Source organism: Leucoraja erinacea, chromosome 2 (genome assembly GCF_028641065.1).
Source record: "Leucoraja erinacea ecotype New England chromosome 2, Leri_hhj_1, whole genome shotgun sequence".
Taxonomy (NCBI): domain Eukaryota; kingdom Metazoa; phylum Chordata; class Chondrichthyes; order Rajiformes; family Rajidae; genus Leucoraja; species Leucoraja erinaceus.
In genome coordinates, this window is record NC_073378.1 from 138,843,647 (window position 1) to 138,987,825 (window position 144,179).

General features: G+C 44.6%; 2 protein-coding genes across 2 annotated transcripts; both read left to right on the forward strand.

The window, feature by feature from the left end:
- Nucleotides 1-36,057: 36,057 nt before the first annotated feature.
- On the forward strand, nt 36,058-88,361 carry LOC129706219 (uncharacterized). Its single transcript, XM_055650318.1, has 15 exons — nt 36,058-36,193; nt 47,659-47,809; nt 47,904-47,971; nt 50,660-50,930; nt 53,967-54,024; nt 57,636-58,074; nt 58,553-58,734; nt 60,177-60,261; nt 62,785-62,971; nt 74,105-74,226; nt 75,348-75,639; nt 78,086-78,481; nt 79,245-79,547; nt 83,415-83,547; nt 85,066-88,361. The coding sequence occupies exons 1-15, from the start codon at nt 36,058-36,060 to the stop codon at nt 85,381-85,383; spliced, it is 3,141 nt and encodes a 1,046-aa protein (XP_055506293.1). The 3' UTR covers nt 85,384-88,361.
- A 41,648-nt stretch (nt 88,362-130,009) lies between these two features.
- LOC129706238 (fucolectin-like) lies at nt 130,010-133,322 on the forward strand (the record flags this gene model as incomplete). The annotated part of the gene is made up of 2 exons (XM_055650356.1): nt 130,010-130,305; nt 131,078-133,322. Coding segments are annotated over 2 exons (582 nt in total), but the record flags the coding sequence as incomplete, so codon positions are not given.
- Between the last annotated feature and the right edge of the window lie 10,857 nt (nt 133,323-144,179).

Consider the following 144,179-nt stretch of genomic DNA (forward strand, 5'->3'; position numbering starts at 1 on the left):
AAAAGCAATATATTCAAACAGGTAGTTGTCAAGTTTGGACAAACAACCATTTGCAGTGCCTTTTTACTTCAACCTAAAACCCCCAAAAAACTAATTTGCAGTACCTTTTTAATTCAACCGAAAACCCTCAAATAAACATTTGCAGTGGCTTTTTTACTTCGTCCTAAACCACCCAACAACCATTTGCAGTGCCTTTATACTTCAAACCAAACCCCCTAAACAACCATTTGCAATGCCTTTTTTTTTTTCTTCAACCCAATCCCCCTAAAACAACCATTTGCAGTGCCTTGTTACTTCAACCGAAACCCCCCAAACAACCACTTGCAGTTATTTTTTACTTCAACCCCAAAACCCCAACCACCCATTTGCAGTGCCTTTTTACTTCAACCCAAAACTCCCAAACAACCATTTGCAGTGCCTTTTTGCTTCAACCTAAACCCCCAAACAACCATTTGCAGTGCCGTTTTACTTCAACCCAAAATCCCCAAACAACCATTTAGAACCATAGAAACATAGAAACATAGAAATTAGGTGCATGAGTAGGCCAATCAGCCCTTCGAGCCTGCACCGCCATTCAATATGATCATGGCTGATCATCCAACTCAGTATCCAGTACCTGCCTTCTCTCCATACCCCCTGGTCCATTTAGCCACAAGGGCCACATCTAACTCCCTCTTAAGTATAGCCAATGAACTGGGCTTAACTACCTTATGTGGCAGAGAATTCCAGAGATTCACCACTGTCTGCGTGAAAAATGTTTTTCTCATCTCGGTCCTAAAAGGTTTCCCCCTTATCCTTAAACGGTGACCCCTTGTTCTGGACTTCCCCAACATCGAGAACAATCTTCCTGCATCTAGCCTGTACAACCCCTTAAGAATTTTGTAAGTTTCTATAAGGTCCCACCTCAATCTTCTAAATTCTAACGAGTACAAGCCATGACTTTCCAGTCTTTCTTCATATGAAAGTCCTGACACCCCAGGAATCAGTCTGGTGAAACTTCTCTGTACTCCCTCTATGGCAAGAATGTCTTTCCTCAGATCAGGAGACCAAAACTGTACGCAATACACCATTTGCAGTGCCTTTTTATTTCATCCCAAAAACCCCAAACAACCATTTGCAGTGCCTTTTTACTTCAAACCAGACCCAAACTGGACAACAATGTCCCAGCTAGGAGAGGGTAGGGCTGAAGATGTCTTCGTTGGGTCTGGCCAAGCTGGCCATCCGCGAGTCAAGGCGCCAGACGGTGGAGGGCTCTACCCGAGCCGGCTGCCTGCCCCCTTTTAAGGGGATACGTCCGTGATGAAGACAAACCTGTCAAATGCCTTCTTCACCACTCTGGCCATCTGTCTCGGCACTTCCTGAGAATAATGTACCTGTATTTCCAAACCTCTCTGTTTTGTTACACTCTCCACGGCTCTGAGGTTTTACTGTGCATTCTCCACCGATCTCTGGATAGACTTTCAGTGATAGTTGAAACATCAACGGAAAATAATTTATCGTGTACACCTGAAGAAAATGATCTAGCTAATCAAGATCGTTGTAATTATTGATGACCGTCTTCACTGTCTACAAAGCCAACTATTGTAATGTAATCTTCAAACTTAGTCAACCTTCTCTGTACAATTTCATTAAGACCATCCACACAGATGTGAAACTGTCCATGCTACCAAAAAGATCGGTACACCACGGGACATTAAGTCCTACATTAATGCTTCCTACGTAAGGGGTGCCATTACCTTTCCCGAATTACGAAGTCTTCAGAACTGTAGGTGCTGGCGAATACCAGATATACAATAAGTGCTGGCGTAACGAGGCATCACTGGGGCAGGTAGAATTTCTCAGATCATTGGAGTCAGAAGGCGAGTCCCAATCCGAAATGTTGAGGGACAGCCGCCTTATGGGGGGTGGGGGGGGGGGGGGGGGGGGGGGTGGGGAGGTTTCTGGATCGCTTGTATGGGTGTTGTTGGCTGCAGGGATTACTGGTCTCCAGAGGGCTATTATGGACATTGTGGGCCAAATTGATTCTTGGGGTGGCAGCTCAGACCCTCAAGCCTGATGTGCTGGCAGTTCACTCACGGCTGGTGGGCTGGCAGTTGACTCACGGCTATTCCTTGAAATTCCATTTCAAGCAGAGTGCAAGACCACCAAATTCAAATCCATGTTCCTACCATTTCAAGCAGGGTACATGGCCATCAAATTCAAGTGCAGTATCTTACCTCTTCGAGCAGGATGCAAGGCCACAAAATTCAAGTTCAGTTTCTTACCACTTTAAGCAGGGTGCAAGGCCACCGAATTCATGTGCATTTTCCAACCACTTCAAGCAGGGTGCAATGCCACCAAATTCAAGTGCAGTTTCAAACCACTTCAAGCAGGGTGCAAGGTCACAAAATTCAAGTGCAGATTCATATCATTTCAAGGAGGGCGCAAGGCCATCAAATTCAAATGCAGTTGCATACCATTGCAGGAAGGGCGCAAGACCACCACATTCAAATGCAGTTTGATACCATTTCTAGCAGCGTGAAACCACCATAAAACCACGTAAAACAGTTTATTAGACATTCAGTGTGTTCAGTTGATTCACAGATCAGACAGTCTTGACCTCTCCCTCCCCAATCATGCAGAGACTGAGCCACACACACACTTCCGGGTTTTATAATCACTTCCCCTCCCACCGGAAAAGGTGTGGCAGTTTAGTTTCGTGCACTTTAGTGTAGTTTAGTTTAGTGTAGTTTAGTGTAGTTTAGTTTAGTGTAATGTAGTTTTGTGTAGTTTAGTGTAGTTTAATTTAGTGTAGTGTAGTTTACTTCAACCCAAAAGAGTGCAAGGCCTCCAAATGCAAATCCATGTTCCTACCATTTCAAGCAGGGTACATGGCCATTAAATTCAAGTGCAGTATCTTACCTCTTCGAACAGGATGCAAGGCCACAAAATTCAAGTGCAGTTTCATACCACTTCAGCACGGTGCAAGGCCACCAAATTCAGGTTCAGTTTCTTACTACTTTAAGCAGGGTGCAAGGCCACCGAATTCATGTGCATTTTCCAACCACTTCAAGCAGGGTGCAATGCCACCAAATTCAAGTGCAGTTTCAAACGACTTCAAGCAGGGTGCAAGGTCACAACATTCAAGTGCAGATTCATATCATTTCAAGGAGGGCGCAAGGCCATCAAATTCAAATACAGTTGCATACCATTGCAGGAAGGGCGCAAGGCCACCACATTCAAATGCAGTTTGATACCATTCCTAGCAGCGTGAAACCACCATAAAACCACGTAAAACAGTTTATTAGACATTCAGTGTGTTCAGTGATTCACAGATCAGACAGTCTTGACCTCTCCCTCCCCAATCATGCAGAGACTGAGCCACACCCACACTTCCGGGTTTTATAATCACTTCCCCTCCCACCGGAAAAGGTGTGGCCTTCATGGCGTGATTGACAGGGGAGAAATTCTCAACATTTATAAAACATTAATAACACTTTTATTTATCATTGATGGGAAGAATCCTCTGCACCTGACGAGCAGAGGGGGAACTGATTAAGATGGCCAAAAATCATAGCCATAAGTGGTAGCGTTTTTATCATAAAAGCAATATAATTCAAACAGGTAGTTGTCAAGTTTGGACAAACAACCATTTGCAGTGCCTTTTTACTTCAACCTAAAACCCCAAAAAACTAATTTGCAGTACCTTTTTAATTCAACCGAAAACCCTCAAATAAACATTTGCAGTGGCTTTTTACTTCGTCCTAAACCACCCAACAACCATTTGCAGTGCCTTTTTACTTCAAACCAAACCCCCTAAACAACCATTTGCAATGCCTTTTTTCTTCAACCCAATCCCCCTAAAACAACCATTTGCAGTGCCTTGTTACTTCAACCGAAACCCCCCAAACAACCACTTGCAGTTATTTTTTACTTCAACCCAAAAACCCCAACCAACCATTTGCAGTGCCTTTTTACTTCAACCCAAAACTCCCAAACAACCATTTGCAGTGCCTTTTTGTTTGTACCCAAACCCCCAAACAACCATTTGCAGTGCCGTTTTACCTCAACCCAAAATCCCCAAACAACCATTTAGAACCATAGAAACATAGAAACATAGAAATTAGTTGCATGCGTAGGCCATTCAGCCCTTCGAGCCTGCACCATTCGCCATTCAATATGATCATTGCTGATCATCCAACTCAGTATCCAGTACCTGCCTTCTCTCCATACCCCCTGGTCCATTTAGCCACAAGGGCCACATCTAACTCCCTCTTAAGTATAGCCAATGAACTGGCCTCAACTACCTTATGTGGCAGAGAATTCCAGAGATTCACCACTGTCTGCGTGAAAAATGTTTTTCTCATCTCGGTCCTAAAAGGTTTCCCCCTTATCCTTAAAAGGTGACCCCTTGTTCTGGGCTTCCCCAACATCGGGAACAATCTTCCTGCATCTAGTATGTCCAAACCCTTAAGAATTTTGTAAGTTTCTATAATGTCCCACCTCAATCTTCTAAATTCTAACGAGTACAAGCCATGACTTTCCAGTCTTTCTTCATATGAAAGTCCTGACACCCCAGGAATCAGTCTGGTGAAACTTCTCTGTACTCCCTCTATGGCAAGAATGTCTTTCCTTAGATCAGGAGACCAAAACTGTACGCAATACACCATTTGCAGTGCCTTTTTACTTCAACCCAAAAACCTCAAACAACCATTTGCAGTGCCTTTTTACTTCAAACCAAACCCAAACTGGACAACAATGTCCCAGCTAGGAGAGGGTAGGGCTGAAGATGTCTTCGTTGGGTCTGGCCAAGCTGGCCATCCGCGAGTCAAGGCGCCAGACGGTGGAGGGCTCTACCCGAGCCGGCTGCCTGCCCCCTTTTAAGGGGATACGTCCGTGCCCGGGTGCGGATCGAAAGGGAATACTCCCTGTCTACGGGCACCCTGAGGAGGTTCCGCGACCGCTGGGTACCGAGGGGGTTGAATGTATCCTGGGCAAGGATTGCAATATAGTTGTTTAGCAGTTGCTTACCATATGTGTTCGTCTTGTATTATGGTGGTGTTTTGTTTTATTATATTGTAAATACTATTTTAATATTTGAATAAATATTTTTGATTAAAAAAAAAAAAAAACTATGTCCCAGCTATCACAGTCCCACTTGCCTGAGCTTGGTCCAAATCCCTTCAAACCTGTCCTATCCATGTATCCGTCTAACCGTTTCTTTAATGATGGAATAGTCCCAGCTCCAACTACCTCCTCTGACACCTTGTTCCATACACCCTCCATCCTTGGTGTGAAAAAGTTAACCCTCGGATTCTTATTAAATAATTCCACTTCATCTTGAACATATGCCGTCTGTACCTCGAATCCCCTACTCTGGGCAAGACTCAATGCATCAACCCGATATATTCCTCTCACGATGTTGTACACCTCTATAAGAACTCCCTCATCCTCCTGCACTCCATGGAATAAGGACTCAGCCTACTTATCCTCTCACTATAGCTCACACCCTCTAGTCCTGGCAACATCCTCGTAAATCGCTTCTGAATCCTTTCGAGCTTGACAATATGTTTCCAAAAACATGAGCTGAACCCATTGTCAAAATGCAGTTTAAAAGACATTTAGGCAGAGATATGGATCGGAAAGATGGAGTGGGATTTGGGCCAAAATCGGGAAATAGGACTAGTTTAAATGGGGCACCTTGGTCGGTATGAAGTTGGGCTGAAAGGCCAGTTTCCGTGCTGTATGACTAACTAAATGGGGCATGGAGAGCAAAGGTGATAGTAGTGGTGGGGATGGTGAGCGATAGTGTTGAAGCAACGAGAATGAGGGAGACTCCATCCTCAGTAACGGGCACATGGGACGTCAGATGGGGACCACTTTGGACATGCAGACTGGAAGAAAGTGATTGGATTGATTTACAGCCAGAGGATTTTGGCAGGGTAGGCACTAATATAAAGGAAAGGAATCTTCAATTCTATAATTATACCCTGTTCTTTATAAACAGGACAAAACAAATACGTTATGCAAAACGTTTACAAAATGTGGTTTCAAAGAATTACATTTCTCCGAATTACATTGCTTTCACTGGGTTAACTGAAAATGGTCCAAGGGCGAAAGGCTTGCGATCTGCATGGAAACGGAGAACGCTGATGTTATAGGGTTTAGTTTGTTTAGTTTAGTGTAGTTTAGTGTAGTTTAGTTTAGTGTAGTTTAGTTTAGCTTAGTTTAGTGTAGTTTGGTGTAATTTAGTATGTATTTTAGTGTGTAGTTTAGCGTAATTTAGTGTAGTTTAGTGTAGTGTAGTTTAGTGTAGTTTAGTGTAGTTTAGTTTAGTGTAGTTTAGTGTAGTTTAGTTTAGTTTAGTTTAGTGTAGTTTAGTGTAGTTAAGTTTAGTGTAGTTTAGTGTCGTTTAGTGTAGTTTAGTTTCGAGTAGTTTAGTGTAGTTTAGTTTAGTTTAGAATAGTTTAGCTAAGTGTAGTTTAGTGTAGTGTAGTTTAGTGTAGTTTAGTTTAGAGTAGTTTAGTGTAGTTTAGTTTAGTGTGGTTTAGTGTAGTGTGGTTTAGTTTAGTGTGGTTTAGTGTGGTTTAGTGTAGTGTAGTTTAGTTTAGTTTAGTGTGGTTTAGTGTAGTTTAGTGTAGTGTAGTTTAGTTCAGTTTAGTGTAGTGTAGTTTAATTTAGTGTAGTTTAGTGTATAGTTTAGTTTAATTTAGTGTAGTTTAGTGTAGTTTAGTTTAGTGTAGGTTTAGTTTAGTTAAGTTTAGCGCAGTTTACTGTAGATTAGATTAGTTTAGTGTAGTGTAGTTTAGTGTAGATTAGTTTAGTGTAGTTTAGTTTAGTGTAATTTGGTTTGTTTAGTTTAGTGTAGTTTAGTTTAGTTTGGTTTGGTTTAGTTTAGTGTAGTTTAGTGTAGTTTAGTTTAGTGTAGTTTAGTGTCGTTTAGTGTAGTTTAGTTTAGAGTAGTTTTGTGTAGTTTAGTTTAGAGTAGTTTAGTGTAGTTTAATTTAGTGTGGTTTAGTTTAGTTTAGTGTAGAGTTGTTTAGTTTAGTTTAGTTTAGTGTGGTTTAGTTTAGTTTAGTTTAGTGTAGAGTTGTTTAGTTTAGTTTAGTTTAATTTAGTTTAGTGTGATTTAGTTTAGTGCAGTTTAGTTTCGTTTATTGTAGTTTAGATTAGTGTAGTTTAGTGTAGTTTAGTTTAGTTTAGTGTTAGTTGAGTTTAGTTTAGTGTAGAGTTGTTTAGTTTAGTTTAGTTTAGTGTGATTTAGTTTAATGTAGTGTAGTGCAGTTTAGTTTATTATAGTTTAGTGTAGTTTAGTGTAGTTTAGTTAATGCAGTTTAATTTAGTGTAGTTTATTTTAGTTTACTTTAGTTCAGTTTAGTGTAGTCTAGTGTAGTTTAGTGTAGTTTAGTGCAGTTTAGTTTCGTGCAGTTTAGTGTAGTTTAGTTTAGTGTAGATTAATGTAGATTAGTTTAGTGTAGTTTAGTTTAGTGTAATGTAGTTTTGTGTAGTTTAGTGTAGTTTAATTTAGTGTAGTGTAGTTTACTGTAGTTTAGTGTAGTTTAGTGTAGTTTAGTTTAGTGTAGTTTAGTGTGTAGTTTAGTTTAGTGTAGTTTAGTTTAATTTAGTGTAGTTTAGTGTAGTTTTGTAAATGTAGTTTAGTGTAGTTTAATGTAGTTTAATTTAGTGTAGTTTTGTTTTGTTTAGTTCACTTTAGTGTAGTTTAGTGTAGTTTAGTGTAGTTTAGTTTAGTGGAATTTAGTTTAGAGTAGATTAGTGTAGTTTAGTTTAGTGGAGTTTAGTGTAGTTTGGTTTAGTGTAGATTAGTTTAGTGTAATTTAGTGTAGTTTGAATTAGTGTAGTTTAGTGTAGTTTAGTTTAGTGTCGTTTAGTGTAGTTTAGTGTCGTTTAGTGTAGTTGAGTTTAGAGTCGTTTAGTGTAGTTTAGTTTAGTGTAGTTTTAGTGCAGTTTAGTGTAGTGTAGTTTAGTGTCGTTCAGTTTAGATTAGTTGTGTGTAGTTTAGTGTAGTTTAGTGTAGTGTAGTTTATTGTAGTTTAGGGTAGTTTAGTTTAGTTTAGTGTAGTTTGGTTTAGTTTAGTTTAGTTTAGAGTTGTTTAGTTTAGGGTTGTTAGTTTAGTTTAGTTTAGTTTAGTATAGGTCAAGGTCAAAGGTCAAAAACTTTATTTGCCATTTGTGCTTACACACATAGGACCTCTTGTGCGGTTGTTCAGAGAGTCAAGTCAAGTCACGTTACAAAGACACACAGAAGACACATAATCTATAAAAACATATACTTCTCTAGAACTAAAAAAGAAAGAAAATGCCTAAAACCCTCTGTAAAGGGGAAAGTGAGAGTATTGTAAATTACACAAACCCTATATAAAAAGTGTCGATTGCATTGTAAATTGCACAGGCCCAGGAGACAATATAATATAATATAATATGATATGCTATGAGGTAGGTCAGGACATTAGTTCATTTTGTTTTGGCCAAGAGTCTCACTGTGGCAGGGAAGAAGCTCTTAAAAAGCGTGTTCTGTTTGTGACGAAGCTGTCCGCTCGTATGTACCTGAGGTTGTATGTGCAGTTTTTGTGTTTGAGCAGGGAGTGAGCCGGATGTAGTGTGTGTCTGATGATTCTCTCTACTCTTTTTTGACAGCGCTGTGTATCGATTGTGTCCATGGAGGGGAGTGCCGTTCTGATAATCCTCTCTGCATTCTTTATGACTCTTTGCAGAGCCTTCCTCTCTGTCTGTGTGGTGTTTCCATAGCACACCGTGATGCCTGTGGTGAGGATGCTCTCTATCAGTCCTTTGTAGACCTGGGTGAGAGGGCGACAGCTTTTCTGAGCAGCCTGATGAAGTACAGTGTCTGCTGGGCTTTTTTCACTGTGGCAGCAGTGTTCAAATTCCAGTTCAGATCTGATGTTACTTGTAATCCCAGGTATCTGTAACTGTCAGCCCTCTCCACCACAGTCCCCCTGATGATGAGGGGCTGCAGCGGGGGGTGGAATTTTCCTGAAATCCATTATTATTTCTCTTGTCTTGTCTGTGTTGAGGCTTAGGTCGTTCACCTCACCACAGGCAAGAATGTCGTTCACCAGACTCCTGTAGCCCGACCCGCATAGTTTAGTATAGTTTAGTTAATGTAGTTTAATTTAGTTTAGTTTAGTTCAGTTTAATGTGGTTTAGTGCAGTTTAGTGTAGGTTAGTTTAGTGTAGTTTAGTTTAGTGTAGTTTAGTTTAGTGTAGTTTATTTTAGTTTTGTGTTGTTTAGTGTAGTTTAGTTTCGTGTAGTTTATTGTAGTGTAGTGTAGTTTAGTGTATTTTCGTTTAGTTTAGTGTAGTGTAGTTTAGTGTAGTTTAGTTTAGTGTAGTTTAGTGTAGTTTAGCCCAGTTTAGTTTAGTGTAGTTTAATTTAGTGTAGTTTAGCCTAGTTTAATGTAGTGTAGTTTTGCGTAGTTTAGTGTAGTTTATTTTAGTGTAGTTTAGGTTAGTTTAGTGTAGTTTAGTGTTAGTGTAGTGTTAGGGTTAGGGTTTGGTTTAGGTTAGTTTAGTGTTAGTTTAGTTTAGGTTTAGTTTAGTGTTAGTTTTAGTTTAGTGGTTTTTTAGTGTAGTTTAGTGCAGGTTTTTTTAGGTGTTGTTTCGTTTAGTGTAGTTAGTTTAGGTTTAGTTTAGTTTTTTAGTAGTTTAGTTTAGTTTAGTTAGGTTTAGTTTAGTTAGTTGTTTTAGTTTAGTGTAGGGTTAGGGTTAGTGTAATGTAGTGTTAGTTTTTAGTAGTTTAGGTTATTAGTGTAGTTTAGGTTTAGGTTAGGGTTAGTTTAGTTTAGTTTAGGGTTTAGTGGTTAGTTAGTTTAGTGTTAGGGTTTAGTGTAGTTTAGGGTTAGGGTTAGTTTAGTAGTTAGGTTTGTTTAGTTAGGGTTAGGGTTAGGGTTAGTTTAGGGTTAGTTTTTTGGGTTAGGTTAGTTTAGGTAAGTTAGTGTTGTTTAGTGTTTAGGGTTAGGTTAGTGTAGTTTAATTTCGTTTAATATAGTTTAGTTTAGTGTCATTTAGTGCAGTTTAGTTTAGTTTAGTGTAGTTTAGTTTAATGCAGTTTAGTTTAGTGTAGTTTAGTTTAGTGTATTTTATGGTAGTCTAGCTTAGTGTAGTTTAGTGTAGTTTAGTTTAGTTTAATGTAGTTTCGTGTAGTTTAGTTTAGTTTAGTGTTGTGTAGTTTAGTTTAGCGTAATTTAGTGTTGTTTAGTATAGTTTAGTGAATTCTAGTTTAGTGTAGTTTAGTTTAGTTTAGTGTCGTTTTGTTTAGTTTTAGTGTAATTTTGTGTCGTTTGGTGTTGTTTAGTTTAGTGGAGTTTAGTGAAGCTTAGTTCATTGTAGTTTAGTGTGTTTTGGTTTAGTTTAATGTAGTGTGGCGTCGTTTAGTTTAGAGTAGTTTAGTTTTGTGTAGTGTAGAGTATGTAACCGTATAACCATATAACCATTTACAGCACGGAAACAGATTAGTTTAATGTAGTTTAGTTTAGTTTAGTTAATTTAGTGTAGTTCATTGTAGTTTACTTTAATTTAGTGTAGTTTAGTGTAGATTAGTTTAGTGTAGTTTGGTTCCGTGTAGTTTAGTTTAGTGTAGTTTAAGTTTAGTGTAGATTTGTGACGTTTGGTGTCGTTTAGTTCAGTGCAGTTTGGTGTAGATTAGTGTAGTGTGTAGTGTAGTTTAGTGTAGTATAGTCCAGTTTATTGTAGGTAGGTTAGTTTAGTGTTAGTTTTAGGGTTAGTTTAGTTTAGTTAGGGTTTAGGGTAGTTTTAGGGTTAGGGTTAGTGTAGTGTAGTTTAGGGTAGTTTTAGTTTAGGGTTAGGGTTAGGGTCGGGGTGAGGTTTAGGGTTTGGTTAGGGTAGGGTTAGGGTTAGGTTTAGGGTTAGGGTTAGGGTTAGGGTTAGGGTTAGGGTTAGTGTTAGTTTAGGTTAGGGTTAGTTAGGTGTAGTTTAGTTTAGGGTAGTTTAGGGTTAGGGTTTAGTGTAGCGTGGTTTAGTGTTTTTAGGTTAGTAGTGTAGTTTAGTGTAGTGTTAGGGTTAGGTAGTGTAGTTTAGGGTTAGTTTAGTTTAGGGTTAGTTTAGTGTAGGGTTTAGTTTAGTTTAGTTTAGTTTTAGGGTTTAGGGTTAGTATAGGTTTAGTGTTAGTGTAGGGTAATTTAGTTTAGGTTAGTTTATTGTAGTGTAGTTTAGGTTTAGTTAGTTTTGGTTAGGGTTAGTTTAGTGTTAGGGTTAGGGTTTAGGTAGTTGAGTATTAGGGTTAGTTTTTTGTAGTTTAGTGTAGGGTTATGTAGTTTAGGGTTATGTAGTTTAGGGTTATTGTAGTTTATTTTTAGTTTAGGTTTAGGTTAGGGTTAGTTTAGTGTAGTCTAGTGCAATTTAGTGTAGTTTAGTTTAGTGTAGTTTAGTGCAGTTTAGTTTCGTGCAGTATAGTGTAGTTTAGTTTAGTGTCGATTAGTGTAGATTACTTTAGTGTAGTTTAGTTTAGTTTAGTTTGGTGTAGTTTAGTTTAGTGCAGTTTAGTGTAGTTTAGTGTAGTTTAGTGTAGTTTAATGTAGTTTAGTGTAGTTTAGTTTAGTGTAGTTTAGTTTAGTTTAGTGTAGTTTTGTTTAGTTTAGTTTAGTGTAGTTTAGTGTAGTTTAATTAAGTGTAGTTTAGTGTAGTTTAGTGTAGTTTAGTAAATGTAATTTGGTTTAGTGTAGTATAATGTAGTTTAATTTACTGTAGTTTAGTGTGGTGTAGTTTAGTGTAGTTGAGTTTAGTGTAGCGTAGTGTAGTTTAATGTAGTTTAGTGTAGTTTAGTGTAGTTTAGTTTAATGTGGTTTAGATTAGTTTAGTTTAGTTTAGTGTTAGTGTCGTGTAGTTAGGGTTAGTTTAGGGTTTAGGGTTAGTTAGGTGTTTAGTGTAGTGTAGTGTTAGTGTAGTGTAGTGTTAGTGTAGTGTTAGTTTAGTTAGTTTTAGGGTTAGGGTTAGGGTAGGTAGTTTTAGGTCGTTTAGTTTAGTGTAGTTTAGGGTTAGGTTAGTTTAGTTAGGTTAGTGTCGTTTAGTGTAGTTTTAGTTTAGGTAGTTAGTGTTTTGTTTAGTTTAGTTAGTTAGTTAGGGTTTAGGGTAGTTTAGGGTTTAGGGTTAGTAGGTTAGTGTAGGGTTAGGGTTAGTGTTAGTTTGGTTCAGTGTAGTTTTAGTTAGTGTAGTTTAGTTTAGTGTAGATTTGTGACGCTTGATGTAGTTTAGTTCAGTGCAGTTTGGTGTAGATTAGTGTAGTGTAGTGTAGTTTAGTGTAGTATAGTCCAGTTTATTGTAGCGTAGTTTAGTTTAGTGTAGTTTAGTGTAGTTTAGTTCAGTTTATTGTAGTTTTGTATAGTTTAGTGTAGTGTAGTTTAATGTAGTTTAGTTTAGATTAGTTTAGTTTAGTTTAGTGTAGTGTCGTGTAGGTTTAGAGTAGTGCAGTTTAATGTAGTTTAGTTTAATGTAGTTTAGTGTAGTTTAGTTTAGCGTAGTTTAGTGTAGTTTAGTTTAGCGTAGTTTGGTGTAGTTTAGTTTAGCATAGTTTAGTGTAGTTTAGTTTAGCGTGGTTTAGTGTAGTTTAGTTTAGCGTGGTTTAGTGTCGTTTAACGTAGTGTAATTTAGTGTAGTGTCATTTAGTGTAGTTTAGTGTAGTTTAGTTTAGAGTAGTTTAGTGTAGTTTAATTTAGTGTAGTGTAGTGTAGTTTAGTTTAGTGTGGTTTAGTTTAGTTTAGTTTAGTGTAGAGTTGTTTAGTTTAGGTTAGTTTAGTGTTAGGGTTAGTTTTATTAGTTGGTTAGTGTTAGGGTAGTAGTTTAGTTAGGGTTTAGTTTAGGGTTAGTAGTTTAGGGTTAGTTTAGTTTAGTTTAGGGTTAGGGTAGTTTAGGGTTTAGTAGTTTTAGTGTTAGGGTTAGGGTTAGTTTAGTTTAGTGTTAGGTTAGGGTTAGTTTAGTTTAGTTTAGGGTTAGTTTAGTGTTAGGTTTAGTGTTAGGGTTAGGGTTAGGGTTAGGGTTAGGGTTAGGGTTAGGGTTAGGGTTAGGGTTAGGGTTAGGGTTAGGGTTAGGGTTAGGGTTTAGTTTAGTTTAGTTTAGTGTTAGTTAGGGTTAGTTTAGTTTAGTGTAGTTTGGTTTAGTTTAGTTTAGTGTAGTTTAGTGTAATTTAGTGTAGTTTAGTGTAGTTTAGTGTAGTTTATTAAATGGGTTTAGTGTAGTATAATGTAGTTTAATTTACTGTAGTTTAGTGTGGTGTAGCTAAGTGTAGTTTAGTTCAGTAAGATTAAACGAGTACTTACCAGTATGAAGTTTGATCTGTATTTTATGAGAAGTTACGGTGAGGTATTACGTGAAGATCCCAGCCCAGTGCGCAGGTGCGGCATACTTCGAAGCAGCGGTGTGAAATCACAGGATAGACACAATATTTGAAGTAAGATAGTAAAGATCATGAGACATCAGTTTATTAGTTTGATCTATATGTTGAGGGTGGGAGCGGAGGGCACGTAATACCTCACCGTAACTCCTCATAAAATACAGATCAAACTTCATACTGGTAAGTACTCGTTTAATCTTACTATTTTACTTCGGAGCCACGTGAGTGATTCCGTGAAGACTTCAAAGGTATGTGATTTCAAACCATGTAACAGTTTTTATTTCACTCACTGCCGAAGTTTTGCCGTATTGAGAATGTGGTCAACCGGGATGTCCATTCGTTCAGCCGCTGATATCAATGCTGCCCTGGTAGAATGGGATTAAAATGTATTATTATCTATTCCGGCAGCTTTCAGTACCTGTTTGAGCCACCTTGGAGTGGTTTGGCTCGTACCCCGTCTTGGGGTTTCTGTGGTTGACCCATAGGCTTTCCTCTCCCTCTAAGATTGTGGGTTGTGTCTATATATGTAGTAGATGGGTCACCACACTCAACCTGGACTCTGGTGGGTAGGCCCGGAATCCCACCAGTGAATTGGGCGTTCCTGGTCCATATAGCCATATAACGATTACAGCACGGAAAACACAGGCGATCTCGACCCTACTAGTCCGTGCCGAACTCATAATCTCGCCTAGTCCCATATACCTGCGAGTTAGATTTTTACCAGACCTAGAATATGAACGTGATGCGTCCGGGGTAATCACCATGTTATCCAGTCTAGTTTTATGGAGTGACTGGACTCTGTGAGCGTATACGAGAGCCATAAGCATGAGCGTTTTTAACATAGATTGAGCAAGCTGAGGGATCTGGCTGGTGCCATTCTCTGAGATATGTCAATATCACACCAATATCCCATACATGGGTATACCTGGGTTTTTGGGGCTTATTATTATAGTTGCCCTTCATAAGTTTATCTTCAGTGGATGGGATCCCATGCTCTGCTGTCATGCTGATTTAGATAAGCAGACAAGGCGCTCCATGCTGTATTTACGGCACTGTAACTCACCTTTTAGTCATGGTGTAGATGTTCCAGGAACTCCAATACGTCAGTGGTTGAATAGTTTGGTATGTTGTCCCTGCGTCGTGGCAGTATTTTACCCATGTTAGCTCTTGGTGACTGTTCGCAGGGATGCCGACATGGTGGTAATGGTTCCTTTGGATAATCCCAGTCCCTGGTAAGGTCTATTCAAAACCTGCACCCAGGAGTTTGATGTTTTTCTGGCATGGGTGGCTTGTGCCTGATACTGGGTTGAGTCAGCAACCATGGTCCACTAGGGAAATCCATAGGTGACTCGCCCACCGTGTCGTGATGACCTGGGAACCATGGCTGTGTAGGCCGTTCGGGCACGTTCAATATCTCGGAGACAGATTCCATCTGTATTACGAAGTGCCCGACTGATGAGGCAGAAGGGAGGAAGGCAAAGCAGAAATTCCCCCTTCCAGCGTGTAGGCAATTATCGCTGCTGCCTCTGATCTGGTTCCTAAGTCACATACATAGGTTACTGGTGATTCCGTCTTGTGCAACCAAATTGATATCTGGCTTTCAAACTGCTTAATACCTTTAGCAGATATTTTGGGTTTGACATCTATTCAATGTTATCATACATTTTTACCCGTGACGTGGTGTCTCCCACTGTTCTAGCTTCCTAGGAAATAGGCAGCTGATAGTTAAAATGTCTTTTGACACACGATTGCCAGATCTGTTTCCAATTTGTTGCACGATAGTGCTTTTATACTCCCCATATGGTTGATATAAGCCACCACCATAGTATTATCAATCCGTAACCGCATATGTACGTGCTGCATTTGAAATGCATATGCTTTTTAGCCCAATAGGCGATCACCAATCCCAAATAGTTGGTGCCCGGTGTGTGTAGTAACGATGATTCTGAATTGGTCCATCTGTTACCTGTGCTGGATATGGAGTTTAGTTGCTCCCTAGCCTAAAGTACTGGCATCGGTTTTTAATAACCAAGTTGGGATTGGTGACAATAATAGGGCTGAAAACTATGCCAAACATATGTCTGCCCACCACTGTAATTGTGATATAGCTTCAGTGGGTACATTCATGATTTGATTATAGTGACCCAAGCACCTTGGCTGAGTAACAGTCATATGGATGGAATTGATATTGAAGCCCTGATAATCCATGGTAGTTAACGGCTTCAATACTGGTTTATCTGGGCGTGGGATGAACCTCAGTGCTTTAGGGAGCTGTTTGGTAGCTAGAACTGCTGCCACAGCTAATTCCTTTGTTTCCCCTAATATGAGGATGTCATCCAATATATGCCATGATTAGATTCAAATTCAATTGTAATTGTCATTGCCAGTGTATAGTACAGAGACAACGACATGCATTGGAAACAACGAAATGCATTGCTTGTTTTCTTAATATTTTCATGGCTATTTTTAATATTTATAATAGTTTAGGGCTGAGGTTAGACCATTGGGAATGCTCTATTCCATAGTTGCCCTAACCGGGATATCCATTATCCAGGTAAAACATTTTAGGTATCTACAATGATCCTAGTGTATGGGTATAAGATAGTTTGCATCTTCCATATCAATGCTCGCCATAAGGTATCCTTTGGAGATCAGATGTCTGGCAGTGACAAAAACCCGTCACCATCTTAAAGTGTATATACTCAACAGATAGATGTAGTGATGTTAGATCAATGATGATGTTACATTCACCATCTTTTGTAGTTTTAATGAAAATATTCGATACAAATTCCAATGGTTCATGTTTACTCTCATGATCCATTTAGTAATGAGCCTTTCTAGTTCAGCTTGACCTTCTCACTTCTCTTTCTTAGAGGGAGAAAATGCCCTATGGGCGCATTGCTGAACTGGTGGTAACATGCCCAATTTGAATACAAGTTTATATCCACTAATACTGTTGAGTATATATTAGTTATTTGTGACTGCACCCATGCTTTATCAACAAGTGTAAATGCCCCCCCCCCCCCCCCCCCCGCAGTTAGTAGAACACCCTTATTTAGTGTAAACTGGGAGGAACCAGCCTACCTACCTCCATGTTTATTGTTTTTTCATGAAGGCTTAGTTATGCTGGTGCTGTCGGTGGGGCGGCGCATTTTCCCACGGCTCCGCTCTGGGCCCCTGTCTAAAAAGAACTTTGGGGGTAATGTGAAGCGGTCGCCAGGCTTTCCCCAGTCCTTGTTCGATATTTGCTGGTGGATGCCGAGAGGTGCTGCCAGCTGGGTGTTGCATGCGATGTCCTGCTCGTTCCATGTCAGTCGAGTATCCCAAATTTGGGAACATCTTAGGCGTCAGCACACTCGTAGTGCAACGGGATAGTCTCATCCTGGGAGAACCACCTTGGTGATCATGGCGTCTCGCCTGCCAGGTGAGTATGATCCGTGGAAAAAACGAGCAAAGGCGGTGACATCTTGACCCTTTGTTAGGAGCTTCAAAGTTCGCAGCTTTTAGCTCTTGTCTGAGAGTCTGCTGACCCAGCTGCCTGCGGATTTGCCTCTAGAAAGGCCTACACCTGCAGGGCTTTGTTTGGGAAGATGGTCGCGTGGAGGAGCCATGTAGTGGTCCCCTGGCATACTGCTGTTCTCGTCCGCCTGCCCAGCGTTTAAGCCAGCCCAGCCCTGGCCTCCTTAGCTAGCCTCAAAAGAGGGAGCAAAAGGGTGTGCTATAAAGGAGGAGGCATAGCTCAAACTCCATTGTTGTATCAATCCCTCAATAAGGGAGATAGCTAGTGCAATAGCACTGGGGTAGGAGTGTCAGCTCCCTTGGCATTCAGCCAGTGCCCCTCGTTTTCCCTGGAGGTGAACTCCATGACCTCCTCTGGCTTGGGGTGACAGACATACTTGTTTTTGCTGTCTCCAACCTGTTCCAGTGTTGGAGGAAGTTGGTTCCTGTAGAACCTGTAGTTTTGGTAAGATTTTTGTCTTACCTGTATTTAGAGGCTGCCTGCCGTTTTTCAGGCGGCATTGTAGCGGTTCCCGGGCGGCGATTCTCCTTGTCAGGAGTCTGCAGGGCTGCCGGTCGGGTTTTTAAACTTCCCGACGGTCCGCTGCTGTTAACCAAACAGCTGTTCAGCGGACCGGCATAGCGCAGCTCCCTGTCAGCGGTCCGCAGCGTGTGCGGTCCCGTTAGCGCCTATCCCCCTCCACTGTCGGCTCCTTCGCTGGAGTCGAACGGGGGCCGCTTCCTCCGCTGCTTTGCTCCCCCTGGAGCAAAAAAACACATGGCCCGATTAAGGTAAGTACTTACCTCACGTCCTTGGTTTGCGGGAGCGCCCGACTCCCGCTGGCCGCAGTTTGCACAGCTGTGCGATAATGCCGCACCTGCGCACTGGGCTGGGCTCTTCACGGAATCACTCACGTGACTCCGAAGTAACATGTAGTTTAGTTTAGTGTAGTGTAGTGTAGTGTAGTGTAGTGTAGTGTAGTGTAGTGTAGTTTAGTTTAGTTTAGCGTAGTTTAGTGTAGTGTATTATAGTTTAATTTAGTGTAGTTTATTGTAGTGTAGTTCAGTTTAGTGTAGTTTGGTTTAGTTTAGTTTAGTGTGGTTTAGTTTAATGTAGTTGAGTGTAGTTTAGTTTATTGTAGTTTAGTGTAGTTTATGTAGTTTAGTTAATGTAGTTTAATTTATTGTAGTTTATTTTAGTTTAGTTTAGTTCAGTTTAGTGTAGTCTAGTGCAATTTAGTGTAGTTTAGTTTAGTGTAGTTTAGTGCAGTTTAGTTTCGTGCAGTATAGTGTAGTTTAGTTTAGTGTCGATTAGTGTAGATTAGTTTAGTGTAGTTTAGTGTAGTTTAATTTAGTGTAGTTTAGTGCAGTTTAGTGCAGTTTAGTAAATGTAATTTGGTTTAGTGTAGTATAATGTAATTTAATTTACTGTAGTTTAGTGTGGTGTAGTTTCGTGTAGTTAATTTAATGTAGCGTAGTGTAGTTTAATGTAGTTTAGTGGTAGTTTAATGTAGTTGAGTGTAGTTTAGTTTAGTGTAGTTTAGTTTAATGTAGTTTAGTTTAGATTAGTTTAGTTTAGTTTAGTGTAGTGTCGTGTAGTTTAGAGTAGTGTAGTTTAATGTAGTTTAGTTTAGTGTAGTGTAGTTTAGTTTAGCGTAGTTTAGTGTAGTTTAGTTTAGCGTAGTTTAGTGTCGTTTAGTCTAGTGTAGTTTAGTGTAGTTTAGTTTAGTGTCGTTTAGTGTAGTTTAGTTTAGAGTAGTTTAGTTTAGAGTAGTTTAGTGTAGTTTAGTTAAGTGTTGTTTAGTTTAGTGTAGTTTAGTGTATTTTAGTGTAGTTTAGTGTACTTTAGTTTAGAGTAGTTTAGTGTAGTTTAGTTTAGTGTAGTTTAGTTTAGTGTAGTTTAGCGTAGTGTATTATAGTTTAATTTAGTGTAGTTTATTGTAGTGTAGTTTAGTTTAGTGTAGCTTGGTTTAGTTTAGTTTAGTGTAGTTTAGTTTAGTTCGTTTAGTTTAGTTTATTGTAGTGTAGTTTAGTTTAGTGTAGCTTGGTTTAGTTTAGTTGAGTGTGGTTTAGTTTAATGTAGTTTAGTGTAGTTTAGTTTATTGTCGTTTAGTGTAGTGTATGCAGTTTCATAAATGAAGTTTAATATATTGTAGTTTATTTTAGTTTAGTTTAGCTCAGTTTAGTGTAGTCTAGTGTAATTTAGTGTAGTTTAGTAAGTGTAGTTTAGTTTAGTGTAGTCTAGTGTAATTTAGTATAGTGTAGTTTAGTTTAGAGTTGTTTGGTTTAGTTTAATTTAGTCCAGCAGGTGGCAGAGGCCAGAACTCTGAACAAACTGGGTTCAATAATGACCAGCCCCACTCACCCACTCCACGCCCTGAAGGTGATCAAGAGCAGCATCTTCAGTCAGAGACTTATTGCACCAATGTGCAAAACTGAGAGATATAGGAAGTCTTGTATATCAGCTGCTATAATGTTTTATAATTCACAAAAATAATGTTGCCTTTTTTAGTATTCATTCATTGCATTTTAACTTATTCAGTATGGAAGCTATCTGAGGAAATGTGTGGTGCTATGTCTGTCTTAAAGCTGATGTGGCACTGTAATTTCCTGTAAAGGATTATTAAAGGATCTATCTATCTATCTAGTTTAGTTTAGTTTAGTTTAGTTTAGAGTAGTTTAGTTTAGTTAAGTGTAGTATAGTTTAGTATAGTTTGGTGTAGTTTAGTTTGGTGTAGTTTAGTGTAGTTTAGTATAAATTAGCTTAGCGTAGTTTAGTGAGGTTTAGTTTAGTTTAGTGTACCTTTGTTTAGTATAATTTAGTTTAGTTCAGTTTAATGTAGTTTAATTTAGTGTAGTTTATTGTAGTTTAGTGTATTTTCGTGTAGTTTAGTCAAGTGTAGTTTAGTGTAGTTCAGGTTAGTGTCGTTTAGTGTCGTTTAGTGTAGTTTAGTTTAGAGTAGTGTAGTTTAGTTTAGTTTAGTGTAGTTTAGTGTAATTTAGTGGAGTGTAATTTAGTCTAGTTTAGTGTCGTGTAGTTTAGTGTAGTTTATTTTAGTGTAGTTTAGTGTAGTTTAGTTTAGTGTTAAATGGTGTAAAGCGGTGGATGTTGTCTATATGGACGTCGGTAAGGCCTTTGACAGGGTTCCACGTGGTAGGTTGGTTAAGAAGGATCAAATGCTGGGTATTAATGGTGGAGTAGCAAGATGGTTTCAACAGTGGCTGAATGGGAGATGCCAGAGAGCAATGGTGGATGGCTGTTTGTCAGTTTGGAGGCCTGTGACTAGTTAGCTGCCTCAGGGATCTGCGTTGGGTCCACCGTTGTTTGTCATATACATCAATGATCTGGATGATGGTCTGATAATTAGGATTAGTTAGTAGGCAGATGATTCTAAGATAGATGGTGTTGTGGATAATGAAGTCGATTTTCAAAGTCTACAGAGAGATTTAGGCCATTTGGAAAAGTGGGCTGAAAGATGTCAGATGGAGTTTAATGCTGAATTATGTGAGGTAATTGAAAGGATAAGTGTGAGGTGCTACATCTTGGCAGGACAAATCAAAATAGGACGTACATGGTAAATGGTAGCGAATTGAGGAATGCAGTTGAACAGAGGGATTTAGGAATAACTGTGCATAGTTCCCTGAAGGTGGAATCTCATGTAGATAGGGTGGTAAAGAAAGCGTTTGGTATGCTGGCCTTTATAAATCAGAGCATTGAGTATAGACGTTGGGATGTAATGTTAAAATTGTACAAGGCATTGGTGAGGTCAATTCTGGAGTATGGTGTCCAATTTTGTTCGCCAAATTATAGGAAAGATGTCAACAAAATAGAGAGAGTACAGAGGAGATATACTAGAATGTTGCCTGGGTTTCAGCAGCTAAGTTCCAGAGAAAAGCTGTACAAGTTAGGTATTTATTCTTTGGAGCGCAGAAGGTAAAGGGGGGACTTGATAGAGGTGTATAAAATGATGAGAGCGATAGCAGAGTTGACGTGGATAAGCTTTATCCATTGAGAGTAGGGAGGATTCAAACAAGGGGACATGATTTGAGTATTAAGGGACAGAGGATTTGGGGTAACATGAGGGGGAACTTCTTTAGTCAATGAGAGGTAGCTGTGTGGAATGAGCTTCCGGTGGAAGTGGTGGAGGCAGGTTCGATTTTATCATTTAAAAATATATTGGATAGGTATATGGACAGGAAAGGACTGGAGGGTTATGGTCTGAGTGCAGGTAAAGGAGACTAGAGGAGAATAAGTTCGGCACCTACTAGAAGGGCCGAGATGGCCTGTTTCCGTTCTGTAATTGGTATATGGTTGGGGTCCTGGACCAACCTGATTTTCCCAGTCTCCCTTAATATTGAAATCCCCCATCATTAAAGTGGCATTGCCTTGTTACATGCCAGTTTTAACTCCTGCTGCAACTTACACACTCCATCCGGGCTACTATTTGGGGTTGGTGGGGTAACACCAATTAGTGTCTTCTTGCCTTTGCAAGTCCTCAACTCAATCCATAGTGGCTCTACCTCGTCAGTCCCTATGTCTTCCCTCACAAGGGACTGAATTCCATTCCTCACCAGAAGAGCTACCCGCCTGCCCATCTGCCTGTCCTTTCTAAAGAATGTATAACTGTGAATATTAAGTTCCCAGGCCCGAGCCACCTGCAGCCAAGTTTCGGTATCCTCTCAATGTCATATCTACCAATCCCTAACTGAGCCTCAAGCTCATCTACTTTACATCTTATACTTAGCGCATTCAAATACAATACTTTTAATTCCTTACGCATTGATCACTATCACACTTGGCCATATTCTTCTATGCTTTGTGAGCTTTCTTTACCGTTAATTCGGGGGTTATTAACAATCCCTTTCTCTTTAACTTCATCCTGGACTATACCATTTGATATCCCGCACCTCCCCCCTCCCCTTATTTGGTTTAAAACCACCCATGTCGCACTGGCAAACCTGTCTGCCGGAATGCTGGTCCCCCATTTTAGTTATGTAGATGGTCGTACCAGATACAGTGGATCAAGGGAAGTAACAAACAGCAACCTTCCATCACGCTAAAAAGACTGACCGATAAACCAAGAATGACGGTGTTCATCAAACACCTATGACGAGTTTGGTTTTTGTTGTGTAAATTCGTGGAAAATTATAGCATTGCGTGGCAATGTGTTGGGTTCTGTTGCATGTGTGATGATGAATTAGTCACTCATTTTGAGGACCTGAGCATTGGTGATAATGTACGAGTCAATTGTTCGATCCATTTAACCTGATCATTGGTGATAATGGGATCATGCGCTTGCGAGGTAATTGTCTTCAGGAACCTGACTTTTGCCTTTACACACAAACCATGATATGATTGAAGGAAGCGCGCCAAACTGCTTCTGCCTGCCACTGTTTGTATACTTGTACTATGTACTATGCCCATTGTAGATCACTTGTTCTGGGGAACACTTGCAACCCCAAGAGAGTGACAGGTCGTGGCGCAGAGTAAGTCCCCCGGAGTGACAAATAAACGTTTTGAATCAAGAACGTTGGTTCAGTATATTTACTGAAGAAATATCGAGGGGAAAATAATCTAATTTAACACCTTCGCTTTATAAACCTATTTGCAATCACTTCTAAATCGCCCCCCTCGCATATTCCTGGCAAAAACAGACAGACGTAGGCCTTCCCGGCATCCCACCACTGCCTTAGCGAATAGAAATACCCCTGCCTCTCTCTCCACTTCACCCAGAACTGACTGAAAGAATCACAGAATTGGCGATCCTCCAGCAGTAGGTTATTTAAATGCCAGTACACGGACCCTGCACTGAGATAATGTCCACTCACACCTGGCAGTGGTCCGCGCACGGCACCGGCCGCATGGAGGCTGCCGAGACGCAAGAGATATAGGCCTTGGAAACGTACAAGCGATCAATATAGGAACCACCACCCTCAAACCTGTACGAGAAGGCACTAGAGTCGGGCTAGAAATTCCGCCACGTATCAACCAGCTCAAAATACTCTACCAGCTCCCTTGTGCTACTGTCCCACTTAGGAAACCTGAACGGAAACCTTTGGAGACTTAGCGCCACACCCAAGGTTTCCGTGCGGTTCCCGGAGGTTGTCGGTGGTTGCCGGAGGTTGCAGGTAGTGGAAGCAGGTAGGGAGACTGACAAAAACCTCCGGGAATCATGGTGAACCCAAAGCGTCCTCTCACCGGGAGGGTACAATTAAAATCTCCCCAAGGAAAACACACTCACCACGGTCAATGGTCCAGCAGTCCAGATAGCCATGTGAGTCACTGATTTACATCGGGGAGACTAAGCGGAGGTTGGGCGATCGTTTTGCCGAACACCTCCGCTCAGTCCGCAATAACCTACCTGAACTCCCGGTGGCTCAGCACTTCAACTCCCCCTCCTATTCCCAATCCGACCTCTCCGTCCTGGGTCTCCTCCATTGCCAGAGTGAGCAACACCAGAAATTGGATGAACAACACTTCATATTCCGCCTGGGTTGCTTGCGTCCGGGTGGCATGAACATTGAATTCTCCCAAATTTGCTAGCACTTGCTGTCTCCTCCCCTTCCTTAACCCTCGAGCTGTCTCCTCCCATCCCCCCGCCCTCGGGCTCCTCCTCGTCCCTTTTCCCTTTTCCATCCTTCTCCCCCCCCCCCCCCCCCCCCCCCCCCATCAGTCTGAAGAAGGGTTTCGGCCCGAAACGTCGCCTATATCCTTAACTCCATATATGCAGCTGCACCCGCATAGTATCTCCAGCATTTGTGTGTACCTTCGATCTCCCAGCATCTGCGGTTCCTTCTTGAACAAAGAATTGTGGGTACTGGTTTATTCTTGAGATAAACACTAAATGCTGGAGTCATTCGTGCTGCATCTCAGATCTTTGGAGTCTGAAGAAGGGTCCCAATCTGAAATATTGAGTACTCCAAAACGTTAAGAGAGGAAATGTTATGGTGGTCATATGGGATTTCAATATGCAGATAGACTGGGAACATCCGTGGTACTGGTATCCAAGAGAGGGAATGTGTGGAGTGATGATTAGATGGCTCCTTAGAGCAGCTTGCAGGTTAGCCTCCAATGGAAAAGGCAATTCTGGATTTTGTATTGTATATTGTATACTAGTAGGCCATAATATGACATAATAGTAAGATTAAACGAGAACTTACCAGTTTGAAGTGTGATCTGTATTTTATGAGGAGGAACGTTGAGGGAATACGTGAAGAACCCTGCTTACGACGCATGCGTGTCCTTCAAAGCAGTGGTGTGAGGTCACAGAAACACTATAATGACCTAATGTAGTAAGATTATCAAATATATACCAGTTTAAGATATAACTAATCGAGGGTGGGAGCGGAGGGCACGTATTCCCTCAACGTTCCTCCTTACAAAATACAGATCAAACTTCAAACTGGTAAGTTCTCGTTTAATCTTACTATTTTACTTCGGAGTCACGTGAGTGACTACGTGAAGATTTCAAAGCTCTGTGACCTCATGCCGTGGAACGAGTCCATGCTTCACAACTACCTTGGTTGTGGGGAGAATGATGTTAACATCATTAAACATAATAAGATATTGAAACCCAACTGTAAAATATTAAATCCAATTAGTGCCCCTATTTATGCGGTGAATTATATGCAGAACTTTAAATTGTTTCTGCAATTCTTCCAGGTTCAATAACTGGTTCGTTATAAAGTCGTTGGATAGTTTCCTCCGTTGACCATTCTACTACTATCTTGAGGGTTTTGTCCATTGGTACGTCCAGCTTCATAGCTGCCAATGTAGCTGCAGCCCTGATGGAGTAAGATTTAAATTTCCCCTTAGAGTCCACTCCAGCCATTGTTAGGACTTGCTTAGCTATTTAGAGATGATCTGGACTGTCACTGTTTTGAGTGGCTATTAGTAGCTGATAAACGCGACATTTCTTCCTCTGATGATCTAGCATACTTCATGTATGATAGTAAATGAGTTATAATACAGCAACGACCATCTGTCGTATAGGTTCTGTACTTTGTTTTAGGCCTGCTGCTGCTGTCTGTTTCCCCCTGCCTCTGTGGTGCTCCAGCGCGGTCCAGCGGGTCCAACGCGTACTCAGTCCTCTCGGGCACTGACCGCTCGCCGCTATTTTTAGACCTGCGGAACCCCCGTTAACGCGTCAGTTCCGCACCTTCCAGCCCCTCGGACCCATGAATTATTAAATCCATTAAATAACTAGTGGGGCTGTTTCCGAGTTATCGGGAAAACTGCTCCAGCGACCGTTGCCCTGGCTCTAAAGTCGGCTCCGTTCTGTTTAAAAAGAAATGAACGGGCCCCGGCTGCTGCTGGCTGCCTGCAGATCTGCAGACTCTCCCCAGCCAGCTTCATCAGCCTTCTAGATAAAAAAGGGTAAGTAAAGAAAACGAAGTTCCCTTGCGTTCCTGTTGCAAGTTCAACCCCTGCCGATTGGGAGGAACGTCCTTACTCCAGCGATGGCGAGTTCGAATGCGTATAGCGATATGGCACGCATGCGTCGTAAGCGGGGTTCTTCACGTAGTCACTCACGTGACTCCGAAGTAAAATTGCATGCTTTCATTGAATTTGAGAGAGAGAAGATTAGTGTAACTTCTCCCTCTCCAATTGTAGATTAAACCGTACCTTATTATGGTCACTACCTCCCAATGGCTCCTTAAACTCAAGTTCCTTTATCAAGTCCGGTTCAGTTCACAACGCTATATCCAGAATTGACTTATCCCTGGTAGGCTCCACTACAACCTGCTCTAAGCATCCATCACGGAGGCACTCCACAAACTCTCTTTCTTGGGGTCCAGTACCAACCTGATTTTCCCAGTCTACCTGCATGTTGAAATCTCCCATAACAACCTAGCATTGCCTTTACTACGTGCCAATTTTAACTGCTGATTCAACTTGCACCCTATATCCAGGTTACTGTTTTGGGGCCTGTACATTACTTCCATTAGGGTATTTTTACCCTTACAATTCCTTAGTTCTATCCATACTGACTCTACATCTCCTGTTTCATTGTCACCCCTTGCAGGGGACTGCATTTCATTCCTCACCAACAGATCTACCCCACCCCCTCTCGCACATGTCTGTCTTTTCGATAGGAGGTAGACCCTTGAATATTCAGTCCCTAGCCCTGGTCCTCTTGCAGCCATGTCTCAGTAATTTCTACAATATCATACTTGCCAATTTCTAACTGTGCCTCAAGCTCGTCCACTTTATTTCTTACACTTCACGCATTCATATTCAATTGGCCCTGGCCTATCCCTGTGCTGCGAGGGGTGGTTGTTGAGGCAGATACGACAGTGGCATTTAACAGACGTTGTGTATAACAAGGTATGCGTGTAATGGAGGCATATGGATGACGTGCAGGCAGGTGACATTTCCCTTGCCATCATGTGTAGGAAAGAACTGTAGATGCTGGTTTAAATCGGAGATAGACACACAATGCTGGAGTAACTCAGCGCGACATGCAGCATCCATTGAGAGATGGAATGGGTGACGTTTCGGGTCGAGATCCTTCTTAAGTCTGAAGAATATGAATATGAATAGGAATACGTAATTGCCAAATGTGACAAAGCACAGCGCGATTCTTTGCTTGCACACACAACGTATACAATTAGCATCCACCGACGGCTCTGACAAAGTGACAAAGCACGCCAGCTCCCCCTTTTGTCCCCCCTTCCCCGCACCACAGTGGTTCCCGAATTCTGGCCGCGCTACCGACCCGAAGCGTCACCCATTCCTTCTCTCCAGAGATGCTGCCTGTCCCGCTGAGTAACTCCAGCATTGTTGTGTCTCCCTTGGCATTATGTTCGGCACGATCATTGTGGGCAGTAATTCGTTTTCCTGCGCTGTGCTGATATATGCTCTATTGTGATAGACATGATGGAAACCTCCAGAACAAACTAATGCTGACACTTGGCACATGCAATATGGGCTGGGGTATACTTCTCTATTAGTAATCGGGATATAATATAGTGAAGAGTCAGACTAGATTGTGGGTGTGTGGATTCCCTGTCCCCAGAGGCATTAACACCATCCATATAAATTACATTGAACCTGCAAAGGTGTTGGAACATTCAGAGGAGTCTTGGTAGCTACCGAGTACTCCCACTCAATATTGTCATTCAATGGAACATTTTATCAGACTCGCGAATTGAAGTAACCAAATTTATTGTAGCTATTGACATTGTGGTGAATCATCTGCTGAGATCTTTAATCTTAAACGTACAAACACATGATGTCCTTAGCGTTTGGGATATTCTACGAGAGGGTGTCCATAAATAAACATAGAAATAATGAAAATAAGTGCAGGAGGAGGCCATTCAGCCCTTCACATTCACATTCACATTCATTGCGATCGTGGCTGATCACCCACAATCAGTAACCCGTGACTGCCTTCACCCCATATCTCTTCATTCCGCTAAACCCAAGAGCTCTTTCTAACTATCTTCTAAATTCACCCAGTCAATTGGGCTCTACTGCCTTCTGTGGCAGATAATTCCACAAATGTACAACTTTCTGCGTGAAAAAAAGTGTTTTCTAATCTCAGTTTAAAATGGCCTCCCCTGTACTCTTAGACTATGACCTCTGGTTTTGGACTCCCACAACATTGTGAAAATCCTGCCTGCGTCTAGTTTTTTCAGTCCTTTTATAATTTTATATGATTCTGTAAGGTACCCTCTCATCCTTGTAAATTCTAGTGAAGACAAGCCAAGTCATTCCAATCTTTCCTCATATTACAGTCCCACCATCCCGGAACGTGAACGTACGCTGCAAGGATGGCTCTCCTCAAATCCAGAGACCAAAACTGTACACAATACAACAGATATGGCCTCATGAGGGCCCTGTACAATTGCAGAAGCACCACTTTACTCTTATAAGTATACCCGTTTTGATGAACAAAGACAATTAGACAAGTTCGGTCTTCGAGAGGTTCACTTCACAAGTCACAACAATTGCCGTCTAAATTGGATACAGGGCGGAAGTTTTGGGCCAATCTGATAATATATACAATATGAAAGGCATCGATAAGATAGAGTCTGAACCTTTTCCCCAGAATGGAAAAGTGAAATACAAGAGGGCTAAAGTGCGAGGGGCAAACGTTGGAGCAGAAGTGCTGAACATTTTTATTACCCAAGTTGTGGAAGCTTTGAAAATGCTGCCAGGGGTGGTGGTGAGGCAGATGCGACAGTGGCGTTTAAGAGGCTTTTGATTATATTCAAGTAGCTAAGATATGCTATTACATTTATGTTCGGCACAGACATTGTGAGCCAAAGAGCCTGTTCTGCTCTTGTGCTGCTATGTGTTCTAAGTCTAGTTCCGGCTCCGTCGGCTATCATATAATCAACATGCACATCATCTAAATTCAATGGGTCTGAGAATGTTCCCAGAGATAAAACACACCCAAAAGGCGAAGTCATTATGTTGAAACAACAAAAAGCTAAAATATGCATATTATGGAATGAAATAAATAAAGAATGAAACAGTGACACAATTGGGCCATGTGATCTTTGATCGGGTGCGCAATCATGAGCAACTGTTCAACAGTCGTCACAAACCGTCACAGCTTACTGGACATATATAAAATATATAACATATCAAAGGACTGGACAAGCTAGATGCAGGAAAACCTTTCCCAATGTTGGGCGAGTCCAGAATCAGGGGCCACAGTCAATGGATAGGGGGGGGGGGGGGGGGGGGGGGGGGGGGGTGATTTAAGACTGAGGTGAGAAAGAACGTTTTCACCCAGAGAGTTGTGAATTTATGGAATTCCCTGCCGCAGACCGCAGTGGAGGCCATGTCAATGGATGGATTTAAGAGAGGGTTAGATAGCTCTAGGGGCTAGTGGAGTCAAGGGATACGGGGAGAAGGCAGGCAGGGATTATTGATAGGGGACGAACAGCCACGATCGCAATGAATGGCGGTACTAGCTCGAAGGGCCGAATGGCCTCCTCCTGAACCTATTTTCTATGTTTCTATGTTTCTATATTGCTATTGGATTATTATTGTCACGAGTACTTAGGCACAATGAAAACATATGTTATAAAAATATGTTTCCGGAAACAGTACAATCCTCTCAATCTCCCCCACAGCGGAAAACATTCTATGCCAAGTAACAGCTCAGTCATTTATTGCAGCTCGAAGGAAGCTAAAAAAAGCCACGGTTTCATTTACTCTCTGTACAATTACAGTGCAGCATCTGGACTTATATCCATGTGGCATAAAGCACAAGGTCACGTTGGATTCACAGATGCATTAGTATCAACTAGTACCAGACATTCGGCACATGGGGAACATGCGGGGAGGTGGGGAGATGCCATGATCAGAATGGACATGATCTTGGGCCAAGTTTGGCAGGCTGATAGGCGACTCCCACAACTGTGTTCACGGTGTCTGTTTAACCAGCGGATTTACCATGGAACGCTCCCTGCCCACTGTTCCCCAAATGTTATTTCTGCTCTGACATTACTTCTGTCTCTGTAGATTGTTGTTACAGCAAACGGGATACACCCAGGACACAACGTTATTGCTTTTAGTGGTGGGGATATTTACAATTGAATAAAACAACATTCTTGGCGCATTCACCTATTTGCTGATTCTTCCATCCACTTGCTGATCATGACCATCTTGGAATCAATCCATACCAGTGTCTTTATAAAGCATCAAGCTCGCAGTGTGGACATCTGCAGATGTCTGCGTGAGCTGAACGGAGCCTGTTGTTTTCCGAAACTCGGGGCCATGGCGAAACAGTGAGTTTTCATTCATCTCTGAGGAGATTCTTTGTCATAGAGTCGAGTGATACAGTCTAAAAACAGGCCCTCTGACCCACCTTGCGCACAATGGTCAACATGTCCCAGCTACATGAGTGCAAGCTGCCTGCGTTTGGTCCATATCCCTCCAAATGTTTCCTATCCATGTACCTGTCCAACAAAGTCTTAAACTGCGGGATAGTCCCAGCCTTAACTACTTCCTCTCGCAGCTTGCTCCATACACCCACCACCCTTTGTGTGAATGAGTTGCTCATCAGATTCTTATTAAATCTTTTCTCCTTCACCTTGATCTTATGCCCTCTGGTCCTCGATTCCCATACTTTGGGCAAGAGATTCTGTGCATCTATCCGATTTATTCGTATCATGATTCTGTATACCTCTATAAGATCACCCCTCATCCTCCCGTGCTTCAATAAATAGAGACCGAGCCTACTCACGCACTCACTATTGCTAAGACCTTCTATTCCTGTCAACATCATCATTAATCTTTTCTGAATCATTTCATACTTGACAATATCTTTCCTATGATATGCTGCCGAGAATTGAACAAAACATTCTAAATGCCGTCTCACCAACGTCTTATTCAACTGCAACATGACCTCCCCACTTTTATATTCAATACACTGACTGATGAAGGCCAATGTGTCAAAAGGCTTATTGACCACTGTATCTACCTGCGACTCGATCTTCAAGGTGCCAATCACCTGCATTACTAGATACTACTGCTCTACAACTCTACCCAAAGCCTAACATTCACTGTGTGGGCGCTTCCCTTGTTAGACATCCCAAAATGCAACATTTTATATTTCCCTGTGTTAAATTCCATCAACTATTCCTTAGCCCACCAATCTTTCACAACCATCTTCACTATCTGCAAAACCACCCGCTTTTGTATCATCAGCAAACTTGCTAATCTTGCTCTGTATGTTCGCATCAAAATCATTGATTTAGATGACAGACAGTAACGGGCGAGCACAGAACTCTGCGGCACACCACTAGTCACAGGAATCAAGTCCAATAAGCAACCTTCCGCCATCACTATCTGCTTCTTTCAATGAAGGCAATTTGCTCTCCATTCAGCTATTTCTCCTTGGGTCCCATGCGATCTAACATCCCAGAACCTACCTTGCGAAACCTTGTCGAATGCCTTACTGAAATCGTATATACAACATCTACAGCTCTGCCTTCATCGATCTTTTAGGTCACGTCTTCAAAAAAGACCCTTCAATCGCATGCAGAAACCCCTCCCAGGGGAAATTTACTAATGTTGTCAAAGGTGTCATTAAGCAGCAGAGCAGATTTACGTGGACATGCCTAAGAATGGAGAATCTGAGCTATTGGGAGAGGTTGGGCACGTTGTGGTCATGTTCCATGGTACGCACGGAGCTGACGCGTGATTTTATTGAGGTGTTTATAATTGTGTGGGGAACGGATAGCGTGAACGTGCAGTTTTTTCACCTGGGTAGGAGAATCCTAATCCAGGGGGCATACGTTTAAGACGAGTTATAAAATATTTAATAGGACGCTAAAGAGTCAGAGGAAGTAGTTGAAGCAAGTATGTTGAACACCGCTTCAAATACATTTGCATCGGTATGTGGATAAGCGCTTTTTAAAGTGGTTAGGGCCAACTCCATGCAAATGAAACAATTTTAGTTTGAGCATATTGGTCGGCATGAAAAGTGTTAGTCCGAAGGACCTCTTTCTGTGGTGACTGATAGGATGTGTTCATCTTTTCAGCCGGTGGATTTCACACCACCGTGTCCCGTTGTCGTTTACATTAATAATCTCGCGGAAAGGAGCAGAGTGTACCACCACTCGGAGGGTCTATACGTTCGGCGGTTATGTTTTCCGTATCTAGAGGAGAAAGCGGGGGAAATCCGCGGTACGCATTAACTGATTTTGGTTGTCCCAGTCTCATATCCGGAAGATAGTAACACTGTTCGGCGTTCCCCCGTCCCCCACTTAGGCCTCCCCCCTCTCTCCCAGCAGCTCCCTCCTACCCACTCCTCGATATTCAGTGAACTGACGGGCTGAGGGTATAAATTGTGATACATAATGTTCTTGTAACTATTGAGAAAGAGAGGGACTTTGTTGTGCAAGTACGCAGGCGGTCGCGCAGGCAAGTAAAGTCGTTTAGAAATAATGTGGGATTCTGTTCTTTATTCATGGCGACAGTGAATACACGCGGTGCGGTAGGGGTTATGCTCAAACTTCGTTAAACAGTGATCCAACTTTAAGTGGAATGCTATGGGCAGTCCTGGTGGCCTCAGTGTAGCGAAGTGAGAAGATGAATAGTCGCAGTCTTTTCCCAAGGTAGGGGAGTCCAAACCTAGAGGGCATAGCTTTAAGATGAGAGGGGAATGATTTAAGAGGAGCTTGGGAGACAACTGTTTGACACAGAAGGCGGTGGGTATATAGACCGAACTGCCAGAGCAAGGTGCAAATGTGAGTCCCTCTTCAACACCACTATCCGGCACTGGCCAATGTCTGTAATGCAATAAAAACAAAGTCTATCGGAGACGGTAATGTGGTAGGATTATGGTTAGTAATGCAGCATTCAAGAGCTCGGTGATTGTTTGGAAGAAACTGTTCTTGAATCCGGAGGTTATGGTGTTCAGGCTCCTGTATTTTCTTCCCGATTGAAACAGCGAGGCAAAGTGTGGCTGAGTGGTAAGGGTATGTATGATATTGTCTGCTGATTTCTCCCAACGCCCCGTACAGATCCCCTCAATGGTGGGCAGGTCATAACCTGTGATGGACTGGTAGTGTCCACCACTGTTTGCAGTTTTATTTGTTGCTGGGCGTTCGAGTTGTTGATGCAGGCCAACCAGTCAGTGTGTTCTCAACAGTACACATGTAGTTCAGTTTAGTTTATTGCCACATGTTTCGTGGTATAGAGGACAGTTATTGTTGGGTTCTAACCAGTCAGCGGAAAGACAATACGTGATTACAATCGAGCCATTTACATGTATAGATATATGATAATGGAATAGCGTTTAGTGCGACATAAAACTAGTAAAATTCAATCGCCGATAGTCCGATGGTCACCAATGAGGCCGATAGTAGTCCAGGACTGCCCTCTAGTTGTGGTAGGAGGATTCAGTTCCTTGTAGAATTTTGATAGACTATTTGTCGACAGACCGAATCTCCTCAAACCTCTAAGGAAGTACAGGCATTCGTGAGCCTGATGGCACGTTTGAGTACAGAGTAAGGCTCCCTCCCCACTGTACCAGTCGCTTTCCACCTAATCTTGAATAATCACAATTACCTTTCCCACAATATCAGGTCAGGTTTGTCAAAAGACCGCAGAGTCGAGAATTTCATTGTCACGTGTTATGGATGAGGATATAAGAAGATCAAAACTGGGAGTTAAATATTCAAGGCTACACATCCTATCATAATGACTGAAAGGGCAGAGGGGGTAGAGTAGCACTGATGGTTAGGATTGAAATGTAGTCCTTAGCAAAGGGCGTAATTGGATTAGAAGGTGTAGAGTCCCTGTGGGTAGAAGTGCAACACTGCAAAGCTAAAAGGACTCTAATGGGATTATTTGCAGTTCCCCAAACAGTAGCCGGGATTCGGATACAAGTTGATTCAGTGAAAAAAATCGGCGTGCAGGAAAGGTAATGTTACGGTTGTCATGGGAGATTTGAATATGCAGGTAGACTGGGAGAATCAGGCTGGCACTGGATCCCAAGAGAGATGATTTGTAGTGTGCCTCCAAGATACTTAGAGCAGCTTGTCGTGGAACATACCAGGGGTAAGGCAATTCTAGATTTAGCGTTGTGCAATAAACCAGATTTAACAAAGATAACTTGAGGTAAGGGAACCACTCTGACGTAGTGACCACGATATACGATGTAACCTACAATTTGAAAGGGAAAAGGTGAAATCGGATGTGTGGGTAATACACCTGGGCAAAAGGGACTACCGAGGCATGAAGGTGGAGCTGGCAAAGATCATTTCATTCCATAGAGGAAGAAAGATTCCAGGAGGAGAGGAAGATGACGAATACTGACAGGGGAGGTTACATTCTCATTGGTAAACTGGTCACTCTCGGCCTCCCCACTGTCACATGTGCCTGGATAAAGGATTTCCTCACTAACCGGCCCCAGACTGTGAGACTCATAGAAACATAGAAACATAGAAACATAGAAATTAGGTGCAGGAGTAGGCCATTCGGCCCTTCGAGCCTGCACCGCCATTTAATATGATCATGGCTGATCATCCAAGTCAGTATCCCGTACCTGCCTTCTCTCCATACCCTCTGATCCCCTTGGCCACAAGGGCCACATCTAACTCCCTCTTAAATATAGCCAATGAACTGGCCTCAACTACCCTCTGTGGCAGAGAGTTCCAGAGATTCACCACTCTGAGCTCATTGTCGACTCGGCCCCCACCTCTCCTCCACTCGCAGGTTGAGTACCGGTTCCCCACAGGGCTGTGTGCTAAGCCCCCTCTTATACTGTCTCTACACCTACGACTGTAGTCCGGCCCACAACAACAACCGCATCGTCAAATTTGCTGACGACACTACTGTGGTCGGACTTATTTCAAAGGGAGACGAGGCAGCCTACAGAGAGGAAGTCCTGAAGTTGACAACCTGGTGCTCAGAAAACAATCCGGCTCTGAACACCAGGAAAACAAAAGAGCTCATTGTCGACTTCAGGAGGCACAGCACCGACTTAGCCCCCATACACATCAACGGCGAGTGTGTGGAGAGGGTCAACACCTTTCGGTTTCTCGGCGTCCATATCGCTGCTGACATCTCCTGGACGGACAACACGACAGCGGTCATCAAGAAGGCTCAGCAGCGGCTGCACTTCCTGAGGGTCCTCAGGAAGCACAACCTGGACTCTAACCTGCTGCTGCTGACCTTCTACCGCTCGTCCATCGAGAGCCTGCTGACATACTGCATTACAGCATGGTATGGCAGCTGCACCATGGCAGACAGGGAGAGGCTTCAGAGGGTAACCAGGACAGCGCAGAGGATCATTGGCTGCCCTCTCCCCTCCCTGATGGACATCTACACCTCCCGCTGCCTTAGCAGGGCCAAGAAGATCATCAAAGACAGCTCCCATCCTGCGTTTGGACTGTTCGACCTGCTGCCCTCTGGAAGGCGCTATAGGTGCATCAAATCCAGGACAAACAGACTCAGGAATAGTTGCTTTCCGAGAATTATAACTACTATAAATTCAAATTCACACATGCACTGACTACACCGCCCAACACGGACTTCCATCTGTATACATGTATATATGTATGTAGCGCCGCAGAATTTGTGCACCTATCCCCCCCCATCTCCCTTCTGTTTTTTGTTTTTTCTGTTTCTTGTTTTTTGTGCTAAATTGTATGTATGCACTGAGTGCGAGCAGCTTTCAGTTTCACTGTACGTGTATAGTGACAATAAATGGCATATCTATATCTATATCTAAGGACAATGTCAAAGCGAAAGAGAATGCCTAAGATAGAGCGCTAATGTTCGGCGAATTCAAGGGGTAGGGAGAGAAGGTTAAATCACCTGGACTGGAGGGACTACACCCGGATGGACCACATGGTTCTGGGCGAGGTGGCTGCATAGATTGTGCAGCAATTAGTTGTAATATTTCAAGAATCACTGGAGTTAGGAGTAATTACTGAATATTGGAAAATGGCGAATATCACCCGCTGTACAAGAAGGAAGCAAAGAGCGGAAACTATAGGCCGGTTACCTTGACTTTGGTGGTTGATAAGATTTTAGTACAGTATTGTGTACAGTGTTGGTCTCCTAACTTGAGGAAGGACATCCTTGTGATTGAGGCAGTGCAGCGTAGGGTCACGAGATTGATCCTTGGGACTGCCATATGAGGAAAAATTGAAAAGACTAGGCTTGTATTCACTGGAGTTTAGAAGGATGAGGGGGTACCTTATAGAAACATTTAAAATTATAAAAGGACTGGTCAAGATAGATGCAGGAAAAAATGTTCCAAATGTTGGGCGAGTCCAGAACCAGGGGCCACACTTTTTCAGGGTAGGTCATTTAAGTCTGAGGTGAGAAAAAACGTTTTCACACAAAGAGTTGTGAATTTGTGGAATACCCTGCCACAGAGGGCAGTGAGGGCCAAATCATTTGGATGGATTTAAGAGAGAGTTAGATAGAGCTCGAGTGGCTAGTGGAGTCAAGGGATATGGGGAGAAGGCAGGCATGGGTTATTGATTGGGGTCGATCAGCCATGATCACAATGAATGGCGGTGCTGGCTCGAAGGGCCGAATGGCATCCTCCTGCACCTATTTTCTATGTTTCTATGTTTCTAGAGGCAATTGTATAAAGGATGAGTTTACACTGTTCTTAGAAGATCACGATAGAATAGACCGAAGTCAGCATGGTTTTGTGAAGGGAAGATGTTGCCTGGCGAATCTGCTGGTGTTCTTTGAGGAAGTTAATCGCATGGCAAACAGAGGGGAGGCTGTAGATGTTGTTTACCTAGATTTTGAGAAGGCCTTCGATAAGGCGTCGCACGGCAGGCTGCTGGGGAAGATGAGAGTCCATGGTATTAAAAGGAAGCCACTAGCGTTGATAGCGGGTTGGTTGGATGGCAGAAGACAAATAATTCCAATAAAAGGCGCGTTTCAGGTTGGCTGCCAGTGACTAGTAGAGTTCCGCAAGTGTCGGTGCTGGGGCTGCTTCTCTCCACGTTGTATATTAACGATTTGAATAAGGGGTTTGAAGGATTTGTTGCCAAGTTTGCAGATGATGCTAAGATAGGTCGAGGGATAGAGAGTGCAAAGGACGCATGGGCTTTGCAGAAGGACTTGGACATGTTATGAGAGTGGGCAGAGAAGTGGCACATGGGTACCATCTGTAGTTGAAAAATTACCGGAGAGTATTCTGAGGGAGAGATTATACAGGCATTTAGATAAACAAGGGCTCATGTTTACTGAAAGCAGTGAAGGAAGCTAATGGCATATTGGATTTCATAACGAGAGGATTTGAATAAAGGAGTAAAGGAGTCTGTTTGCAGTTGTACATGGCCCTGGTGAAACCACATCTGGAGTATTGTGTACAGCTTTGGTCTCCTAATTTGAGGAAGGATATCATTGATATTGGGGAGGGCAGCGCAGGTTCACGAGATTATTTCCCGGCATGGCGGGGCTGCCATATGAAGAAAGATTGGGAAGACTGGGCTTTTGAAGGATGAGAGGGTTTCTGATAGAAACATATAAAATCATAAATAGACTGGACAAGCTAGATAGGAAAAGCATTTCCAATGTTGGGGGAGTCCAGAACCAAGGGCCACAGTCTACGAATCAACGGGAGGCCATTTAAAACTGAGATGAGAAAACAAACTTTTTCACCCTAAGAGTCGTGAATTTGTGCAATTCTATGCCACAGACGGCAGTAGAGTACAATTCACTGGATTAATTAATGAGAGAGTTAGACAGGTCTAGCGGCTAGCGGAATGAAGGAATTTAGGGAGAAGGCAGGCACGGGTTACTGATTGTGGATGATCATCCATGATCACAATGATTGGTGGTGCAGGTTCGAAGGGCTAATGCCTCTTCCTGCACTTATTTTCTATTAGGTATAGTCTGCATGGTTTTGTACGTGTGAGGACGTCGCCCACATCTGATTGATTTGTTTGAAGACGTGACCAAAAAGATCGATGATAGCAGAGCTGTAGATGTTGCGTACATTGATTTCAGAAAGGCATTTGACAAGGTTCACCATGGTAGGCTGCTCTGTAAGGTTAGATCGCGAGGGATCCACACAGAGTTAGAAGAATGGATAACAAATTGGCTCATTGGAAGGTAGCAGTGGGTGCTGGTGGAAGTTTGCTTTTTGGACTGGAGGCCTGTGACTAGTGGTGTGCCTCAGAGTTCGGTACTGGGCCAGTTACTCCTTGTCATCTACATCAATGATTTGGGTGAGAAAATGCAGGGCAAGATTAGTATGTTTGCTGATGATACACAAGTGAGTGGTTTTGCAGATAGTGAAGATTGTTGTGAAAGATTGCAGCAGCATCTAGATCTGGATCGATTAGCCAGATGGGCAGTGCAATGGTTGATACAACGTAATACAGAAAAGCGTGAGGTGTTGAATTTTGGGACGCCGAACAAGGGCAGGACCTACACAGTAAACGGTAGGCCTCTGGGTAATGCTGTAGATCAGAGGGATCAAGCAGTACAGATACATGATTCCTTGAAGGTCAAGTCGCAGGTATATTGATATGGTGGTCAAAAAGGACTTTGCCACTTTGGCCTTCATCAGTCAGACTATTGAGTGTAGAAGTTGAGAGGTCATGTTGCAGTTGTACACAACGTCGGTGAGACCGCATTTAGAATATTGTGTTCATTTCTGGGCAGCATGCTTTAGGACAACTATTGTCAAGCTTCAAAGGGTTCCGCCAAGATTCACCTTTGAGTGGGTGATCTATTGGGAGAGGTTGAGTGGGCTGGGTCTCTATTCCATAGAGCGCAGGAGGATGAGAGGACATCTTGTAGATGTGTACAAAATCATGTAATCATATAACAATTACAGCACGGAAACAGGCCAACTCGGCCCTAGTCCGTGCCGAACAGTTATTCTCCCCTAGTCCCATCTACATACACTCAGACCATAACCCTCCATCCCTTTCCCGTCCATATCCCCATCCGATTTATTTTTAAATGATAAAATCGAACCTGCCTCCACCATTTCCACTGGAATCTCATTCCACACAGCTACCACTCTCTGAGTAAAGAAGTCCCCCCTCGTGTTACCCCTAAACTTCTGTCCCTTAATTCTCAAGTCATGTGAGAGAAGGCAGGTACAGGATACTGAGTTGGATGATCAGCCATTATCATATTGAATGGCGGTGCAGGCTTGAATGGCCGAAATGCCTACTTATGTACCTATTTTCCATGTCTGTAAGTGGCTATGTCCTCTTGTTTGAATCTTCCCTACTTTCAATGTGAAAAGCTTATCCACGTCAACTCTATCTATCCCTCTCATCATTTTAAAGACCTATATCAAGTCCCCGCTTAACCTTCTGCGCTCCAAATAATAAAGACCTAACTTGTTCAACCTTTCACTGTAACTTAGATGCTGAAATCCAGGCAACGTTCTGGTAAATCTCCTCTGTACTCTCTCTATTTTGTTGAAAGCCTTCCTATAATTATGCGACCAAAATTGTACACCATACTCCATAATTGGCCTCACCAATGCCTTGTACAATTTTAACATTACATCCCAACTTCTATTCTCAATGCTCTGATTAATAAAGGCCAGCACACCAAAAGCTTTATTTACCACCCTATCCACATGATATTCCACTTTCAGGGAACTGTGCACAGTTATTCCCAGATCCCTCTGTTCACCTGCATTCTTCAATTCCCTACCATTTACTACGTACGTCCTATTTTGATTTGTCCTGCCAAGATGTAGAACCTCACACTTATCAGCAATAAACTCCATCTGCCATCTTTCAGCCCACTCTTCCAAATGGCATAAATCTATCTGTGGTCTTTGAAAATCTACTTCATTATCCACAACACCACCTATATTAGTATCATCTGCATATTTACTAATCCAATTTACCACACCATCATCCAGATCATTGATGTACATGACAAACGACAGTGGACCCGATACAGATCCCTGTGGCACCCACTAGTCACCGGCCTCCAAACTGACAAACAGCCATCCACCATTAGTCTCTGGCATCTCCCATTCAGTCACTGTTGAATCCATCTTGCTACTCCGCCATTAATACCAAACACTTGAACGTTCTTAACCAACCTTCCATGAGGAACCTTGTCAAAGGCCTTACGGAAGTCCATATAGACAACATCCACTGCTTTACCCTCATCGATTTACCGAGAAACTTCTTCAAAATATTGTAGAAGATTAGCCAAACGTGACCTTCCAGGCACAAATCCATGTTGATTGTTCCTAATCAGACCCTGTTTATCCAGATGCTTACATATATTATCTCTAAGCATCCTTTCCATTAATTTGCCCACCACTAAAGTCAAACTAACAGGTCTATAATTGCTAGGTTTACTCTTAGAACCCTTTTTAAACAATGGGACAACATGCGCAGTACGCCAATCCTCCGGCACTATTCCCGTTTCTAATGACTTTTGAAATATTTCTGTCAGAACCCCTGCTATCTCTACAATAACTTCCCTCAATGTCCTAGGAAATATCCTGTCAGGACCTGGAGAACTATCCACTTTTATATTTTTCAAAAGTGTCAGTACTTCCTCGTCTTTGAATCTCGTAGTTTCCATAGCTATTCTGCTTGTTTCCCTTACCTCACATAATTCAATATCCTTCCCCTTGGTGAATACCGAAGAAAATAAATTGTTCAATATCTCCCCAATTTTATCTCTCATTATCCTTTTGCTATTAATATAGCTGCAGAAACCCTTTGGATTTACTTTCACCTTACGCCAAAGCAACCTCGTATCTTCTTTTAGCTTTTCTAATTTATTTCTTAAGAATCTTTTTACATGCTTTATACTCCACAAGTACCTCATTTACTCCATGCTGCCTATATTTATTGTGGATCTCTCTCCTTTTCGAACCAAGTGTCCAATATCCCTTGAAAACTATGGCTCTCTCCAATTTTTACTATTTCCATTCAAGCGAACAGGGACATAAATATTCTGTACTCTTAAAATGTCATCTTTAAATGTCCTCCATTTCTCATCCGCTTCCTTCCCATCAAACAAAATGTCCCAATTCACTCATTTTAAATCGTTTCGCATTTCCTCAAAGTTAGCCTTTCTCCAATGAAAAATCTCAACCCTAGGTCCAGTTCTGACCATCTCCATAATTATATTGAAACTAATGTTATTGTGATCAGTGGACCCGAAGTGTTCTCCAACACATACCTCCGCCACCTGACCTGTCTGATTTCCTAACAGGAGGTCCAGCAGTGCCCCTTCTCTAGTAGGCACCTCTATGTATTGCTGCAAAAACTATCCTGCACACATTTTACAAACTCCAAACCATCCAGCCCATTTACAGAATGTGTTTCCCAGTCTATGTGTGGAAAAAATGAAATCTCCCACAATCACTGCCTTGTGCTTACTACTAGTATCTCCGATCTCCTTACATATTTGCTCTTCCAATTCTCGCTCCCCATTAGGCGGTCTATAACACACCCCTATAAATGGTGCTATACCTTTCCCATTTCTCAGTTCCAACCAAATAGCCTCCCTAGAGGAGCCCTCTAATCTATCCTGTCAAAGCACTGCTGTAATATAGTCCCTGATAAGAAATGCAACACCTCCACCTCTTGCCCCTCCACTTATATCACACCTGAAGCAACGAAAGATTGGAATATTTAGTTTCCAATCACAGCCCTCCTGCAACCATGTTTAACTGATCGCCACAACATGATACTTCCTGTTGTCAATACAGGCTCTAAGCTCATCTACGTTACTTACAATGCTTCTAGCATTTAGTAAAGTCAAGTCAAGTCACATTTATTTACATAGCACCTTTAAAAAACCAAACTCGTTGGCCAAAGTCCTTTACATTTGTTATAAGAACAGCATAACAAAACAAACTACATACATCTATATTACTAAATCTCTGATCTTGACCGCTTTTGACCGACTGTGAGTACGGAAAAGCTATTTCCGAGAGAACGCCGCCAACTACGGCCGTCATTTTTGGCCACCTCGCTCAGAGCCCCCTCCGCCGTATGAGTGCGGAGGATCTGTTCAGGCGATAAAAACTTAGAGAGATATTAATGTTTTTACAAAATTCCCCATACTCTCTGCTGCCACCGCTGGCGGCAGAGGGAGGGACTATAAATCCAGGATGTGTCGTGCCTCTCTCAGTCTTTGCCAGACCAGGAAGCGAGAAGGTCACGGCTCTCTGAGCAGCGGATAACACTGTATACTCCACGATGAGTCCCCTCGATGCGGTTGTAAAGTGGCTGCAGCCCCTTTTAACACGATTATGTTCACAAAATGAATTTTGGTTGTCACGTGTCTGCAGCCCAATTCTTTCCCTCGCCTTTTTTGTAACAAGTTTGTGTTCACAAAATGAATTTTGGTTGTCGGGGGGCTGCAGCCCAATTATTTGCCTCGCCTCGCCTTTTTTTTTTATCAAGTGTGTGTTCACAAAATGAGTTTTGGTTGTCGCGTGTCTGCAGCCCAATTGTTTGCCTCAGCTTTTTTTTTAACAAGATTTTGTTCACAAAATGAATTTTGGTTATCGGGTGTCTGCAGCCCAATTCTTTGCCTCGCCTTTTATTTAACAAGTTTGTGTTCACAAAATGAATTTTGGTTGTCGGGTGTCTGCAGCCCAATTGTTTGCCTCGCCTTCTTTTTAAATTAAATCTTTGTATTTGAATTTCACAGCAATTTGCATACATACAATGATAACAGACAGGGACAGTCAAGGCATAATTGTGCAACAATATGTAAGCGACCCTCAAAGCCCTTACTCTTACCCATCTTCAACCCACCCGAATCATGTCGGAACCAAACGGGGACAAACAACACTCACATACGTACACATCCACACAAATCTGGGAAGATAAACGAAACAAAAAGTACTAAAGAAAAAAAAGAGTCACTAAAAACGGTAAATAAGTAGATAATTAAATAAATAAGTGGGGGGGGGGGGGGGAGAGCAGCTGCCGTAGAGCAGAACAATGGTGGAGAGCAGCCAGTCCTCTTCCGAGTCCGGGGACAAGTTGAGAAAGTTAACAAGTTCCAATAAAGGGTTCCATGTATCTAGGAATGTCTTGGTAGAACCTTTGAGAGAGAACCTAAGTTTTTCAAGCTTTAAATTGTAAAGCACCTCCTTAATCCAGCGGGCGTGTGTCGGAGGACAGGTGACCATCCAGTTAAGCAAGATCAGTCTCCGGCCTAACAAGGTTGTAAAAGCTAGGACCCGTTTCACCGCAACAGAAAGGTTGGTGTTGGGAGGGTTACCGAAAATGGCTGACAGTGGGTTTGGAGGACTAGTCTGGCCAGACGTTCAGTTTATCAAGTCGAAAGCATTCCTCCAAAAGGCTGCTAGCTTAGGGCAAGGCCAAAACATATGACTATGGTTGTCAGGGGATTGATTACATCTATTGCAGGTGTCCCTAACAGCGGGGTAAATTCTAGATAATCTCGCATTTGTGCAGTGGACTTTGTGAAGGACTTTGCATTGGATTAGACCATGACGGGCACATATGGAGGAATAATGGATCAAATCCAAGGCAGAGTCCCATTGCTGGTCTGTTAGTTTCGTATTCAGCTCACCCTCCCACGCAGCTTTTAATGAGGTATAAGGTTTCAATATAACCGACCCTAACAAGTTATACAAAACAGAGATGCATTTCTTCCGGTTGGGATCTAGAGCTAAGATGCTATCAGTCAGGGTTTCAGGGGCGCGATTTGGGAAATGGGGGAAGGTATTCTTCACAATATCCCTAACCTGGAAAAAAACGAAAAAGGTGGGTGTTTGGGAGGCTATAGTTGGACGAGAGCTCCGCAAAGGACGAAAATATGCCATCCCTGTATAGGTTTTTGATACTACTGATACCGTTGCTATGCCAGGTTTTGAATGCGTGGCCTGTACTTGAGGGTTTAAAGATGTGATTTTTAAGCAGTGTGGTCAAGGTGGAAGGGTCTTGTAAACCGAAGTTTTTTTCCTGAATTGACTCCATACCTTGAGCGAGATGGACGCAATTGGGCCAGCACCCACAGATGTTATAGGAAGGGGGAGTTGGGCGCATAGGACAGACCGCAACGGGAGATGTGAACTCGCATTCTCCATGTGTACCCAGGTCGGTAGGTGGTCGCAATCATCATTCATCCAGTACTGGGGTTTTTGCAAGTTAGCTGCCCAATAGTATCGCCTAAAGTCAGGAATTGCCAAACCGCCGTCACTCTTAGGAGACTGCAGTATCGCCTTTCGGATTCTAGCCGGTTTGCTACCCCATAAAAATTTAGATATTGTCCTTTCTAATTGATCAAAAAAAGATTTAGTGATAAGTATAGGGACGTGCTGGAAAAGATGCAGGAATTTGGGTAGGACGACCATCTTGACCAGATTCATCCGGCCCACGAGGGATAGCGGTAAAACTGACCAGCGGTCAAAATCTCTTTCGGCTTTCTCAACCAGAGGCAGAATGTTTGTGCGGAACATATCAGATAAGGGTGTTGTGATAAAAACGCCGATGTAGCGAAACCCGTCCTCTGCCCATTTGAATGAGGTTAAAGAGCGAGGGAGCTGCTTAGCCAATGAGTTAATCGGTATTAGCTCACTCTTTTGGTAGTTAAGTTTATAACCAGAATACGAACCAAACCGTTCTAAGATATTCGTTATCACAGGGACAGAGCTGACTGGGCTCGAGATGTACAGGTGCAGGTCATCCGCATACAATGAGACTTTAAGAGTTGTGTCGAACCGTGCAACACCTTTAAAGCCCTTCTCTGAGCGTAACCAGACCGCCAAGGGTTCTATCACGACAGCAAACAGGAGTGATGATAACGGGCAACCCTGTCTGGTACCTCTCTGAAGGGGGAAGTGGGGCGACAGTGTGCCGATTGTTTGTACTGAGGCCATCGGGGACGAGTATAATAGACTGCCCCAAAGAATAAAACTGTTACCGAGGCCAAACCTGTCCATCGCCTCATATAGGTACCACCCCTCGACCCTGTCGAACGCTTTTTTCGGCGTCGAGGGAGATCACTATCTCCGGGGTCTCTCTACTCGGTGAATGGATGACGTTAAGGAGACGTCTAGTATTGTGGGAAGACTGTCGGCCTGGTATGAACCCTGTTTGATCTAACGAGATAATAGAGGGCATCACCCGTTGAAGACAAGGGCTTTAGAGAGTATTTTGAGGTCCACATTCAGGAGTGAAATTGGTCTATAGCTACTACAAAGCAGGGGATCTTTCTCTTTTTTTAAGAATTAGGGAGACAGTAGCCCACAACAAGGTGGGCGGTAGGCGACGACGTAAAAACGCCTCATTGTACATATCTCTCAGGACTGGTGCGAGGAGAGCAGAGAAAGCTTTGTAATATTCTACAGTGAAGCCGTCAGGACCGAGTGACTTTACGCTTTGCAGCGATGTGATGGCTGCTTGGACCTTAGCATCAGTTATGGGACCAAGTTATTGGTTGTCGGGTGTCTGCAGCCCAATTGTTTGCCTCGCCTTTTGTTTCAACAAGTTTGTGTTCACAAAATGAATTTTGGTTGCCGGGTGTCTGCCGTCCAATTATTAGCTTCGGCTTTTTGACAAATTTGTGTTCACAAGATGGATTTCGGTTGTCGGGTGTCTGCAGCCCAATTGTTTGCCTCTCATTTTTAACAAGTTTGAGTTCACAAAATGAATTTTGGTTGTCGGGTGGCTGCAGCCCAATTGTTTGCCTTGGCTTGGCTTTTAAACTCATTGCAACATACGGACCCCAATGTTTATAGTAGCCCTCTGGAAACCAGTACCTCCAGCCCGCAACACCCATACTAGCGCAACAGACAGCCCCCCCCCCCCCCCCCCCCCCCCCCCCCCCCCCCCCCCCGGCGAGCAGCATTTCAATTGGTGGACAGGTGGAATATTGTGGTGGTGACCAGCCCTCCCGTGTGATGCTGGGACCCGACGGGTCCCACTTAGTCTAGTATATACATGTAGCCCTCACTCAGAGGACGTCAGGAAAGGCTTTGGAGTATAGATAAGTATTTTGTCTTGACTTCAAAGAGTCGATGGAGGGGGCAGTTCTGATGGGAAAGGGTATGCTGTTCCACAGTCTAGGGGCCGCAATCATAAAAGCGCGGTCGCCCCTGAGCTTATGCCTAGAACGTGGGATATTCAGCCACCCAAGTCGGCCGATCTGAGGGGCCTGGAGGTGGAGTGGTGGGTGAGAAGACTTTTTATGTAGGTGGGGGCAAGCCCATTGAGGGCTTTGTAGACATGGAGGAGGATCATATAACGAACCGCACAGAGAGCCAGTCGAGAGAGGCCACTGTGGTCCCTTTTCGGGTGCCCGTCAGGAGTTTCGCTGCGGCGTTTTGGACCAGTTGCAGGCGGGACAGGGAAGATTGGCTGATGCCACTGTAAAGGGAGTTGAGTAATCTAGGTGGGCCGAGATGAATGTGTGGATGATCTTTTCCAGGTCATCAAACTGGAGGGATTTTTTTATTTTATTAAAATAAAATGTATTAAAATATATGTTTTAATTTATTAAAATATATATGTTTTATTTTATTAAAATATACACATTTAAGAAACCGACCCCCTCGTATTCTCTGTTTATTATATTTTTCTTCTTTCTCCCCTACATTTTGTGTCCGAGGGCTTCCCTTCTCTGCCTCCTGCCTCACACACTGACTACTAGCTTTCCCTATTTGAATCCCTCCCCCACAACCAATCTAGTTGAAAGTCTCCTCAGTAGCCTTTGCAAATCTCCCCGCCAGTATATTGGTCCCTTTCGGGTTCAAGTGCAACCCATCCTTTTTGTACAGGTCACACATTCCACAAAAGAGGTCCCAATGATTCTGAACATTGAATCCCTGCCCTCTGCACCAGTCTTTCAGCCACGCATTTATCTTCCACCTCGCTCCGTTCCGACACTCACTATCGCGTGGCACAGACAGTATTCTCGAGATTTGTTACCTTTGCGGTCCTTCTCTTTAATCCCCTCCTAAATCATGAGAGGAATAGATCTGGTAGATGCCCATAATCTCTTACCCATAGTAGAATTGAGGACCAGAAGCCACATGTTATAGATAAAGGAGGAAATATATAATAGGAATCCGAGGGCTAACTTTTTCACACAAAGCGTGGTGGGTTTATGGAACAAGCTGCCTGAGACTGTAGTTGATGCTGGGACTATCCCATCGTTTAAGAAACAGTTAGATACATACATGAATAGGACAGATTTGGAGGGATGTGGACCAAGCGCAGCCTAGTGGGAATAGTGTAGCTGGGATATTGTTGGCTGGCGTGGGCAAATTGGGCCGAAGTGCTTTTTTCCACAATGTATCACTCTGTGCCTCCTTGACTCTACGACTCAAAATTAAAGGGCACTCTTTTAGAAAGGAGATGAGGGGGCACTTCTTTAATCAGAGGATAGTTAATTCTGGAATGTGGAATTCATTGTCACAGAGGGCTGTGAAAGCCAATTCAGTGGATATTTGAAGGCAGCGATAGACATGCTCTTAATTAGAATGGGTGTCAAAGGTTATGGGGAGAATGCAGGAACATGGGATTAGGAGGCAGAGATCAGCCATGATTGAATGCGGGAGTAGACTCGGTGGACAAAATTGCCTAATTCAACTCCTATGACTTGAACTTGAATTGTAATAGAAAAGTGTTTTGAAGAATATGGACCAAATGTGGAAATTGGACTAGTTTAGATGGGGCATCTTGGTTGGCATGGGAGGGTTGCGCCAGAGGTCATATTTCAGGGCTGTATGACACTTTATGTACAGGAAACGGAACAATAAAAGTCTTACTCGTTGCAGCCTATCAAGCCTGCAAACACAATAGTCATAGAATGATAACAATCCAAATATATTATATAGAGCAACAACTTGGAGATAAGTAAATAATGTTATTTAATACAATTAATTAATATTAATATTCTATATTAAAATAAATTAATTTTCAGTAATGCGAAGATGTACACAAAAAACTGGAGTAACTCAGCGGGATAGGCAGCATCTCAGGAGAGAAGGATTGAGTGACGTTTCGGGTCAAGTCCCTTCTTCAGAATGCGTGGACGCCACACAAGAATAGTGCAAAACCAAAGGCGCAGTGCATCAAAAGACAATATCCACAGAGGATCATATTTGCTGGGGTTAATGTTGTGCAGTGTTCATGAGGCTAATGGTTACTGAGAAGAAGCTGCTCTGTAACCTGGTGATCACATTTTTCAGGCTCGTGTTCCTTCTTCCCCATAGTAACACCGAAATAGGGTGGTGGGACTTGATGTTGATGCTGGCTGCCTTTTGGGGCAGCCCCTACAGAATATCCCTTGGATGGTTGTGTGGTCGGTGTCTGTGATGGACCGGGCAGTGTCCACAACTCCCTGTAATCTCTTGTCCAAGGTAGGAACAGCTTCCAGACAATCGGCGAAGTTCTTGTCTGCTCTCAAACACCTGAAATGAGGTTGATATTTAGGATTGATTCGTTGCTACCAACTGGGGAAGATCTGGCCCGAGATGGAAACAAGAGCATTCATGGGTTGCTGGGGACTGGGTCAGGGCTGAGAGACTGTCCCGGAGATGAGATGTGTTCACACTGGACCCTGTGAAACTGACAGGTTCTGATCATGTTGTTTATTCCCGCACAGAATGACTCTGCTCATCCTGCTGGCATTGAGCTGCCAGCCCACCACACCCATCCGACCGAAGAGAGAAGGTAAGTTCCAATCCTGGAGTCAAGGTCATGCGTCTTGAGAGTTTTATTGTCATATATCCCAGATAGAACAATGAAATCCTCACTTGCAGTAGCACAACAGAATGTGTAAACTTAGTATACTGTAAACAATATAATAACGAGAGATAAAAAGTTCAGCGACTATATATATATATATATATACACACGCACACACATACATGCACATATACTTGCACGCAAAAAAACCCATAATATGCAATAATAACAATAATAGTCTATGTAGTCCAGAGGTTAATGAGGTTGTGGTGTTTAGTAGCCGAATGGCTGCAGCTATTCCTGCACCTGGACATTGCAGTTTTCAGGCTCCTGTTCCTTTTTCCCAATGGCAGGGGTGAAGTGAGTGTGCGGTCAGGGTAGTGTGGGTCGCTGATTATGCTGGCTGCCTTTTTGAGACGGCGATTCCGGTAAATCCCTTCGATGGTGGGAAGATCACAGTCAGTGATGGACTGGGCAGTGTTTTTGAATACAGAGGGCGGCATGGTGGCACAGCGTTTGAGTTGCTACCTCACAGCGCTTGCAGCACCAGAGGCCCAGGTTCGTTCCCGACCATGTGTACTATCTCTGTGGAATTTATCTGTTTTCCCCGTGACCGCGTTGGGTTTCTCCGAGATATCAGTTTCCTCCCACACTCCAACGACGTACAGGTATGTAGCGCATATTGGCTGGGCATATGTGTAAATAGAATTGTCCGTAGTGCGTGTAGGATAGTGTTCATGTGCGGGGATTGCTTTCAGCCGGAGAGAAGAAAGGAAGAGGTGGAGACAGTGGGCCGTGGGAGAGCTCGTAAGGGGAGGGGAAAGAGGGAGAAAGCAAGGACTATTTGAAATTGGAAAAGTCAATGTTCATAGCACTGGGGTGTTAACTACCCAAGCGAAATATGAGCTGCTGCGCCTCCAATTTGCGGTGGTACTCACTCTGGCCATGGACATATAGATAGATAGAGTAGTAGGTTTACGCAGGATCGACATGGCTTAGTTCAAATGTGAGAAGAGAAACAATCAATAGGAAGCTCAGGCGCAACATTCCCAAATAGTGGGTGGTGGGTATACGAAACGAGCTGCCAGAGAAAATAGGCGAGGCAGGTACAAAACAACATCCATAAAACATTTACAGTTAATTGACAAGTGGCAGAGAAGGATGGAGGGTAGATAGGCAGGGAGAGGGGGGGGGGGCAGAGAGGAAGGGGGCAGAGAGGGAGTGGGGGCATAGAGGAAGGGGGCAGAGAGGAAGGGGGAAAAAAGAAAGAGGGGGAGGGGGTCAGAGAAGGGATGGCAAAGGGGAGGGGGGCACGGGTCCTCCCCTCTCCTCCTACCTCACCCCTCTCCTCTCATACCTCCTCCCCCTCTCTCCCCCTCTCATCCCCTATTCTTCACGCCCTCACTCTCCACCATCTTTCTCCCTCCTTCCACTGCCCCCGCCCCCCCCCCCCCCCCCCCGTCCCCTCTCCCCCCGTCCCTCTCCCCCCTCTACTCCCCACTCTCTCTCTCTCTTTCTCTGCCTCGTGGCTGCACATTGAACATTCTGCACAACTTGCAGCCAGGATCAAAGGCAATAGATTTTAAAATTGTCAGATTGGCCAACTATTTTTGTACAAAACTGGGGAAATAAGTAATCAAAGTTTCAGATGAGTGCAGACCCGTTGGGTCTGTTCCCCTTTTGCGGTTGAGGGGGATGACGGCATACGGCGTCGGAGACACTAACCACCCTCTCACACACACACACCAACTACCCCCCCCCCCCCCCCCCCCCCGGGTATTGGGGAGGAGGGGAGAGGGAGAGGGAGGAGAGATGGGGCGAGAGGGGAGGAGAGAGAGAGGGGAGGAGTGCGATGGGAGGTGAGGGAGGAGGAGATAGAGAGGAAAAGAGAGAGGGGATAGAGAGAGAGTGACGAGGGATATAGGGGAGAGAGGGGCGGGGAGGGAGACGGTTGGAGAGAGAGGTGAGAGGGAGAGGGGGGAGAGAGATAGGTGGAGAGAGGGAGGAGAGAGAGAGAGGGGGAGAGGGGGAGAGAGAGAGGGGGGGAGAGGAGGCGAGTGAGATAGATAGATAGATAGATAGATAGATAGATAGATAGATAGATAGATAGAGAGAGAGAGAGAGAGAGATAGATAGATAGATAGATAGATAGATAGATAGATAGATAGATAGATAGATAGATAGATAGATAGAGAGATAGATAGATAGATAGATAGGTAGGTAGGTAGGTAGGTAGGTAGGTAGGTAGGTAGGTAGATAGATAGATAGATAGATAGATAGATAGATAGATAGATAGATAGAGAGATAGATAGATAGTTAGATAGATAGATAGATAGATAGGATAGATAGATAGATAGATAGATAGATAGATAGATAGATAGATAGATAGATAGATAGATAGATAGATAGATAGATAGATAGATAGATAGATAGATAGATAGATAGATAGATAGATAGATAGATAGATAGATAGATAGATAGATAGATAGATAGATAGATAGATAGATAGATAGATAGATAGATAGATAGATAGATAGATAGAAAATGCTTGTTTCCGTGCTGTGGGGGGGGGGTCTATTACAATAATAATTGATTGAGATGCGAGACAGCCTGATGTCCGATGTGTCATGAGTTAACTCTTGTTGATGAGAGCATTATGTTTGCATCCAACAGTAAACGTGGCACGTACTGGATTGGCGTCACACTCCAGCACCAGTCACGATAACATTGCCATCCTAGCTATTGATGGCAACATGAATACGAAAACATCCTGTTCATTAACACAGAAAAGCCTAAACCCATGGTGGCTGCTTGACTTACGAGGAGAGTACTCAGTGAGAGAGGTCCGAATCACCAACAGAATGGATTGCTGCTCTGAACGGATTCTGGGAGCTGAGATCTACATCGGGAGCTCACCATTGCTAAATGGGAATTCCACCAATCTGTGAGTGTACAGGGCAAGGGTTGGTCTATTCCATCAGTGTGTGGTGGGCAGCCTATCTTTTCTCCAGCTGGGGGAAGGGGTTGCGAATGTAGAACAGCGGGTAGAAGACAAGGGTGACGTGTCAATTTACAACAGCAGAAAGAACCAACGTTTACTAAAGAGAGTCCATCACAGATGTCTAAGAATAGAAAGGTCCATAGTGAGGGGAGATGCGGCAGAAACAGAGAAATGTGTTGTAGCTGTTGGTGGACTTGCACGTTGCGGGGAGGGTGCACGTGTATTCCAGGCAAGTAATTGGGTCAATGTTAGGCGGGGCAAGGGGCAGAGGCAGGGACTTGAGAGTACCCCGGTGGTTGTACACCTTGACAATGTACTCCTGTTTGAGTACTGTTGGGGGACTCCGGTACAGAGACCGGCCTTGTTGCTCAGAAGGGCAAGGAAAAGAAGAGGAGGGCAGTAGTAATAGGGGACTCTATAGTTAGGGGGTCAGATAGGCGATTCTGTGAACGCAGTCTGGAGACCCGGATGGTAGTTTGCGTCCCTGGTGCCAGGGTCTGGGATGTGTCTGAACGTGTACAAGATATCCTGAAATGGGAGGGAGAGGAACCCGAGGTCGTGGTGCATATAGGTACCAATGACATAGGTAGAAATAGAGAAGAGGTCCTGAAAGGAGTATTTAGGGAGTTATGAGGAGAGCTAAGGAGAAGGACCACAAAGGTAACAATCTCGGGATTACTGCCTATGCCACGCGACAGTGAGAGTAGGAATGGAGCGGGGTGGAGGATAAATGCGTAGCAGAAGGACTGGTGCAGAGGGCAGGGATTCAAGTGTCAGGATCATTGGGACCTATTTTGTGGAAGGTGTGACCTGTACAAAAAGGACGGGTTGCACTTGAATCAGAGGGTGAGCAATATTCTGGCGGGGCGATTTGCAAAGGCTACTGCGGAGACTTTAAACCAGAACGGTTGGGAGGAGGGACGATAATAGAGAAAGCTAGAAGACAGTTTGTGAGGCAGGAGGCAGAGAAGGGAAGCACTCAGACCCAACATGTAGGGGGGAAAGAAGCAAAACATTATAAACAGAGAATAAGAGGTGGTGGGTTCCTTAAATGTGTGAGCAGAGAGATAGAGGGATGTAAAATGAGGGTAGAAGCAATAGGTAGCAATGTGAAAAGTTAAAGTGGCAGGCAGACAAACCCAGGGCAAAAATCAAAAAGGGCAACTTTTCAACATAATTGTATAAGGGGTAAGAGCGTTGTAAAAACAAGTCTGAAGGCTTTGTGTCTCAATGCAAGGAGCATTCGCAATAAGGTGGATGAGTTGAATGTGCAGATAGCTTTTAGTTATTATGATATAGTTGGGATCACGGAGACATGCTCCAGGGTGACCAAGGCTTGGAGCTGAACATCCAGGGATATTCAATATTCAGGAGGGAAGACAGAAATGAAAATGAGATGGGGTGGCGTTGCTGGTTAGAGAGGAGATTAACGCAATGGAGGGCATTAGCTTGGACGATGTGGAATCGATATGGGTAGCGCTGTAAAACACTAAGGGGCAGAAAACGCTAGTGGGTGGTGTGTAGGGGCCACCTAACAGTAGTAGTGGAGTTGAGGTGACATCAAACAGGAAATTCGAAATGCGTGCAACAAAGGTAAAACACTTATAATGGGTGACTTCAATCTACATATAAATTGGGTGAATCAAATTGGCAAAGGTGCTGAGGATCAGGATTCTTGGAATGTATGCGGGATAGTTTTCAAAACCAACATGTAGAGGAACCAACGAGAGAGCAGGCTATTCTAGATAGTGTATTGAGTAATGAGGGGTAGTTAGCAGTTTTCATGTACGTGGCCCCTTGGGCAAGAGTGACCATAATATCGTTGAGTTCTTCATTAGGATGGCGAGTGACATTGTTAATTCAGAAACAATGGTTCTGATCTTAAAGAAAGGAAACTTTGAGAGTATGAGACGTGATTTGGCCAAGATTGACTGGCAATTGATTCTTAAAGGGTTGACAGTGGATATGCAATGGAAGGTATTTGAAGACTGCATGGATGAACTACAACAATTGTTCATCCCAGTTTTAGCAAAATAATAAATCAGGGAAGGTTGTGCATCCGTGGATAACAAGGGAAATCAGGGATAGTATCAAAACAAAAGATGAAGCGTCCAAATTAGCCAGAATAAGCAGCATACCGGAGGGCTGGGAGAAATGCAGAGTCCAGCAGAGGAGGACAAAGGGCTTAATTAGGAAAGGGAAAAATAGATTATGAAATAAAAGTGGCAGGGTACATGGAAATTGACTGCAAAAGTTGTTATAGATATGTGAAGAGAAAGAGATTAGTTAAAACATATGTAGGTCCCTTGCAGTCAGAAACAGGTAAGTTGATCATGGGGAACAAGGGCATGGCAGACCAATTGAATAACTACGTTGGTTCCGTCTTCACTAAGGAAGGCATGATGAATCTTCTGGAAATAGCAGGGGACCGTGGGTCAAATGAGATGGATGAACTGAGTGAAATTCAGGTTAGCCGGGAAGTGGTGTTAGGTAAATTGGATGGATTAAAGACCGATAAATCCCCAGGGCCGGATAGGCTGCATTCCACTGTTCTTAGCCCCAGAAATAGTGGATGCATTAGTGATAATATTTCAAAACTGGATGATTCTGGAGTAGTTCCTGAGGATTGGAGGGTAGATAATGTAACCCCGCTTTTTAAAAAGAGAGGGAGAGAGAAAACGGGGAATTACAGACCAGTTAGTCTAACATCGGTAGTGGATAGACTGCTAGAGTCAGTTATTAAAGATGGGATAGCAGCACATTTGGAAAGTGGTGAAATCATTGGACAAAGTCAGCATGGATTTACGAATGGTAAATCTTGTCTGACGAATCGTATCACATTTTTCGAGGATGTAACTAGTAGAGTGGATAAGGGAGAACCAGTGGATGTGTTATATCTGGACTTTCAGAAGGCTTTCGACAAGGTCCCAGATAAGAGATTAGTTTACAAACTTAAAGCACACGGTATTGGGGGTTCAGTATTGATGTGGATAATGAATTAACTGGCAAACGGGAAGCAAAGAGTAGGCGTAAACGGGTAATTTTCATCATGGCAGGGTAGTGACTAGTGGGGTACAGCAAGGCTCAGTGCTGGGACAACAGCTATTTACAATATATATTAGTGATTTAGTCGAGGTAATAGAATGCAACATCTCAAAGTTTGCGGATGACACGAAGCTGGGGGCAGTGTTAGCTGCGAGGGAAGTGCTAGGAGGCTGCAACACTGTTTTTATTCCAGAATAAACGTGGGTCATCTCAGGAACTGAGCTTTGGGTAGGGCTACATTGTGTAAGGCTGCATTGTCCTTTTCCCCTTCATCTCTGTCCCTTGGTCTTCAATTCACCTAATCTGACCACGAAACTCTGTGTCACAACACTATCGATTCCTCTCATGTTTGTATACACCTCTTTTAGATTACCCCTCATCCTCCTGCACTACAAGGAATAGAGTGTCATTTGACTCACATTCTGCCTATAGCTGAGACCTTCTAGCCGTGGCAATAGCCTCGTAAATCCTCTCTGCACCCATTCCAACTTGGCAACATCTATATTACTAAAAGTCTCATCTTGACCATTTCCTATTGCACTACATATTGATTTAAGAAAAAACGCTGCGACTTACAGCTGAGATTTTTTGGGCATCTTACTCAGAGTCCCCCTCCCCAGGTCAGGACAATAAGATTGTTCCCATCGATGAAAAATAAAATACTTATTAATGTTTAAAAAATGTTGAGATTCTCTCTCCTGAACGCCACGCCCCTTCCAGAGGGACTAGAAAACCCGGAAGTGTGGAGGTGCCTCAGTTCTCTGCAAGATGGGGAGCGAGAGGTTGCAATTCTCAGTCTGCTTTGAATAACACTGAACACATGTATTCTAAACTGTGAGTGGCTTTAATGGCCTGTTAGTGCCCTTAATGTGGGTTGAAAATGTAGTTTGAAAATGCAAATGTGTTTTTTTTTGTTTCAAAATGCAAAGTGTGTTTTGGTTTGAAATGCAAAAGTGTGTTTTGGTTTGAGAATGCTAACGTTTAGTTATCTAATTGAAAAGTTGGTTTGAGAATGCTAAAATTGCCTTGCCTAATTGAAAAGTTTGTTTAAGAATGTTAAAGTTGCCTTGCCTAATTGAAAAATCGGTTTGAGAATGGTAAAGTTGCCTTGCCTAATTCAAAAATTGGTTTAAGAATGCTAAAGTTGCCTTTCCTACTTGAAAATTTGGTTTGAGAACGCTAAAGTGCCTTGTCCAATTGAAAAGTAGGCTTGAGAATGCTAAAGTTCCCTTGTCGAAATGAAAAGTTGGCTTGAGAATGCCTTGCCCAATTGAAATGTTGGTTTGAGAATGCCTTGCCTAATTGAAAAGTTGGTTTGTGAATGCCTTGCCTAATTGAAATGGTTTGAGAATGCCTTGCCAAATTGAAAAGGTGGTTGAGAATGCTAATGTTGCCTTGCCTAATTCAAAAGTTGGTTTGAGAACGCAAAAGTTGCCTTGCATAATTGAAAAGTTAGTTTGAGATGCTAAAGTTGCCTTGCCTAATTGAAAGGTTGGTTTGAGAATCCTTTCCCTAATTGATAAGTTGATTTTAGAATGCCTTGCCTAAATGAAAAGTTGCTTTGAGAATGCTAAAGTTGCCTTGCCTAACTGAAAAGTTGGTATGAGAATGCAAAAGTTGCGTTGCCTAATTGAAACGTTGGTTTTTGAATGCAAAAATTGCCTTGCCGTCCATATAATTAAACGTCTAATCTTGAACACTTCCTGTTTGCGCTGTATATTGATTTTACCAAAAACGCTACCACGTGCGGCTGTGATTTTTGGCCATCTTACTCGGAATTCCCCTCCGCCCATCAGGTGCCGAGGATTTTTCCCATCGATTAAAAGTAAAAGAGTTATTAGTGTTTAAAAATGTTGTGATTCTCTCTTCCTGTCAATGATGCCATGAAGACTGTGGTGGGCGGGACAATAATACCTGCAAGTGGAGGCGTGGCTCAGTCCCTGCAAGAAGGGGAGGGAGAGGTCACGACGCTCTGTGTTTAGTGGCCTTGCACCCTGCTTGAAATGGTATGAAACTGCATGTGAATCTGATGGCCTTGCGCCCTGCTTGAAGTGGTAGGAAACTGCTCTCGAATTTGGTGGTCTTCCACCCTCCTTGAAGTGGTATAAAACTGCACTCGAATTTGGTGGCCTTGCACCCTACTTGAAGTGGCAGGAAACTGCACTTGAATTTAGTGACCTTGCACCTGCTTGAAGTGGTATGAACTGCACTTGAATTTGGTGGCCTTGCACCCTGCTTGAAGTGGTATGACACTGCACTCGAATTTGGTGGCCTTACACCCTGCTTGGAGTGGTATGACCCTGCACTCGAACTTGGTAGTCTTGCACCCTATTTGAAGTGGCATTTCACGTAATAGCCGTGAGTTAACTGCCAGCCCACCAGCCTTGAGTGAGTGAGCTGCCAGCAAACCAGGTTATGATGATTGAGCCGCCTGCCCAAGAATCCATTCGGCCCATATGTCCATACCAGCCCTCTGTAAAGCAGTCCCTTCAGTCCCCAACACCCATACTAGCGCTGCAGACCCCCCCCCCCCGACCACCAATATTGGAGTTGGTGGGGAGGTGGAATATTGCGTTGATGGACCAGCCCTCCCGTGTGAAGCTGAGACCCAACGGGTCCCACCTAGTCTAGTCGTCCCCATAACATGGTGCCCAGAACTGAACACGATACCCTTACTGCGGCCTCACGGATGTCTTAGACAACTACAACATGACCTCCTAACGTCTACACTTAATATAGACACAAAATGCTCGAGTAACACAGTGGGACTGGCAAGATCTCTGGAGAGCAGGAATGGGTAACGTTTCGGGTCGAGATCCTTCTTCAGACTTTTGTTTAAACCAGCATCTGCAGATCCTTCCTTCACATTCTTATTCAATAACCTGTTTGATGAACGGCAATGTGCCAAAGCCATTTAGACCACCCTATCTATCTGTGACTCCATCACACACTGCACTTCTAGATCCCACTGCTCTACAACTTTCCCCAGAGCCTTCTGTTTTGAATTCCACCAACCATTCCCCAGCCCACCTGATAGATCAAGCTCTTGCTGCAATTTTTCACAAATAACTTCACATTCTGCAAAACCATCCACCGTTGTATCATCTGCAACCTTCCTAATCTTGTCATGTGTGTTATCTTCCTACTCATTGATATAAATGACAATCTTAAACGGGGCCAGCATCAAACCCTGAGGCACACCACAAGTCACAGGCCTGCAGTCCGAACATCAACCCCATCACCATCTGCTTCCTTCAATGAAGCCTTTGTTCTATCCATTCAGCTATCTCTCCTTGGATCCTATGCGATCTAACGTTCGAGAGCAGACTACCATGTGGGACATTGTCAAATGTTTTGCTGAACATATGAACATCTTCTGCTCTGACCTCATTTGGATATCTTCCACAAACTCCGTCAGATTTGTGAATCACGACCACCCACGTACAAAACCATGTCGACTCTCCCTAATCAGCCTTTGTCCATCTAAATTCATGTATATACTATCCCTCAGACCAATCTCCGCTTACTTTCCAAATACAGATGTTAAGATCACATCATAATTGTTATGTATCGTTAGGGACTAATGCGGCTGTCCCAGCCTAGACTAAGTATGTTCAGCATTCTAGAGGATTCGTCCCTAAGCTCCGGAAAAAGAAAGGGAGCCACACAAACCAGAACAACAACCCAACGTGTCACATCTTGAGGAAACACTCGTATAGGCCACGTCCCTGGCTCCAGGCGTTTTATGAGTGTGCTATTACAGGTGATCATTGTCACCATGTGACTCCCATATCTTTCAGCTGTGGAACCGTCCAGAAAGTATCCGGCAAAATCAGCGTCCGATGCGAAGGATTCGTGGGAAGATATTTGACTATTACGATCCCAGGAAAAAATAAAATACTGAGTGTCTGCGAGGTGGAAGTCTTTGCTTCAATGGTCCCGGAATTACATGACATAGGTAGGTGTAAACCGCGTGACATCGCTGGGTGTGTGCAGCCTACGGGCCACAGTCCATACGGAATAAATACAGAGGACCCAGCCTAAATCCCATTACTCCAGTCATTGTACGAGCTCAGACAATTTCTCCGCCACGACGTCACCCGCAAGCATCCCCAGGTCTGATTCAGTTGATCCCTGTATGCAGTTCTGATCACCCCATTGCAGGAGGGAAGTGGAGGTTTTAGAGGGTGCAGAGGGCTTACAAAAATGATGCATGGATTAGAAGGTGTTAGATGTGAGAAGAGGTTACACATACTTGCATTGTTTTCTCTGTCGCATCGGAAGTTGAGGGGAGACCAGATATAAGTGTATAACATTGTGAAAGGCATAAGATAGTCTGGAGCTTTTTTCCACAGGTCGGAAATAGAGTATATACATATATTAAAGACCATGAAAGAAGAGAAAACGGAAAGGTCTGAAGGGGGAAAAGTATATTGAATTGGATGGATTTCACCCTCGGGCTCTGAAAGACGTGGCTTCAAATATAGTGGAGGCATTAATTGTGAATTTTCACGAATCAGGTGTTCCATATGATTGGAAAATTGCAAATATTACTCCGTTGTACAAGAAGGTGGAGCCTGCACCTGCCACCGCATCCAGCACTGACGACCTGGCATTCAATGTGAGCACAGAGGATGTCAGGAGAGCACTCCGCAGTGTCAACCCCAGGAAGGCTGCTGGCCCAGATGGCATCCCAGGGATAGTATTGCGGGACTGTGCTGACCAGTTAGCTGAGATTTTTAGCGACATATTTAACCTCTCTCTGTCAACATGCACTGTTCCTAAATGCTTCAAGACTGCTCCCATCGTGCCTGTTCCCAAAAATACATCTATCACCAGTTTGAACAGCAACCGACCTGTTGCTCTCACTTCAACTGTTTTGAAGTGCTTTGAAAGGCTGGTCCTGGCCCACATTAAATCCTGACTCCCACCCACTGGATCAGCATCAGTTTGCATATAGAGCTGATAGGTCAACAGAGGACGCCATCAACATAGCTTTACATTATGTACTGTCTCAGCTGGATCGCCCTGGCTCATATGTGAGGATGTTGTTTGTAGATTTTAGTTCTGCATTCAATACCATCATCCCCAGCAGAATGCTGCACAAACTGTCTGACCTGGATGTAAATGCCAACACATGCAGATGGATCAAGGACTTCCTAATAGATGGTCCACAGACTGTCAGGATGGGGTCCAATCACTCCCCAGTCCTGGCGCTCAGCACAGGAACGCCAGAAGGTTGTGTGCTGAGTCCGAACTTATACACAATATACACCCATGACTGCACACATATACACAGCACAAACCGGATCATCAAGTTTGCAGATGACTCGACTGTGGTGGGGCTGATAAATAACAACGACGAGTCTGCCTACAGAGATGAAGTCCAAAAACTGAATGTCTGGTGATTTTTAAATAACCTAGTACTCAACCCAACCCAAACAAAAGAACGGGTTATTGACTTCAGGAGGAGGAGAGAGGAACCTGCTCTTCTCTACATCAAAGGAGACACGGTGGAGAGAGTCACTGACTTTACGTTCCTGGGAATATACATCTCCCTGGAGCTCAAATGGCCAATGAACACCGTCACTCTCGTGAAGAAGTCACAGCAGCGGCTGTATGTCCTGAGGTCTCTGCGGAGAGCAAAGGTTTCACAGCCGCTGCTGCTGTCCTTCTACCGGTGCGCCGTGGAAAGTATCCTCTCCTATGGCATCTTGGTGTGGTTTTCTGCTGCACTGTGGCTGAGAGGAAGGCGCTGCAGAGAGTTATTAAAACTGCGCAGAGCATCACAAATACTCAACTGGCCTCCCTGGATGACATATGCAGGGCCCGATGCTTGCGCCGGGCCACAAACATGAAGCAGGCCACATCTCACCCTGCCAACCACCTTTTCACTCTGCCACCCTCTGGGAGGCGAAACAGGTTTCAGAAGGCTCGCACCGGTCGACTAAAATATAGTTTCTACCCATGTGCGATAAAACATAACTTAACACTAACAGAGAACACTGGGGGAAGCACAATATAATTCGGGGTGCAACATAATGCGCAATATTATTTTAAAATATTTCTAATACCTATTTATTATTTTGTTTACTGATCTTGTGTATATGTGAGTCAATTACTGTTGTGTTTTGTTCGTTTTAGATATTTTACCCTGTGTATCCTATGTACACACCGAAGGAGATGCAATGCAATTTCGTTGTACAGCTGGTGCGCAATGACAATAAACGTAATTCAATTCAATTCAATTCGATTCAATTCAGAAGTGAACAAAACGAAAGAGTGGACACTATTGGGGAGTTAGCCAGAATTCAGTGGCAGGGCAGTGGCAGTGTAGATAGGGTGGTAAAGAAAGATTTTGTTCTGCTAGCCTTAATAAACCAGAGCAATGTGTATAGAAGTTGGGATGTCATGTTAAAATTGTACAACGCATTGGTGAAACCAATTCTGGTGTATGGTGTACAATTTTGGTCGCCCAATTATAGGAAAGATGTCAACAAAATTGAGAGAGTACAGAGGAGATTTACTAGAATGTTGCCTGGGTTTCAACAACTAAGTTACAGAGAAAGGTTGAATAAGTTAGGTCTTTATTCTATGGAGCGCAGAAGGTTAAGGGGGGACTTGATAGAGGTCTTTAAAATGATGAGAGGGGTGTACAGAGTTGATGTGGACAAGCTATTCCCTTTGAGAATAGGGACGATTCAAACAAGAGGACATGACTTCAGAATTAAGGGACAGAGGTTTAGGGGTAACATGAGGGGGAACTTCTTTACTCAGCGAGTGGTAGCGTTGTGGAATGAGCTTTCTGTGGAAGTGGTGGAGGCAGGTTCGTTGGTATCATTTAAAAATAAATTGGATAGGCATAGAGATGAGAAGTGAATGGAGAGTTATAGTATGAGTGCAGGCAGGTGGGACTAAGGGAAACACGTGTTCGGCACGGACATGTAGGGCCGAGATGGCCTGTTTCCGTGCTGTATTTGTTATATGTTTATATGGAAAACGGTTTACCCTTTGAAATTGGCTCGATTCTGTTTGCTCCCACAATATGGAACAAAAAACCCTTTAGTGAAAACACTATAACATACAGTGGAAAGATGTCAACAAAATAGAGAGAGTACAGAGGAGATTTACTAGAATGTTGCCTGGGTTTCAGCAACTAAATTACAGAGAAAGGTTGAATAAGTTTCGTCTTTATTCTTTGGAGCGCAGAAGGTTGAGGGGGGGGGGGGGGGGACTTAATAGAGGTCTTTAAAATGGTGAGAGGGATAGACAGAGTTGACGTGGATAAGCTTTTCCCATTGAAATTCAAACAAGAGGACATTACTTCACAATTAAGGGACAGAAGTTTAAGGGTAACATGAGGGGGAACATCTTTACTCAGAGAGTGGTAGCTGTGTGGAATGAACTTCCAGTGGAAACGGTGGACTGGTTCGATTTTATGATTTTAAAAATCCATTGGATAGGTATATGGATGGGAAAGGAATTGAGTGTTATGGTCTAAGTGCACCTAGATGGGACTAGGGGGAGATAAGTGTTCGGTACGGACGTGTAGGGCCGAGATGGCCTGTTTACGTTCAGTAATTGATATATAGTTATATGTTTGTATAGGGCAGATTTTAGCATCCATCTTAAAGGAAGAGGGTCCAGAGTTCTTCGAAGCCCGTGATCAAATGGGCCGATAATCAGCATGGTTTTGTTTAAGGGAGATGAACCTATTGGAAATGCATGAGAATGTAAACTGCAGGAATAGACGAAGTATAGACGGTGGATGTGGTTTGCGTGGATTTGTAAAACGTCTTTGCTAAGGTGCCGCCAGGTGGGTTGCTGAAGATGATGAGAGCCGATGGTATCAAGGGGAGATACTAGCATGGATAGCAGGTTGGCTGGATGACAGAATGCAATAAAGTGTCAATAAAGGGGTTTTTTAATGGTCGACTGCAAGTGACTCGGCTGCGAGTTCCGCTGGTGTGGGTGGTGGGTCCGCTTAACGTCGTGTGTGTATCAATGATTTGAATGAGGGAATTGAAGGCTTTGTGGCGAAGTTTTCACATGACACGAAGATAGGTGGAGGGGAGGGGTGGGGGGACAGGTAGAGTAGTCAAAGCAGGAACTGCGCCAAAACACTTGGACAGTTCGGGGGAGTGGGCTGAGAAGTGGCAGATGGAATACTGCGTAGCACAGTGTGGAGCCATGCATTTTGGCAGAAGTCTGGCGTAGACTATTTTCTAAGTGGGAGAGAATTCAGGTATCAGGGGTGCAATGGGACTTGGGAGTGTTGGTACAGGATTCCTCAAAAGTTAATTTGCAAGTCAAAACGGTAAGAAGGAAGGCAAATGCAATACAAGCATTTATTTTGAGAGGGCATGAATACAAAAATAGGAATGCCATGCTATTGTTTCATAAGGCACTGGTCAGACCACATTTGCAGTATTGAGAGCAATGTTGGGCCCCATATCTGAGGAAGAATGTGCTGGCGTTGGAGTGGATCCATAGGAGGTTTAAAAGAATGATCCCACGATTGACTGCAAAAATATGTGTGTTTGATGGCAATGAGCATGTACTCGTTTGAGCTTTGAATGATGAGTGGCCACTTCATTGAAACTTATCAAATAGTTATCGGCCTGGATGGAGTAGATGTGGAGAGAATGCTTCCACTAAGAGGGGAGGCAAAGACCAGAGGTAATTGTTGTTGTTGTTCATCCATCGTAGTCGACGAAGATCATGACTTCAGTGTTTTAGTTTGTGAATCCAGAGGCGACTGGTGAGACCGATCCGGGCCCGGAATGCGCGACAGCATATGGGACACAGCTGGGCGGGCGCCAGATCAGAAGCAGAAGTGGCCCAAGCCCTGTGCGCGCCGTGTTTCCTCAGATCATCTCTGGTGCGCCCCTTTCCAGCTGCACGCGCTCCTGTGATGATCCTGCTTCGCCCAGTTGGCGGTACGAGCCCTAATGTCAAGACGCGCCTGACGTGGATTAAAGCGAGGGAGAGTTGTGCAAATCGTCAGCCACACTCTCTTGGCCTGACCTATCTGGATCCTGTGGCAAGACATAGTCAAGACGGCTGGCGATAGGTCAGTATCCAGTGTTCTACGTGAACATTCTACACTAATTGCGCTCCACGATGCTTTGCTTGGTTCACCTTCCTACCGGTTGGGCCACCAAATGGTGGTCTCCTCCGCTTATGATGGTCTATTCCACTCGATGAGTCCTACAGCAAGATTGTCACGCCTAAGGTACTTGAAGGGAGAAGGTGGGTGACGGTGAGAAAGAAATGTAAGCATGGAATGCAAAGGTCCCCGGGTGTTGTACCTCTTGTGAACAGGTTCACCCACTTAGAAGCTGTCGGGATAGAAGACGGGAATGCACTGAGCGGCGCACTTGTCTGTGAAGCAAAAACTGCTGTTGAGCCAAAACCAAAGAGACCCGTGTCAGGCAACGCCGTGGTAGTTGGAGACTTCATTGTGAAAGGTACGGACAGGTGTTTCTGCGGCAACAGACGGGATTCGAGGATGGAGTGCTGTCTCCCTGGTACCAGGACCCAGGATGTCACGGACAGAGTGCAGAAATGTCTCAAGGGCGGAGGTGAACAGTCTGAAGTTGTAGCGCATGTTGACACAAACGATGTAGGAATGAGGGGGATGAATATTCTGAAGCGTGACATTAGAGAGCACGGAAAATGCTGAATAGCAGGACCTCCCAGATGGTTATCTCCGATTTACTTCCAGTTCTTCATGCTGGCGAGAGCAGGAACAGGGAGATACAGGATCTAAATGTGTGGCTGCGGAAATGGTGCAGGGGGCTGAGGTTTAGATTCTTAGACCACTGGGATCTGTTTTGGAGTAAGGGGGAACTGTACAAATGGAACGGATTGGATCTTAATATATGGGGGGCCAGCTTTCTGGCAGGCAGGTTTGCCACTGCTACACGGGTGGATTTAAACTAAATAAGGGGGGGGTGGTCAAATGGGATAGTCATAAACGGAGTTCAAGGGAAAGGAAGTAAAGGGATAGTTAATGACGCCAGAATTAATAGAAAATAAAGCTCACAAAGGGATAGGAGAGTATGGCCAAGTGTAATAGGGATCGATGAGAAAGGTGAGGTGTGGAAGGATTTAAACATATTGTACATGAATGCGCGAAGAATAAGACGTAAATTAGATGAGCTTGAGGCTCAGTTAGAGGTTGGTAGATATCACATTGTGGAGCTAACTGAGACGTGGCCGCAGGAGGATCGGGCATGGGGACTTAATATTCAATGTTATACATCCTATAGAAAGGACAGGCAGGTGGGCAGAGGAGGGGGATAGCTCTGCTGGTGAGGGATGGAATTCTGATCCTTGCGAAGGAAGACATTGGAACTGACGAGGTATAGTCACTGTGGATTGAGTTGAGGAATTGCAAAGGCAAGAAGACGCTAATTGGTGTTATCTACAGACCCCCAAATAGTAGCCCGGTTGTAGGGTGTAAGTTGCAGCAGGAGTTTAAGCTGGCATGTAACAAAGTTAATGCCACTGTGGTGATGGGGATTTCAATATGCTGGTAGACAGGGAAAATCAGGTTTGTTGAGGACCCCAAGAAAGAGTGTGTAGAGTGCCACCGTGATGGCTTCTTAGTGCAACTTGAAAGGGAGCCGACCAGAGAAAACGCAATTCTGGATTTAGAGTTGCCCAATGAACCAGATTTGCTAAGAGAAATAGAGGTAAAGGAACAGCTTGGAGGTAGTGATCATAACATGATTAGTTTTAATCTGCAATTTAAGAAGGAGAAGGTTATATCGGAAGTGTCAGTGATGCAGTTGAACAAAGGGGACTATGAAGGCATGAGGGAGGAGCTGGCCAAGGTAGACTGGAAAGGGATCCTAGCAGGTATGACGGTGGAACAGCAATGGCAGGACATTCTGGGCATAATTCGGAAGACGCAGGATCATTTCATTCCAAAAAGGAAGAAAGATTCTTTATTTTTTATTTTTATTAATATTTGTATTAGAAGCAAGTACATATTATAATAAAAACATGTCATGTATATTAGTCATACATTGCTAATATTATCAGTTGTATATTGACTCTGCTTCTAGTTCATTTTTATTTAGATAGAGAATAAGGAAAAAAAGCACGATAAAGATGAATGGAATAATTTACTAATAATACAACATCGGAGATAGGTTCGTAAATTATAAAGTGTCACTTTTCATTTAATCCTTAGTTCGTGCTTCAGTCAGGTTCACGTGCTGAACGAATCTACCCCTTCAAATACTAAATGGAGACCATATTCTGACAAAAAGTTCTTGTTTGTCCATTAAGACAAGTTCAGTTCTTTTCAAATGTAAGGTCTCCGACATTTACATAACCCACATTTTAAAAGTGGGGTTTACAGGACCTTTCCAAAATGTTTCTATAATTTTTTCCCAGTTATTATACTATAGTCCAGAACGTTTCTTTGGCTTGTTGTAAGTGTTAGGCTTTGTTCTGATATTCCTAATATCATTAGGTTTGAGTCGGTATCCAATTGGGTGTTGATAACTTCAGAAATTATTCGAAAAATATCCGCCCAGAAATGTTTGATTTTTATACAGTTTACGAATGTGTGAGTTAAGTTAGCCTCTAAATGCTGACATTTATCACAAATAGGAGAGATATGTGGGAAGATTCTATTTAGTTTTGTTTTAGAGTAATGCAATCAATGTAATATTTGCAATTGTATTAAGGAGTGTCTCGCATTTAACAAGCATCGGTGTATATGTTGTAAATTTGTCCCAAATATCTTTCGTTATAGGTCGGCCTAATTAATTTTCCCATGTGAGTCTATATAATTCCGTCGATGGGACCTCGCTATCCAAGAGGGTGTTATAAATATGAGATATTAATTTTTCTGCATTAGGATGTCTATTCAAACATTTATCCAGATATTCTGGATCTCTAGTTCTATAGTCGTGTGCATTTGATTTAACATAATCTCTATATTGTAAACATCTGAAAAAGTCATTTGAGTGAATGCCATAAGTCTGTTGAAACTCCTGAAATGAAAGAAAAGTACATTTCCTATAGAGATGTCCCATCCTTTTAATTCCATACGTTTTCCATTGTGTGAAACCTTTATCGTACATCGAAGGTTTAAAAAAAAGGGTTATTTACAATGTGAAGAAAGAGTGACGAATTATCCAAATTTAAAGCCCCTTTTAAGTGTTTCCAAATTCGTATACCACTGTATGTTATAGTGTTTTCACTAAAGGGTTTTTTGTTCCATATTGTGGGAGCAAACAGAATCGAGCCAATTTCAAAGGGTAAACCGTCTTCCATATAACCATTTAACCATATAACAAATACAGCACGGAAACAGGCCATCTCGGCCCTACAAGTCCGTGCCGAACACTTTTTCCCTTAGTCCCACCTGCCTGCACTCATACTATAACTCTCCATTCCCTTCTCATCTCTATGCCTATCCAATTTATTTTAAATGATACCAACGAACCTGCCTCCACCACTTCCACAGGAAGCTCATTCCACACCGCTACCATTCGCTGAGTAAAGAAGTTCCCCCTCATGTTACCGCTAAACTTCTGTCCCTTAATTCTGAAGTCATGTCCTCTTGTTTGAATCTTCCCTATTCCCTATTCTCAAAGGGAAAAGCTTGTCCACATCAACTCTGTACATCCCTCTCATCATTTTAAAGACATCTATCAAGTCCCTTCTTAACCTTCTGCGCTCCATAGAATAACGACCTAACTTATTCAACCTTTCTCTGTAACTTAGTTGTTGAACCCCAGGCAACATTCTAGTAAATCTCCTCTGTACTCTCTGTATTTTGTTGACATCCTTCCTATAAATGGGCGACCAAAATTGTACACCATACTCCAGATTTGGTCTTCCTTTTCCATCTTTAACCAATCTGGTTGCTCGTCTATTTCTTCCAACCAAAAGTTCATGTTCTTTATATTAACTGCATTGAAATCAAACATGAAATTCGGTAAAGCTAAACCTCCATTTGTCTTTGATTTACATAAATGTGTGTTGCTTATTCTGTGATTCTTAGAATCCCAAATAAAATTAGTGACGATGGATTCCACATTAAAAAAAAAATTGGGATATATATCGGAATTGATTGAAAGAGGTACAATAATTGCGCTAGAAAAATCATTTTTATAGCATTAATTCTAACAAACGTTGAGATAGGGAGTGTTTTACAATACTGAATATTCTTGTGTAGTTTCTTCAGTAAAGAAAGGAAGTTTAATTTAAATAAAGAAATATATGTCTTAGTTACATAAATTCCTAGATATTTAAAATGTCCATTAATTATTTTAAAGGGGGATTGTTGTCGTATATGTAAATTAAATTCCGTTATTTGCATAATTTCGCTTTTATTCCAATTAATTCTGTATCCCGAGAACAAACCAAATTGAGTTATAAAATTTAATAGGGTTGGAATATTAATTGCTAGGTTTGTAATGGGTTTTTTTATAATACATCATCTGCATACAAAGATATTTTATTCACAGTGTATTTAATATTATACCCGTGTATTTCTGGATGGCCCCTAACACTTCCTGCTAGGGGCTCAATAGCGAGTACGAATAATAACAGAGGTAGCGGGCACCCATGTCTACAACCTCTAGATAAGTTAAATTTAGTTGATAACATTTGGTTTGTTAATATTCTAGCTGTTGGGTTAGTATATAAAAGTTTTACCCATGTGCTGAACTTCTCGCCCAATTGAATATTTTCCATCGCCGAAAATAGATAGGGCCATTCCACCTGATCAAGTGCTTTCTCAGCATCTAACGAAATAATTGCTTGTTCTACGTTAATAATTTTGTTTGAGTATTTAACATTGAATAATCGTCTCATATTATAACATGAGTGACGTTTTGGGATAAAACCTGTTTGGTCAAGGTGTATTAATATATTAATCACTGTACCTAGTCTTTGTGCTAGGATTTTAGTTAATATTTTCTGATCAGTATTTAAGAGAGCTATTGCTCTGTATGAACCAGAGTCTTCAGGATCCTTATCTGTCTTTGGTATGTGTTATTTTAGATTCGTTTAACGTTTCTGGCAGATTCTGTTGAGTATAAGGGTACTCATACAGTGTCTGTAAACGTGGGGATGTCAGATCATAATTGTTTTTAATAAAATTCACAATTTATACCGCCAGAGCTTTCGCTCTTGCCGTTTTTTAATGATCTAATAGACTCATCGATATCTTTAACAGTTATTTCCTCACCTAGTAATTCTCTGTCTTTTGAATCTAAACCTTTAAGATTACATTTATGTAAGAATTATTCCATTCCTGCCTAGTGTTCTGTCGTTTTGGCTGAGTAAAGGTTTTGATCATATTGCAGAAATCTCTGATTGATGTATTTCGGCAATGTTAATAATTCTACCATGTCTGATCTAATTTTGTGGATTGTTTTTCCCCGTCCAGTTTTCGAAGTTGACGTGTAATAGTTTGTGTGGTTTGTCGCCGAATTCAAAATGTAATCGTTTAGTATGCTGATGAAGATTTATAACTTGGTCTGAGTATATTTAATTTAATTTATATTTAAGTACCGTATTTTATTTTATTTTATCATAGGTGGTGCAGCCGGATTTTCTATGATTAATTGTCTTATTTCCCTTTCCAGTATCTGTTGCTTAGCCCGATTCTCTTTATTATAAAATGCTTGGGAGGAGATTGATGTTCCTCGAGCAAATGTTTTAAGTGTTCCCAGAGAAGGGTGCAGTCGTTCCAGGGCGGTCATTAGTCTCAAAAACATATTCATCTGTTAAGTAAGATATCTCTGACATCCTTTTTCATTTAACATTTGGGGGTTGAATCTCCATTGTGTGTGTTTCTCGGCCATTCGATTTAGTTTAATCACGAATGATAAGGTTGCATGGTCCGAGATTATAATATTATGGTATTTCGAGTTGTGGGTTAAAGGGATGAGTTTGGAGTCAACTCAAAAACAGTATATTCTTGAATAGGTGAGTAAAATGAGTATTTTCGTCCGGTTGGGTTTTCGATTCACCAGACGCCCTTGATGTTAGTAGTATTAATATATGCATTTAGAAATTAACTGACTGAGATTTTACTTTTCTTTGGCTTGATGATCTCTCTAAATAAGGGTCCAGTGTACAATATACGTCTCCTACAATTGTTAAGTTGTGTTGTGTGAGCTCCGGAATTGTATTGCATGTTTTCTTGAAAAAACAAGGGACTATCAAAATTTGGTCCATAAACATTAAGAAGAATCATTTGTTTTGCGTATAGCTCACCCACTGATGCAATGTATCTACCATCAATGTCCGTTATAGTTAATGTACGTTTAATAGGTATCCCTTTACGGATTAATTTAGCAACTCCTCTGGATGTAAGTGAGAATGGGGAATGATATGCTTTAGCAATCCATTTTGCTTTCAATCTATGTTTTGCTTCCTTTTTAAGATGAGCTTCCTGAATGAATATTATATCTGTTTTAAGTGATTTTAAATGTGCTAATACTTTACCTCTCTGGATTGTTCATTAATTCCCTTAATATTCCTACTACAAAATGTGATTCCTTCACCCCTAATTTTCATATTAACTTCTTCCTAGAAAGATTCTAAGGGGAGTAGGAGGTAACTGCGGCTGACAAGAGAAGTCCGGGATAGAATCAAACTAAAATAAAGTATGTATAACAAAGCAAAGAGTAGCCGGAAGCTAGCGGATTGTGAAACGTTCATAGGTCAACAGGTGGAAATAAAACGGGCAATGCGGGCTGAAAAGATGAAGTACGAGGGGAAGCTGGCCAGGAATATAAAGGACAGTTAAAGCTTCTTTAGATATGTTAAGGGAAAAAGATTAGCAAAGTCAAATGTGGGTCACTTGAAGGCAGACACGGATGAAATTATTATGTGGAACATGGAAATGGCAGAAGATTAGAACAGGTAAATCGGATCTATTTTCTCTAAAGTAGGCACAAACAATCTCCCAGATGTACTTGATGACAGAGGATCTAAGGGGGTAGAGGAACTGAAAGAATATTTCATTAGGCGAGAAACAGTATTGGGTAGGCTAATGGGACTGAAGGAGTATAAATCCACTGGACCTGACTCTTTAGATTCTGGAGTAGTTCCTGAAGATTGGCGGGTAGCAAACGGAACCCCACTTTTTAAGAATGGAGGGAGAGAGAAAATGGGGAATTACAGACCAGTTAGTCTAACATCGGTAGTGGGGAAACTGCTAGAGTCAGTTATTAAAGATGGGATAGCAGCACATTTGGAAAGTGGTGAAATCATTGGACAAAGTCAGCATGGATTTACGAAAGGTAAATCATGTCTGACGAATCTTATAGAATTTTTCGAGGATGTAACTAGTAGCGTGGATAGGGGAGAACCAGTGGATGTGGTGTATCTGGACTTCCAGAAGGCTTTCGACAAGGTCCCACATAAGAAATTAGTATACAAACTTAAAGCACAAGGCATTGGGGGTTCAGTATTGATGTGGATAGAGAACTGGCTGGCAAACAGGATGCAAAGAGTAGGAGTAAACGGGTCCTTTTCACAATGGCAGGCAGTGACTAGTGGGGTACCCCAAGGCTCAGTACTGGGACCCCAGCTATTTACAATATATATTAATGATCTGGATGAGGGAATTGAAGGCAATATCTCCAAGTTTGCGGATGACACTAAGCTGGGGGGCAGTGTTAGCTGTGAGGAGGATGCTAGGAGACTGCAGGGTGACTTAGATAGGCTGGGTGAGTGGGCAAATGTTTGGCAGATGCAGTACAATGTGGATAAATGTGAGGTTATCCATTTTGGTGGCAAAAACGGGAAAGCAGACTATTATCTGAATGGTGGCCGATTGGGAAAGGGGGAGATGCAGCGAGACCTGGGTGTCATGGTACACCAGTCATTGAAGGTAGGCATGCAGGTGCAGCAGGCAGTAAAGAAAGCGAATGGTATGTTAGCTTTCATTGCAAAAGGATTTGAGTATAGGAGCAGAGAGGTTCTACTGCAGTTGTACAGGGTCTTGGTGAGATCACACCTGGAGTATTGCGTACAGTTTTGGTCTCCAAATCTGAGGAAGGACATTATTGCCATTGAGGGAGTGCAGAGACGGTTCACCAGACTGATTCCTGGGATGTCAGGACTGTCTTATGAAGAAAGACTGGATAGACTTGGTTTATACTCTCTAGAATTTAGAAGATTGAGAGGGGATCTTATAGGAACTTACAAAATTCTTAAGGGGTTGGACAGGCTAGATGCAGGAAGATTGTTCCCGATGTTAGGGAAGTCCAGGACAAGGGGTCACAGCTTAAGGATAAAGGGGAAATCCTTTAAAACCGAGATGAGAAGAACTTTTTTCACGCAGAGAGTGGTGAATCTCTGGAACTCTCTGCCACAGAGGGTAGTTGAGGCCAGTTCATTGGCTATATTTAAGAGGGAGTTAGATGTGGCCCTTGTGGCTAAGGGGATCAGGGGGTATGGAGAGAAGGCAGGTACGGGATACTGAGTTGGATGATCAGCCATGATCATATTGAATGGCGGTGCAGGCTCGAAGGGCCGAATGGCCTACTCCTGCACCTAATTTCTATGTTTCTATGTTTCTATGATGGTCTGCATCCAAGGGTCCTCAGGGAGATGGTTCTAGTAATAGTGGACGCATTAGTGATCATTTTCCAATGTTTAATATATTCAGGATCAGTCCCTGCAGATTGGAGGATGGCCAATGTTGTCCCACTTTTCAGAAACCGGGGAATTAGAGTCCATTTAGCCTGACTACGGTGGTGGGAAAGATGCTGGAATCAACTATTAAGGAGGTAATAATGGGGCATTTGGCTAGCAGTAAAATGATTAGTCCAAGTCAGCATGGATTTATGAAAGGAAAATCATGCTTAACTAATCTTCTGGAATTTTTTGTGGATGTGACAAGGAGAGCCAGTGGATGTAGTGTATTTAGACTTTCAGATAGTCTTTGATAAGATCCCGCACGGGAGACTGGTGACTAAAATTAGAGCACATGGTATTGGGGGTTAGGGTCATGATATGGATAGAAAATTGGTTGACAGAGAGTAAGCAAAGAGTAGGAGAGAACGGGTCCTTTTCAGAATGGCAGGCAGTGGCGAGTGGAGTGCCGCAAGGCCTCCGTGAAGGGGCGCAATTGTTTACCATATATATGAATTATTTGGAAGAGGGAATTAGGAGCAACACTAGCAAGTTTGAGGATGACACAAAGCTGGGTGGCAGTGTGAACTGTGAAGAGGATGTTAGGAGGTTGCAGGGTGACCTGGGCAGGTTGAGTGAGTGGGCAGATGCGTGGCAGATGCCGTATAATATAGATAAATGTGTGGTTATTCACTTGTCCAAGCAAAAACAAGGGGGCCGATTATTATATCAATAGGGTTAGGTTAGGTAATGGGTCGGTACACGAGAACTGGATGACCTTGTCACCGGTTACTGAAAGTTGGCGTGCAGGCACAGCAAGCAGTGAAGAAAGCTAATGGAATGATGGCCTTCATAACAAGAGGATTTCAGTATAGGAGTAGAGAGGTTCTTCTGCAGTTGTATAGGACCCTGGTAAGACCATATCTGGAGTGTTGCGTACAGTTTTGGTCTCCTAATTTGAGGAAGGACACCCTTGTGGTTGAGGCAGTGTTCACATGATTGATCCCTGGGATGGTAGGACTGTCATATGAGGAAAGATTGAAAAGACTAGGCTTGTCTTCACTAGAGAGTAGAAGGATGAGGTGAGATCTTACAGAAACATATACAATTTTAAAAGGACTGGACACGCTAGATGAAGGGAAAATGGTCCCATTGTTGGGCGAGTCCAGAAGCAGGGGGCACAGTCTTTTAATAAAGGGGAGGCCATTTAATTCAATTCAATTCAACTTTAATGTCATCGCACAAATACAAGTATGAATACAACGAAATGCAGTTTTGCGTCAGTCCGTAGTTGTTGTACATAGAGAAAAAAAAATAGAAAGAGAGATGATACAGAATAATCAAGAAATACAGAATAATTAAACAATGGGGACGGAGGGACAAGAGAAATCTATCGGCGGGACTCCGAGTTCAGCAATGTGATTGTGTTGGTGTAGAAGCTGTTCCTCATCCTACTAGTACGTGACCTGAGGCTCCTGTACCGCCTCCCTGATGGGAGGAGGGCAAACAGTCCATGGTTGGGGTGTGAGGGGTCTTTGATGAGCTTCCCAGCCCGTCTCAGACACCGTTTTCGGTGGAGGGCATCCATGGCAGGGAGCGGGGCACCGATGATGTGCTGCGCGGTTTTCACCACCCGTTGTAGTGCCTTCCTGTCCGCAGCAGTGCAGCTGCTGTACCGTACCGTGAAGCAGGTGGTCAGGATACTCTCTATGGTACAGCGGTAAAAGTTGGTCAGGATCCGGGGGGCAGGTGGGCTTTCTTGAGCCTCCTCAGGAAGTAAATGCGCTGCTGTGCCTTTTTGATCAGCTTGGAGGTGTTGAGGGACCTTTACGACTGTGGTGAGAAAAAAACGTTTTCACCCAGAGAGTTGTGAATTTGTGAAATGCCCTGCCACGGAGCGCCGTGGACGCCAAATCACTGGATGGATTTAAGAGAGAGTTATATAGAGCTCTAGCGGCTAGCTGAATCAAGGGATATGGGGAGAAGGCAGGCACGGTTTATTGATTGGGGACGATCAGCCATGATCACAATGAATGGCGGTGCTGGCTCGAAGGGCCGAATAGCCTCCTCCTGCACCTATTTGCTATTTTTCTATGTTTCTATGCTTATTCCGCCGGATCCAGTCTTCACCTTCCCTGAATAAGGTAATAGCCACAAAGCTGTGTAGGTTTGCAGTCGGTGTTTTCCTTCACCCCTCCAGAGTGAAATGTGGAGGAAGCCTGTGCGTGACTTTGTTTAACGTGGGTAGACTGTTGCACAGGCAGGCACCCCATGGTCCTTGACAGGTCCGCGTCAAGATCCAGTGGCATGGAGTCCAAGACGATAGGAGACCCTTTTCTGCCCCAACCTTCATGCACCTTCCTAGCCGTGTTGACGCTCAACCAAGGTCAGGGATCATCCTCTGCCCGTTCCACCATTGAGGTCTTGGGTGGATTTCTATTGGTCAGATACCTTGCACTCGACCTTACCGCCTTGGATGGCCCTACCAGGAGCATTGCTCCAGACGGCATCGCTATCAAGATCTCAGGTCCATACAAGCTTCTCCACCACGACAAGCTGACAATCAACGGTGAAGCTATGACCTCCCCAGAGGCCATAGCTCAACAATAAAGTGTCGCACCTTTAGAAAAGAGACGAGGAAAATGTATGTAGTCAAAGGGCGGTGAACCTGTGGAATGCATTGCCACAAAACATTGTGCAAGCATAGTCGATTGATATTCTTAAGGTGAAGATGGATAGGTTATTAATTTGTAAGAGTGTTAAGGGGTACAGGTAGAACGCGAGAGAATGGGGTTGCGAGGGATCGATTAGCCACGATTGAATGGCAGAGTATATTTGATGACCCGCATGGGCGAATTCAGCGCCTTGAACATATGCTCATGATTAGATGGCATAGCTTTCAGGTTATAGGAAATACGTTTAAAGTTGTGAGATAGACACAACATCCTGGTGTTAGTCAGCGGAACAGGAAGTGTCTCTAGAGAGAAGGGATGGGTGACGTTTGTGATCCAGACCCTTCTTCAGACTGAGTCTAGAGTGTCTCAACCTGGAACGTTACCAATTCCTTCTCTCCAGAGATGTTGCCTGTCCATCTGAGTTACTCCAGCCTGTTGTGTCTATTTTCGGTTTAAAGCAGCATCTGCAGTTCCTTCCTATACGTTTGAAACTGTACGGGACAAGTGTTTTACACAGAGCGTGATGGGAGCCTGGAAGATGCTGCAGTTGGTGGCGTGGGGTGGTGGAAGCAGATACGATTGTGATGTTTAAACGGTTGTAGATAATCATATTAATATGCAAGGAATAGAGATTAGTTTAAATTGGTATCATGCTTGGCGCCGACATTGTGGGCCGAAGCGCCTGATCCTGTGCCGTGCTGTACAATGTTCGAGGTGCACTGTTCCAAGATCGACAATCATTCACAAACTCCCTGCCCTACTCAAGGAAGGACATGCGCTACAAAGCTGAGAACTATATTCGGCACGTCGTAGCTTCCCCTTTGCTGTATCTATTGAACGAGTTTGACGATGGCATTTATGTATATTATTATCTGATCTGACTGGATAGCGCGCAAAACAAACCTATTCACGTGGCAGTAATAAGACTAATCCCAAGCACCTGATTTGAACGGTAGACTGGTCAATTATAGGGGTGCATTTGACCTTTAACGCCTCTTGTTGACGGAATGACTTTTACCTCCAACAGTAAACCTGGCCTTGAGTGGCTGGGCGACACAGTCAAGCACCAGGAAGTCCGCCGAAGCTTATCTCGCCATTCACGGCCGGGCGAGTACATTAAGGAAGTTGAAATCATGTACTGAAACAAACCCGACCAACGATCCCTGGTGGATGATCGATCTGCATGGAATCTACCAGGTGTCCGTTGTTCGAATCACCAACCGAAGAGACTGCTGCTCTGAACAGCTCCAGGGAGCTGAGATCCGCATCGGGAACTCGTCCAAGGACGGTGGGATGTCCAACGAACTGTGAGTGTCCAGTGGGTCGGAGCAAAGATCAGCTCATTTCCAATCTCTGGAGGGATTCAGTGGGTCACGCAGCAACTGGGAAGAAATCCACAGGCATAGTGTCGATTCCAGACAATAGTTCAGACTGATAGTGGCGTTGAGTAGTTGGGGGGGGGGGGGGGGGGGGATGGAAGTAGGGTGCTTCAAAAGAGAGGTTGGAATGTGTAAAATCCTGCCAATAGATAAAAGGATACAGGTGAGATGAAATTGACAGATCAGTCCGTGGATTGAGGCAGGAGTTTTGGCGAAACGGTCGCCAAGTCTATTCTTGTTCTCGCCGATGCAGAGGAGGCGACATCAGATGCACAGTAGCTAATGGAAGAGATCGCCACAAAGAACTTCAGACTCTGGTTTGCAAAATCAGACACGCAATTTTGTAATAACGCAACGGATCCGAAAAGGCGCCTAATATTGGCGCATTCATTGTTCATATCGACCAACGATTCTAACCGAGCAAGCCAACCTCCTGTTGACGCGTGGCTTGACTGTCAAACGAGAAGGCCCAGGAAAGAAAGTTCAGTGCAGGAATGGGGAAGGGAGTGAAAATGTTTTGCAACTGGGAGATCCAACAGGCCTTGGCGAACCGAAGGCAAGTGCTGGCAGAAACATTGCATGGTATACATTTGATCTGTCCGATGTCGAGGAAGTACCTGTTTATCAGTCAGATTATTAAGTACAAATTATGGGAGGTCATGTTGCAATTTTAGTATAGTTCAGAGATCCAGCGGGGAAAGAGGCCCTTCGGCCCATCGGGCCAGTGCCGGCCAGCGATCCCCTTCTTTCAACATTATGCTACACACACGACAGGGAGGACACCAAGCCAATTTCCCACATACCTGTACTGCTTTGGAGCATGGAGAGAAACCGAAGATCACGCGGTCACTGGCAAAACATACAACTCTGTATAGCCAGCACCAGCGGCTCCGGCGCTGCAGGCGCCACCGTGCCGACTAAAACATTTTACAAGACATTGGTGAGGCCACATTTGGAGTATTGTGTTCAGATCATATTTACGAGGATGTTTCCAGGATTCGAGGGCCTGAGATATGGGGAGAGCATGAGCATGCTAAAACGTTATTCCTTGGAGCGATCATATAGAGGTATTCAAAATAATGAGGAATTCATCATGTAAATGTCAAGTTATCTTGCCCAGAGGGGGGGATTGAGAAGCAGAAGACATAGTTTTAACGAGAAGGGAGGGTGATGCAGGGGAGGGGAGGTAAGATTTAATGAGAACACGAGGAATGATTTTTTAATGAAAATGTAGTAGATGCATGCAACAAACTGCCAGTACTTGCGGCAGGTGCTATCACATCACATGGTACACGATTTGCGTTGAATTTACAGATGATGCTCAAATCGCAGAAGATGGGACTAGTATAGTTGGGCATGTTGCTCGGCGTGTGCAAGTTAGGCCGATGGGCTTGTTTCCACGCCGTACGACTCTCTGACACAATGAAGCCACCTCGGGAAAAAGTAGTTGCAGTAGATTGCGACGACAAGACGCCTGGTCTACTGGAAAAGTGCAAATCTATTGGCAGTTCCTTGTGTCTCTGCTTTTCAAACTGTGAGGCTGTGGCGAATGTTTGGAGCATTGGTTGTTCCTCCGGTTGTGAGGATGTTGTGAGAAATGCGGGGGTAGCTTTACTTGGCCATTGCATTCCACAATTCCAAGTCATAGTGGCACACCCTACTGCCACTAGTTCCCTTTCTCTCTCGCACGCTGATGCACACACACACACTTCTCTCACTATCTGCCACTACCGCGGTTTCCCAGTCACCCATCTCAGTGCACTCACCTCCCATACTCCATCCCCTGATTTCCTTGTATTCTCTCCGAACCTCACGCAATCTCTCTCCCCCCCCCCCCCCCCTTTACCTCTATCCTTTATCACGTTTCCATCCATCTGCCCTCATCTCTATCCACCTATCACTTGCTACTCCTTCTCTCTTTCCCAACCTTCTCCGCGCTACTCTATTTGTCGGAGAATGGGTCGCGACCCAAACCGCCACCTGTTCATTTCCTCCACATATCCTGCCTGACCAGCTGCTTCCCCAGCAACTTGTGTTTTGATCCAGAGATTTCCACATCCTTCTGAACCTTCTGAAGCTTTTGAATGTTGTAGTCGGCATGGCAGTGCTCTGCTGATCTCCAACGTAGACAATGTACATTTGCATCGAGCCAATTAACCTCCAAACCTGTTCGGGTTTGGAGTGTGGGAGGAAACCGAAGATCTCGGAGAAAACCCACGCAGATCATGGGGGGAACGTACACACTCCATACAGACAGTGCCCGTAGTCGGGATCGAACCCGGTTCTCTGGCGCTGCATTTTGCTGTAAGGCAGCAACCGCTGTGCCACCGTGACCGCCATCCTTATCTCTTGTTCGCCATTCGTGGTGACGGCGACGGGCGGTGGCCCCGTGTACTCAGCGCCCCAGCGCCACCTTTCAGCAGCTAACTGAGTCCCAGTCACCAGTCACTTACGGTGTTATGCCCGTTTCTTTCAGCTGTGGGACAATCCAGGTAATGTCTGCTCAGCGATTCACCTTCGTCTGTGAGGATTTCACGGGTCGATTTGTCAGTGTCATTATCCCGGGCAAGAATAAAACACTGACACTGTGTGAGGTGGAGGTCTATGGTGAGAAACTGGCTTCGCTGAACAGTGAAGGTATGTTCCTGTACACATCCCACGCATTCAGTCAAGGCCACTCTGTAGGGTCTGTCTTTGGAGTACTGTGTTCATTGTTGTTCACCTACTATAGGAAAGATTACTTGAAACAAACAAACTCCAGAGAAGACTAGCCATGATGACAGAACTCACTTCGTCTTTACATTTCACCCCATCATTCTGCACAAGTTTGGGGACATTCCAATTTCTCTCCACCTCAGTGCGGGCATTTGATTTAGTTTAGTTTATTTTAGTTTATTGTCACGTGTCCCAAGGTACAATGTAAACCATCGTTGCATGGTAACCAGTCAGCGGAAAACCAATACATGATTACGATCCAGTCATCGACGTTACACAGCGACATGATAAAATAAATAACATGAATCACATTTATTGCAAGATAAAGCCAGTACAATCCGATGAAAGATCGCCAGAGGGTGTCCAGTGAGGCCGATAATAGTTCAGGACTGCTCTCCAGTTATTGTTACCAAGATGCAACTGCCAGTTAACTGTCACTGAATCTGGAGTTGTGCATTTACACACTTCTATACGATTTGCGCGATGGGAGAGGGGAGAAAAGGGAGTGGCCAGTGTGCGACTCGTCCTTGATTATACCCGTGGGCTTGCCAAGGCATCGTGAGGTTGAAATTGATTAATTGTAAAGGAGGTTGGATTGCGTGATGGTCTGAGTTGCGTCCGCAAATCTGAGCAATTCCTCACGGGGTCGCGGATGGAGCTGTTGCCAAAATATGCTGTGGTGCATCCCGATAAAAAAAAAGCTTTCTACAGAGCATCGGGAGAAGTTTGTGACAATTGCCGGGGACATGCCGAACATCTTAAGACTTGGATGGAAGCAGAATAGTGACCTGATGTTTAATCCTTATTGATGAGTGAACTCCCTCCTCCCCAACAGTGAACGTGGCTTTGCGGGGCACTGCCTATCAGTCCAGCACCCATCGTTATGGTTTCGCCTCCAAAGCCATTGATGGTGATATCAAGACAGACGGGAGCTCGGGTATGTGTTCGCAAACAAAATCAACCAACGATCCTGGGTGGAGTGTCGATTTGGAGATATCCAACGTCGTGACCACAGTAATCATCATAAACAGGGAGGACTGCTGCAGGGAACAGCTTCTTGGAGCTCAGGTCTACATCGGGGATTCACTGATACTCAATGGGAACGTTAACTATAACAGACAGTAAGTACTCAGTGTTAAATCGTGGCTCTTTCCACGTGGTGTCACGTAGCTCAGGGTTTCGGGACATTTTACTGTTCTTGAGGCACCGCATACGTCACGTGTAGAGGTTTTGTTAAATGGAACATTGAATGTAGAACGGAACAGCACATGAACTATCCCTTCTGCCCAACCCGTCCATGCTGAGGAAGATCGAGTCCTGCCTGCTTTGGCTCATATTCCTAGAAGCATAGAACATAGAAACATGGACAATAGGTGCAGGAGGATGCCATTCGGCCCTTCGAGCCGGCACCGCAATTAATTGTGACCATGGCTTATCGTCCCCTATCAATAACCCGTGCCTGCCTTCTCCCCATATCCCTTGAATCCACTAGCCCCTAGAGCTCGATCTAACTCTCTCTTAAATCCATCCAGTGACTTGGCCTCCACTGCCCTCTGTGGCAGGGAATTCCATAAAATCACAACTCTCCGGGTGAAACGTTTGTTCTCACCTCAGTCTTAATGACCTTCCCTCTATTCTAAGACTGACTCCTGGTTGTGGTTATGGCCCCAATTCCATGAAACCGTCCAAGTGTCTTTTAAATGCCGTTTTTGAACCGTGGCTCATGTTGACCTTCTGGTCGCAGTCAATAAAATTTAAAAATAAATTGGAGAGGTATATGGACGGGAAAAGAATAGAGGGGTATACAAACATAGAAACATAGAAATATAGAAAATAGGTGCAGGAGTAGGGCTCTCGGCCCTTCGAGCCTGCACCGCCATTCAATATGATCATGGCTGATCATCCAACTCAGTATCCCATCCCTGCCTTCTCTCGATACCTCCTGTCCCTTTAGCCACAAGGGTCACATCTAGCTCCCTCTTAAATATAGCCAATGAACTGGCCTCAACTACCTTCTGTGGCAGATAATTCCACAGATTCACCACTCTCAGTGTAAAAAGGTTTTCTCATATCGGTCTTAAAAGACTTGCATCTTATCTTGAAACTGTGCCCCACATTCTGGACTTCCCCAACATCGGGAATAATCTTCCTGCATCTAGCCTGTCCAACCCCTTAAGAATGTTCTGAGTGCAGGTAGAGGGGACGAGATGAGAGTAAGTATTCGGCATGGACTTGAAAGGCCGGTATGGTCTGTTTTCGTGCTGTAATTGTTATATATGGTTATGTATGGTTATAATAATTTGGATGGCAACTCTTCGGCCAGAGGTGCTGGAGTGACTCGCCATTCTAGTTAACTGCCACGTTTGCAGATGAACGCAAACATAATGTGTTCATCAACAAGAGTTAGCTCGCAATTCAGCTCACACCAGTCAGTCTCCCATCCCATTCCATTCCGAGCGATAAAGACCCCTTCAGCACAGAAAAATGCCCTTCGGCCCAACGTGTTCTTACTGCTCAAAATGCCCCATCTAAGCTAGTTCCATTTATCCTTGTTTGGCCCCTGTCACTCGAACACGTTCCTATCTATGCACCTGTCCAAATGTCTTGTAAATGCCATTACTATACCTGTCCCAACTATCTCCTCTGCCCGCTCGATCCATTAACCCACCACCCTCTGTATGAAGATTCTGCCCCACAACAACCTATTGTATCTTCCCCTCCCACCATAGAACAGTACAGCACATAAAACGGGTAATTTTCCTCACAATGTATATGCCAAACGTGATGCCAAGTTACTTCCCTCTGCCCGTCTGTGATCCTTATCCCTCCATTCCACTTGATTCATAGATTCTATCACCCTGCTCCAGTTTACAGTGGACCCCTTTTCCTGTGGAGTGATTTTCAAACCTAACCTCAGCAACTGGATATAACCATATAACCATATAACAATTACAGCACGGAAACAGGCCATCTCGACCATTCAAGTCCGTGCCGAATATCTTTTTTCCCTTAGTCCCACCTGCCTGCACTCATACCATAACCCTCCATTCCCGTCTCATCCATGTGCCTATCCAATTTATTTTTAAATGATACCAACGAACCTGCCTCCACCACTTCCACTGGAAGCTCATTCCACACCGCTACCACTCTCTGAGTAGCGAAGTTCCCCCTCATGTTACCCCTAAACTGCTGTCCCTTAATTCGGAAGTCATGTCCTCTTGTTTGAATCTTCATTATTCTCAAAGGGAAAAGCTTATCCGCACCAACTCTGTCTATCCCTCTCATCATTTTAAAGACCTCTATCAAGTCCCCCCTTAACTATCTGCGCTCCAGAGAATAAAGACCTAACTTATTCAACCTTTCTCTGTAACTTAGTTGTTGAAACCCAGGCAACATTCTAGTAAGTTATCCGGTAATCACGAAGTGCTTCGAGAGGTTGGTCCTCCAGCACATCAAGGACTATCTACCACCAGACCTCGACCCCCACCAATTCGCCTATCGCCAAAACAGATCCACGGAAGACGCCATCACCGTAGCTCTCCACTCTGTGCTGAGCCATCTGGAGCAGGGGCAGAGCTACGTCCGGATGCTCTTTGTGGATTTTAGTTCAGCCTTTAATACAATGATTCCGGACATTCTCATAGGTAAACTGGTCACTCTCGGCCTCCCCACTCTCACATGTGCCTGGATAAAGGATTTCCTCACCAACCGGCCCCAGACTGTGAGACTCGGCCCCCACCTCTCCTCCACTCGCAGGTTGAGTACCGGTTCCCCACAGGGCTGTGTGCTAAGCCCCCTCTTATACTGTCTCTACACCTACGACTGTAGTCCGGCCCACAACAACAACCGCATCGTCAAATTTGCTGACGACACTACTGTGGTCGGACTTATTTCGAAGGGAGACGAGGCAGCCTACAGAGAGGAAGTCCTGAAGCTGACAACCTGGTGCTCAGAAAACAATCTGGCTCTGAACACCAGGAAAACAAAAGAGCTCATTGTCGACTTCAGGAGGCACAGCACCGACTTAGCCCCCCTACACATCAACGGCGAGTGTGTGGAGAGGGTCAACACCTTCCGGTTTCTCGGTGTCCATATCGCTGCTGACATCTCCTGGACGGACAACACGACAGCGGTTATCAAGAAGGCTCAGCAGCGGCTGCACTTCCTGAGGGTCCTCAGGAAGCACAACCTGGACTCTAACCTGCTGCTGACCTTCTACCGCTCGTCCATCGAGAGCCTGCTGACATACTGCATTACAGCATGGTATGGCAGCTGCACCATGGCAGACAGGGAGAGGCTTCAGAGGGTAACCAGGACAGCGCAGAGGATCATTGGCTGCCCTCTCCCCTCCCTGATGGACATCTACACCTCCCGCTGCCTTAGCAGGGCAAAGAAGATCATCAAAGACAGCTCCCATCCTGCGTTTGGACTGTTCGACCTGCTGCCCTCTGGAAGGCGCTATAGGTGCATCAAATCCCGGACAAACAGACTCAGGAATAGTTGCTTTCCGAGAATTATATCTACTATAAATTCAAATTCACACATGCACTGACTACACCGCCCAACACGGACTTCCATCTGTATATATGTATATATGTATGTAGCGCCGCAGAATTTGTGCACCTATCCCCCCCCCCCCCCCCCCCCCCCATCTCCCTTCTGTTTTTTGTTTTTTTTTTTCTGTTTCTTGTTTTTTGTGCTAAATTGTATGTATGCACTGAGTACGAGCAGCTTTCAGTTTCACTGTACATGTATAGTGACAATAAATGGCATATCTATATCTATCTAAATCTCCTCTGTACTCTCTCTATTTAGTTGACATCCTTCCTATAATTGGGCGATCAAAATTGTACACCATACTCCAGATTTGGTCTCACCAATGCCTTGTACAATTTTAACATTACATCCTAACTTCTATACTCAATGCTTGGTCAATTCAGAATTTAAACAAACCTGTGGTTTAAAACTGACGCTCTCTGTGTGACCAGGGGGCCATTTGATAGTGGTAACAATGTCCTGCAGAGTCTGAACAAGGGTTCCAATGCAAATCGACCGCAATCCATTCCTTCCACATATTCTGTCTTCTGGTCAAACAAATGTTCCTACCCGCCAAGTTTACGTGTGATCCAGAAATACTACTGGAGTTAACTGTCACCTCAGCCACCGTAAATAATTTCCCTGTGATCTCCTCATGCCATGAAACATGAACATTTCATGCAAATGCAATTTCCCCTTTCTCTAACGCAGGGAAATACATGTTCGCGATTTGTTTAAATCCCACCATCATCATAGGGTCAGCCTGCCATCATATCCCAGCCTGGGGGCACAAAAAAAAGTCATTGGCGAACTATTCTAGTAACATCTGACCACCTTACATGATGCACAAGGTTGAAAACGCGTACAACCAGTTTCAGGTACTGCTTCTTCCCCGCTGTTATCAGGCAACTGAACGGTCTTCCCATAAGCTAGATTGTCGTCCCGATATTCCAAACGTCATCATTGCAGCCCCTGCACGTTTTCCCCAGGAACTGTAACATTATATTCTGCACGCTGGTAGTTTTCTCTTTGTACCACTCCCTGTACTTGTTTGTGGCTTGATGGTACTCATGCATTGTATGATTTGACTGGATAGCACAAAGCAAAGCTTTTCAATGTATGCTGGTGCAAGTTACAATAATAACCGATACCGGTATAAAGTGCTGGAGGAAACTCCGTAGGGTGGCAGCACCTGTGGAGAGAATGGGCGGACTGAAGAGGGGTGCAGATCGACTTACCGTAAACTCAAGGTTCAGCAGTTGCTCATGTTTATGACATGGAGAGACAGTGAGTGAATCAAGTCAAGTCAAGTTTATTTGTCACATACACATACGAGATGTGCAGTGAAATGAAAGTGGCAATGCTCGCGGAACAACAAAACAACCAAACAAATTATAAACACAATCATAACACACATATTATTTTACATAATAAATAATAGAAGGAAAAACGTTCTGTACAGTTAGTCCCTGGTGAGAAAGGCGTTTACAGTCCGAATTGCCTCTGGGAAGAAACTCCTTCTCAACCTCTCCGTTCTCACTGCATGGCAACGGAGGCGTTTGCCTGACCGTAGCGGCTGGAACAGTCTGTTGCAGGGGTGGAAGAGGTCTCTCATGATTTTGTTTGCTATGGAGTTGCACCTCCTGTTGTATAGTTCCTGCAGGGGGGTGAGTGAAGTTCCCATAGTGCGTTCGGCCGAACGCACTACTCTCTGCAGAGCCTTCTTGTCCTTGGCAGAGCAATTCCCGAACCAGATGGTAATGTTCCCGGACAAGATGCTTTCCACCGCCGCTGCGTAGAAGCACTGGAGGATCCTCGGAGACACTCTGAATTTCCTCAATTGCCTGAGGTGGTAAAGGCGCTGCCTTGCCTTACTCACCAGTGCTGAGGCGTGTGATGACCATGTCATATCCTCAGAGATGTGGACTCCCAGATATTTAAAACAGTTCACCCTATCCACAGGATCCCCATTTATACTCAATGGAGTGTACGTCCTCGGATGATGTGCCCTCCTAAAGTCCATGATCAGCTCCTTCGTTTTTTTGATGTTCAAGAGGAGGCTGTTCTCCTGGCACCATCAAACGTGAATAAACGGTGTCACAGGTTTCCCAGCGCCTGATGCCTGTAGTGCCCGCGTCTCCAGAACCACCTTCAGAAGAGGGAGCATCGTCAGCACCCTCTGCTCACTGTGACTATTTCTCCTTTTCCAGCTGTGGGACTGTAATTTCCGTTGTCAACCCCATTATCTTTCACTGCGATGGATTCACGGGTCGTTACGTCAATATCTTCATCCCGGGAAACAATAAGATATTGACGCTGTGTGAGGTTCAGGTCTTTGGTACAAAGCTGCCGTCACTGGAAATGGCAGGTAGGTTCCATCACCGTGCAGTCACCCGCCGTATCACAGTGTTGTCTGGTTAGTGAGGCTGCATCTGGACTTTAGTCTTCAGTTTGGGGCACTCTGTTTCAAGAATTATATAATTATCCTCGGAAGAGTGCATTTAATATTTACGATTGATCTTATTGGGGTGGAGAAACGAACGGAATAGTTAGCGTGTTGTTCCCAGAGTAGGGGAATCAAGTTATAGAAGACATGTGTTTAAGGTGAGAGGAGAAAGATTAAATTGGAACCTGAATGGCTAAATTTTCACACAAGGTGCTGTGGGTATATGGATCGAGCTGCCCGAGGAGGTAATCGAGGCAGATATGATAATAGCATTTAAAAAAAGATCCTATCTCATAGATTGAGTTTAATGATTAACAAATTGATACACCCCGGCCAAACAGGTTTTATCCCAACACGTTACTCATTTTATATTTTGAGACAACTATTCAATATTATATACTCAAATTGGCGTACTGCGCATGTTGTTCCATTGTTTAAAAAGGGGTCCAAGATTAAACCTAGCAATTATAGACCTGTTAGTTTGACGTCAGTGGTGGGCAAATTAATGGAAAGGATACTTAGAGATAATATATATAAGCATCTGGATAAACAGGGTCTGATTAGGAACAGTCAACATGGATTTGTGCCTGGAAGGTCATGTTTTACTAATCTCCTTGAATTTTTTTAAGAGGTTACTCGGGAAATTGATGAGGGTAAAGCAGTGGATGTTGTATATATGGACTTCAGTAAGGCCTTTGACAAGGTTCCTCATGAAAGGTTGGTTAAGAAGGTTCAATGGTTGGGTATTAATGGTGGAGTAGCAAGATGGATTCAACAGTGGCTGAATGGGAGATGCCAGAGAATAATGGTGGATGGTTGTTTGTCTGGTTGGAGGCAAGTGACTATTGGGGTGCCACGGGGATCTGTGTTGGGCCCACTGTTGTTTGTCATGTACATCAATGATCTGGATGATGGTGTGGTAAATTGGATTAGTAAGTATGCAGATGATACTAAGATAGGAGGGGTTGTGGATAATGAAGTAGATTTTCAAAGTCTACAGAGAGATGTATGCCAGTTGGAAGAGTGGACTGAAAGATGGTAGATGGAGTTTAATGCTGATAAGTGTGAGGTGCTACATCTTGGCAGGACAAATCAAAATAGGACGTACATGGTAAATGGTAGGGAATTGAAGAATGCAGGTGAACAGAGGGATCTGGGAATAACTGTGCACAGTTCCCTGAAAGTGGAATATCATGTAGATAGGGTGGTAAACAAAGCTTTTGGTGTGCTGGCCTTTATAAATCAGAGCATTGAGTATAGAAGTTGGGATGTAATGCTAAAATTGTACAAGGCATTGGTGAGGCCAATTCTGGAGTATGGGGTACAATTTTGGTCGCCTAATTATAGGAAGGATGTCAACAAAATAAGGAGCGTACAGAAGAGATTTACTCGAATGTTGCCTGGGTTTCAGCAACTAAGTTACGGAGAAAGGTTGAACAAGTTAGGGCTTTATTCTTTGGAGCGCAGAAGGTTAAGGGGGGATTTGATAGAAGTCTTTATAATGATGAGAGGGATAGACAGAGTTGACGTGGATAAGCTTTTCCCACTGAGAGGAGGGAAGATGCAAACAAGTGGACATGACTTGAGAATTAAGGGACAGAAGTTTAGGGATAACATGAGGGGGGACTTCTTTACTCAGAGAGTGGTGGTTGTGTGGAATGAGATTCCAGTGAAGGTGGTGGAGGCAGGTTCGTTTTTTATCATTTAAAAATAAATTGGATAGTTATATGGACGAGAAAGTAATCGAGGGTTATGGTCTGAGCGTAGGTATATGGGACTGGGGGAGAATACGTGTTCGGCACGGACTAGAAGGGTCGAGATGGCCTGTTTCCGTGCTGTAATTGTTATATAGTTGTTATATGGTTATAAATAGAATTACTAATGCAGACCTATCAATCATTTCGTTATATGCTGAAAAAGCATTTGATCAGGTAGAATGGCCATATTTATTTTCAGTGATTTAAAATTTTCAATTGGGAGAGAAGTACTGCACATGGGTTAAACTTTTATATTCTAACCCAACAGCTAGAATATTAACAAACCAAATGTTATCAACTAAATTTAATCTTTCTAGAGGTTGTAGTCCAGGATACCGCTATCTCCGTTATTATTCGCCCTTGCAATTGAAACATTAGCAGAAAGTGTTAGAGCCCATCCAGAAATACACGGGTATAACACTAAAGACACAATGAACAAAATCGCTTTATAAGCAGATGATGTATTAATATATATTACAAAGCCAGACAATAGTATTCGAAACCTATTACATCTAATAACTCAATTTGAACAGTTTTCGGGTTATAGAATTAATTGGAATAAAAGCGAAAGCATGCCAATAACGGAACTCAATTTACACACGCTACAACAATTCCCTTTTAAAATAGTTAAGGAAAATTTTAAATATTTAGGAATTTATGTAACTAAAGCATATACTTATTTATTTAAATTAAATTTCCCACCTTTACTGAATAAACTTCATAAGAATATTCAGTATTGGAAAACACTTCCCATTTCAATGTTTGGTAGAATCAATGCTATAAAAACGGCATTTTTACCGCAATTACTGTACCTATTCCAATCAAGTCCAATATATCTCCCAAATGTTATTTAAAGTTGATTCCATTGTTACAAGCTTCATGGGGGATTATAAGAATCATAGAATAAGCAAACAACATTTATGTAAATCAAAGACAAATGGAGATTTAGGCTTACCAAATGTTTTGTTTTATTTTTGGGCAGTCCATATTAACAACATGAATTTCTGGCTGGAAATAATGGATCAGCAAACAGATTGGTTAAGGATTGAAAAATAAGACTCTTTGGCTTTTGAAATTGGTTCGATTATGTTTGCTACCACAAAACTGCACAAAAAAACCTATAGGGAAACCCCTATAATCCATAGTGGTATGCGTATCAGGGAATCATTATATAAGGCTTAAAATTGGATAATATATCACTCTATTGTAAACTCCATTGTAAACAATCGTTGATTTAAACCATTCATATTGGATAGAGGTTTTTCACAATGGAAAAATTACGGAATTAAAAAGATGGGCCATCTTTATAGGAAAGGCACTTTTCTTTCATTTCAGGAATTACAACAGATCTACGGGCTACATTAAAATAACTTTTTCAGATATTTACAATTTAGAGATTATGTTAAATCTAATACACAAGATTATAGGACTAGGGAACCAGAAATCCTTGATGAATGTCCGAATAAACAGAAATAATACAGAAAAATTAATAACATATTTATAACACCATCTTAGAGGGCGAGCTCCCATCGATGCAATTATATAGACACACATGGGGAAATGAGTTTAGCCAACCTACAACGAAAGATATTTGGGATGAAAGTCTGCAATATATACACCAATCCTCGTTAAATGCCAAACATGCTTTAATAAAATTTAAAGTATTACACAGCATACATTACTCTAAAACAAAACTAAATAGAAATTTCCTACATATCTCTCCTATCTGTGATAAATGTCAGCATCTAGAAGCTAACTTAACACATACTTTTCGAAATTGTATGGATTGTAATGCTAAAATTGTACAAGGCATTGGTGAGGCCAATTCTGGAGTATGGGGTACAATTTTGGTCGCCTAATTATAGGAAGGATGTCAACAAAATAGAGAGAGTACAGAGGAGATTTACTAGAATGTTGCCTGGGTTTCAGCAACTAAGTTACGGAGAAAGGTTGAACAAGTTAGGGCTTTATTCTTTGGAGCGCAGAAGGTTAAGGGGGGATTTGATAGAGGTCTTTATAATGATGAGAGGGATAGACAGAGTTGACGTGGATAAGCTTTTCCCACTGAGAGGAGGGAAGATGCAAACAAGTGGACATGACTTGAGAATTAAGGGACAGAAGTTTAGGGATAACATGAGGGGGGACTTCTTTACTCAGAGAGTGGTGGTTGTGTGGAATGAGATTCCAGTGAAGGTGGTGGAGGCAGGTTCGTTTTTTATAATTTAAAAATAAATTGGATAGTTATATGGACGAGAAAGGAATCGAGGGTTATGGTCTGAGCGTAGGTATATGGGACTGGGGGAGAATACGTGTTCGGCACGGACTAGAAGGGTCGAGATGGCCTGTTTCCGTGCTGTAATTGTTATATAGTTGTTATATGGTTATAAATAGAATTACTAATGCAGACCTATCAATCATTTCGTTATATGCTGAAAAAGCATTTGATCAGGTAGAATGGCCATATTTATTTTCAGTGATTTAAAATTTTCAATTGGGAGAGAAGTACTGCACATGGGTTAAACTTTTATATTCTAACCCAACAGCTAGAATATTAACAAACCAAATGTTATCAACTAAATTTAATCTTTCTAGAGGTTGTAGTCCAGGATACCGCTATCTCCGTTATTATTCGCCCTTGCAATTGAAACATTAGCAGAAAGTGTTAGAGCCCATCCAGAAATACACGGGTATAACACTAAAGACACAATGAACAAAATCGCTTTATAAGCAGATGATGTATTAATATATATTACAAAGCCAGAAAATAGTATTCGAAACCTATTACATCTAATAACTCAATTTGAACAGTTTTCGGGTTATAGAATTAATTGGAATAAAAGCGAAAGCATGCCAATAACGGAACTCAATTTACACACGCTACAACAATTCCCTTTTAAAATAGTTAAGGAAAATTTTAAATATTTAGGAATTTATGTAACTAAAGCATATACTTATTTATTTAAATTAAATTTCCCACCTTTACTGAATAAACTTCATAAGAATATTCAGTATTGGAAAACACTTCCCATTTCAATGTTTGGTAGAATCAATGCTATAAAAACGGCATTTTTACCGCAATTACTGTACCTATTCCAATCAAGTCCAATATATCTCCCAAATGTTATTTAAAGTTGATTCCATTGTTACAAGCTTCATGGGGGATTATAAGAATCATAGAATAAGCAAACAACATTTATGTAAATCAAAGACAAATGGAGATTTAGGCTTACCAAATGTTTTGTTTTATTTTTGGGCAGTCCATATTAACAACATGAATTTCTGGCTGGAAATAATGGATCAGCAAACAGATTGGTTAAGGATTGAAAAATAAGACTCTTTGGCTTTTGAAATTGGTTCGATTATGTTTGCTACCACAAAACTGCACAAAAAAACCTATAGGGAAACCCCTATAATCCATAGTGGTATGCGTATCAGGGAATCATTATATAAGGCTTAAAATTGGATAATATATCACTCTATTGTAAACTCCATTGTAAACAATCGTTGATTTAAACCATTCATATTGGATAGAGGTTTTTCACAATGGAAAAATTACGGAATTAAAAAGATGGGCCATCTTTATAGGAAAGGCACTTTTCTTTCATTTCAGGAGTTACAACAGATCTACGGGCTACATTAAAATAACTTTTTCAGATATTTACAATTTAGAGATTATGTTAAATCTAATACACAAGATTATAGGACTAGGGAACCAGAAATCCTTGATGAATGTCCGAATAAACAGAAATAATACAGAAAAATTAATAACATATTTATAACACCATCTTAGAGGGCGAGCTCCCATCGATGCAATTATATAGACACACATGGGGAAATGAGTTTAGCCAACCTACAACGAAAGATATTTGGGATGAAAGTCTGCAATATATACACCAATCCTCGTTAAATGCCAAACATGCTTTAATAAAATTTAAAGTATTACACAGCATACATTACTCTAAAACAAAACTAAATATAATCTTCTCACATATCTCTCCTATCTGTGATAAATGTCAGCATCTAGAAGCTAACTTAACACATACTTTTCGAAATTGTATAAAAATCAAAAATTTCTGGATTGATATTTTTAGAATAATTTCTGAAGTTGTCAATACTAAATTAGACCCCGACTCAAAACTAATAATACTTGGAATATCGGAACAAAATCTAACACTCACAACAAGCCAAAGAAATCTTCTCGACTACAGTATAATAACTGGGAAAATATTAATATTAAAATTTTGGAAAGGCCCTATAACCCCCACAATTAAAATGTGGATTATGGAAAAGTCGGAGACCCTAGACCTTCAAAGAATCAGACTTGCTTAATGGACAAACAATAACTTTTTCTTAGAATATAGTCTCCATTCATTGACTATTTGAATGGGGTAGATCGGTTCGACACGGCCTGACTGAAGCTTCCTCAGGATTAGATGAACAGTTATACTTTATAATGTACGAACCTATCTCCAATGAGGTATTATTAGTAAATCATTCCATTCTTTTTTTAAATCTTGACATTTGTGTTTTTTTCTCTTTCTTTCTTACTCTCTATCTGTGAAAGAAAACATAGAAGCAGAATCAACGCACAATTGATAATATTAATAATGTACGACTGATATACATTAAATGTTTTACCATAATTAGGGTTTGATTCTAATTTAAAAAAAATAGATAAATAAATAAAAATAAATAAAAATACCAGGTTCATGGATAGAAAAAGGTTGAGAGGGGTATGGGCGAATCCTGGGCAAATGGCTCTCGCACTTATAAGGCATTTTGGTCAGTATGGACAGGTTGGACCGAATGTCCTATTATGTGTTGTATGATTCTATGATTCTGGCTCAACACTATAGTCAACCTGGCTTTGGATAGAAGAGCGATCCAGTCCAGCACCAAGAATCGGGCTTTTGCGAACCTTGCCATTGACGGCGACGTATCCTCGAACATAGAGCTCTGTTCTAGGACAAGTGCGGAGGACAACCCCTGGTGGGTGGTTGATTTAGAGGAGACGTTCGTTGTAACGTTTGTCAGGATCACCAACAGTGTTCAACCACTCATGGATGCTGAGATCCGCGTTGGGAACAAAGGAAATATCAACAAACTGTGAGTATTCAATGGCAATGGCTGGCTCGTTTCTAACTGTATAAAGCAGGACTACGGTGGTCTTCCAAAAAGTCCCATTGTTCCTGGTGCATTGTAGATAGCAGCAGCTGCACACAGGTGTAAGATGCACAGGGTCTAGGCCGGTGGGTCAGGGGTGTGGACCATTGACTATGTAGATGTGGGATCATTGATGCAGAGCTGTGAACCTTTGAATCAGATGTGTGCACCAATGAACCGGATGAATGGACAAATTACCCAAATGTGCAGTTATTTGATAAAGATGGATGGACTATTGATTCAAATGTTCAGACCACTGAATCAAAGATGAGAACCATTAGCCAGAGGTTATGCCAGTTAATGCGAGGTGTGTACGAAAGACCCAAATGTGTGAACCATCGGTCTGGAAATATGAACCCTAAAAAGAGATGTGTACACCAATAACCAAAGATGTGGACCATTCATCCAGATGTGAAAGAAAGAACTGCAGCTGCTAGTTTCAATCGAACGTAGACACAAAATGCTGGAGTAATTCAGCGGGGTAGCCAGCATCACTGGAGAGAATGGATGGGTAACGTTTCAGGTCGTGACTCTACTTCAGACTGAAAGCAGGGGGCAGTGGGGCATGGGGTGGAGGTGGAAATCTGGTGAAGTGCAGGAGGCGAGAAAAGACTGGATGCAATCAAGGCCAGTAGCAAATAAGCTCAGAGAGGGGGGTACTCTGCTAGGTCCATTTTGGTTCGGGACGGATTAATCTCAAGAGGGATTTAAAGTGGTGAACTGTGGAACTGGTTAAACGACAAGGGTGCAGGAAGGAGGCAACCTCCACAATTGCACCCTCTCGACAATATATCGCCCATTTGAATGAGAATGCAGAAGGCACGATTAGTAAGTTTTCAGATGACACTGAAGAGGGTGGAATCGTAGATAGTGAAGTCGATTATATCAGGAGGAGGCTTCCCTGCCACACCCCCACACACACCCTCCTCCACATCACACCCCCCCCCCCCCCCACAACCCCTTGCCCCCAACATCCCCACTACCCTCCTCCTCTCCAATCCTCCCCGCCCACACATTGAAACATAGAAACATAGAACATTGGTGCAGGTGGAGGCCATTCGGCCCATCGAGCCAGCATCGCTATTCATAGTGATCATGGCTTATCGACCCCAATCAATAACCCATGCCTGCCTTCTCTTCGTATCCCTTGATCCCACTAGCCCCTAGTGCTCTATCTAACTCTCTCTAAAATCGATCCAGTGATCTAGCCTCCACTGCCCTCTGTGGCAGGTAATGACACAAAATTCACAATTCTATGGAATAAAACGTGTTTTCTCTCCTCAGACTTAAATGGCCTCCCCTTTATTCTAAAATTGTGGCCCCTGGTTCTGGTCTCGTCCAACATTGGGAACATTTTTCGTGCATCTAGCTTTTCCAGTCTTTTATAATTATATATGTTTCTTTAAGATCCCCCCTCATTCATCTAAACTCCAGTAAATACAAGCCTAGTCTTTTCAATCTTTCCTCATAAGACAGTCCCGCCATCCCAGGGATCAATCTCATGAACCTACGCTGCACTGCCTCGATCTCAAAGATGTCCTTCCTCAAATCAGAGACCACAACTGTACACAATACTCCAGATGTGGTCTTACCAGAGCCCGATAAAACTGCAGAAGAACCTCTCTACTCTCATACTGAAATCCTTTTGTTATGAAGGCCAACATTCCATTAGCTTTCTTCGCAGCCGGCTGTACCTGCATACCAACTTTCAGTGACCGGACTACAAGGACACCCAGGTCTCGCTGTACCTCCTCCTTTCCTAACCTAACCCCATTGAGATAATAATCTGCCCACTTGTTTTTGCCACCAAATTAGATAACCTCACGTTTATCTATATTATACTGCATCTGCCACGCATCTGTCCACTCACTCAACCTGGCCAGGTCACCATGCAATCTCCTTACATCCTCTTCACAGTTCACACTGCCACCCAGCTTTGTGTCATCCGCAAACTTGCTAGTGTTGCTCCAAATTCCCTCTTCCAAATCATTAATATATATAGTAAACCGTTGTGTCCCCCAACACCGAGCCTTGCGGCACTCCACTCGCCACAGCCTGCCACTCTTAAAAGGACCCGTTCACTCCTATTCTTTGCTTCCTGTCTGCCAACCAATTTTCTAACCACGTCAACACCCTACAACCAACACCCAGAATCGAAGTACCATGTTCTCTAATTTTAGTCACCAGTCTCCCGTGCGGGACCTCATCAAAGGCTTTCTTAAAGTCCAGATACACTACATCCACAGGCTCCCCTTCATCCATTTTACTTGTCACATCCTGAAAAAATTCCAGAAGATTAGTCAAGCATGATTTTCCTTTCATAAATCCATGTTGACTTGGACTAATCATTTTACTGCTATCCAAATGCCCCATTATTACCTCTTTAATAATTGACTCCAGCATCTTTCACACCACCGAAGTCAGACCAACTGGTTTCTAATTTACCCGTTTTCTTTTAGCTCATTTCTTGAAAAGTGGGAGGACATTAGTTATCCTACAATCCACAGGAACTGATCCTAAATCTAATGAACATTGGAAAATGATCACCAATGAGTCCACTATTTCTAGAGCCACCTCCCCGAGAACCCTGGGATGCAGTGCATCAGGCCCCGGGATTTATCATCCTTCAGTCCCATTAGCCTACCCAGTACTATTTCTCGCCAAATGAAAATTTATTTCAGTTCCTCGACCCCCTTAGACCCTGTCCTTCAGTACTTATGGGGGATTGTTTGTGTCTTCCTTAGTGAATACAGAATCGAAGTACCTGTTCAACTCTGCTGCCATTGTCTTGCTCCCCTCAATAATTCCACCTGTGTCTGCCTTCAAGGGACCCAAATTTGACTTTGCTACTGTTTTTACCTTTACATTCCTAAAGAAGCTTTTACTGTCCTTCTTATATATTCCTGGCCAGCTTCCCTTCATACTTCATCTTTTCAGCCCGTATTGCCCGTTTTGTTTCCTTCTGTTGTCCTGTGAAAGTTTCCCAATCCTCTGGCTTCCGGCTACTCTTTGCTGTGTTATACATCTTTTATTTTAGTTTTATTTTATCCCTAACTTTTCTTGTCAGCCACGGTTGCCTCCTACTCCCCTTAGAATCTTTCTTCTTTTTTGGAATGAAATGATCTCGTGTTTTCCGGATTATGCCCAGAAGTTCCTGCCATTGCTGTTCCACCGTCATTCCTGCTAGTATCCCTTTCCAGTCTACCTTGGCCAGCTCCTCTCTCATGCCTTCATAATCCCCTTTGTTCAACTGCATCACTGCCACTTCCGATTTAACCTTCTCCTTCTCAAATTGCAGATTAAAACAAATCATATTATGATCACTACCTCCAAGTGGTTCCTTTACCTCGAGCTCTCTTATTAAATGTGGTTCATTGGAGAAAACAAAATCCAGAATTGCCTTTCCTCTGGTCGGCTCCATTACAAACTGCTCTAAGAATCCATCTCGAAGGCACTCTACAAACTGTCTTTCTTGGGGTCCTGAACCAACCTGTTTTTTTTCCCCCCAGTCTACCTGCATATTGAAATCTCCCATCACCACAGTGGCATTACCTTTGTTACATGCCAGTTTTATCTCCTGCTGCAAATTACACCCTACATCCGGATTACTATTTGAGGGTCTGTAGATAACACCAATTAGTGTCTTCTTGCCTTTACAATTCCTCAACTCAATCCACAGTGACCTCGTCAGTCGCTATGTATTCCCTCACAAGGGACTGAATTCCATTCCTCACCAGAAGAGCTACCCCCACTCCCTCTGCCCACATGTCGGTCCTTTCTATAGGATCGGCTTCCCTGCCCCGATCCTCCTGCAGCCACATCTCGGTAATCCCCATAATGTCAATCCCCACATTAACAGAAATTACAGGAAGATCTTGTTAAGTTGGGCAAGTGGGCTAACAAATATTAATATAGTTCAATGCGGATGAGTGTGAGTAGTTGTATTTTGGGAAATCTGATGAGGCCAAGATCTTTACCGTGTATGGTAGCGCTGCGAAGTATCCAGGAGTACAGTTATATGATACCCTGTGGCATGACACGTAGATAGGATGGGCATGACTGTTTTGTTACATTAGCTTGCTCAAATTGTACAATATATTGGTGAGGACACACCGGTTAAATCTGAGGTCAAACTGTGCACAATTTCGGTAGCCCTACTATAGGAAGGATGTCATTTTGCCAGAAAGAGTGCAGAGACGATTTATTATGATTTTGTCAGGACATGAGAGTCTGAGCAATGGGGAAAGGTTGGATAAGGTAAAACGTTACTCCTTGGAGTGCAAGCTGCAGGGTAATCTTATAGAGGTGTATAAACAGGCTGAGGAACTGGTGCACGGGGCAGGGATTTAGATTCTTAGATCACTGGGATCTGTTATGGGGTAAGGGGGAACTGTACAAAAGGGACGGATTGCATCTTAACAGGTGTGGGACCAGCATTCTGGCAGGCAGGTTTGCCACTGCTACACGGGTGGCTTTAAACTGAATAAGGGGGGTGAGGTGTTGAATGGGATAGTGGAGGATGGAGTTAAAGGGAAAGGGTTTCTTAAATGTGTGAGCGTAGAGACCGAGGGGCGTAAAATGAGGGTAGAAGAAATAGGTAGCAAGGTGAAAAGTAAAAGTGGCAGGCAGACAAAACCAGGGCAAAAAAGGGCCACTTTTCAACATAATTGTATAAGGGGTAAGAGTGTTTTAAAAACAAGCCTGAAGGCTTTGTGTCTCAATGCAAGGACCATTCGTAATAAGGTGGATGAGTTGAATGTGCAGATAGTTATTAATGACTATGATATAGTTGGGATCACGGAGACATGGCTCCAGGGTGACCAAGGCTGGGAGCTGAACATCCAGGGATATTCAATATTCAGGAGGGATAGACAGAAAGGAAAAGGAGGTGGGGTAGCGTTACTGATTAGAGAGGGGATTAATGCAATGGAAAGGAAGGACATTAGTTTGGAGGATGTGGAATCGGTATGGGTAGAGCTGCGAAACACTAAGGGGCAGAAAACGCTGGCGGGTGTTGTGTACAGGCCACCTAACAGTAGTAGTGAAGTTGGAGATGCTATCAAACAGGAAATTAGAAATGCGTGCGACAAAGGCAAAACGGTTATAATGGGTGACTTCAATCTACATATAGATTGGGTGAATCAAATTGGCAGGGGTGCTGAGGAAGAGGATTTCTTGGAATGTATGCGGGATAGTTATCTAAATCAACATTTTGAGGAACCAACGAGAGAGCAGGCTATTTTAGACTGGGTATTGAGTAATGAGGAAGGGTTAGTTAGCAATTTTGTTGTACGTGCCCCCTTGGGCAAGAGTGACCATAATATGGTTGAGTTCTTCATTAGAATGGAGAGTGACATTGTTAATTCAGAAACAATGGTTCTGAACTTAAAGAAAGGTAACTTTGAAGGTATGAGACGTGAATTGGCCAAGATTGATTGGCAATTAATTCTAAAAGGGTTGACGGTGGATATGCAATGGAAGACATTTAAATGCTGCATGGATGAACTACAAAAAGTTTTCATACCAGTTTGGCAAAATAATAAATCAGGGAAGGTGGTACATCCATGGATAACAAGGGAAATCAGGGATAGTATCAAAGCGAAGTATGATGCGTACAAATTAGCCAGAAAAAGCAGCATACCGGAGGACTGGGAGAAATTCAAAGACCAGCAGAGGAGGACAAAAGGCTTAATTAGGAAAGGGAAAATAGATTATGAAAGAAAACTGGCAGGGAACATAAAAACTGACTGCAAACGTTTTTATAGAAATGTGAAAAGAAAGAGATTAGTTAAAACAAATGTAGGTCCCTTGCAGTCAGAAACAGGTGAGTTGATGATGGGGAACAAGGATATGGCGGACCAATTGAATAACTACTTTGTTCCGTCTTCACTAAGGAACACATAAATAATTTGCCGGAAATAGCAGGGGACCGCGGGTCAAAGGAGTTGGAGGAATTGAGTGAAATCCAGGTTAGCCGGGAAGTGGTGTTGGGTAAATTGAATGGATTAAAGGCCGATAAATCCCCAGGGCCAGAGATAGGCTGCATCCCAGAGTACTTAAGGAAGTAGCTCCAGAAATAGTGGATGCATTAGTAATAATCTTTCAAAATTCTTTAGATTCTGGAGTTGTTCCTGAAGATTGGCGGGTAGCAAACGTAACCCCACATTTTAAGAAGGGAGGGAGAGAGAAAACGGGGAATTACAGACCAGTTAGTCTAACATCGGTAGTGGGGAAACTGCTAGAGTCAGTTATTAAAGATGGGATTAGCACATTTGGAAAGTTGTGAAATCATTGGACAAAGTCAGCATGGATTTACGAAAGGTAAATCATGTCTGACGAATCTTATAGAATTTTTCGAGGATGTAACTAGTAGTGTGGTTAGGGGAGAACCAGTGGATGTGGTGTATCTGGACTTCCAGAAGGCTTTCGACAAGGTCCCACATAGGAAATTAGTATGCAAACTTAAAGCACAAGGCATTGGGGGTTCAGTATTGATGTGGATAGAGAACTGGCTGGCAAACAGGAAGCAAAGAGTAGGAGTAAACGGGTCCTTTTCACAATGGCAGGCAGTGACTAGTGGGGTACCCCAAGGCTCAGTACTGGGACCCCAGCTATTTACAATATATATTAATGATCTGGATGAGGGAATTGAAGGCAATATCTCCAAGTTTGCGGATAACACTAAGCTGGGGGGCAGTGTTAGCTGTGAGGAGGATGCTAGGAGACTACAAGGTGACTTGGATAGGCTGGGTGAGTGGGCAAATGTTTGGCAGATGTGAGGTTATCCATTTTGGTGGCAAAAACGGGAAAGCAGATTATTATCTAAATGGTGGCCAACTAGGAAAAGGGGAGATGCAGCGAGACCTGGGTGTCATGGTACACCAGTCATTGAAGGTAGACATGCAGGTGCAGCAGGCAGTAAAGAAAGCGAATGGTATGTTAGCTTTCATTGCAAAAGGATTTGAGTATAGGAGCATGGAGGTTCTACTGCAGTTATACAGGGTCTTGGTGAGATCACACCTGGAGTATTGCGTACAGTTTTGGTCTCCAAATCTGAGGAAGGACATTATTGCCATAGAGGGAGTGCAGAGACGGTTCATCAGACTGATTCCTGGGATGTCAGGACTGTCTTATGAAGAAAGACTGGATAGACTTGGTTTATACTCTCTAGAATTTAGGAGATTGAGAGGGGATCTTATAGAAACCTACAAAATTCTTAAGGGATTGGACAGGCTAGATGCTGGAAGATTGTCCCCGATGTTAGGGAAGTCCAGGACAAGGGGTCACAGCTTAAGGATAAGGGGGAAATCCTTTAAAACCGAGATGAGAAGAACTTCTTTCACACAGAGAGTGGTGAATCTCTGGAACTCTCTGCCACTGACGGTAGTTGAGGCCAGTTCATTGGCTATATTTAAGAGGGAGTTAGATGTGGCCCTTGTGGCTAAGGGGATCAGGGGGTATGGAGAGAAGGCAGGTACGGGATACTGAGTTGGATGATCAGCCATGATCATATTGAATGGCGGTGCAGGCTCGAAGGGCCGAATGGCCTACTCCTGCACCTAATTTATATATTTCTATGTTTCTAAATACATGGGGAAAATAGAAAGGGTGAGTGCCCTGTTTATTGCGTTGCGTATTGGAAGCAAAATATGAGGGCTTAGTTTCAACATGAGAGGGGCAAGATTAATATGATCTTGAAGGCCACCTTTTTCACTCAGAGGGTGGTGGGTAGATGAAACGTGCTGTCAGGGGGTGTGGTTGAGGCATCACAGCATTTCAAAGACATTGGACAGGTACATGGATAGGACATGTTTAGAACGAAATGGGAAAACTGAACTAACTTTGATGAGGAATCTTGGTCGGCATGAACGCGTTTTGATGAAGGGCCTATTTCTATGAACTAGTACACTAGATTTGGACCGTTGATCCAGAATGGACCATTGATGTAGAAGCACAGATAATTGACTCCGATGGATGGCCCATTGATCAGTTGAAGACCACACAGAGCCACAGGTTTGAACCATTGGCCCAGCTGAATGGACCATTGGTCCAGGAGTGTGGACCATTAATCCAGAAGTGTGGACATTGATCAAGAGGGGTGAATCATTGACCTAGATTCGTGTACAATAAATGAGTTGTGGATAATGACCAGAGGTGTGGAACATTGATCCAGAGGTTCGGACTACTGTCCATGCTGCACAAGTCTCCCATTATAACTTCATTCCTTTTCCCCGCGATTATCTAATAATATATTTTAAAATATACCTCTCAAAGTATTTTAAGTGTTGTTAGTGTACGTGGCACAACTACCTCCTCTGGCAGCTTATTCCATCGACCATCTTCTGCCATGGTACGATTGTTCCTGAGGTGCCTGTTGAAGCTTTCCCCGCTCAGCTAGACCCTGTACTGCTTGATCCCCTACTTTAAACAACGCCTCTGTGCATTCACCTTATCTATTCCACTCATGATTTAATACACCTGTGGAACATGAGACACTGTTGTTCCAATTTGCTTGTGGTCTGCCGATGACCATGGAGATGGCTGAGGATCGACAGGTGGGTGTGGGAATGGGACGGGGAATTGATCAGATCAGGGCGGCCATAGTGCGCTGAACACTGGCTTCCCGGTGGATGGGTCATTCGTTTTCAACAAAGACCAGCCATGTGTCAGCAGCAAGTGACCATCGTGCAGAAGGATCAAATCTCCTTCATTGATGATAATATGTCATCGACATTCTCGTGTGTTGAATACATTTCCAGGCAGGTGATCATACTGTATCTCCACCCATATATAGTGACAACAAACCAAAATGCCTCATCTAAACTACATCGGTTCACCCATAACCCTCTAACCCTCTATGCCTTTCCTATCCTATGTTCAATTGTTTCCATGTACGATCATTCCAAATAATATGACGACATCACCACCCATTGATGTTCATGTATGATCAGAAGTCATAACATAGCATCGCCACTCAGATCATAACACTACCTCAGCGTCCATGTATTAGAGATAGCCATTGAGTGATACAGTGTGGAAACAGGCCCTTCGGCCCAACTAACCCACGCTGGCTAACAATGTCGCAGTTACACCAACCCCACTTGCCTGCGCTTGGTCCATATCCTTCCAAAACTGTCCTATGCCTGTACCTATCTAACTGTTTCTTAAACGATAGGATAGACCCAGCCTCAACTACCTCCACCGGCAGCTTGTTACATAGAGCACACCCACCACCCGGTACATATATGACCAGACCAAATGATAACACGCCTTCATCACCCATATCTGTTTATGTATGTCCAGTCGCACTCAAACCCTGTCTTTCTCTGGGCATGGACCCTGTGCGTGACACCAGTACTGGCCTTGCCAATGTTTCACCAACACATACTTCTGGTGATGTGTACGGGTCAAAGTGTGTGGTCTGGCCTCACGGCAAACGAGTGAGATGGCGGAGACACACCTGCCTACTTAGTACTCGATCTCTTTCTCCTTCAGCTGTGGTACCGTCCGGTCAATGAATGGAACAACGTTCACGTTCGCTTGTGGTGGTCTCAAGGGTCGATATGTGAATATCATGCTACCGGGCCTGGCTAAAATACTAAACCTATGCAAGGTGGAGATCTACGGCTCGAAACCTCCAATCCTGGAAGGAGCAGGTGTGTTGGAATCCCACGTTGTGGCAATCTGTGTACACCGTTGACTCCTCACTCAGTGGAGATGTGTGCTGACACAAATAACACACTCAATCGGGACATGAGCTCATACAACCAACACACTTGGTGGGGACGTGTGGTTACACAACTAACAGCTCAATGGGGATATGTGGTGACGCAACTAACACACTGGGTGGCGATGTGCGCTGATACAACTAACACAGTCAGCGGGGAATTACTGACACAACTTACACATTCAGCCGGGGCGTGTGGTGAAACAACACACTCAATTGGGACGTGTGCTGACACAACTAACATCCTTAGGGAGGAAGTTTCCTAACACAACTAACATCCTTAGGGAGGACGTGTGCTTACAAAACTGATACACTCAGCGAGGACGAGTGCTGACACAAGTAATATTCTCAATGTCTATGTCTGCTGGCACACAGCTATGGTACATATACAAGAAATGCTCAGATGGATTCGGGCAAACACGGTAAATGGGATTAATTTATGTGGGGGCGTGAACAGTCAACATGGATTTGTGCCTGGAAGGTCATGTTTGGCTAATCATGAATTTTTTGCAGAGGTTATTAGGGAAATTGATGAGGGTAAAGCGGTGAATGTTGTCTATATGGACTTCAGTAAGTCATTTGACAACGTTCCACATGGAATGTTGGTTAAGTAGGTTCAATTGTTGGGTATTAATAGTGGAGTAGCAAGTGGCTGAATGGCAGATACCAGAGAAATGGTGGATAACTTTTTGCCAGTTTGGAGGCCGGTGACTAGTGGGGTGCCTCAGGGGTCTGCGTTGTTTGTCATATATATCAACGATCTGGATGCTGGTGTGGTAAATTGGATTGGTAAGTATGCAAATCATACCAAGATATTTGGTTTTGTGGATGATGAAATCGACTTTCAAAGTCTACAGAGGGATTTAGGCCATTTGGAAGAGTGGCTGAAAGATGGCAGATGGAGTTTAATGCTGTTAAGTGTGAGGTGCTACATCTTGGCAGGTCAAATCAAAATAGGACGTCATATGGTCATGGTAGCAAATTGAGCAATGCAGTTTAACAGAGGGATCTAGGAATAACTGTGCATAGTTCCCTGAAGGTGGAATCTCATGTAGATAGGGTGGTAAATAAAGCTGTTGGTGTGCTGGCCTGTGTAAATCAGAGCATTGAGTACAGAAGTTGGTATGTAATGTTAAAATTGTACAAGGCGTTGGTGAAGCCAATTCTGGAATATCTTGGACAATTTTGGTCGCCAAATCATAGGAAAGATGTCAACAAAATAGAGAGATTACAGAGGGGATTTCCTAGAATGTTGCCTGGGTTTCTGCACCTAAGTTACAGAGAAAGGTTGAACAAGACAGGTCTTTATTCTTTGGAGCGCAGAGGATTAAGGGGGGACTTGATAGAGGTCTTCAAAACTATGAGAGGGGTAGACAGAGTTGAGTCGATAATTTTCCATTGAGAATAGGGGAGATTCAAACACAGGCAAAAATGATTGGAGAATTAAGGGACAAAAGTTTGGGAGTAACGTGAGGGGGTACTTTACTCCGAGAGTTGTAGCTGTGTGGAATTGGAGTAAGTGTTCGACACGGACTAGAATTGCCGAGATGGCCTGTTTCCGTTCTGTAATTGTTATGTGGTTATATGGTCTTGTTTGGCATGGGACATTTGGACCAAAAAGCCTGTTTCTGTGTTGTGGACCCGTCAAGACCCAACACTCATTCAAACACCTTTGCAGAGCATAGGTTAGGCAAGGGGGAGGTGCAGCGAGACCTGGGCACCCTTGTACACCAGTCACTGAAAGTTGGCGTGCAGGTACAGCAGGCAGTGAAGAAAGCTCATGGAATGTTGGCCTTCATAACACGAGGAATTCAGTATAGGAGTAAAGAGGTTCTTCTGCAGTTGTATATGACTCTGGTGAGACCACATCTGGAGTATTGTGTACAGTGTTGGTCTCATAATTTAAGGAGGGACGTCCTTGTGATTGAGGCAGTGCAGCGTAGGTTCACGAGATTGATCCCTGGGATGGCGGGACTTTCATATGAGGACAGATTCCGGTAGGCGGCGCGGCTCTGGCCAGCAGCGGCCTCTGCAGTCTGTCCGCGTTTTTATTATTTTCTGTCTGTGTTTTAATGTAGTTTTTGTTATTTTTTGTTGGGGTGTGTGTGTGGGGGGGTGGGGGTGGGGGGAAACTTTTTAAATCTCTCCCTGCACTGGAGACCCGACCTTTTTCTCGTCGGGTTCCGTTGTCGTTGAGGCCGCAACGAGGAGCGGCCTCCAACAGGAAGAAGCCGGGGACTCTGGTGCTACTCACCGTTGCCGTCGCGGAGCTGGCCGAGACCGGAGCGGTTGGAGCGGTGGAGGAACGCTGCTGCTGCTGCTGCTGCTGCTGCCGATGCCGCTGCTGAGTCGGGGGCTGCTGCTGCGGGTCTGCGGACAGCGGCGCCGGGAGCCCGCGGATCCCTGGAGAGAGACCGCTTTTCGGGGCTCCTGCAACGGAGAATTCTCCCGCCCGTGTTGCGGGGTTGGGGGAGCTACTGGAGCGGGGCCTCACTACACCGCCCCGCGCGGCTGGAATGGCCGCGGGTACTTGCGAGCGCACACCGGGGGCTCCAACACCAAGACCCGGTGTGCGACCTCGCACCACCCGGCGTGGCTTCAATGGCCGCGGGACAATCGCCATCGCCAGCCGGGGGCTTTGACTTTGACTCTGACATCGGGGGGGGGGGGGGGGGGGGGGGGGGAGAGTGCAGTGGAGAGATAAGTTTTTTTTTGGCCTTCCATCACAGCTATGTGATGGATGTTTATGTAAAATGGTAATTATGTTGTGTCTGGGTCTATTTGTGTGTAATGTATGGCTGCAGAAACGGCATTTCGTTTGGACCTCTAGGGGTCCAAATGACAATTAAATTGACTCTTGACTCTTGACTCTTGACTCTTGAGATTGAAAAGACTAGGCTTGTACTCACTGCAGTTTAGAAGGATGAGGGGGAAAAACTTATAGATACATATAACATTTAAAAAGTACTGGACAAATTAAATGTGGGAAAACTGTTCCCAATGTTGGGCGAGTCCAGAACCAGGGGCCACAGTCGTACAATAAAGGGGAAGCCATTTAAGACTGAGGAGAGAAATAACGTTATCACCCAGAGAGTTGTAAATTTGTGGAATTCCCTTCCACAGAAGGCAGTGGAGGCCAAGCCACTCGATGGTTTTAAGAGAGATAGAGTTCTAGGGGCAAGTGTAATCAAGGGTTATGGGAAGAAGGCAGGCACTGGTTATTGATTAGGGACGATCAGACATGATCACAATGAATGGCGGTGCTGGCTCGAAGGGCTGAATGGCATCCTCCTGCACGTATTTTCTATGTTTCTGTGTTTCCATTAATTGTTTTAATAGTGCGATTAAACGAGAACTTACCAGTTTGAAGTTTGATATTTATTTTTTGAGGAGTTACGTTGGTGATTACGTGAAGAAACCCCGCCAGTTCGCATGCGCGTCAATCTTCAAAGCAGCGGTATGAAATAATTGAAGTAACATAAGTAAGATCAGAAACTTGAGAACTACCAGATGACCTTTGTGATAGGGTTGGGAGTAGAGAGCACGTAATCACCAACGTAACTCCTCATAAAATAAAGATCAAATTTCAAGCTGGTAAATTCTCGTTTATTCTTACTATTTTACTTCGGAGTCACGTGAGTCATTCCGTGAATATTTCAAAGCTCTGTGATTTCATGCCGTACATTCAATTCCCGGCGTCTCACTGCATCGATTGACTCAGGATGAGTGAATAATGAACAATGACATTAACCATGACATTAATTTAAACGTATTAATACGTACGTTAATAAAGAAATTCAATAGCAACCCCTCTATCTCAAGGGAGGCTAAAATGGGCGCAAAACAGAATGGGCAAATAGCTCCGTGTCGACAATCGGCCTATGATAAAACATTTTGGAAAACAATTCCCATGACCATCCTGCTGCCGCGAAGATATGGTCGATGGGAACGTCCATTGCCCTGGCCGCTAACGTTGATGCCGCCCTGGTGGAATGAGATGTTAAATTGGTTGTGTTAATACCCGCATAAACCAGAACCTGCTTCAGTCACCTTGAAACAATCTGGACCGACCTTTTCTTGTGTGGTTATTTGTGGCTAATAACGAATGCTGATTCCACACCTCTTTGGGTTCTGGTGGCCTTGATGTAAGATAACAAGCGTGCCCGTACGGATAGACGTGCGTCCGTGGGGGTATGTAGCTGGAGCCCCCTGGTGAAGTATTGTTAACACACTGTCAATATCCAATACTTCCTATACTTGTACTGGGAGAACTTGTGCTAAAGATATTTTTTACAAACTAGATATCCGTGTTTGAAACCCAAGAGAGTGGGTCCCGTTTGCTGCAGCTAATATGATGGGAAGGTACTTTGGGAACAGTTAATGGTACCATAACTGAATTATTGTCAAAATACCATTTAAGCATGAACTGGAAGACGTCAGTAATCTGTACCATATTCAACGTAACATTAATATTAAACAAACCGTTTCCTATCTCCTCAATAGGAAATGTACTGTTTTTGGTGATATCCCTGTACTCTGCAGTGAGCACAATCGTTAATTGATGTGACAATCTGAGCCGCAAAACAGTCCATTCAGAATGTGTAAGCCAATACTTGTTTTTTATGCAGAGGCTGGTTTTCTGAACCACAGTGTGAACCAGCAAAGTTTTCGTTTTACTTGCAGAAACATACATGGTTGTATTATTATGTCTGGCGGAAGCGGGAAGCATGGCTGCATAGCCATTCAGACAGTACGAAAACTAAAGCGAGATCTTGCTGAGTTTATTTCATGACCCGACGAATGAGGCAAAATGGAGGAAGACATAAAAGAACATTCCTCCTTCTTGTGGCGAGAATGTATCTCTCACCACTTTTATGCCACATATTTTTGCAAACAGTGAAAAAGCATGAACCAACATGTCGATATTCGGTGTTTCTTTGAACCATACCTACATAAATACTTTGTGATTCAACACTTGTTCAGTGTTTTCATGAATCTAAACTTGATGATAATCCAGTGACAAAGGAAATTAGGTAATGTAACGGGTATAGCTTGGACCCAATAGCAGCACAGAATCAGGCAGGTATAGTTGGTAATGAATTTTATTACGACACTGTAACACAGAGTAGTAACACAGGAATGGGTACACCGTACTCACACAGAGGCTCATGATTGAGCGAGGGTTCCGAAGAGGGGCAGGCAGGAGACGTAGTCGGGGTAGCGGAAGGTCCGGTAACCAGGAGATCCGACACACGATGCAAACAAACCAGCGAGTGACAGACGAAAGGAGAGTCGAAGCCAGGCATGAAGTGGAGGAGCCGTGCAGGGATACACCAAACAGCCCAGGAGAGAGGCAGACAGAAACCAGGAGGTTCTGTACGAAGGCCGTGGTCGGGGACAGAAGGCTGAGGTGATATCCGGGAAGACGACAGGACGGAATGGTCAGGGGCAGGCAGGTTCGAATCCGTATAGGCAGTCGGGAAATCGCTGAAGAGTCTTGCATGAATGCTGAGAACAATCTGGCACTGTGTGAACGGTGAGGAGAATCTATACACCGGGTTAATAGGTGATCAGAGGCAACTGAGTGCAACAGGTGAGGAGAGTTGGGCTGATGAGAGGGGAGTGGCAGGCAGGCAGGTGAGGAGAAGGAGGGACCGGTGGAAAGGTACTGGGAGGTGAAGTGGATGAGAATGAGGAGAGGGCAGACTGTGACAGAACCCCCCCCCCCCCCCCTCAAGGGACGGCTCCTGACGTCCGAAAACAAACAAAAAAAACAATAAAGAAAATAAACCAAATCCCACGCAGAGTTGGGTGGGAGGAGGGGTCCGGAGGAGGGCTAATATTTGTCCGAGACATCCAAGTCCGCATCCTCCTCAATGGCATCAGAGGAAAGCTCCGTCTCGTCGTCACTGGGCGCCTCAGATGGAAGAGGGGACAGAGTCTCAGGGGCGGCGACCCCTCTAGGAGTGGCGGACTTGGACGGCTGGTCGGGATGACGTCGGTGAAACTCCCTGATGAGGGAGGCGTCCAGGATGTGTCGAGCAGGAACCCAGGACCTCTCCTCTGGACCGTAACCCTCCCAATCGTCCAGGTATTGGAGACCCCTCCTGCGACGGCGGAAGCGCAGGAGGCGGTGCACCGTAACTGCGGGGCCTCCGTCGATGAGACGAGGAGGTGGAGGAGGAGGGACTGCGGGGACCAGGGAGCTCTCCCGGACTGGCTTTACTCTGGACACGTGGAACGTAGGATGGACCCGCATGGAACGAGGCAACTTGAGCCTCTCAGCCGCTGGGTTAATGACCTTCTGGATCTCAAAGGGACCGATGAACTTGGGTGCCAACTTCTTGGACTCCACCCTCAAGGGAAGGTCCCGGGTCGACAGCCACACCTTCTGGCCCGCGAGGTAGGTGGGGGCCAGCGCCGTCTCCATCTCCTGATTCTCCTTTTCAGTTTGGCCGCTGGACTGCGGATGAAATCCGGACGTCAGCCTCACGGTGGCCCCCACAAGCGTGCAGAACTCCCTCCAGACCACAGTGGCAAACTGGGGTCCCCGGTCGTAGACCACATCGACGGGGAGACCATGGAGCCCGAAGACGTGGAGAAACATGAGCTTGGCAGCTTCCTTGACTGACGGAAGCTTGGGCAGGGGCACGAAGTGAGCCATCTTGCTAAATCTATCGATCACGGTCAGGATGGTGGTGTGACCACTGGATGGGGGCAGGCCGGTAACGAAGTCCAGGGAGATGGTCGATGGGGGACAGGCAGTGTAAGCAGATGACCCGCAGGAGCTTGGTGTGAGACCTTGTGCTGGTTGCAAACGGGATAGGCGTTGACAAACTCCCGAGTGTCCTCTTCCAGCGATGCCCACCAGAACCTCCGTAGCACCATCTCCTTGGTCCGTTGAATGCCGGGATGACAGGTGAGTCGAGAGCTGTGGGCCCACTGTAGAACGTCGGACCGCAGGGCAGAAACCACAAACAGGCGATCAGGAGGGCATGCGCTGGGTCCCGGCTGGGTCTCCAAAGCCGCCTTGACCTTCTCCTCCACTTCCCAGGTGAGGGAGGCAACCCTGTGCGAGGACGGGAGGATGGTCTTGGAGTCAGAGGCAGCTCCTCCTTCGCCAAGAACTGTCGAGAGAGGGCATCGGGCTTCACGTTGCGGGACCCAGGTCGGTAGGAGAGGGAGAAGTTGAAGCGGGTGAGGAAGAGAGACCAGCGGGCCTGACGAGAGTTGAGCCTCTTGGCTGACTGGAGGTATTCAAGATTCTTGTGGTCAGTCCAAACCAAGAAAGGCTGCTCGGTTCCCTCCAGCCAGTGACGCCATTCCTCCAACGCCAACTTAACCGCCAACAGTTCTCGGTCGCCAATGTCATAATTCCTCTCAGCAGGGGTCAGGCGTCGGGAGAAGAAGGCGCATGGATGGAGCTTCTGGTCCCCGGGAGCCCGTTGGGACAGAACAGCTCCCACCGCCACGGAGGCGTCCACCTCCACCACGAACTGTCAACGATGTAAACCGTGTCTTGAGTGTCTGAAAAGCTTCGTCGGCCGCGGCAGACCACCGGAACGGAACTTTGGAGGGAGTGAGTGCCGTGAGGGGTGCGGCCACAGTACTGTAGCCACGGATGAACCGTCGGTAAAAATTGACGAACCTCAGAAACCTTTGGAGCTGCTTGCGGAAGTCAGGAACAGGCCAGGTGGTGACAGCAGAGACCTTAGCGGGATCCATCTTGATGTTTACTTGGCCAACGATGTATCCCAGGAAGGGGACTGACGGGGAGTGAAACTCGCACTTCTCAGCTTTAACGAACAGCAAGTTCTCCAGGAGCCGATGTAGAACTGCCTTTACGTGGTGGACGTGTTCCTCCTTGGTCCGGGAAAAGATGAGGATGTCATCAATATAGACGAACACGTACTTGCTCAACATGTCTCTGAGAACATCATTGACCAAAGCCTGGAAGACTTCCGGGGCGTTGGTGAGGCCGAAGGGCATCACCAGGTATTCATAATGTCCCGTGGGAGTGTTGAAGGCGGTCTTCCACTCCTCTCCCTCTTTGATGCGGACCAAGTGGCAGGCGTTGCGTAGATCCAACTTCGAAAAGATGGTGGCCCCCTCCAGGAGCTCGAAAGCAGAGGAGGTGAGTGGGGGAGGGTAGCGATTCTTCACCGTGATGCCGTTGAGCCCCCGCTAATCTATGCAGGGACGCAGGGATGTGTCCTTCTTCTCCACGAAGAAGAACCCAGCCCTAGCAGGAGACGAGGAGGGACGGATGAGACCAGCAGCAAAGGAGTCGTTTAAGTATTTCTCCATGGCGCCTCTCTCAGGGGCGGACAGGGAGTAAAGGTGACCCCTAGGAGGAGCGGAACCAGGCAGGAGGTCTATGGCGCAGTCATAGGGCCGATGAGGAGGAAGGGAGGTGGCCCTAGACTTGCTAAAAACCTCCCCAAAGTCATGGTACTCGGCTGGGACCCCCGTCAGATCTGGAGCAGAACTGGAGCAGGTGGCCGTTTGAGGAGCTGAGGCTTGCTTCGGGCACACGTGGTGGCAGGAAGGGCTCCAACCCAAGATGACCCCCGTCCTCCAGTCGATGTTGGGGTTGTGTCGCCAGAGCCAGGGGTAACCCAGGATGAGGGAAAAACGGGGAGACTGCAGGATGTGGAACTGGATGGTCTCATGGTGATTACCAGACAGGAGCATGCGCACTAGGACCGTCTGGTGAGAATCAGTCCCCAGGAGATGGCCATCGAGGGCATTGGCGGGAACAGGTTTACGCAGGGTCACACAACTGATGCCTAGCTGGCGGGCTAGTTCCATGTCCATAAGATTAATGTCACAACCAGTGAGAACAATCAGACAACAGCAGACGGGCATGACAAAGAGGGCGTCGGCCAGAGGAAAGCTCAGAGGTTCGACTCACCAGTAATTCCTCCGCTACTGGTGAGTCTGGCGTTTTATTGGACACTCGGAGATGTAATGACCCGCCAGGCCACAGTAGAGACAGATGTTCCCCCGACGACGACGTTCCCGCTCCTCGTGTGTGAGACTGGTGTGACCCACCTGCATGGGTTCGGGTTGCCTCGACGGTTGCCCCGACGAGGGTAGTCCAGTCTCCGGAGGAAAACGAGCTTGGGTGGATAGCTGGCGGACCGCCTGTCCCTGTCGCCTCTCCCGACGTCTCGCCAGGATGCGTCGGTCCAGACGGGTCGTTAGCTCGATGTGCCCATCCAGAGAAGAAGGAAGGTCGTGGGACACAAACTCATCCTTGATGTAGTCATTCAAGCCCAGCAAGAAAGCGTCACACTGGGCCGGGGCGTTCCAATCACTCTGACGGGCCCTGGTGCGAACGTCGATGGCGAAGTCAGCGACGCTCTGGTTCCCCTGGCTCAACCCCAGCAGACCTCCCGCAGCGTCCGGGCCCATCGAAACCTCACCGAACACCTTGCGAAGCTCCGCGGCGAAAGCCTGGAAAGAGGAGCAAGCCGGCGTGCGTCGCTCCCATTCAGCCGTTCCCCACAGCCGAGCTCTGCCAGTCAGGTGATTAATGGTAAACGCCACTCTCGCCGCTTCCTGGGCGAAGGTGTAGGGCTGTAGGGCGAAGAGAATGGAACAGTTCTTGATGAATGGGTTGCAGCCCTCCGGGTCTCCAGCGTAGCGCACCGGGGTTCCCACCCGGGGCTCAGGTGATGTCCCTGGCGGACCGGGAGCTGGTGCTGTCGGAGCCGGAGGCGAAGCATGGGGTGTAGCCTGGGCGAGGGTGGTCGTCAGCTGTTGGACCTGGGTGGCGAGTGCAACCAATGCTTGCTCTTAGTTTGTCACAGCCTGTCGAACATCGGAGTTGGAGGTAGTGAGCATAGCTTTGTGCTGCAGGAGCGTGTGCTCAATCCTCTCGAAGCGGTTTGACGGAGACGTTGAGTGTGCTGAGTCCATTGTTGGCCAGATTGTACTGTAACGGGTATAGCTTGGACCCAATAGCAGCACAGAATCAGGCAGGTATAATTGGTAATGAACTTTATTACGATGCTGTAACACAGAGTAGTAACACAGGAATGGGTACACCGTACACACAGAGGCTCAGGATTGAGCGAGGGTTCCGAAGACGGGCAGGCAGGAGTCGTAGTCGGGGTAGCGGAAAGTTCGGTAAACAGGAGACCCAACACACGATGCAAACAAACCAGCGAGGGACAGACGGAAGGTGAGTCGAAGCCAGGCAGGAAGTCGAGGAGCCGTTACACGGATACACCAAACAGCCCAGGAGAGAGGCAGACAGAAACCAGGAGGTACGGGACGAAGGCCGTGGTCGGGGACAGGAGGCTGAGGTGATATCCGGGAAGACGACAGGACGGAATGTTCAGGTGCAGGTAGGTTAGAATCCGTGTAGGCAGTCGGGAAATCGCTGGAGAGTCTTCCATGAATGCTGAGCACAATCTGGCACTGTGTGAACGGTGAGGAGAGTCTATATACCTGGTTAATAGGTGATCAGAGGCAACTGAGTGCACCAGGTGAGGAGAGTTAGGCTGATGAGAGGGAAGTGGCAGGCAGGCAGGTGTGGAGAAGGAGGGGCCGGTGGAAAAGTCCTGGGAGGTGAAGTGGATGAGAATGAGGAGAGGGCAGACTGTGACAGGTAAATGTTATGTGATCGCCATGTGCTTAGATAGCTTCATCTCGTCATAACATAAGCCTGTTAACAATGACCTATATGTAATTTGAGAGGTTGCTACTTTGCACGATAACAGTTCCCCGACATGCACAGTTAAATCACTGCTACTATAATGGCAAGTACTCTTGCTAAGCAGAATTCAGTTTTATAACAGGTTTCTATTATCACCAATCTCGTGACACAGACTGAGTCATGGGCTAATTAACAGTTAAAGGTAATTTCCAATGACCAACAAGTCTATTTGGTAACAACTTAAAGTTAACTGGATGGATGAACCCAATTTCTCAAATATAATTTGACACTGAAACAAGTGATTTTTTAACAGAATACAGCGTTAGAATATTGGACATAACAAGTGTCTTCGAACTCTGAGTCCAAACACCGATTGTATTAATTGGTTGAACAACCTGTGGAATTAGTTTATCCCGTTTTGCAATGTTTTACTGTTATTAGTACAGTTATCATTGGCTTTTCATAATTTCCAATATCTCCGATGATCCCTGTAATGGGAACTGCATAGAATGGATATCTGAGACCCTTATGAATCCGTGGAGTGGGCGAGGGAGAACTAGTGGGTGTGTATTAGGGGTTCAGTATTGATGTGAATAGAGAACTGGCTGGTAAACAGGAGGCAAACAGTAGGAGTAAACGGTTGTGTTCAAGAAGAAACTGCAGATTCTGGAAGATCGAAGGTACACAAAATTGCTGGAGAAACTCAGCGGGTGCAGCAGCATCTATGGAGCGAAGAAAATAGGCGACGTTTCGGGACGAAACCCTTCTTCAGACTGATGGGGGGTGGAAGGGGAGAAGGAAGGAAAAAGGGAAGTAGGAGGAGCCCGAGGGCGGGGGGATGGGAGGAGAGAGCTCGAGGGTTAAGGAAGGGGAGGAGACAGCAAGGGCTAGCAAAATTGGGAGAATTCAACATTCATGCCATTAGGATGCAAGCTGCCCAGGCGGAATATGAGGTGCTGTTCCTCCAATTTCCGGTGTTGCTCACTCTGGCAATGGAGGAGACTCAGAACAGAGAGGCCGGATTGGGAATGGGAGGGTGAGTTGAAGTGCTGAGCCACCGGGAGTTCCGGTAGGTTATTGCGGACTGAGCGGAGGTGTTCGGCGAAACGATCGCCCAACCGCCGCTTAGTCTCGCCGATGTAAATCAGCTGACATCTAGAGCAGCGGATGTAGTAGATGAGGTTGGAGGAGATACAGCTGAACCTTTGTCGCACCTCGAACGACTGCTTGGGACCTTGAATGGAGTCGAGGGGGGAGGTGAAGGGACAGGTGTTGCATTTCTTGCGGTTGCAACGGAAAGTGCCCGGGGCGCGGGTGGTACGGGAGGGAAGGGAAGAATTGACAAGGGTGTTGCGGAGGGAGCGGTCTTTGCGGAAGGCAGACATGGGGGGGGGAGATGGGAAGATGTGGCGAGTGGTGGGGTCACGTTGGAGGCGGCCTTATATGGAAATGTCCTCGTCCTTCAGGGAACGGGGATTCCCCTCCGCCACCTTAGATGAGGCTCGCACCGGAAATTGGAGGAACAGCACCTCATATTCCGCCTGGGCAGCTTTCATCCTAATGGCATGAATGTTGAATTCTCCCAATTGTGCTATCCCTTGCTGTCTCCCTACCTACCTTAACCCTCGAGCTGTCTCCTCCCATCCGCCCGCCCTCGGGCTCCTCCTCCTCCCCCCCCCCCCTTTTTCCTTCCTTCCTCCCCCCCCCCCCCCCCCCCCCCCCCCACATCACTCTGAGGAAGGGTTTCGGCCCGAAACGTCGCCTATTTTCTTCGCTCCATAGATGATGCTGCACCCGCTGAGTTTCTCCAGCAATTTTGTGTACCTTCAGTAGGAGTAAACGGGTCCGTTTCAGAATGGCAGGCAGTGACTAGTGGGGCACCGCAAGGCTCAGTGCTTGGACCCCAGCTATTTACAATATATATTAATGATATGGACGAGGGAATTGAATTCAACATCTCCAAGTTTGCGGGTGAAACGAAGCTGGGGGGAAGTGTTAGCTGTGAGGAGGATGCTAGGACGCTGCGAGGTGACTTGGATAGAGTGGGTGAGTGGGCAAATGCATGGCAGATGCAGTATAATGTGGATAAATGTGAGGTTATCCACTTTGGTGGCAAAAACAGGAACGTAGACTTTTTTTCTAAATGGTGGCCGATTAGGAAAAGGGGAGATATAACGAGACCTGGGTGTCATGGTACACCAGTCATTGAAAGTAGGCATGCAGGTGCAGCAGGCAGTGAAGAAAGCGAATGGTATGTTAGCATTCATAGCAAAAGGATTTGAATATAGCAGCAGGGAGGTTCTACTGCAGTTGTACAGGGTCTTGGTAAGACCACACCTGCGGTATTGCGTACAATTTTGGTATCCAAATCTGAGGAAACATATTCTTGCCATAGAGGGAGTACAGAGAAGGTTCATCAGACTGATTTCTGGGATGTCAGGACTTTCATATGAAGAAAGACTGGATAGACTCGGCTTGTACTCGCTGGAATTTAGAAGATTGAGGGGGGATCTTATAGCAATTTACAAAATTCTTCAGGGTTTGGACAGACTAGATGCAGGAAGATTGTTCCCGATGTTGGGGAAGTCCAGGACAAGGGGTCACAGTTTAAGGATAAAGGGGAAATCCTTTAGGACCGAGATGAGAAAAACATTTTTCACACAGAGAGTCGTGAGTCTCTGGAACTCTCTGCCACTAAAGGTGGTTGAGGCCAGTTAATTGGCTATATTTAAGAGGGAGTTAGATGTGGCCCTTGTGGCTAAAGGGATCAGGTGATAAGGAGAGAAGGCATGTACAGGATACGAGTTGGATGATCAGCCATGATCATATTGAATGGCGGTGCAGGCTCGAAGGGCCGGATGGCCTACTCCTGCACCAATTATCTATGTATGTATGTTTCTATGTTGTAGTCAGTAAAGAGGTTTCCTATTTGGAAAGTGTATATGAAAGTTAAACGACATTCACCATTTTTCACAATGAACAGGCCACTCCGACCATCATCCCATGCGTGCTTCGCACGATAACTCTGGCTCTATTTCCGAGCCTGTCATGAAAACGAGAAATGTGGCCCTAAATCCGGCCTTGATTGGTCCGGCAGCTTTTGCTTCGCCCGCCAGGTTTTTCCTGTTCAATAGGACTTACCTGAACAGAAGATTCGGCGGGTGGCTCTCAAATCCGCATGTGCTCCAGTATGTTCCACCGACATCTATAGAATATGTAGTCAATTACATCTGACCGTTCGCACTCCCCTCCTCGGAGAGGGCGATTCGTAGGCAACCCTGAAACAGGTGCTGCCGCAGGCCCCTGGGTATACCTGCGCTGATACGGCCCTTCCAATGGACCTATACCAGGATGGAACATTTTGTTGGGATGACAAACTTTGTTGTCAGGAAAAGGTACCTCTGACACGTGCCCTTTATTCCTTGGGGTATGCTCCACGGCTATACCCTCAGACTCGGCGTCAGACCTACACTGATCCGGCATGCTCTCCTCCTCCAAGAGGGAGACATGAAACAGCCCCGTCCCAGGCGCTGGTGGCACGGCCTCTTCTACAGGCCGGCACTGTCACACATTAAGGAACCATGTTCCAGGCGCTGCTGGCGTGGGCTCGCCCGTAGTCCGGCGCTGTGACTGATTCGGCGTCAGAATTACACTGACCCGTGATGGGCTCCCCCTTCAACAGGGAGACATTAAGCAGTTATGTCCCCTGCGCTGCTGGCACGGCCTCTCGGACAGGCCGGCGCTGTCACACATTTAAGCAGCCCTGCCATTGGCGTTGCTGGTACGGGCTTTCCCGTAGGCCGGCGCTGTGACAGATTCGGCGTCACCTGTATACTGACCAGTGATGGTCTCCCCCTCCAACACGGAGACATTAAGCAGCCCTGTCCCAGGCGCTGCTGGCGCGGCCTGTCCCATAGGCCCGCGCTGGTATTCTTGGCGGTCTCTACCATTGTGAGCTCCTGCAGCTGATGAGAGGCTAAATAATTATTTGTGGAGGCCAGCTCATCTCCAGGTGGCTCCCCTGAGTCTTTCGGGACGGCAAACCTTGCTGCCAGGGATTGGACATCTGGCACGTGCCCTTCGTCCCCCGGGGTGAATTCCCCGCCATTGCACTCTCCTCATCAATGAGGGAGTGATTGAGCAGCCCTATACCAGGCGCTGCTGGCGTGGCCTGTCGCTATTACATATTTTGTGTTTGATGGTGTCCTCAGCTCGGGAATACATGTCCAACTCCAATTTTGATGTGTGGAGCGTCAGCTGTGAAGGAGTGAAACGACAAACAGAATCTCTCCAAATACATATTTCTTACCGGAGGGGATCCTTGCAGCCCGACTCATCGATGTATCGATGATTTCGCCACATGCCTGGGGACCGACGACATGTTTATGAGGCGCTGACCGCACTGCCAGCCTTACGATACCGATACCGCCTTCCTGCATGATTTGCCCTTCCCCGGGAACCACAGCAGGCTGGAAAACCGCTGACCGTTTTTTCAGTAGCTTGGAACGCGAACCCGACATCATCCGACTATCCGCTTCCGCGATCGGAACCGCGGTCTCCCCACAGCCCATAGCCGGTTCACTCGCCGGCTTCGCTGCAAATCCAGCAGGATACCTCTGTGAAGAGAGGTTCCCGCACGAACATCAACCCTGGTAAGTAATAAAAACTTATCTGTAGGTTTTAACTTACCGCCGGCAGGAGCGATGCCCTGTCAGTCCGATGCTTCGCCATGCGAACGACAATTGGCGGGGCTTCTTCACGGAATCTCTCACGTGACTCCGAAGTAAAATACAAATAACCATATAACAATATAACCATATAACAATCACAGCACGGAAACAGGCCACTCGGCCCTACAAGTCCGTGCCGAACAACGTTTTTCCCTTAGTCCCACCTGCCTGCACTCATACCATAACCCTCCATTCCCTTCTCATCCATATGCCTATCCAATTAATTTTTAAATGATACCAACGAACCTGCCGCCACCACTTCCACTGGAAGCTCATTCCACACCACTACCACTCTCTGAGTAAAGAAGTTCCCCGTCATGTTACCCCTAAACTTCTGTCCCTTAATTCTGAAGTCATGTCCTCTTGTTTGAATCTTCCCTATTCTCAAAGGGAAAAGCTTGTCCACATCAACTCTGTCTATCCCTCTCATCATTTCAAAGACCACTATCAAGTCCCCCCTTAACCTTCTGCGCTCCAGAGAATAAAGACCTAACTTATTCAACCTTATTCAAATAACGCTGTAGCTATTGAGTACACAGGGAAAACCACAATCCTCAACCCTCACAGAGATGGCATTGTATTGGCATGTTTATTGTTGTCACTGTGCAAACTTTGCCTGCGCATTATCCAGTCAAATCACACTTTTCACGGGAACAATTAAGCCATACACAAGTACTGCAGGTGGTGCAAAGAGAAAATTCCCAGCGTTCCAAATATAGTGTACAGCATTATGGTATTACATTTACAGATAATTTGCAGACGAAAGAAAGCAATCTCCACAGTCATGTAGATTGGAAGGCCGGAACTACACATTATCTTAAGGGATGTGCATTCAGTTGTTTGGTTAAAAAAAAAGGGGAGGGGGGGGTAGCTATTTCTGAATTTCTGACACAAAGGCAATTAATTGCTTCTGGGAGGGTTGTGATAAGTGTAGTGCAGCATGTCTGGGGAGCTTGAAGGTTGCTAGGAAGAAGCTGTCTGCTGGGCCTTCTTCCCAATGGTAACAGTCAGATTAGAGCGTGGCCAGGGTGGTGTGTGTCTTTAAATTATGTAGGCTGCCTTTTAGAGACAGCGCCTCCTGTATATTCGTGTGGAGCGGTCAGTACCTGTGATGTACCGGGCAGTGGCCGACACTTTCAGTAGCCTCGTTCATTCCAGTACATTTGAGGTATTGAACCAGGCCATGATGAAACCAGTCAATATGTTCATTGATAATCAGCCAACTCCTGCTTTCTCACAAGTCAGTATGTTGCAGGACATTACTCACCTCTAATTTGAATCCCCTCGCATCCATGACGCTTGTTGAAGAGTAATCTTTTGTTCCATCCACAGAGAACCTGGCACTGAAAGGGAAGGCGACCATGACAAGCCTCTATAAAAATTATTATGCCTCCAACGCAAATGATGGTAACATAAACTCACTAATACGTCAATCACCATGTGCGACCACAAACCAAGAGAATGACCCATGGTGGCGGCTCGATTTAATGGAAGAGTACATCATATCATCGATAAGAATCACCAACGCAATGGACTGTTAGTATTGTGTGCAAATCTGGTTGCCCCATCTTTGGGAGGTTCGAGAGGCTTTATAGAGGATGCAGGGGACATTTATGTAAAGCTGGTAGATATAAGATGCTGGAGTAATTCAGCAGGCGAGGCAGCATCTCTGGAAGGAAGGAATTGGTAACATTTCGGGTCGAGACCCTTCAATGTAAAGTTACTTGTAGTTGGGGGCATTAACTCAATGATTAGTGTATGTAAAGCTGCTTGAGTAGAGAGAATTCGCTCCATGGAGAGTTTAGGCAGGTGTACATTGTTTTCTCTGGATCATCAGAGGTTGGTCGTGACCAGGCATAAGTATATGCAATTATTCCCTTGGGTGCAAATGTCAAAAAGTAGAAGCCATAACTTTAAGGGGGAAGGCAGGTGATTAAAGGAGGTATGCCAGCCCAGATATTTTACGCAAAGAGTGGTGGGCGCCTGGAACATACCGCTGGGGGTAGTGGCGTGGGCAAATAGTATCGTGTCATTTAAGAGACTTTTAGTTGGGGACATGGATATGCAGGGAATTGAAATATTCAGTACAGATATGATTCGTTTTTCGGCACGGCCGTCATGGTTGAAGGTCCTATCCCTCTGCTGTACTGTTGCACGTTTCATGTTCCATGCAGACTGCTGTCCGAAACGGCTCATGGGAGCACAGATCCACATTGGGAACTCGCTGATGAAAAATGGGAATATGAACAGCCTGTAAGTTATACACAGCCGCACTGATAGTTTATAAATTGCATTGGATTAACAATGACTTGCTCTATGGTTTCACAACTGACTTAATGATGGAAACAGAGGGTGCGGTGGAAGGACAATATTCATTCTAGATGTCTGTGACCAATTAAGTTCCACAGTGATCAGTGCTAGGATGTCTGCGGGTTATGATATGAATTGATGGGTCGAATGTGAATGTAGTTGGTTTGGGTCATAAATTTGCAGGTGACACCAAGATTGCAGGGTTGGCTAATTCTGAGGAAAGCTATCAAAGGATGCAATAGGATATACATAAGCTACAGATGTGGGTAGAGCATTGGTAGATGGAGTTTCCACTGACTAAGTTTGAGATGTTGCACTTTGGGAGGACAAATGTAAGGGGAGCCAATTAACGCCCAAACCATAAGAAACATCTGTGTACAGAGGCTCGTGTGGTCCAACTCCATAACTTCCTAAAATTGTCAACACGAGTAAATATGTTAAAACATAAGGTGCATATATGTTTGCTCTCAAAGGTCAGGTCATTGAGTACACAGAGGGTGATAGATGCCTAGAACACGTTGCTGGGAATGGTGATGCAGGTAGAATTTATAGTGTTTACGCTGCTTTTGACGAGGCACATTGCTGTGCAGTTAATGGAGGAATATGGATCATGTGCAGGCAAAGGAGATGAGTTGAACTTGGCATCAAGTTCAGCACTACGGACCTGTTCCTCTGTTTACTATTCTATATTCCACAATCTCAGTATGCAGCAGCCTTGCCGGTGCCCACGGTTCAGAATATTGTGGAGTCAGGGGCACGGACTGTTCAATTAGATCGCAGAGTCGCGGAAACTATTCACAGTGCGATCCTCGAGACACGGACGCTGTTCAAAATCAGATCATTGAGTCATAGAGTGATACAGTGTGGAAACAGGCCCTTCGACCCAACTTGGCCACACCAGCCACATGTCCCAGTTATACTAGTCCCACCTGTCCATTTTGTGTCCATATCCCGCCACACCTATCCTATCCATGTGCTTGGTAGGAAAGAACTACAGATGCTGGTTTAAATCGAAGGTAGACTCAAAATTCTGGAGTAACTCAGTGGGACAGGCAGAATCTCTGTTGCGAAGGAATTGGAGACATTACGGGTCGATACCCTTCTTCAGACTGTACTTGTCTAATTGTGGGATCGTTTGGGATAGTCCCTGCCTCAACTGCATCCTTTGGCAGCTTGTTTGAAACACCCACCCCACTTTGTGTGAAACAGTTATCCTCAGATTCCTATTAAATATGTTCCCCTTCAGCTTAAACCACTGTCCTCTGGTCCTCGATTTACCTACCTCGGGCGAGAAACTCTGCATCTATCCGATCTATTCCTCTCATGATTTTGTACACCACAATAAGATCACCCCTCATCCTACTGCGTGCCAAGGAATAGAATCCCAGCCTACTCAACCTCTCCCGATAGCTCGGACACTCTAGCCCTTGTAAATCTTTGCTGTACCGTTTCCAGCTTGTCAATATCTTTCCTATAACATGGTGCCTAGAACCGAACACACTAGTCTAAATGTGGCCTCATCAATGCCTTTACAACTGCAACATGACCTCCCAACGTCTATACTCAATAATCTGACAGATAAGGATAATGTGCCAAATGCACTTTTGACCGCCCTATCTACCTGCGACTCCACCTTCAATGACATATGGACCTGCACTCTTATATCCCTCTGCTCTACAACACTCTACCGAGCCCTATCATTCAGTGTGTAGGTCCTGCCTATGCTAGACTTTCCAAATTGCAACACTTCACATATTGTATTGAATTCCATCAACCGTTCCTAGGCCCTGCCGGCTAACCGATCAAGATCCTGCTCCAATTTTCCACAGCCATCGTCACTCTCTGCAAAACCACGCCCCTTTATATCATCAGCAAACTTGCCAATCTCGCCATGTATGTTCTCATCCCACCCATTAATGTAGATGACAAACAGTAACGTGCCCAGCAACGAACCTTGAGGCAGACCACTAGTCACAGGACTCCAGTCTGAGAAGTAACTTTCCGCTATCACCGTCTGCTTCCTTCCTTGAAGCCAATATTGAATCCATTCAGCCATCTCTCTTTGGATCCCATGCGATCTAACCTTCCAGAGCACCCTACCAAACGGAATCTTGTTGAATGATTTGTTGAGGTCACAGATACTGTTCACAATGAGATCTCATTTCTTTCAGCTGTGGCACCATCCGTTCGCCTGAAGAAACGGCCACCTACCATTGTAACGGTCTCGTCGGTCGGTATGTGAAAATCATACTTCCAGGCTCGAAGATACAGCTAACTCTTTGTGAAGTGGAAGTCTTTGGTACAAAGCTCCTGTCATTGAAAGGTATAGAACTATACAAACATAGAAAATAGGTTCAGATGTAGGCAATCCAGCCCTGAGCTAGCACCACAATTAAATATGATCATGGCTGATCATCTAAAATCAGTGTCCCGTTCCTGCTCCCCCCCCCCCCCCCCCCCCCCCCCCCCCACATATCCCTTGATTCCTTTAGCCCTAACAGCTAAATCTAACCTCTCCCTTGGAAACTTCTAGTAAATTGGCCTTCTGCGGTAGAGAATTCCATAGATTTACTTATCCCTGTGTAAAGATGTATTGCCTCATCATAGTCCCAAATGGTCTATCACGTATTGATAAACTGCGACCCCTGCTTCTGGGCTCACCAACATCGGGAACATTTATCCTGCATCTAGCCTGTCCAATTCTTTAAGAATTGTATATGCTTTTATAAAATCCCCTCCCATCCTTCTAAATTTCAGTGGATACAAGCCCAGTCGCCCCATTCGTTCATCATATGTCAGTCCCGCCAACCCAGGGATTAACATGGTGAACCAAAGCTGTACTCCTTCAATAGAACTAATGTCCTTCCTCAAATTAGGAGACCACAATTGCACACAATTCTTCAGGTGCGAACTCACCAGGGCCCTGTACAACTGCAGTAGGCCCACCTTGCACCTAAACTCAAAATAAGGGGTAGGCCATTTAGAACGGAGATGAGGAAAAACGGTTTTACCAAGAGTGCTGTGAATCTGTGGAATTATCTGCCTCCGATGGCAGTGGAGGCCGATTCTCTAGATGCTTTCAAGAGAGAGTTAGATAGAGCTCTTAATGATTACGTAGTCATGGGATATGGTGGGAAGGCAGGAACGGTGTACTGAATGTGGAAGATCAGCCATGATCAAAGTGAATGGCAGTGCTGGCTTGAAGGGCCAAATGGCCTATTCCTGCACCAAATGGCCCACTCCTCTATTGTCTATTGTCCTCTTGCAATCATGGCCAACATGCCATTAGCTTTCATCACTGGCTGCTGTACCTGCATGCTTACTTTCAGTGACTGATGTACAAGTACACCCAGATCTCGTTGCACCACCCCTTTTCCTAATCTGACGCTATTCAGATAATAATCTGCCTTCTTGTTCTTGCCACCAAAGTGTATAACCTCACATTAACCACATTATTATCACAGTCTGCCCTCTCCTCATTCTCATCCACTTCACCTCCCAGTACTTTGCCACCGGTCCCTCCTTCTCCTCACCTGCCTGCCTGCCACTCCCCTCTCATCAGCCCAACTCTCCTCACCTGTTGCACGCAGTTGCCTCTGATCACCTATTAACCCGGTGTATAGACTCTCCTCACCGTTCACACAGTGCCAGATTGTTCTCAGCATTCATGCAAGATTCTCCAACGATTTCCCGACTGCCTACACGGATTCTAACCTGCCTGCCCCTGAACATTCCGTCCTGTCGTCTTCCTGGATATCACCTCAGCCTTCTGTCCCCGACCACGGCCTTCGTCCCCTCAGCTCCTCAACCGGCCACCAGCTCCAGTTCTGCTCCAGATCTGACGGGGGTCCCAGCCGAGTACCATGACTTTGGGGAGGTTTTTAGCAAGTCTAGGGCCACCTCCCTTCCTCCTCATTGGCCCTATGACTGCGCCATAGACCTCCTGCCTGGTTCCGCTCCTCCTAGGGGTCGCCTTTACTCCCTGTCCGCCCCTGAGAGAGGCGCCATGGAGAAATACATAAGCGACTCCTTTGCTGCTGGTCTCATCCGTCCCTCCTCGTCTCCTGCTGGGGCTGGGTTCTTCTTCGTGGAGAAGAAGGACAAATCTCTGCGTCCCTGCATAGATTAGCGGGGGCTCAACGGCATCACGGTGAAGAATCGCTACCCTCCCCCACTCATCTCCTCTGCTTTCGAGCTCCTTGAGGGGGCCACCATATTTTCGAAGTTGGATCTACGCAACGCCTACCACTTGGTCCGCATCAAAGAGGGAGATGAGTGGAAGACCGCCTTCAACACTCGCACGGGACATTATGAATACCTGGTGGTGCCCATTGGCCTCACCAACGCCCCGGCCGTCTTCCAGGCTTTCGTCATTGCATTCTCAGATACATGTTGAACAAGTACGTGTCCGTCTATATTGATGACATCCTCATCTTTTCACGGACCAAGAGGAACACGTACACCACGTCCAGGCAGTTCTACATCGGCTCCTGGAGAACTCGATCTTCGTTAAAGCTGAGAAGTGCGAGTTTCACTCCCCGTCAGTCTCCTTCCTAGGATACATCGTTGGCCAAGGGAACATCAAGATGGATCCCGCCAAGGTCTCTGCTGTCACCACCTGGCCTGTTCCTGACTCACGCAAGCAGCTCCAAAGGTTCCTGGGGTTCGCCAATTTTTACCGACGGTTCATCCATGGCTACAGTGCTGTGGCCGCACCCCTCACGGCACTCACCTCCTCCAAGGTTCCGTTCCGATGGTCTGCCGCGGCCGACAAAGCTTTTCAGACACTCAAGACACGGTTTACATCGTTGACAGTTCGTGGTGGAGGTGGACGCCTCCGACGTGGGGGTGGGAGCTGTTCTGTCCCAACGGGCTCCCGGGGACCAGAAGCTCCATCCATGCGCCTTCTTCTCCCGACGCCTGACCCCTGCTGAGAGAATTATGACATTGGCAACCGAGAACTGTTGGCGGTTAAGTTGGCGTTGGAGGAATGGCGTCACTGGCTGGATGGAACCGAGCAGCCTTTCTTGGTTTGGACCGACCACAAGAATCTTGAATACCTCCAGTCAGCCAAGAGGCTCAACTCTCGTCAGGCCCGCTGGTCTCTCTTCCTCACCCGCTTCAACTTCTCCCTCTCCTACCGACCTGGGTCCCGCAACGTGAAGCTCGATGCCCTCTCTCGACAGTTCTTGGCGAAGGAGGAGCTGCCTCTGACCCCAAGACCATCCTCCCGTCCTCGCACAGGTTTGCCTCCCTCACCTGGGAAGTGGAGGAGAAGGTCAAGGCGGCCTTGGAGACCCAGCCGGGACCCAGCGCATGCCCTCCCGATCGCCTGTTTGTGGTTTCTGCCCTGCGGTCCGACGTCCTTCAGTGGGCCCACAGCTCTCGACTAACCTGTCATCCCGGCATTCAGCGGACCAATGAGATGGTGCTACGGAGGTTCTGGTGGGCATCGCGGGAGGAGGACACTCGGGAGTTTGTCAACGCCTGTCCCGTTTGCAACCAGCACAAGGTCTCACGCCAAGCTCATGCGGGTCATCTGCTTCCACTGCATGTCCCCGATCGACCATGGTCCCACATCTCCCTGGACTTTGTTACCGGCCTGCCCCCATCCAGTGGTCACACCACCATCCTGACCGTGGTCGATAGATTTAGCAAGATGGCTCACTTCGTGCCCCTGCCCAAGCTTCCGTCAGCCAAGGAAACGGCCGAGCTCATATTACTCCACGTCTTCAGGCTCCATGGTCTCCCCGTCGATGTGGTCTCCGACCGGGGACCCCAGTTTGCCACTGTGTTCTGGAGGGAGTTCTGCACGCTTGTGGGGGCCACCATGAGTCTGACGTCCGGATTGCATCCCCCGTCCAACGGTCAGACTGAAAGGAAGAATCAGGAGATGGAGACGGCGCTGCGGTGTATGGTGTCCAAACATCCCTCCTCCTGGTCCCAGCCGTTGTTGTGGGTGGAGTACGCCCACAACACCCTGACAAGCTCGGCCACTGGGCAATCCCCTTTCCAGTGTGCCTACGGGTTCCAGCCTCCACTGTTCCCGGCGCTAGAGAAAGAGGTTTCCTGCCCGTCCGTCCAGGCCTTCATTCGGCGCTGCCGCAGGGCGTGGACCCAAGCCAGGACGGCTCTTCTCCGCTCAGTGGACCGTTACGCCACGGCTGCCAACCGTCACCGCACCCAGGCCCCCACCTACCTCGCGGGCCAGAAGGTGTCGCTGTCTACCGGGGACCTTCCCTTGAGGGTGGAGTCCAAGAGGTTGGCACCCAAGTTAATCGGTCCCTTTGAGATCCAGAAGGTCATTAACCCAGCGGCTGTGAGGCTCAAGTTGCCTCGTTCCATGCGGGTCCATCCTACGTTCCACGTGTCCAGAGTAAAGCCAGTCCGGGAGAGCTCCCTGGTCCCCGCAGTCCCTCCTCCTCCACCTCCTCGCCTCATCGACGGAGGCCCCGCAGTTACGGTGCACCGCTTCCAGCGCGCCCGCCGTCGCGGGAGGGGTCTCCAATACCTGGTCGATTGGGAGGTTTACGGTCCAGAGGAGAGGTCCTGGGTTCCTGCTCGACACATCCTGGACGCCTCCCTCATCACGGAGTTTCACCGACGTCATCCCGACCAGCCGTCCAAGTCCGCCACTCCTAGAGGGGTCGCCGTCCCTGAGACTCTGTCCCCTCTTCCGTCTGAGGCGCCCAGTGACGACGAGACGGAGCTTTCCTCTGATGCCATGGAGGAGGATGCGGACATGGATGTCTTGGACGAATATTAGCCCTCCTGCGGGCCCCCTCCTCCCACCTAACTCTGCGTGGGATTGGGTTTATTTTCTTTATTGTTTTTGTTTTGTTTTGGGACGTCAGGAGCCGTCCTTTGAAGGGGGGGGGGGGGGGGGGGGGGCGTTCTGTCACAGTCTGCCCTCTCCTCATTCTCATCCACTTCACCTCCCAGTACTTTTCCACCGGTCCCTCCTTCTCACCTGCCTGCCTGCCACTCCCCGCTCATCAGCCCAACTCTCCTCACCTGTTGCACTCAGATGCCTCTGATCACCTATTAACCCGGTATATAGACTCTCCTCGCCGTTCACACAGTGCCAGATTGTTCTCAGCATTCATGCAAGACTCTCCAGCGATTTCCCGACTGCCTACACGGATTCGAACCTCCCTGCTCCAGACCATTCCGTCCTGTCGTCTTCCCGGATATCACCTCAGCCTTCTTTCCCAGACCACGGCCTTCGTCCAGTACCTCCTGGTTTCTGTCTGCCTCTCTCTTGGGCTGTTTGGTGTATCCCTGCAACGGCTCCTCGACTTCCTGCCTGGCTTAGACTCTCCTTTCGTCTGTCCCTCGCTGGTTTGTTTGCATCGTGTGTTGGATCTCCTGGTTACCGGACCTTCCGCTACCCCGGCTACGTCTCCTGCCTGCCCCTCTTCGGAATCCTCGCTCAATCCAGAGCCTCTGTGTGAGTACGGTGTACCCATTCCTGTGTTACTACTCTGTGTTACAGTGTCGTAATAAAGTTCATTACCAACTATACCTGCCTGATTCTGTGCTGCTATTGGGTCCAAGGTATACCCGTTACAATTCTATTGCATCAGCCATGCATCTGCCCACTCACCCAACTTAGCAAATTCACCCTGCAGCCTCATTGCATTCTCATCACAGCTCATTCTGCCGCCCAGCTTGTGCCATCCGCAAACTTGGAGATGTTACTACCCTCTAGTCCACAGGAACAGATCCAGATTTGAGAGAACATTGGACGATGCATCCCCAATTTCTAGGCCCAACTCCATGAGTACCGTGGTGCAGACCACCAGGCCTGGGGATTAATCTGCCTTCATTCACAATAGTTTACCTTAACACCATTTCCTGACTAATGTGGATTCCGTGCTGTTCCTTCCTCCCACAAGATCCTCGGTCTCCAAGTAGTTCTGGGAGAATGTTTGTGACTTCCTTAGTGAAAACAGAATCAAAGTACTAATTTAACTGTTCTGCCGTTTCCTTGTTTCCCATGGTAAATCCACTAATCTTTACTTTTTTACATATCTGAAGAAGTGTTTAGATTCAGTTTTTTTAGTCCCTGCAAGCTTTCTTTCAAGTTCTTTTCCCCTCCCTTAATTAATCCCTTTGTCCTCCTCTGAGTTCTAAATTTATCTTTGTCCTCTGGTTTGCTGCCACCTCAGGCCAATCTATATGCTTCTTACTTGGATTTAACTCTAACCTTGATTTTCCTCGTTAGCCATGGTTGAGCCGCCTTCCCTGTTTTATTTTTTTCGCCAGACAGGGATTCAAGATTCAATAAAGTGTATTGCCATTTGTCCCTGATCGGACAATGAAATTCTTGTTTTGCTCAGCACAACAGAACATAGTAGGCATGACTGCAGAACAGATCAGTTTGTCCATATACCATTAAATCAATATATACACACATATGAACAATTTCTGGAGTTAATCCTTGTGGTTTTTAAAACTTGGCCATTGCATATCCACCGTCAACCTTTTAAGATGTATTTGCCAGTCTATCCAATCCAATTCCCATCTCATACCTTCAAAGTCTCCTTTCTTTAATTTCAGAACCCTAGTCTCTGAATTAAGTGTGTCACTTTCCTTCCTAATGCAGAATTCCACCATATTATGGTGCCCAAGGGGCTTTGCACAACAAGATCGCTAACCAATCCTTCCTCATTATATAGTACCCTGTCAAGAATGGCCTGTCCTTCGGTCGGTTCTTCTACATATTGGCTTACAAAACCATCCCGTATAAATTCCAGGAAATCCTCAGCGCTGATCCCAATTTGGTTGGCCCAATCTATATGTAGATTAAAGTCACCTATGATAACCGCTGTGCTTTTGCAACACGCATCCCTAATCTCCTGCTTGATGCTGTCCCCAATTTCCCTACTGCTGCTCGGTGGTCTGTAGTCAACTCCAACAAGCGTTTTGAGCCCCTGGCTATTTCGCAGTTCTCCCCATACCGAATCAACAGCATCCAGTCTAATGTCTGCACTTGGTGATGCATTAATCTGCTCTTTAACCAGGAATGCCACTCCACCTCCTCTTCTTTTCTGTCTATCCTCCCTGAATATCCCATGCATGTTTCGCTCCCAGCCTGGTCATCCTTGAGCCATGTCTCCGTAATTCCAAGTATATAATATTCTTTAACTAGTAACTCCACATTTAATTAATCTACCTTATTACGAATGCTCCTCGCATTAAAGCGCAAAGCTTTCAGGTATGTTATTCTTATCTCCCTTCTATCTTTTGCTTCTGTCCTCCTTCTGTGTCCCTCTGTCTCCTTGCATTGGTTCCCATTCCCCTGCCCTGTTACTTTAAATGGGAACTTCCCTACCTTCTCCTTCCATGTTGTCGACACCATCTACCACCCCCCCCCCCCCCCCACACACACACACGCACCCCCACACCTCGCACCCCCTCGCTCGAGGCAGTTTATCTCACTCGCACCGCAGCGCAGTTCGGGAACAGCTCCGTCCGAGAAACCACAGAGAGCTGCGGGCAGTTGCAGCCCAGAACGCACACACACGCACACACGCACACACACACACACACGCACACACACACACACACACACACACACACACACACACACACACACACACGCACACACACACACACACACACACACACACACACACACACACACACACACACACACACACACACACACACACACACACACCCACACTGTTTAGTTTAAAGCCATCCATGAAGGACCAGCAAACCAGCTTACTAGAATGTCGGCTCCCCTCCAATTAAGGTGCAACCCGTCACTTTTGAACAGGTCATCCCTGCCCCAGAAGAGATCCCAGTGATCAAGAAATCTAAAACCCTGCCCTCTCCACCAACTCCTCAGCCACACATTCAGATCCCCTATCTCCCTGTTCCTCCCCTCAATAGAACGAGGTAATAGAAGCAACCCGGAGCTAATCACCCTAGGTCCTGCTTTTCAGCCCTCTACCTGGTTGTCTACACTCACATTGTAGAACATCCTTCATCTTCTTATCCACGCCATTTGTTTCTTAATGCACAACTACACCTGGTTGATCACCTTCCCTCTGAGGATGTTCGTAAGTTGGTCTGAGTCATCTTGGACCCTGGCACCAGTGAAGCAACACACCTTCACCGATACACCTGTCCGCACCTCTGACAATGATGGGGTTGGAAATTTTCAGTGCACATCCTTACCCATCCCTTAACTGGTTGGTGCCCAGAGTGGACTGTGATCACCTCAATGACTGACTGATCTTCTGTTCAACAGTAAATCTGGCTTTGGGAAAGAAGGCCACCCAGTCCCATGCCAAGAGCCTCGTCGTTGCTAACCGAGCTATTGACGGCAATAAGAACAGCAACGCGAAGGAAGGTTCCTGCTCGCAATCTAACATCGGCATCAATCCGTGGTGGATGGTTGATTTAAAACAACCCTACTTTGTGGCTTTTGTGCGAATCACCAACAGAATGGACTGCTGCTCAGATCACCTCCTTGGGGCAGAGGTTCGTCTGGGTAACAAGCTGGGGAACAATGGCAAAGCCGAAAGATTGTAAGTATGAAATGTCGAAGGTTGTGGACCCCAGATGTTCCCGCAGAGTCCAAACTCATACATTGTCCATTTCCCTCCACTGATAGAGTCATAGAATCATACAGAATCATAACAAGCACTTCAGTCCAGCATGTATGTGCTGACTGAAATGGCCATTCTCAGATAATCCTACTTGCCACATCTATCCCTTATTCCTCTGAACCTTTCCTATCCATGTCCCCATCCAGGTATATTTAAATGTTGTTGTTGTAACAACCTCAACTACCGCCTCGGAAAACTAGTCCCATGTACCCACCATCCTCTGAGTGAAACGCTTGGCCCTAGTTTCCATGTAAATCTTTCCCCTTTCACCTTGAACTATTTTCTAATTTTCTAAACCTGGGGAAAATATATGTCCATTCACCCAATCAACAAAGACTCACATCGTACAGATCTTGCTGCTCCCAGCGGAAGGAATGTACAGGAGTATAAAAATAACCGGGACCTCCATGTTCAAGAACAGCTTCTGCCCATCTACTATCAGGCGCCAGAATATTGCACAACTCTGGCCGCAGGAAATATAATCTTCTACTGATTGTGTTTTTGGCTACAATATGGCCTTCGATTTTACATTATCGTGGTTACTTGATATTGCTGTTATCAATTCATAGAATTATTGAATCAATATTTATCTGTGTGTTACTGTGTTTCCGAGCCCGTTAAAGTACAATAAGTAAGAATTGTGTTCTTCTATTGCTGGTACATATGATAATTAAACAATCTTGACTCCATATATTACAATGGTCACGATAGCCAATGATGGGCAACATAGTCGGTGCGCCCTGACTTGTCCCTGGGACCTGGATTCAGAAGACTGCAAAGACTCAACACTCGATTCTCATAGTGCAACTTTTTTAATCTCCTTCAGATGTGGAGTTGTCGATGTTGTCGCCGCGAAGACACTCACCTTAAATTGTGGTGGCTTAATTGGAGATTATGTGCATATTGTCATCCCGGGAATGAATAAAAGCTTGGCTCTCTGCGAGGTGGAGGTCTTTGCCTTGGGAGACAAGAGGTGAGACAGTAATACCGTGAACCATTATGTGTCGACATGTTATAAGTTGTCCAGCCCTGGCAATATTTTTATGGGAAGTGGTTTTAGGAAAAAGTATATCTGTGGACTGAACATATATAAAACTCACTGAGATGTGAGAATGGCACAGTATTGGTTTATTGTTGTCACGCATTCTGAGATAGGTGAGAGATGGGCTGTGCCCACAAATGCACACATGGACGCTATGTACCAGAGTATATCGTATAGCATTACGGAGACCGGAAAAATGCAAGTGTGTCCAAGAATAGAGGGAGGCAAACGGTTGAAAGCCATTAAACAGTTATCTTAATGTGCAGGAAGGTACTGCAGATGTCGGTTTAACCCGAAGATAGGCACAAAATGCTGGAGTAACTCAGAACGTTTCGGGTCAGGGTTAATTCGTTTTGCACAATTTCTTCCCCCTCTTTTTTTCACTGTTTTTTTCTCTTTTTCCACTTGTCGCTAAATTTGCGGCCCGATTGTTTTATTTTTCCATTTGTTTCCTGCATTCCTTAATTCTTAGAATTAACCTTCCTTTTCTCTTTTCTACCTATTTAACAGTTTATACTTTCAATTTCCTGTCCTTTATTTCCATGTGCCCGCTGCTGGCCAGTTCTAAATTCTATGTTCATTTTCTCCGTTTATTTACTTCATGTGCTCCCTGCTAGCCATGATTCATATCACAAACGTTTCGTCAACTTATGTTAATATTTTATATGCATAGGATTCAAAGTACACATGTGTTGTACGTGCATATTACCCCGTAACTTTCATCCAAATTATTCCCCATAGCCGCGAGATTTTCTCTGCCCGGCTTATTTATGTAGGACAAATAATTTAGTTTGCAGAGCCAATCGCCGGCTACTTCCAGTAGCAAAATTTACTACAAACCATTTCTAGTTTGCTATATCCAATTGCCGGCTAGTTTCCCAGTAGCTAAATATGCGACAAACTATTTGCAGTTTGCTCTATCCAATTTTTAAAATAGGCCCGCGTGTCTCAACCTGGCCGACCTCTTAACCAGTCCCAAGTGTCCCAAAGCGGCCGACATCTTACCTAGCCCCAAGTGTCTCAACGCGGTTGACTTCTCAACTGAATCGCCCCGCGTGTCTCAACCTGGCCGACGTCTGAAAAATACATACACAAAATACATACACAAAATACATACACAACACACAAATGTTCTTCCATTTGTCTGTATCTAAGAACCTCGGCTGATAACCATATCAACGTCAGACGATAGGCGTTCCCAGGAACTTCTATGGGTTGTCAGTCACAATTGGTCCGATTAGAGCTCCATGTTTTCCCTTTCCAGTCCCAGTAATGTCTGCACATTCATCTGTTGATGGTCCCAGTGAGAGCCAGCGTTACTACACCAATGAAAAAGTTCACTTAATAACAGACAAAGTAACACAGTTAAGACCATTCAAAGCATTACTTTTTACGTCCGACGGGTGTGGTTCCAGGGATCCAGAGGCAACAGTGTTACGTCTGACTTCTCCAGCAACACACACAGAAATATCAGAAAACCGGGTTTAATATACCGCCAGACTCAGCATCAATTACATGAGGTGGTGGCCCAGGAAACACCAGCAACATCCAAATATGGAGTTGTTATTCACTCTTTGCAAAAGCTAGACATTCCAATGGCATTAGCTGTACCCCACTGTCCTCTACTTATCTGATTAAACTATTCAACTCAGTTAATATAAACCGCGCCATGATATTTGGCCAGGTGTCCCACAATGCAATAGCAATTGCCTCCGGTCCCTCCTTCCCAACAGGAAAGCTTAAATATGACAGCAACCGATAACAGTAATTAACTCTTTCATTGTTAGCTGATTTCTAGGTGAGAACGAAAAGCTGTTGTGACTTGGGTGAGGCAGGAATGGAGAGAGAGGGAATGCAGGGGTTGCAGTATATGCAACCACTATCCCTATATCTCCCCCATTTGACTCTCTCAAGGGACCACAACAGTCCTTACAGGTTAGGCAGATGTTCATGTTCTTCCCATTCCCACACGGATCTTTCCGTTCTAGGCCTCCTTCATTGTCAGAGTGAGGCCAAATGCAAATTGGAGGAACAGCATCTCATATTGTGCTTGGGCAGCTTACAACGCAGTGGTAGGATCTTGATTTCTCTAACTTATGGTAACCGCTGCATTCCCTCTCTGTCCATTCCTCTCCACCCAAGTCACGCCAGCTTTTCTTTCTAACCTAGCAAACAGCTAACAGTGGTCTGTTTCCTTTAACATTGTTACTTTTTGAATATATTTTGCATTCGTTTGTTCTATATCTCTCTACATCATCGCCTATATGTCTTGTTTCCCTTCCCCGTGACTTTAAGTCTGAAGAAGGGTCTCGACACGATCTGACATCCATTCCTTTTCCCCAGGGATGCTGCCTATCTCGCTGGGTTATTAAAGTATTTTGTGTCTTGCCAGTTATCTTAACATATTTTATTAACATATAACATAGACAATAGACGATAGGTGTAGGAGTAGGTCATTCGGCCCTTCGATCCAGCGTCAATGTGATCATGGCTCATCATTCACAATCAGTCGCCCATTCCTACCTTCTGCCCATATGCCATGACTCCGGTATATTTTGGAGCCCTATCGAGCTCTTTCTTGAAAGTACCCAACGTACCGGCAGAGAGATTGTTGGAAAGAGTTAAGCTTTGCAACTAGTGAAGAATACTGGTCAGTTTGAGATGCTTAAAGCAATTAAAGCAATATGTTTGTATTCACGAAAGGAAGATGAAATCTGGCAAATTTGTTCCTTAACTTCAAGAATGGAACAAACAAGGTTGCTTGTGTGCAGCTGATACTGTAGATGGAGAGAAAGTGTGGTTCAGAATACACTTGGCAAGAGTCACTTCCGACATCCTGTGCCTTGTATGCATATATTGTAAGTGTGATAACATAGGATGAACACAGGTTGTTAGAAGCTGGACCGAGCCAAGGGTTAAATGCGTCACATAATTCAGCATAGAATAGGAACGGGCCCTTTGGCCTGCAATGTGAATCCAATCACTGCCTGCATGGGTCCTTCCATTACCTGCACATCGATGTGCCTATAAACCTCTGAAATGCCACTGTCATATCTGCGTCAAGCATCACCCGCACCAGGTACCCGCCATTTTGCGGAAAAGACTTGCCCCTCTCACGTTATGTTCTCTGGTCTTCGACATTTCGATTTCCACCCGAAGAGAAGGTTCTGGCCAAGCTATGCCTTTTGTAATTTTATATACTGTTATTAGGTCTTCCCTCAACTTCTAGCTTACCAGATTCAACAATGAAATCGTAACATTAAACGAGTTTACCAGTTTGAAGTTTGATCTATTTTTTACGAGGAGTTACGGTGAGCGATTACGTGAAGAAGCACCGTCAGTCCGCATACGTGTCAATCTTCAAAGCAGCGGTGTCAAATCGCGGATAACAGCAGTCGAAGTAACACAGTAAGACTTAGAGAAAACTAGAACTACCGAGTGATCTTTATAAGAAAGGGCAGGGAGCGAAGGACACGTAATCGCTCACCGTAACACCTCAAAAAATAAAGATCAAACTTCAAACTGGTAAGTTCTCGTTTAATCTTACTATTTTATTTCGGAGTCACGCGAGTGATTCCGTGAAGATTTCAAAGCTCTGTGATTTCATGTCGTGAGAAACGAATCTCCACAACCACAGCTGCTTCATTGACAGATGAGGGAAACATTCATAATGAATAAATAGAAACATAGAAACATAGAAAATAGGTGCAGGGGTAGGCCATTCGGCCTTTCGAGCCTACACCGCCATTCGATATGATCATGGCTCATCATACAACTCAGTATCCCATTTCTGCCATCTCTCCAAACCCCCTGATCCCTTTAACCACAAGGGCCACATCTAACTCCCTCTTAAATATAGCCAATGAACTGGCCTCGACTTCCTTCTGTGGCAGAGAATTCCACAGAAAATAGTAACTCCTCTCATTCGGGAGTAACTAACCCCTGAATTGAGTTGGCAAATAGGTTATTATGAAATGTTCAGAATTTCGTTCGCCCATCCTGCAGTCGCTAGGATGTGGTCTAGCGGAACGTAAATAACCCTTGTTGCTGACTTTGTAGCAGCCTGGTGGAGTGAGACCCGAAAAATATATCATTATCTACTCCTGTATGAGCCAAACCCTGTTTCAACTACCTGGGGATGGTCGAAACCAATAGTTTTTTGTAATTAACAAACATTGCTAGTTCAGAGCCTCTAAGCTCTTCGTGACCTTGACGTGTCGTTGTATATGTGTGACCATAACCGAAGTTACATGAGGTATGCCATGGAACTAGTTTGATACTTCATATCTACTCTGCTTAACCAAACATTAAAACATAATATTATTTGCAGATGTAACCATTCTATCCAGTCACAATATGTAGTGACTGAACCCGTTCCGCTGACACCAGCGCCATGCGTGATCTTGCTGACTTTAGCGGGATCTTGCTGACGGTATTGCAAGACCCGACTCATAAGGCAAAATAAAGGCAGACACACGAAACTTCTTTCTCCTTGTGGTATTTTTGTCACTGCTATGCCACATATTTTTTGCAACCAGTGAATGTGCCTGGAAACAAACATATCAATTCGATATTCCATTGAGCCATAATTTCATTAATTGCATTGTGATCCAACGCCCATTTCTGTTGTCATTGATTATATGTGATGATATGCGAACGTAAATTGAGATGAGGTAAATTATTACAGGAAATTCTGTCTTGATCGCACCCATGTGACTATCATACGCCACCACCATAATGATCAACTGAACGTTTGAGCATGTAGATTATGCACATTCACTCAATAACCATTTAACCTATAGAATGCACCTAGTGTCTATAGGTAGTTTATACCAAGAACTGCATAATTGTTAATTGATGCAAATCTCCTCCGTCTCTAAACTAGATGGCATTCATAATTTTCCACGGTAGAGCCCATTCAGTTTATAATTTAACTGAAGTTTAACTGACCAGATTACTGGAGCAATGCTAAATACTGTTCATCTACCATAATGACATTGGTAGCTTCAGCTGGTAATAGCATAAGGTCTGTCACATGACCTACATGGCATTTGAGATTACTGCTTTGCGCAGCTGAATTACAGCCACTATATTGACAATTATACTTAATGATTAGAAGGCTGTTTTATCACAACAAGTTTGTTCGAGGCTCCTATTAATTCCAATTTCTTACACCAGGGCGGGGTCACAGGCTAATTAATAGTTAAAAGTAAATCCCAATAATGAATAAATCTAATTGGTGTCACCTTCATTTTCTTAAACATAGTTTGAGGCTGAAACCCTTGATTTTAACCACATACCGCGTTAGAATATCCTCCAGACATAACACATGTTTTTGAGCTCTGAGCAGTCCAAGCATTGGTTTTAGTAATGTGGTAAATAACGCGGGAACAAAAGTTGACCCATTTTGCAATGTTTTATCATTGCCTTATCCAGATAATTTTCAAAATGTCTTCGGTGATCTCTGTAAATGGGAGCATCCTAAGTAAAACAGATGCGAAATAAACGACATTCTGCATATTTTCTACACTGAATCTTGTATTCAGCATTGTTGCCAATAATGTGCCCTCCTGACCTATTCGACACAAAGCAGAGTTTTCTGTAAATTCACTTTGTACTTTGCACACAATGCCTGTGAATTCTGTACCTGCTCGAGATACAACTCTAGCCCGTTTTCCGAGCCAGTCCCGAAAGCCATTCCTGACCATAATCCTGCCTCGAAAGACGAACCTGCCTGCCTCGAAAGACGAATCTGGCCATAATTCTGAGCTTGCCTGTAAAGACAAATCTGGCCCAATTTCTGTGCTTGGAACCTTAGTATTGTGCAGCTTTACCATGGTTATATGCCAACCATTTGTGTGTTGTAAGGCCACTATGACCCTTCCATCCTTATCGAGGGAAAATGCTATTTTCATACATAAACTAAACACGTTATCATTTTCATTAGTATAAACAACTGTAAATATTACCAACTTGTAAATGGTCCCATATTTTTTTCCTGAGCCCGACCTGGGTCACGGATTTAAGACCGCTGTCCAACTTTCATGTTGCCACCAACTTCAGTGAACTGTTTACTGTCAACGATGGCGTGAGGTGTGTTGTTGCCGCAACGATGAAGCTTTGCTCGTTGTTGGCACCTCGATTGGTCCGACAGGTTTTGCTTCCTTATCCAGGTTTTGCCTGTTGAATAGTTCTTACCTGAATAGAAGGTTCAGCGGCTTATTTTAAAGTCACCCCTGAAGCGTAGTTTGTTCCCGGCATTTGTAGCCAGAGCGGAACTCTAGCCCCTTCCGCGTATTCTCCACCTTCTTTTGCGAGGACTCCCTTGTATCCATACGCATTTATTCCAATTCGTCAGAACAAACTGACTCCGTGTTCACTTCCTCCAAGAGGGAAATATCATGCAGTCCTTCTATAGGTGCTGCTGCCATAGTCTCCCGAAGGGATCTTTGAATATAAAGTTAATTTTCATGCAGCATATCGTTATGGAGCATCCTTTCCATCAGGAGCTCTTTCCAGGCAGCCCTTCAACAGGTGCTGCTGTCACGAGCCCCTGAAGAGACCCGCGGATATAATACTCCTTTTGCTAGAGCATATCATGCTGGAGCTCTTTTTATTGGCTCAACAGCCCTTCTTGGCTTTTATGCCTTGGGTGTGCTCTCTAATACCTGCAACCTCAGGGTCAGAACAAAACTGCCCTGGTAAGCTCAACCTCCTCCATGGGTGGCATGGTACACCAATCATTGAAAGTATGCATGCAGGTGCAGCAGGCAGTGAAGAAAGCAAATGGTATGTTAGCATGCATAGCAAAAGGATTTGAGTATAAATGCTGTGAGTTTCTACTGCAGTTGTATAGGGTCTTGGTGAGACCACACCTGGAGTATTGCGTACATTTAGGTCTCCACATCTGAGGAAAGACATTCTTACCATAGAGGGAGTACAGAGGAGATTCACCAGACTAATTCCTGGGATGTCAGGACTTTCATATGAAAAAAAGACGTGATAGACTCGGCTTGTATCGCTAGTATTTAGAAGATTGAGGGGGGTTCTTATAGAAACTTACAAAACTGTTAAGGGATTGGACAGGCTAGATGCAGGAAGATTATTCCCGATGTTGGGGAAGTCCAGAACTAGGGGTCACAGTTTAGGGATAAGAGGGAAGTATTTTAGGACCGAGATGAGAAAATCATTTTTTACACAGAGAGTGGTGAATCTGTGGAACTCTCTGCCACAAAAGGTAGCTGACGCCAGTTCATTGGCTATATTTAAGAGGGAGTTAGATGTGGCCCTTGTGGCTAAAGGGATCAGGGGGTATGGAGAGAAGGTAGGGATGGGATACTGAGTTGGCTGATCAGCCATGATCATATCGAATGGCGGTGCAGGCTTGAAGGGCCGAATGGCCTAATCCTGCGCCTATTTTCTATGTTTCCATGGTTCTAAATGTGCGGTGAGTAATGGATTAAAAGTATTTTCTATGAATGCGCGGTATAAAGAGCAAAGTGAATGGCTTTGAGGCTCTGTCTGAGGTTGTTTCATATGATATTGTGGAGTTACAGAGACTTGGCTGCAGGAGGATCGGGACATGTAACTGGATATTCAGAATATCCAGATGAGGTGGGGTAGCTCTGTTGGCGAGGGATGAAATTCAATCCCTTGCGAGGGTTGACATGGGGACTGACGATGTAGAGTCACTGTGGATAAAACTGAGGAAATGTAAAAATACACTAATGGGAGTCATCTACACGCCCCCCAAACAGTAGCCTGGGTACAGGGTGCAAGTTGCAGCATGTAACAAAAGATAACCAAGATGGTTATGGGAGATTGCAATATGCAGGTATACTGGAAAAATCAGGCTGGTTCTGGACCCGAAGAAGTGAGTTTGTAGAGTGCCTCCAAGATGGATTCTTAGTGCAGCTTGTACGGGAGCCTACCAGAGAGAAGACATTGCTGGATTTAGTTTTGTCTAACGAACTCAAGCAAAATGAACCACTAGTCCAGCAGAGGAGGACAAAAGAACCAGTAGGTGTTGGTGAACATAATATGATACATTTCAATCTGCAATTTGAGAGAGAGAACGTTAAATCAGAAGTGTCAGTGTTGCAGTCGAACAAAGAGGACAATGAAGGCATGAGAGAGGAGCTGACCAAAATCAACTGGAAAACGAACCTAGCAGGAATGGTGGTGGAAATGCAATGGCAGGAATGTCTGGGCATAAGCCAAAAGGTGCAGAATCATTTCGTTCTAAAGAGGGAGAAAGATTCTAAGGGGAGTAAGAGGCAGTCGTGGATGACAAAGGAAGTTAGGGATGAAATGCAACTAAAGGTATGGGTATATAACATTGCAAAGAGTAGCAGGAAGCCAGAGGGTTGGGCACTTTTGTCAAAGGACAACAGTGGGTAACAATAAGGGCAATAGGGCAGTACGAACGTAAGCCGACCAAGAAGCTATAGAAGGGTAGTAAAAGCTTCGTTTGGTATAGTGCATTCAGAAAACATTCAGACCCCTACACTCCACATTTTGTTACGTTACAGCCTTATATTAAAATGGATTAAAATATGTTTTTTTATCATCTATCTACACACAATACCTCAGAATAAAGAAGCGAAAAAAGGTGTTTAGACAATTTTGCAAAGAAATTAAAAAATATATCACATTTACATAAGTATCCAGACCCTTTACTATGACACAAAATCGAGCATAAGTTCATCCTGTTTCCATTGATTATCCTTAAGATGTTTCTACAACCAGTGGTAAATTAAATTGATTGGCCATAATTTGGAAAGGCACACACCTGTCTATATAAGGTCCCACAGTTGACAGTGCATATCAGAGCAAAGACCAAGTCATGAAGACGAAGGAATTGTCCATAGACCTCCGACACAGGTTGTGTCGCGACACAGATCAGGGGAAGGGTATAAAACAATTTCTGCAGCATTGCAGGTCCTGAAGAGCACAGTGGCCTCTGTCATTCTTAAATGGAAGAACTTTGGAACCACCAGGACACTTCATAGAGCTGGCCGCCCGGCCAAATTGATCATTCAAGGTAGAAGGGCCTTGGTCAGGGAGGTGACCAAGAACCCGGTGGTCACTCTGATAGAGCTCCAGAGTTCCTCTGTGGAGATGGGGGATCCATCGAGAAGGACAGCTATATCTGCAGCACCCCACTAATCAGGCCTTTATGGTAGTGTGGCCAGACGGAAGCCAATCCTCAGTAAAAGGCACATGACAACCCACTTGGAGTTGGCTAAAAGGCACCTAAACAAGATTCTCTAGTCTGAAGAAAATAAGATTGAACTCTTTGGCCTGAATGCCAAGCGTCACCTCTGAAGAAAACAGGCACCGGTCATCACCTGGCCAATAAGCATGGTGGTGGCAGCATCATGCTGTGGGGATGTTTTTCAGCGGCAGGAACTGGGAGACTAGCCAGGATCAAAGGAAAGGTAAAAGGAACAAAGTACAGTATGCTCCATGATGAAAACTTGCTCCAGAGCATTCTGGACCACAGACTGGAACGGAGGATCACCTTCCAAAAGAACAATGGCCATAAGCACACAGCCAAGATACGGCAGGAGTGGCTTCGTGACAAGTCTGTGAATGGTCTTGAGTGGTCCAACCAGACATCTCTGGAGGGACCTGAAAATAGCTGTGCATCTACGCTCCCCATCCAACCTGACAGAGCTCGAGAGGATTGAGAGAAATTACACAAATACAGGCGTGCAAAGCATGTAGTGTCATACCCAAGAAGACTTGAGGCTGTAATCACTGCCAAATGTGCCTCATCTAAGTACTTAGTAAAGGGTCTGATATGGCGGATCCTGGGATGTAGTGCGACTTACTGGTTCATCCCCCTCGGTACTTGATGGACAGGTCCGGGAGCTGCTTCCAGCTAGGAATATAAGAGCAGGGATTTTTTGCTCGACACCAGTTTTCCGTCTCTCACCGAAACAGAGTTGTGTGCTGTGCTCATTAAAGCCTCTACAGAATTTGCCTGGCTTCTCGCCGGACAACCGGTCGGACATCCGCATGCAGCTTACCAGCGACCTTTCACCGACATGCAGTCGGTGGGCGAGCGCGCCGATCAACTTTGGATGGCGCGTCAGCAACCCCTTGATGCAGTGTATATCCTCCCGACGGCGGCGGGCAGCGCACAGCAGGTCGGTGCTTCAATTGACAGCGTCTCCGCCGCATTTCCCTCCGCGGCGGGGTCCGGCCGCCAGCTATGCCGGCGTCCCAGCGATCATGGCCTGGCCGTCAATATCGCCAAATGCTGTTTCGGGGTGGCGTCCAGAGATTTCCTGGTCAACCACGTAACTCTGCAGGGTGCGGTTCCGCTCCTGGCCAACGTAGACGCTGTGCGCCCGTTTCCACGACCGGCCACCGAGAGGGACGTCCATGAATTTGTCGGGATCACAGAAAAATAGAAACATAAAAACATAGAAACATAGAAAATAGGTGCAGGAGTAGGGAATTCGGCCCTTCGTGCCTGCATCGCCATTCAATAAGATCATGGCTGATCATCTAACTCGGTATCCTGCACCTGCCTTCTTTCCATACCCCCTGATCCCTTTAGCCACAAGGGCCACATCTAACCCCCTCTTCAAAATAGGCAAAGAACTGGCCTCAACTACTTTCTTTGGCAGATAATTCCACAGATTCACCACTCACTGTCTCTGATTTTCTCATCTACCATATAACCATATAACCATATAACAATTACCGCACGGAAACAGGCCATCTTGGCCCTACAAGTACGTGCCGAACATCTTTTTTTCTCTTAGTCACGCCTGCCTGCACTCATACGATAACCCTCCATTCCCTTCTCATCCATATGCCTATCCAATTTATTTTTAAATGATAGCAACGAACCTACCTCCACCACTTCCACTGGAAGATCATTCCACACCGCTACCACTCTCTGAGTAAAGAAGTTCCCCCTCATGTTACCCCTAAACTTCTGTCCCTTAATTCTGAAGTCACGTCCTCTTGTTTGAAACTTCCCTATTGTCAAAGGGAAAAGCTGATCCACATCAACTCTGTCTATTCTTCTCATCATTTTATAGACCTCTATCAAGTCCACCCTTAACCTTCTGCGCTCCAGAGAATAAAGACCTAACTTATTCAACCTTTCTCTTTCAATTACTTGTTGAAACCGAGGCAACATTCTAGTAAATCCCCTCTGTACTCTCTCTATTTTGTTGATATCATTCCTATAATTGGGCGACCAAAATTGTACACCACACTCCAAATTTGGTCTCACCAATGCCTTGTACAATATTAACATTACATCCCAGCTTCTATACTCAATGCTCTGATTTATAAAGGCTAGCGTACCAATAGCTTTCTTTACCACCCTATCTATATGAGATTCCACCTTCAAGGAACTTTGCACGGTTATTCCCAGATCCCTCTGCTCATCTGTATTCTTCAATTTTGATTTGTCCTGCCATGGTGTAGCACCTCACATTTATCAGCATTAAAATTCCATCTGCCATCTTTCAGCCCATTCTTCCAAATGGCCTAAATCACTCTGTAGTCTTTGGAAATCCTCTTCATTAACTTAGTATCATCTGCATACTTACTAATCGAATTTACCACACCTTCATCCAGATCATTGATGTACATGACAAACAACAAAGGACCCAACACCGATCCCTGAGGCACCCCACTAGCCACCTGCCTCCAACCCGACAAACAACCATCCACCATTACCCTCTGGCTTCTCCCATTCAGCCACTGTTGAATCCATCTTGCTACTCCTGCATTTATACCCTACAGTTGAACCTTCTTAACCAACCTTCCATGAGGAACCTTGTCAAAGGCCTTACTAAAGTCCATATAGACAACATCCACTGCTATACCCTCGTCAATTTCCCTAGTAACCTCTTCAAAAAATTCAAGAAGATTAGTCAAACATGACCTTCCAGGCACAAATCCATGCTGACTGTTCCTAATCAGACCCTGCTTATCCAGATGCTTATATATATTATCTCTAAATATCTTTTCCATTAATTTGCCCACCACTGAAGTCAAACTAACAGGCCTATAATTGCTAGGTTTACTCTTAGAACCCTTTTTAAACAATGGAACAACATGCGCAGTACGCCAATCCTCGGGGACTATACCCGTTTCTAATGACATTTGAAATATTTCTGTCATAGCCCCGGCTATTTCTAAACTAACTTCCCTCAATGTCCTAGGGAATATCCTGTCAGGACCTGGAGACTTATCCACTTTTATATTTTTCAAAAGTGTCAGTATTTCTTTTACTTTGAAACTCATAGTGTCCATAGCTACTCCACTAGTTCCCCTTACCTCACATAATTCAATATCCTTCTCTTTGGTGAATACCGAAGAAAAAAATTGTTCAATATCTTCCCCATCTCTTTTGGCTCTGCAGATAGCTGCCCACTCTGTCTCTCCAATGGACCAATTTTATCCCTCGTTATCCTTTTGCTATTAATTTTGCTGTAGAAACCCTTTGGATTTACTTTTACCTTACTTGCCAAAGCAACCTCATGTCTTCTTTTAGCTTTTCTAATTTATTTCTTAAGATTCTTTTTACATTCCTTATACTCCTCAAGCACCTCATTTACTTCATGCTGCCTATAATTATTGTAGATCTCCCTCTTTTTCCGAACAAGATGTCCAATTCCCCTTGAAAACCAGGGCTCTTTCCATTTTTTACTGTTTCCTTTCAAGCGAACAGGAACATAAAGATTCTGTACTCTTAAAATTTCCCCTTTAAATGTCC

What these genes read in the sequence shown, in the direction of transcription:
- LOC129706219 (XM_055650318.1), top strand. Translation starts at nt 36,058, where the DNA reads ATGGCAAACAGAGGGGAGGCTGTAGATGTTGTTTACCTAGATTTTGAG. An exon ending in GCCACTAGCGTTGATAGCGG is followed by an intron (nt 36,194 to 47,658) that starts GTTGGTTGGATG and finishes CTCTTGTCCAAG; the next exon opens with GTAGGAACAGCTTCCAGACA. An exon ending in AACGTTAACTATAACAGACA is followed by an intron (nt 79,548 to 83,414) that starts GTAAGTACTCAG and finishes CTGTGTGACCAG; the next exon opens with GGGGCCATTTGATAGTGGTA.